General features: G+C 43.6%; 1 protein-coding gene across 4 annotated transcripts; it reads right to left on the bottom strand.

The window, feature by feature from the left end:
• Positions 1-12,096: 12,096 nt before the first annotated feature.
• Positions 12,097-77,131, bottom strand: PTGFR (prostaglandin F receptor). Of its 4 annotated transcripts, none has more exons than XM_077450400.1 (4): positions 76,868-77,131; positions 49,232-49,420; positions 46,161-47,006; positions 12,097-14,188 (listed from the first exon to the last, which is right to left on the bottom strand). In XM_077450400.1, the coding sequence occupies exons 3-4, from the start codon at positions 46,953-46,955 to the stop codon at positions 13,847-13,849; spliced, it is 1,137 nt and encodes a 378-aa protein (XP_077306526.1). In that variant the 5' UTR covers positions 46,956-47,006; positions 49,232-49,420; positions 76,868-77,131; the 3' UTR covers positions 12,097-13,846. The 4 variants fall into 4 exon arrangements, with proteins under 4 accessions (XP_077306526.1, XP_077306527.1, XP_077306525.1 ...); XM_077450401.1 differs by having other exon boundaries at positions 76,862-77,131; XM_077450399.1 differs by lacking the exon at positions 49,232-49,420.
• Positions 77,132-144,179: the final 67,048 nt, after the last annotated feature.

Genomic DNA, 144,179 nt, shown 5'->3' on the forward strand with positions numbered 1-144,179 from the left:
TCTTATAACCATCCACCATGTGAGTTGCTAAATGTTGTACCTTCATTAAATGTAACCATATTGCTACACTTAAAGGTGCCTCTCTTCTCTTTTATACCCTCTATCACCTGCTGGATTTTGCTTCTAATCCCCACGTGGAAGCTTCTATTTGTGGATGGACATTTTATGGTTGCACAACCTTGTCACATTGCTATCATTTTTTCATATGGACTTTAAACTGAAGGACTTCTGAATAAATGGTTGTGGAATGAATAATTTGCATTTCCATTATTTCTCATGGGGAAATTTGCTTTGATATACAAGCGTTTGGATTACAAGCATGCTTCCGAACAGATTATGCTCGCAATCCAAGGTTTTACTGTACATCAAATATCTTCTCTACAGAGAACTATACTCTTTCTGTTATACACTGCATTTCTACTCAACACTGCTGAATGTATTTTGCTCCCCATTCATAAAATGTAGTGTAGCACTGACCAGCGAAGGAGCTGCTGGTTTTATTGGGCTTACCGTTATCTTCTTGAACTCGTCTCTGTCTAGGGTTTCCCATGGTAGATGACCCAAAGAAATGCATAAACTGACACTGGATCTTCTTTTGGGGTATTTATTTGAAATAGAAACAAGATCACTCAGTTTAAGGTAGAGGGTTAGGAGGAAGTTTAGGTACTTTGGACTGTCAAAAATGGAAAGTCTTTATAGAAAGAATCCAGAGAATAACCGTTTCACAGCTGGATTTCCACCACCCCCGGATAGACCTCTCACTAGGCCTAGCAGCCAGTAGGTAACAACAAGGCCTGGGGAATGCCCAGGAAAAATCCAAGCCTACTTACCACCAGCTCGCAGACAACCAAATTGACCTGTCTAACAGTACATTAAAAACAGGGGTTTAGTCCACACGCATTTGCAAACGCATGCGTAAGCCACAGAGCCTCGTCAAGGCACCCTTGTATCTGTGGTCCTAACACTAAAGTATGAGTGTCCCCACAGTGGAGGCACATGCATTCTAATGGATAGATGAGGTCAGGTGGACTGAAGGGGAGCCCACCCCTTCTTAAAGGTACATGCAGCACACCAAACGCCCAGCATGTAGCACAATGGCTGCAACGTTGCTGGTGCACTGCTGCACCAATACAAATACGATATGACAAAACTCGCCACCGCCATCATCTATAGCTGGCTATAGCAGTAAGTGGCATTGGAAGGCTAAATCAGGTAACAACAAGGCCTGGGGAATGCCCAGGAAAAATCCAAGCCTACTTACCACCAGCTCGTAGACAACCAAATTGACCTGTCTAACAGTACGTTAAAAACAGGGGTTTAGTCTGCCTTCTAGCAGCCGGTAGGGTGTTAAGTAAAGTAAAGTCCCTGCCACAGACTTGAGCGTAGAATACTTGAGAAAAACTCTCTGCCACAGACTTGAGCGTTACTGAAGGTCATAGACAAATTTACAGAGCTATCATACGGTACCAGTATCTCACAGCCGGTCCAGCGATACCGTATGAGTGTGGATCCATGAAGTGTCCTTCAACTGAGCCTCCAGGCTTCTTCAGAGAAGCCATCCTTGTGCATAGCCTTCTCCTGAAGAGTCCTCCCCTGGATGCTTCTCCAGTTGCTGGGTCTGTCCTTAGACGAGACGGCACTGGACCACCCTTGAATCACCAGGCCTCGACATCCATTCAGGCCTGTCCCTGCAGTTGCTTCGCCTCGGGCTATACAGCCCCGAGACTTGGAAATGCATGGAACCGCACCCCAGGCCAGGAGGGCCATGGGGGCTGGTCAGGAGGACCAGAACCAAACCGACAGAAAATCCTCTGGCACGGAACCCTGTAACACGTGATGTTAGCACCTTAAATACCACCTCCCAGAGTGCACAGCAGGAGAACACTCCCACTGGGCTCGTTCCGAGAAAACGTGGCATTCAATACACCCAGCTAAACTGCGTTCTACCACTTGCTGCCAGTGACAGCGACACCTGCGGCCAAGGATAACCCAGTGCAGGCCAGCTGGACTGGTACTGAAATCATAATTTTGTGAAATTAGCCCTAAAACCCAACTGTGGTTTCAGGGAATATTAATTTTGAAAAACATATAGTGCATGCTCGTCAAGAGCCAGCGCTACAGTAGGCGGAAATAAAAAGTCTGTGTTACTTTAAGAACCCCATGATGGTCACGTGACCAGGCTCTCCTCCCAGCATTATTTATTTTACAACATCTAATCTTTTTTTTTTTTGCGGTCTTGAAGTGTTCTGTTTAAAAGGATGATCCTATCATAGGGTATTTAGGCGCCCTGTACACACAGCACCCTATCCAAACTGAATTTCACAGTGCTCCTCTCACAGTATCCAGCATTCTGGGCAGGCAGTTGTCATTCCTGGACCATATTAGGTCAATGATGTCAAAAGTATCTTCTCCCCTTTGTGTAGGTGCAGCTGATTTCCCAGTTAGGCCGAATATGGGTTTGGACTAGATCAGGAACTGAACCTAAGCTCATCTCTTTACCACTGTATTCAATTAAGAAAGAGAGTTCTCACTAGGGTTGCAACCTTTTCTTCAAGTCAAACCCCAACACTTTAGCAGCGCATGATTTTTTAGATAGTGTAAACTATACATATATTTTGCTATTAAATAACAATTCTAATCATATGAAGTTAATAACAAGAGTCCCCCTTTACATCAGAGTCCACAGAGTTTCCCTTTTACATCTGAACTCACAGAGCTCCCTTTCACTGTAAGGGGGGACCCTGCAGACTCTGATGTAAGGGAGAACTCTGGGGACTCTAACATAATTCCCACATCCTCTGGGAACCCTGATTTTAGGGGAAACACTGGCTTCTGGTGTAAAGGGGAACTCTGATGTAAGGAGTGCTCTGAAAACCCTGATTTGCCTTAGTGTACTCACTCAGAGGCAGGAGAGAAAAGAGGGGAGACTTCAGTCACAGACAGGGATGGATGGTGAGCTCACTCACCCCTTGGCAGTCAGCATCTCTAATCCAGATGTATCTGAGGCTGCTGGATTCAAATATCCGGACCAAACTTTCCTTTTCTGAGGCACAGCGCCAGGGATTGGAGTGTGGACAGACACAGAGGGGTAGGGGTGGGGGGAAGAGGTGCAGGTCGAGCCCTCTCTCCTCTCCCATCTGTGTGTGTGTTTGGCGGGGGGGGGGGGGGCTGTTAGTTTTGGCTTTGGGCAGTGTGAAAGAGTGTAACAGACACTCTCAGCTTAGACAACTGCAGCCAGCAACCCTGCTGGGAAGCCATAGTCCAGTCTATATAATGTGTCCGGGTTTCAGGCGGTCTGAAACCCGAACACATGATTCCAAACCCGAACTGTCCGGGTGAATCCTGGACAGGTGGCAACCTTAGTTCTCACCAGAACAGAAGGTGAGGGGGAAATCTTTTCATGGGGATAGCTATTCTGAAAAACAACTCTCTATAAGGAGGAATTCCCTCACTTTGTACAGATTTTTCTCACTTCCTGTTGAGTTGAAAGGACAGGAAGTGAAGGTAATTTTCCCAGAAGGGACATAGAAAGCAAAACATACACAGACAAAGGCTTAACCTGTCCCTGTTCTATTTAAAACTACAAAAAGGTATGGTGATACAAACACTTTAAAGACAGGTAGGAATTTCTATTTGCAGAGCAGACAGGCATTGTTTATTGTGTATGACAGTATGAAAATATAGGGCAACATCAAGGCTAATGCATTCCAAGGACAAATCTTTACAAATTGATTCTGTCACTGCAACTCCTGGACTGCTGGCATAAGATGCTGACCTCGGACATTTTCATTATATTTATTTCACTCCACCTTAGAATTATTTCATTACTGGCACCTCATGTGTCATAAATATGCTTCACACATAAAAATTGACAGTGTAAATAAAATTACTTGTTTGTCACAGAAATGATATGGACTAATATAACGTCTTTCCCCAAGAACTATGCCAATGAAAAAAACGGTAATGCGTGAGTCACATTGGCAACAAAACTTGTACTTTAGGCTGGAAACAAACAACGAAACATAACCTTAGAAGCACAGAATTGTTCTAATACAACCTGTATGCTTAAAGCGGGGCTCCACCCTAAAAGTGGAACTTCCGCTCATCGGAACCCTCCCCCCCTCCGGCGCCACAATCGCCACCTTTCAGGGGGGGAGGGGGTGCAGATACCTGTACAGTACAGGTATTTCCCCCCACTTCCGGCATAAATATCCGCAGAATCTGCGGATATTTACGCCACTTCCTGCGGGTCCCCCGCTGTCCGCTGGGAAACACACGGATCCCAGGGACAGCGGGGTCCATCCTTATTGCGCAGCGCGATTCGCGCATGCGCAGTAGGGAACCGGGAAGTGAAGCCGCAAGGCTCCACTTCCTGATTCCCATACCCAAGATGGCGGCGGCAGCACCCGAGAGACGATCGAGAGATCGGCTTCGGGTGCCGATATCGCGGGCGTGCTGGATGGGTAAGTGTCCTTATTTTAAAAGTCAGCAGCTGCAGTATTTGTAGCCGCTGACTTTAAAAAAAAAAAACAGTCGAACTCCCGCTTTAATAGTATTCTGTCATTCACATTAAATTGCGCTGTGGCATAAAATGTATGGTTCATTTTCAATGGACTCCAATGCAGAAGAAACTGCTTAAAATGTTACCAAACCCAGGACCCTGCATTCAGTATATCTGGTCTCCCACAGTACACAGAACATGGAAATGGAATTATTTTAGTAAATATAAACTTCTAAATACCTCTTGTCATCAGCAGTGTATAGCAGTCTTGTGACTTCTACCAGTGTGTGGTTAAAGCTTAAAGGAGGAGTTTTCATTCTCCACCGATTGTCCTATGAGGCTACAGAACCCCTGACCCTCTGTCTGGACAGTACTTATTGGCCCTGTGCTGATCACATGCATCCTCCAAAAAAAAAACTCTTGCAACACCAAACTGAGCATGTGCAGAGTACCTCCCAGGGCTCTGTGCTATCAGCAGATGCATTAGGGATAGTAAAAGAAGGGGAGGAACAGATAAGACAGGATCAAACAGCCCTTTTACAGTGCAGAGTAGAACAAGCATACACACTGGTTTTATTGTTGCGGGTTTAATAACATTGTAATCACATACTGTGGCATACTGCAGGCAGGGCTGTTGTTGAAAATCACTGGGCCCCATACAGCCTACCTGACAGAACCCCCCTGCCCCCTTAGGGTTCATTCACATGTAAGGTTGGGCTGCCCTTTTTGCCACCCCACTGATACTCCTTTTAGCTGCAGAGGCAGTAGCTGGAGGTGTACATATACCGCAGACACTATGCTTTGCTTAGCAGCCATGACAGATATTATACCCCCTGTCGAACAGGACCCATTCAAGTGAATGGCACTGATTTGCAAGCACCCCACAAGCATGTGAATTAGTGTGGGGTTGAAGGGGTTAAAGCAGGCAGTGAGAAGGTGATACAACTGCTCATCATGCCTTTCAAATGCTCCCTGAAGAGCAATTCTTTGCAATCTTATTTTATTTTGTTACATTTTTTAAAAGCCTTGTTGGAGAGGCTTTGGTGAAATATCAGGGGTCTAAACAAACCCCTGATTTCTTACTTTTGAGTAAGGGACTAAGGACATTCCTCAATCCATTTCCCTGCAGCCTTGGCTGCACTGCAGAATGAATGAACAGGAAGCATTCTGTACAGGGGCTTCCTTTTCATTCAGAAACCGATGCATAGCAAACATGGTTTACTATGCTTCAGTTGTGAATGAACACAGCACACAAGGAGAAGCCAGTTGCGGTGGAGCATTGATACTGGAACCAATCCCCCTGTAGCTGCTCCTGCAGCAGCTAAAAGCTGGCAAGAGGGAGAGGAGGAGAAGCCACCTGCGCTGCAGGGGATGCCACAGGGAACTATATATGTAATGTAAAGGATACAACTGCTGCAACATACATCTATATTTACAATCTACACACAGAAACAAAACAAAAAACACATTTTGAGCACACATTTTAATAAAATTAATATAGTTTCCCTTTAAACAGTGTTTGTAATATATTCCTTCTGCATTAGCAGTCATAAAAAGAACAGACATCTGAACAATTGCATATATAACAAATAAACACAAAACCCACATATAGACACCGTCAATATAAATATCTTCATGTCATCATATTGCACAGTTTAAAAAATAATGCTACAAAAAAGCACACAAAAGAAAACATTTACATTTAGTTATACATGGGAAGTTCATTCGATCAGTCAGGTTTGAAGGACCAGACACAAAGACATTTAAAAGTAACTCCCTTGGGTGTGACACTAAGCACCCAATTCATAAAGCAGCGGTTTGGCCTCGCCGCGGCTATACCGCTGCTTAAAACACCTATGAAGCACAGTGGTGTGATTTAAAGCTGAACTGTAGCTGAAAAAATGACCCTTGCATTGCACAATCCTTCCCCCCGCACTTTCACTATATTACTATTATTATATTATTGGGACGTCTGCCTTTACACGCACATGAACTTTAATGGCATCCCAGTCTTGGTCCGTATTGTACAACATTGAGTTGGCCCCCCCTTTGCAGCTATAACAGCGTCAACTCTTCTGGGAAGGCCGTCCACAAGGTTTAGGAGTGTGTCTATGGGAATGTTTGACCATTCTTCCAGAAGAGCATTTGTGAGGTCAGGCATTGCAGTCTCTGCTCAAATATACCCCAAACTTGCTCATTCACACTTCTTGCCAAACGTATTGGGCCACCCCATCAAATCATTTTTGTGAAGGTAGGATTATGGTGTGGGTTTGTTTTTCAGGGGTTGGGTTTGGCCCCTCAGTTCCAGTGAAGGGAACTCTTAAGGCGTCAGCATACCAAGACATTTTGGATAATTTCATGCTCCCAACTTTGTGGGAACAGTTTGGGGATGGCCCCTTCCTATTCCAACATGACTGCTCACCAGTGCACAAAGCAAGGTCCATACAGACATGGATGAGCGAGTTTTGGGGTGGCGGAACTTGACTCTATCCAGTAGAACTGGAATGAATTAGAGTGGAGACTGCGAGTCAGGCCTTCTCGTCCACATCAGTACCTGACCTAACAAATGTGCTTTTGGAAGAATGGTCAAACATTCTCGTAGACGCACTCTTAAACCTTAACTGGGATGCCATTAAAGTTCAGGTGCGTGGTAATATAGTGTACCTTATTCTTCTTTCACACAGGCCTCCTCCATGCTGTACAATCGGTCCCCTGAAGCCTCCTACCTTCCCCACTCTGCCAGTTGCAGGCTCTCCAATGTCTTTATGTACAATGTAAGACACTTAGCCCTGAATTGTACTTGCCGGTGGCAACGGGCTGCCCAAATCCCGGAGCAGACAGAGAGAGGGAAAGAGAGCTTCAGCCGGAAAGTGGATAAGGAAAGTATAGCTTTGTATTCTGTTCCCACTAGACATGAGCATTGAACCCTTGCTACTGCTTACAGAGGTTATTTAAATTGGAGCTTTAAAATATATGCATTGTACCCTGCTGGCTTTTAGATTAAGTAGGAGTTTGAAATAAACAAATATAGAAAAAATAACGAGCCATGCTACCTGTTAAAGTAATGTGACTGATGTTCTTCCAATCACGGGGTTCTCTCCGCTTCTTTAAAGCGGTTGTATACCCGCTAATGTGTTTTGTTTTTTTTCCTACCTGTAAAGGAAAGACATAACGAGCTAGTATGCACCGCATACTAGCTCATTATGAAATACTTACCTTAGAACGAAGCCCCAACATTTGGTCCGATCCACGCCGAGGGAGCTGACATGTTCCCTCGGCGTTTCTTCCGGGTATCGCGGCTCCGGCGCTGTGAGTGGCCGGAGCCACGATATCGCATGCGCATGCGCGCGGGAGATTTTTTCCCGGCAGGGTCCGTTGTCTGCCGGGCTTTCAGCCGGGAATCCCCTGTGCGCATGCGCCGCTGCAGTCAACCCTGTACGGTTTAGGAGATATTTTTTTTACCTACAGGTAAGCCTTATTATAGGCTTTCCTGTAGGTAAAAGTCCCAAAAAGGACTATACAACCACTTTAAGTAAAGAGAATTCCCTGAGAGGTTCAATACCGCAGCCTTAAAAAAAAAAAAACAATCCTCAAGCTACAATATTAAGTAAGACTGTAGAGTATAACAAAAAGTAAAATGAGCCCCTATGGTAATGGTTTCCAAACTGTGGCCTGGGGCCAGATGCTCGCTTTTAACTGGCCCTTGGGGCACTGTTTCATCAAAGGATACCAACAATGGGACATAGTCCCCCCCCCCCACGGACACCAAGGAGGGGACACAATTCCTTCCAATGACACCAACAATGGGGCACAATTTCTTCCAATCACACCAATGATGGGGCACAATTCCTCTACTGAAACAAATGATGGAGCATTCATTTTTCCCACTGACATCAGGACTTTTTCTACTCCCAATGGCCACAGCCCGGCCCACCCTGAAGTACAGTAAACTGACCCTTTGTTTGAATAGTTTGGAGACCCCTGCCCTATGGGAACTGAGGAGATTTGACATACGCTGGTAACAGACAAGACAAGATACTCCCCTACAAAGTGCAGATTTTATGTTTAATATATTCATTAAATCATAAATGCAGTCAGCCTCTCTTCAGCCACATATGGCTGCAATTGATAGGTTATGCTCAGTGATATGGTGAAAGGTGAGCAGAGAGCTGTATATCTTAAAGTGACCCTGTTAGGCTAAAAAATCCCAACGGAAAGTCCATGCTACAGAAGATGTAATATGCTCAGCTCTTGTCTTTTACCTTCACTCCGTTTCTGTACTGCAGCCTCTCTCAGTCTCCTTGGCTTTTTGACTCTTCAGGGCTGGTGCCCCCCATTGATTGTCGTGGTTTATTCTATTGACCCCCTACCTCACTGCTGTGTCCTGTAGTCACCTATGTGTCAGCAGAAGGAACCACAGAATGCAGTAGGGGACACGGGTATCCAACATTCCCAGAAGTGTTGAATGCTGAAGAGACTGAAGTTGGTTGAAGTGCTGGGGTGGAGGATGGGTAGGAGACTTGGGCCGATGAATATATGAAGATAATACCTCTTCTGTTGCATGGACATTCCTTAATGGGTTGCTTTAAATGTTGGATGTGTCAAGTGATAGGATTTCATATACTGTATATTATCTATATTTATATTGGCTTTTATTTAAGGCAACAGGAATTCGGTTAGTAGTCTTTTAGCCTTGTAAGCAGATGGTTTGCTATGGCCAGGATAGAACACATCTCAATCTATTTTTTTCCATTAGATTGCCTGGATCACGATACAGTGGGGCATAAAAGTATTTAGTCAGCCACCAATTGTGCAAGTTCTCCCACATAAAAAGATGAGAGAGGCCTGTAATTGTCATCATAGGTATACCTCAACTATGACAGACAAAAATCACATTGTCTGATTTTTGAAAGAAATTATTTGCAAATTATGGTGGAAAATAAGTATTTTGTCAATATCAAAAGTTCATCTCAATACTTTGTTATATATCCTTTGTTGGCAATGACAGAGGTCAAATGTTTTCTGTAAGTCTTCACAAGGTTGTCACACACTGTTGCTGGTATGTTGGCCTCCATGTCCTCCATGCAGGTCTCCTCTAGAGCAGTGATGTTTTGGGGCCGTCGCCGGGCAACACGGACTTTCAACTCCCTCCAAATGTTTTCTATGGGGTTGAGATCTGGAGACTGGCTAGGCCACTCCAGGACCTTGAAATGCTTCTTAAGAAGCCACTCCTTCATTGCCCGGGCGGTGTGTTTGGGATCATTGTCATGCTGAAAGACCCAGCCATGTTTCAAACATGGATGCTGTGCAGGTGCCCGATGTTCTGCTTATCAACCAATGATGTCATTGGTTGTTAGGACACCAGCGGCTAGAAGGTTGTAATGGTGCACAATGAAAACCTGTGGAATTGTGTAACTAAAAGGCAAGCTTGGCCCACCTGTTGGCTTGTATACAATTCTTGGCCAATTTTAGGCATTTTGCCAAGGCACCCCTGAAGAACCATGGACATGTAGGGAAGGACTGTAGGGAAGGACTGACCAGACAGCATCTTAAGGCCAATGCCATCTTGGCCCAACACGCTGCAAACTTTTGGCTGTCTGAAAATTGGATAGAATATATCTATTTTATGCTTAATTATTCAATTGTATTATTTTTTCTTTTTTTTGTTTTCTGTATTTTTATCATTGTGTGATATTTATTAAAATTTGATATTATAATTTAGTTTTTTCAAATATTTTCTAATTTTTGTTCATCTGTATCTATGCACCGTGATAATCCCATTTTTTCCCTTTGTTGCTTTTGATGTAATGTATTTAGGGATGAGGTGCAGTATCTATAATTGACTCCTTGCCACGCAACTCCTACAAATGTAATTAATGTAATGTAATTAGCATCATTGCATAAAGCGTTATTTGCACTAAAATGCAAGGTATGCATACTACATCATGCCACATTTCCCCATTCATTTCAAATTGCCATATGATTGCTGTCAAAAAAAACATACCTGTGCAAAATAAAAAAAAGTTAGAAAATCTAATTACCTTACAGCAGCATTTCCCTAGAGAAAGTGACATCAATTATCCTTCTATTGAGATCCTAAGAACGCTGAGGATTCCATGTCTTGTAAGAAGACAGCATAGCCCTGTTCAGACGTACCCTCTTGTGAGACTTGGGATTTTCAGCAGCTATTTCAGAATCTCACCGGAAGGATTGTTATGTTACCATAGCCTTTTTTCAAACAGGATGCCTCCATGGTTCTTCAGGGGTGCCTTGGCAAAATGCCTAAAATTGGCCAAGAATTGTATACAAGCCAACAGGTGGGCCAAGCTTGCCTTTTAGTTACACAATTCCACAGGTTTTCATTGTGCACCATTACAACCTTCTAGCCGCTGGTGTCCTAACAACCAATGACATCATTGGTTGATAAGCAGAACATCGGGCACCTGCACAGCATCCATGTTTGTCCCTAACTTGTCCACTGGAATACTAGCTATTGCCAGTGTGTATTTGCAATGCACACCAACCTTGGATGTCCTACGTGTGTTTATGTTGCTGCATTATGTAAAATTATTAGTTTAGTTTTACCGTATCTCACAAAAGTGAGTACACCCCTCACATGTTTGTAAATATGACGCTGAGCACGTGCACTCAACTTCTTTGTTCGACTACGAGGCCTGGCTTTAAGTGGCATCAGTCCTGTTAAACCGCTGTATGGTCTTGGCCAACGTGCTGCAGCTCAGTTTCAGGGTGTTGGCAAACTTCTTATAGCCTAGGCCATCTTTATGTAGAGCAGTGTTTTTTTTTTTTCAGATCCTCAGAGTGTTCTTTGACTTGAGATTCCATGTTGAACTTCAAGTGACCAGGATTACCAGCGATAACACCAAATTTAACACACCTGTTCCCCATTCACACCTGAGACCATGTAAAATGAACGAGTCACATGACACCGGGGAGGGAAAATGGTTAATTGGGCCCAATTTGGACATTTTCACTTAGGGGTGTACAAATTTTTGTTGCCAGCGGAACCAATGGCTGTGTTTTGAGTTATTTTGAGGGAACAGAAAATTTACACAGTTATACAATTTTTACACTCACTACTTTACATTGTAGCAAAGTGTCATTTCTTCAGTGTTGTCACATGAAAAGATAAAATAAAATATTTATACAAAAATGTGAGGGGTGTACTCACTTTTGTGAGATACGGTATATATTTTAGAATGGGGTGCCTTGAGATTGTGCACAATTTTAAAGGTTGCCTTCACTCTAAAAAGGTTAAGAGAAACAGGTCTGGGCACCCTGAGCAGAAGCCAGCTATAAGGTAAGTATATTTTCTAACCTATATACCACAGATGTATTTCGTACAGCTATCATGTTGAGATTTGAGATTGATGGAAGGAGGGGTTGATGTACTAGGCGGACATTGCATTTTAGTGCAAGGTCTAATTTAATGCCTGCTGAGATTTATTTATTAGTTAATTTGATTTACAGATAGTCTAATGATTTGTCAGTCAGATCTGACCCATGGTCCTGTACTTGAGACAGAAGCAGTGATTTATCAGGAAGCAGAGCCTGCATATAGAATGAGGAAATATGGCTGCTTACATGTACACATTTATTTACAAACTATACACAAAAACATAGTTTTTCAAAATATTAACACAAATTGAGTATTTACACAGAGCTGTTCACATTCACACACTGTACATATTTAAAAAACAAATTGGTAAAGTACTATAGTTTCCCTTTAAACTGGTCTTCAGCAATTGCTCTGTTCAGCAATCTTTGACCCAAAGTATAAAGCCCCATACACACTATCAGTTTTTCTGCTGAGTTTTTGGTAGACATGTGCACATTGAAATATTTCGTTTCGGAATTTCGTTTTGGGAGTAACTAAATAAATACATTTATTTAGTTACTCCCAAAATATTTATTTATTTTGTTTCGTTAAAAAATGCATTCGTCCGAAAATCCAAAATAATTAAGGTCAAATCTGTCATTGAAGGCTTATGGTGTCTGTCGAATGTTCTAAGATGATTCAACGGAGCAGCTAAACTGTACAATGCCGCAATCGTACATTTCCAGTCAAATGTTCCGCCTACAAGCTATAGTAGAATATATATAATATATATTTATTAATTATTATTACTAGTCAACCAACATTAGAATTCTTCTATAGCCTATGGGTGGAGCATTTGACCATAAATGTCTTCTCTCGGCGACTGCATCGTCAAATTTGCACGTCGAATCTTTTCTCTCTATGTCGAATAATCTTGGACTAATAGAGTTAGGTTAGGCACATTCTACCTTTTTTGCTATTGTCTCTATAATGTCAAATCTTTTCTCTCTATGTCGAGTCTTTTCTCTCTATGTAGAATAATCTTGGACTAATAGAGTTAAGGTTAGGCACATTCGACCACAGGTTCGATGGACACAGATCGCTATTGTCAGCGCCATGTCGAATTTCCTATCTATATCAAACTGTTGTTGAAAACGAAAATAAAGCATTTGTTTATGGCGGATCTTTCGGTTTTCGCACTCTGCACGTTCGTTATCGTTTTTTAAAACCCGAAATTCTGACAAAAATGCATTCGGACGAAAATGAGTGCACATGTCTACTACATGGTTTTGGTAAATCTGAAGGAAAAACTCAGCAGAAAAACTGATAGTGTATATGGGGCATAAGATTTACTGTCAATGGTTTCTCTGAGCAAATTTTGCTCTATATTATGAAATATGCTCATGACCTCAGTTTAATATTTATTAGTATTCGGGAAGAATACCAAGCTTATACTTATACTGTATTTTTTTTACTAAATCTGTTGGAATTCAAAAAATAGCCAATGAGAAATTACAGATTATTATTAAATTCCAGCATTCACAAAACTGAGTCTTCAATTTGGGATTTCCAACTGCTACTAAATCCCTAGGCAAGAAGGCAATGGGTACGTCCCACAACCAAGATGGGAGATCTTTGGCATAAATATGTTCTAGATACAACCTGCTAAAGGGTAACCATAGGGTATAAATTAAAACAGGCCATCTGATATTTTTTCTGTTTGACCCTCCTAGGCTTCTGATTAGACAAACTATGATATTCATCTTTCTGATAATTATTTACTATAAGTAACTGTTACATGATCCGTTTTAGGATACTGTTGCTTGACTTACAGTACTGTAAGGCAAATAAACAATTTATTTGGTACTGATATTGTCTTGTCTATCTCTGGTGAGATATCACTCAGCCACCATGGATGGACTAATTTCATCATCAATGAACCATCACTTCACTACTCATATTATACAACACCAGCCAATAGCAGAATCAGATTGTCTCTTAAAAATGGCTTATTTTGTTTCAATGAGTTCACATTTTTGTTCTGTATCAGATTTTTGGGAGATGCTGAATGTGTTTGTTCGCGTGCAGCTTGGGGAGTCTGATATGGTGGCAACTTTCAGAGAATTCTTAAAGGAGCTGAATTCCCAAGCATGTAAATCGATAAATTCCACCCCACAGCAGCGTCTGGCAATCCTGAACAGTTTTCTGAGGACTGTCTTCCGCAAGAGAATGTACACCCATGGGTCAAGTATTTGATTCCACGTGGCCATTCGAAGGGCGAAAAGAATTGTCTGATTCGTTTCTTGGGATTGGGAACCATATATCTTTAATCCAATGTTGGCCATTGTGAACTAAAAGAAAAAGAAACATGAAAATGTTAAATAACCTTCAATGTCATTGCAGAGTATAAAAAGCACATTGCAAAGAAGACTTGTAAATGTAACATGGCCCGGCGGAGCCTGGCCGCAATCCGAGATGGGCGCTCTCTGCTGAAACAGGGGACACAGCAGTGCTGACATGCCAATCCTGCCACCACAAACTAACCAAACCTGCTCTGCCTGGGGACCTTGCAGCTATGTCCTGAAAATGGAGCAACAAGCCGCCTGAACCACCCCGGCTGTCTGAATTCTTCAGCAGCTCGCGGGTGCATGGAACCAAAGATGGCGCCGAGCAGAAAGGACAGGCCGCAGCACACACTTCCCCGCCATGCTCTGCACAGCCTGAACTTCTTTACATGGAACACTCCAGCACTATGACTATGCCCAGCAAGGATAGAAACAAGAGGGCTGCTGCATCACCCTTTGCTTCTCCAAGCTAGATGGCCTGGTAAGGAAAAAGTCACTGCACTTTCATAATGGCAGGGGACAGATGGATGATGATGATGACGATGATGGGGAGATTGCTGACTCTCTGGCTGACCTTCCTACATCTGACAATGCAGTGTCTGAGCACACCTTGAGAGAAAGGCGTACAGAAAAATCTTTCCAGAACAATCTCCAGCATCCAACTGCAAATTCCGATATGCAAAATTCCTATGCATGCTCGGAAACAATTCAATGTTGGAAGTATTGAACTTAATTTTCTCAGCTCGTCGTAGTGTTGTACTTCACTGCTTTCTTGACGGTTGAAAGTTCAGAGAACTTTTGTGTGACCGTTTGTATGCAAGCCAAACTTGAGCGGAATTCCGTCGGAAAAACCATACAAGTTTTGTTAGATGGAAAATCCGATTGTGTGTACAGGGTATTATAGTGGGACTGCGATATTGAGGCAGACATTCTGACACGAATTGACACTTTGTGGGAACCAGGTATGCTAATACAGTGGTCAGTGCTAAAAATATGCACTGTCACTGTACTAATGACCCTGGCTGGGAAGCGGTTAAACATCTAGGGCGACAAAGGTGTTAAATATGTGTCTAGCCAGTGTTTATGTGTACTGTGTGAGGGGCTTTCACTAAAGGAAGTAATCAATTTCATTCCCTGTTTTTCAGGGAAAAAGAAATCCGGCAATTGCCCGCTGACAGGACAGGGCTCTACCTTGTTTGCAGGCAGAGGTTGTACTCTGTGTTTTTTGGATGATCAGCGGGTTCCAATCAATAGATCACCTGATTGACATATGCTGTGCCTAACAGAGCACAGCCGGGTTGCCGGCAGCATGCACACATGCCCCGAACCCAGACGTGCCAGATCACAAACTTTACACGCGATCTGGCGTAGAAGGGTCGCCTTGCTGCCGTACATCTAGGTTATACGGTCAGCAAGAACAAATAGATAAAAATTCCAGTATGTATACCATAGTTTGTAGACACTATAATTTTCACCCAAACCAATTAATATACACTTACTGGGATTTTTTTTAATTTTTTTAACTAAAGACGTAGCAGAATACATTTTGGTCTAAATTTATGAAGAAATTAGATTTTTTTAATTTTAACATTAGATGTTTTATAGCAGAAAGTAAAAACTGTAGTTTTTTTTTTTTAATAATACAATAAAAAACCCAGTGGTGACCAAATACCACCAAAAGAAAGCTCTATCCGTGTGAAAAAATTATATAGATTTGGATTTGGGTACAGTGTTGCATGACCACGCAATAACCAGTTAAAGCGGTAGCAAACGGTAGTAAACCACAATAGAGTTGAAAAAAAACACCATAAGACAATGGCATAATGTGGTAGTATACATTTTCTTTGGGGTTAGCGGGCTCCGGAGCTGTGAGTGGCCAGAGCCACGGTGATGTCACTCCTGAGCATGTGTGCAAGAGCCCTCGGTTGCGGCATAAAGCTCTGATGGTCCAGCATAGTATGCCAGACCTTCAGAGAGTATGTGCTGGTGAGGTCACTGGCTTCATCCAGGGTAAATATGTCCTAAAGGGTGTGGTTTAGGAATTATTCATTTTTACTACTGGTAAGCCTTATTATAGGGTTACCTGTAGGTAAAAATCACAAAGTGGGCTTTACTACCGCCTTAAAGTAGCACAGTGCCCATTAGCAAAAAATGGCCTGGTCATGAAGGAGGTGAAACCTTCCAGAGCTGAAGTGGTTAAAATGCTCAAACAACAGCTGAAGAAGCTCAAGTGTGAACCTAATCTTACAGGTAGTTTTGAGCAGAGATCTGGTATAATGCCCTCCGAAATTTATTGTCTACTTAACATGAACACAGATTTAATGGACTCTTTGGTGGCACCAGATATTTTTAATGCCAGCACTGTGCTGGTGTTGTATGAGTAGGTCAGGTCAGGTTTATTTAATCTAAATGGAGCCTGGACCACCGGAGAGTCGAGATCCCTTAGCAGACCTACACAGTACTGCACAACCAGTAGGAATAGAAAGCCATCTGTGGTCTACATAACATACTCTGAACTTCAACAGCAAGGCTCAGAGGTCAACACAGTGTGACAGAGAAGGCTGTGGGTGGTCTTGACAGACAAGGACACACACAGTATCTAGAAAACACAAACTCATACAGGTCAACAAGTTAAAGGTTTTTTTTTTTAAGGTAGGAGCTCCCCTGAATAATACAGGTTCTATGGTGACAACAAATCCCTCCTAGACCCTCCAACCGGACTGGAAAACCTTTGGTAAATTAAACCCCTAATTTTGGTTATCAATGCATATTTGCATCAATGCATATTTTCATACGTAAGAAAGCATGAAATAACATGTTAAAAATGCACATAACTGTGTGCAAATACATTTTAATGATGCTAACAACGACTCTAATTTGCTCCCTTTTAAATATACAATGGTTTTGTAATATCTGTTTGATTAGGACAAAAAAAAACCTGTTGACCATATCGGAAATCCAGCCAGCTGCTAATTTCCTGTACTCTCTGACTTGATTGATGTGATTATTTAGAAGAGAACAATGGGATAAACAGTTCAACTTCTGTATTTGCGAACAATACTAAGCTAAGCAGGGCAATCACTTCTCTGCAGGGTATGGAAACCTTGCAAGAAAATCTGAACAAATATAAGGGGTGGGCAACTGTGGAACATGTGGAAAAATGTAAAATAATGCATTTGGGTGGCAAAAATATGAATGCAATCTATAGACTGGGGGGAGAACCTCTGGGGGAATCTAGGATGTTTTCCGGACTCGGGGGTCCTAGTAGATGATAGGCTCAGTAATGGCATGCAATGCCAAGCTGCTACTAACAAAGCAAACAGAATATTGGCATGTATTAAAAAGGGGATCAACTGCAGAGATAAAACGATAATTCTCCCGCTCTACAAGACTCTGGTCCGGCCTCACCTGGAGTAGGCTGTCCAGTTCTGGGCACCAGTCCTCCGGAAGGATGTGCTGGAACTGGAGAGAGTCCAGAGAAAGGCAACAAAACAAATAAAGGGTCTGGAGGACATTAGTTATGAGGAAAGGTTGTGAGCACTGAACTTATTCTCTCTGGAGAAGAGACGCTTGAGAGGGGATATGATTTCAATTTACAAATACCGTACTGGTGACCTCACAATAGGGATAAAACTTTTCTGCATAAAGGAATTTAATAAGACACGTGGCCATTCACTAAAATTAGAAGAAAAGCGGTTTAACCTCAAACTGCATTGAGGGTTCTTTACTGTAAGAGCAGTTAGGATGTGGAATGCCCTTCCAAAGGCGGTGATTTCAGCAGGGAGCAGTGATCATTTAAAAAAACTAGATAAGCACCTGACCACAAAATACAGGGATATACAATGTAATACTGACATAAAATCACACACATGGGTTGTACTTTTTTCAACATTGCCTACTATGTAACTATGTAACAAAAATGGAAATTGAAGCACCACACCACTGCTAAGATGTCCAGATAGAACTTTATTTGAAAAATAAATAAATCAGGGGGACAATCCAAAAAGAGTCTATTGCATTTTGGGCGTCCAAGAATGGCCATTTAATCAGAGCTTGATAAACAGTAATGTGAATAGACAAGAAGTGAACTGGACCTTTAGTGCCGGTTCACACTAGTGCGATGCGAGAACCCTGCGAATCAACTGCGGGTTCCCACATCGCACTCGACACGCATGGCAATTCACACTGCCATATGCGAACTGCTGGGGAGTGTCATTATATGTTAACGACACCCCCATTTCAGCTTGCATATCGCACTGTGAACTGACAGTTCGGACATGAATCAGATCGCATATGTGTGAACACACATGCGATCCGATTCTGGTCCGAACAGAAAAAAGGGTCCTGTGCGTGTTTGTACCGAATGCGGTGCGATATCAGCCATACTATCTGTATGGCTGACATCGCACCCGCATAGACATCGCAGGTAATGTGAACAGCAGTGCGCTGCGAATTACATGCGATGTCTGGCATCACGCTTGTGTGAACCGACACTAAGGCCGCGTACACACGCGCGGACTGTTCGCCCAACTTTGTCCGCTGAACAGTGTTTGGGCGGACAGTCCGCTCGTGTGTGGGCTTTCAGCGGACAGTTTCAGCGGACAGTTTGACGGACAAGGTTTTTCGGAAATTCCGTAAACCTGTCCGCTGAAACCTTGTTTCAGCGAACAGTCCGCTCGTGTGTAGGCTTGTTCGTCAAACAAAGTTGCGCGCATGCTCAGAAAGGATTTTCACGCCGAAAGCTATAATGCAGTGTATAGGACGTCGTATTTTTCGTCCCGTCGTACGTGCCGTTCACGTCATCGCGCACGGTTTCAGCAAACTGTTCGTCCGTCGTGTGTGGCCATGTCCGTCCATGCTAAGTTTGAGCGGACTGTTTGCCGAAACTGTTGGACGGACAAAGTTGGGCGAACAGTCCGCGCGTGTGTACGCGGCCTTAGTGTTATTTTTTCCAGTGTGATTGCAATCACGGGCATTGTCAGCAACTGGTCTGGCCCCTTCTGCCTTATTCCAATTACTTTTGGCTGCTATAGTCAATAACATTCGTTTCCTACTTTGATGTTTATACGTGAGCTCTAAATGTCCTTCGTGCAATCGAATAACGAGCATCTCTAAATGAAAAGTATCTCATTCACTTATTTTTTTAATTACAATTAGGAGGCACTCTCCTGAGACTAACAGAACAGTGTAATGATCCACTAGCTGTCACCATCATTAACTTTTGGCCATAAATTTGGGTTATGCACTACGCTCTGTCCACAGATGCTTTATAACAGTGCTGACTACAATGCTTATTCTCTGACATAATTCATATTAAGACATAAAACATCACAACGTCCTTTCCTTTGAGAAATGAAAGTTTTGTAAAGTGTGTGACTCAACAAAGATGATCATAGAAAAAACAGAATACTTATAGTCCTGAGTCATTTAAACCATGACCATTGTTTCCTTCTGCGTCCAGCATTTAAAAGGTAACTCTAGGTGTTTTCTTTGCCTTGTTCAAATCCCAACCATGCCATGCCTTGCCTTGCCGTATTTTCTACTCTAGTGGACTAGTGGTTCTGCTTTGCTGTACCAGGTCTCTTGGTTCAAATACCAAGTATGCCTTACCTTATTCCCTACTCTAGAGCATAGTGGCTCAGTGGTTGATACTTCCACCTAGCCCTACCAAAGCCCTTGGTTCAAATCCCAACCAGGACAATACCTACATGGGGTTTACATGTCCTGCCTGTGTCTGTGTGGCTTTCCCCTCACACTCCAAAGACATGTTGCTAGGCTCAAATGAGTACGCTCAAGATGGCTGTCTAAGCATTTTGAGAAAAAAGCACTAAAAGAATACAAATTAAATTAAACTGAAACTGAGATATAGTCAGAAAGTTCACTCAATTTACCCCAAACAACTCTGTCGCTAAAATAAAATAAAAATAAAAAATTAATTATCAACTTCTCCCATCGTTTATGATTCCGATCTTTGATGTTGTGAAGAGAAGCAGCCACTTGAAGACGCTTGGAACTCCAAGAAAGGTTGGATTCCTAGTCCTTCACTGAATGTTGTGGTTTGAGCTGACGGTCCCTATACCACTAATGTGCCTTGTAGTGACCTAGGGGTTGGTGGAAGGAACCACAGCATGCAGAGGACCAGGATATGAACACTCCTGGAAGTGTCAGATCCTGCTGAGAAAGCATCAAAGGCTGATGGAAAAGTGAGAATTGAATGTCTCCTTTATATGGGGCCCTTGTGTATACAGACTGATTTTATAAATCAAGTCTCTTTTATAACTAAATGCCTTCCCTTATGGCCAGTACACACGATCCGAAAAATCGGACGAAAAATACAGATTTTGATGCGTTCGTACGATAATTGGAACGTTAGTACAGAGCTTTCGAGAGCTGATCACGACAATTCATCTGATATTATCCGACCGGACAAGCACGAAAATTTTCATTGTACCATGCCAGATTGTACGATTTCCATTTAGTCAGTACAGTTGTCATCTGAAAATACAATACAAATACATTACAACACATGCCATCACTTCCGATTTTTTTTCTGTCATATGAGAATTTTCGTGACTTTAGTTACCTACTCAATTTCTACTTGTGACTGGTAAGCAAAAAAAGATTTAAGATCTGTTGTACGATATTCGGATCGTGTGTATGGGCCATAAGAGCAGAATGTCCCACCTATTACCTTAATACTAGACCATGTCAATGCATCCCTCTTATGTACACACGGTCGGACATTCCGACTACAAAATCTGTCTGATTTTTTCCGACGGATTTTGGCCTAAACTTGTCTTGCATACACACGATCGCACAAAGTTGTCAGAAAATCCGATCGTTGAGAACGAGGTGACGTACAATACGTACAACGGGACTATAAAGAGGCCAGGAGCCAATAGCTTTCGTCTCGTAATATACTCTGAGTATGTGTGGCACTTTGTCCGTCTGAATTGTCTAAACACAATCGGAATTTAAACAATTGGATTTTGTTGTCGGAAAATTTTAGATCCAGATCTCAAACTTTGTGTGTCAAAAATTCCAACGGAAAAAGGCAGATGGAGCCCACACACGATCGGAATTTCCGACAACACATTTTCCATCGGAAAGTCCAACTGTGTGTACAGGGCATTATACTGGTTTCCCTTTGTTGCTAAAAGCTTATCCAACTTCTCTGACTTTTAAGCTAAGCCCCACCTACCTGTTTCACCCTGTTAATTGGGGGTACCTTGGTTTAGACACAATCTTTACTAAAACTGGTACACACAGAATCTGGTACAGCTGTGCATAGTAACTAGAAATGCACCAATACCGAGTATTTTCACAACTTCTTGTATTCATAAAAATGCTCCTGATACCGAAAACTGGTACTTTGCAGTGCAATTTGCGTCCATACAAAATAAACGGGCTCAAATCAAACTGCAAAGAATTGCATTTGATTTGAACAGTAATGCATGGATTTCCCCCAATGCTCCTGTGTGTGTGAACCCAGTAAAGAAAGCAAAACCTTCTGTGTGTAACAGCCCCCCTTCCAGCACCCCCCAATTACCTACCTGAGCTCCTTTTCTCTCCACGATAACCCTCAGCCATCCAGTACACTCCTTCTGATTGGCTGAGACAGAGCAGTGGCTCCATTGCCTCCCGCAGCTGTCAATCAAAGTTAATCAGCCAATCGGCGAAAGAGGGGGTGGGGCCAGGTTGGGGCTCCTTGTCTGAATAGATACATGGAGATGTAATTCGGCTTAGGTGCCCCCTGTAGCAAGCTGCTGGCTGAGGGGCACTCAAAGGAGGGAGGGGCTAAGAGCAGAAAAGTGGGACCTGAGAAGAGGAGGATCTGGGGTGCTCTGTGCAAAACCAACTGCATAGAGGAGGTAAGTAGAACATGTTTGTTATTTTAAAAAAACAAGCCTTTACAATCACTTTAAGACCCCTTTCACACTGAGGCGGTTTTTAGGCATTTTAGCGTTAGAAATAGCGCCTGTAAAGCGCCTGAAAACCGCTTCCCGTTCATACTGTGGCGGTGAACTTGTGGGACGCTGGGAAAAGTCCTGCAAGCAGCATCTTTGGGGCTGTTTGGGAGTGATGTATTTAGTGCTCCCAAAATGCCCTGCCCATTGAAATAAAAGGGGCAGCGCTTCCAAAGCACCTGAAAAGCGTTTCAGAAGGGCCGCAACACGGGCGCTTTTAAACCCTTCTTTGAGGTTTAAAGTGCCCAGCTAGCGGCCAAAAAGCACCACTTAAACAGAGCTAAAGCGCAACTAAAAGGAGCAGCACTTTAGCGCTAATGCAGCCGTGACCCCAGTGTGAAAGGGGTCTAAGGATGAATTTTTATATTGTCACAGGGTTATTTACCAGTGCGAAAACAGGTGCAGCTCTGCAAAAAATGAACCAATCAGCTTTCATGTTTTAATACCAAAGCTTAAAGGGGTTGTGTAATCCTATGCACTAAAGTGAAAAAACTTCTGACATTGACCGGCCCCCCCCAGCCCCCCTGTTTTACTCGCCTGAGCCCTTCGACGCCTCAGCGGAGATGCGCTATTCCTGTCTGCCTGGGGTTCTAGGCTCTTGATTGGATAGATTGATAGCAGCGCAGCCATTGGCTCCTGCTGTTGCCAATCAAATCCAATGATGTGGCGCCCTGTGTCTATAGATGCAAATACTGGACTCGGGAGCGTGCCCGCAAGGTAACCCCCTGGAAGAGCGCTTCCCCCAGGGGGTTTACCGATGCGAGGAGGAGCCGCGAGCGCCAACGGGGGGACCCCAGAAGATGAGGTTTGGGGCCACACTGTGCAAAACAAACTGTACAGTGGAGGTAAGTAGGAAATGTTTGTTATTTTTTAAAAAAAGCGAAGGTTTAATGTCACTTTAATTGAACAAGCTGAAGTTAGAAGCAGGTTGGTTACCATACACAGCTGCACCGGATTCTGAGTGCTCCAGTTGTAGTAAATCTCCCCCCATGTCATTACAAATTAATTGCAAACAAATCATTTTCTCTCTCCCGTTTTTTCCATCACTTCACTTTTACTCTACATTGGGAATAGCAGCACATTTCAGTAAAGATGGCACATATATCTTTTTTCTGTATCCTGTTTGCTGCAAGCTGTGGCTGTTACTTTGGCCGGTAGCAGAACATTCCAGGAAGGATGTACTTGCTGGAGGCAATACGGTTTAGGAGAATGATGGGTTTTGGCTTAATATGTATTATTTAAACACATGTTCAGACCTTATAAAGCCACATTCTTGGGAGCCCATGCAATTAATAAATCCTTATCCGCTGGAATGTGTCTCCTGTGCTAATTATTGGGAGTTCTCAAACCACAACATGCATTTTATGATCTTCTTAATGTGCACTAAGCTTACAGTATAGTGCCGACAAGCACAGGCCTTCAGTAAGGACAAGCTTCCTGTTGCACATAATGTTGTATGTAGAACATAGAGCAGGGATATGCAATTAGCGGACCTCCAGCTGTTGCAGAACTACAAGTCCCATGAGGCATAGCAAGACTCTGACAGCCACAAGCATGACACCCAGAGGCAGAGGCATGATGGGACTTGTAGTTTTGCAACACCTGGAGGTCCGCTAATTGCATATCCCTGACATAGAGGATAATGGGAACCAATGGAAGTTGTAACAGGTACCAGAAAACAGCCTATTAACAACGGGATGCATTGTGTATGTGCACTGCCATTCATTCTAAAAGGAACCCCAAAGCACTTACATAACATATCTGAGCTAAAGAAACAGCGCACTGCAGTGCAACACAATGCATGGTTTAAACAACTGTGAAAAAAAATATAGAAAGAGCTATTTCTCTTGCTTTTGGGCGTTATTCAGAATAACTGAGCTTCGGGTAGCAGGGTGCCGTAACTCAGACTAAAAAGTGTTGCGGCGTATGCATTACCACTGTGCCATATAATGTGAACAACTATAGACAAGAAAAATCTTTCAGCCAACTAATCAGCTTCAACATAAAGGTATTTTTAACCCTTGCTGCAACACTTAGCAGTATATAAATAAAAAAAGATGCATATTGGGTTCAGTTGGGCTTCAAAGAGGAACTGCAGTCTGCTCACATAATTTGTAATAAAAACATCTTTGCCATTATGAAGCTTCCCTCCAACCACTTTGCATATTATTTTATATATACTGTGATTCTGTACTTGTCAGATATGCTAAAGAAATCTGCCTCCACTGAAGCTGCTGCCTGTTCACTTCCTGTATTTACACAGACACACAGAGGCACACCTCCAGCTCTATAGATTTCATTGGCCCTCTTATGACTCACCAATCCCCCCCCCCCTTCCTGGCAAACTCTCACGAGAGTGAGAGAGAGAGCTGTGCATGATGTCATAAGCCTAGGCTAATGACCAGCCAAGAAACAGGAAGTGGGCTGTATAAAGTATTTACTGACAGAAAAAAAAACTGTTTACTATCCAAAGTTAAAGGGGTTGTAAAGGTAAACATTTTTTCACCTTAATGCATTCTATGCATTAAGGTGAAAAAATATCTGACAGTGCCGGCCCCCCCCCCAGCCCCCCTGTTTTACTTACCTGACCCCTCGAAAAGTCCCGCGCTCGCCCCCGACGTCCTCTTCGCTGCTCAGCCTGGCTGTTGATTGGCTGGAGTGGATGGATTGAAAGCAGCGCAGCCATTGGCTCGCGCTGCTGTCAATCACATCCAATGACGCGGCGCGCCGGGGTGGGGCCGAGGGATACAGTGAGCGGCTATATGTTTTACGGGAGCACGCCCGCAAGTGCTCCTCACCATGCGAGGGATCAGAGACAGCCGCCGAGGGACCCCAGAAGACCAGGTTCGGGGCCACTCTGTGCAAAACGAGCTGCAAAGTGGAGGTAAGTATAACATGTTTGTTATTTAAAAAAAAATTTAATTCTCTTTGCAGCCCCTGTAAAACAACAAGGGCAGACGATTTAATAGGTGGAAAGATGAAAAAATGACTGAAGTTCCGCTTTAAATTAATGTAGCACCCTCTACCAGAAGGTAGGTGCTAGTAAGGGTTATTGTACTAGGTTATTTCAGCACAGGCAAATTTAGGCAGGCCTATGCTGCATGCTAGGCCTGTCTGTTTTAATCTGGTGGCTGGGAGTGGTCAGAGTAGCAGTGGGTGTCACCACCTGCACGTAGTTCTGAGGCGCCTCCCCTGCTTCTGAGGAGAATGTTCTAAAAAGGGGGCTGGGTCTTGAACAGGCAGCTCATGTGGGAGCCCTGACCAATCCCCAATTGGTATTGGCAGGGGGCAGGCCTCATATATAAGCTGGGGTCACATGTCATTGGGGAGGAGAAGTCGACTGGGTGAAGTGAGGAATGGAGTGCTAGACAGTCGCAGGAGGTCAGGAGGAGGCCCAGGGAGAGCTGTGAAGGAACATTGCCTCTACTATGGTCATTGGCAATGTCTCTGTCACCACACTGTCGTTGGCAGGGAATTCCTGGAGCAGAGGGGCAGGAGAAGCTGTTGGAAAGCATGGTCCGGACAAGTTCCTCATCAAGGATTTAGGGCTGGAAGGTCGGAGAGTGTTACCACAGTGGATGGCTGGAGGTGCCAGGGAATCTATAAGGGAACTCTGCTTCTACATGGTCATTAGCAGAGTCTTTATCATACACACGGTGGATGGTGAGGAGTCCTGGATCAGAGAAGAGGCGGTGGGGATCTGTGTCAAATCAGTGTGGCCATAGGGCACATGGTTTGCAAGTTGGACTGGCTGGGAGAAGTAGTCCATTTCCTAGAAGATAGACTTTTAACCTACTAGGCCTCTGGGGAGAGGTTCTACAGGCCTCAGGCCTAGTAGCAGCGAGTCACTCGAGCCAGTAGAGGGGCTTATTCAGAGTGAGTTCATACTACCCAATAGAAGAGGATGTGTCATGCTACAAGTCTGTGCAGGAGGACTCAAGTCTATACAGGAAGAAGCAAGTTTGGGAAGGAGGTGAAGAGATCTAAGACCATTACTTTTACATGGACAAAAGTGATGTTTCTGTCCCTCACTCGGTGGCGGATGGACAGTATGAACAGTAGTCTGCATGGAGATGCAGGAGAAGATTTATACTTAGTCAAACATGCACATTCAATCTTCAGGCTCTAACTTTGTTCAAACTGTATTGAATTCTGTAAATATGATGGCAATGATTAATTTTATGGGCATCCCATATCCCAATCCCTATCCAAGTTGTACCCCCAATAAAACAACAAAAACAAAGCTTGCTGTTCATTGTCTCTGGAAAGGATGCATGAAGTCTGGCAGTGGGGGGATTTGGCAGATTGTTTGTCAGTAGTGCTATCACCATGGCTGCATTAGCAATATTGTGAAAATCATTGGGGGAGGGTGCAAAATCTGGAGCAGCTCTGCACAGAAACCAATCAGCTTGCAGGTTTTTTTGTCAAAGCTTAACTGAACAAGCGGAAGTTAGAAGCTGATTGGCTATCATGCAAAGCTGCACCAGATTCTGAGTGCTCCAGTTTTAGTAAATCTTTCCCATAGTGTGCTGATAAATCAGTGCTGAGACAAGGGCATATAGAGCCCAGGGCGAACAGGCCAAATTGTGTGTGACCCCCCCCCCCCCCCCAAGGTGTATGAGCATTATGTGTCAACAAAAATCCCCCCCCCCCCAAAAAAAGAAAAATCGAACACTAATATACATGCTTATGCCCTAAGCATAGATTCCCCCTCCTCCCAGTACAAGTCCACCCCCTACTTAAATCCCCCATCCCAGAAAAAATATTTGCCCTCCCCAGCTCAAATTCTCTACCCCTCAAACTTCCCATTCAAGCACAAATCCTCTCCTCTCCCACTCCATATCCCCCCTTCCAGCAAAAATCCTCTTCCTCCAATGCCCCATCCTAGCACAAATAACCCCCCCCCCCCCCATCACACACTTACCCAAATTTCCCCTCCAAGCATGATTCTTACCCCCTGCCACTTCCCCAAATTCCCCTTCCCAACGCAAATCCCTCCCCCCAAATCTCCTCATGTTGCCCCCCTCACGCCCACCTCCCATGACACAGTGCCCAGGGCAGCTGCCCCTCCTGCCTGCGCTCTGTTATTTCATGAGATGACAGTACTCCAATTATGAATTATTTTGCCTTTATTTATACTTTTCTCCCCATTTACCTCAAAACCAACCTGTCCAGTAAGGCCCAATGTACACTGGGCATTTAGCCCTGGTGCATGAGGCTGCGATGTTTAGGTGTGGGCAGAAATCACAGATGTACCATCCAGCCCTGCCGCTGGCAGCCAGTAAAAGTCTAAGGCCCTATTCACACCTGAGCTTTTTGTAGCTTGAAGCCTGAAGCTAGAAAATGCTAGAGGGGGGAAAAAATCAATTATTCTCTATGGATGGTTCACATCTCCACTCCAAAACGCCTGAAGCCAGAAGCTCAAAAACGCCTGAAGCTCAAAAAAGTTCTGGAACTTATTTTTTTTTTTTAGGCAGATTTGGGCAATTTTCGGCTTTTTACATTGGTGACCTTTTGACCTGTACAAAATTGCGTCAAAATGCAGCAAAATCGCGGTAAAATCACACTGGCAGCTTCTGTGACTGGACGGTGCACTCAGTGTTACCCATCCCTGGGGAAGTATGCACCGAGAGATGAATTTATGGTAAGCAGACTTCTTGTATTCCAGGCATTTGTCCCTGGGCGCATACTGGCCTGAGCATTAGTAGCACCATCAAGCCTCATGTAGTCACAACAGCCGTTATACCTAAACACCAGAGCCTTATGTAGCCAAAGCTAAACACCCATTGTGTATGGGGCCTGGGCAGTGACATTGCTTGGGGTAGTCTATAAAGCTGCCAAGGGGGCTTGAACTTTTTTTATAATGTAATAAAAATAAAATAATGAAACCATGGCTCTAATAGGTTTCCAAAATGGTAAACCGCAGGCACAATGCTGTGCGTTCGCTGTTTACTGTTGTGTTAGGAAAGCAAATAAATCACTTTCCTAACACTGACCCGCCTCTCAGCCAATCAGGTACTTGGGTCTGGTTACCTGTCACCTGATTGGCTGAAACAACAGGCGCTGTGATTGGGCGCCTGATAGAGAGGACCAGAGACATCAAGGAGCAGGGAAGTGGAGGATGCCACCATGACCCGCTGCGTGATAGGTAAGTCCCGAATCCCGGGTGATTCACATTGGCAGCAGTTGATGGGGCACAGTTGTGGCAATTGATGGGCACACTGACAACAATTGATGCGACACAGTAGCGGCAATTGATGGGGCACAGTAGTGGCAATTGATGAGCATACTGGCAGCAATTGATGAGCACACTGGCAGCAATTGATGGGACACAGTAGCAGCAATTGATGGGGCACAGTAGTGGCAATTGATGGGGCACACTGGCAGCAATTGATGGGATACACTGGCAGCAATTGATGGGTACAGTAGCGTCAATTGATGGGCACAGTGGCAGCAACTGATGGGCACACTGGCAGCCATTGATGGGTACAGTAGCTGCGTTTGATGGCACACTGGCAGCAATTGATGGGGTACACTGGCAGCAATTGATAGGCACACTGGCAGCAATTGATGGGGCACAGTAGCGTCAATTGATGGGCACAGTGGCAGCAATTGATGGGTACAGTAACTATATTTGATGGCACAGTGGCGGCAATTTATGGGTACAGTGGCTGCATTTGATGGCACAGTGGCTGCGCTTAATGGGCAAAGTGGCTGCAATTGATGGGGGTTTTTTTTCAGTTTGTTTGCGCTCCCCCAAAAATTTTGAGCACCAGCTGTCACTGCTAAAAAGTAATTATCATACTGAATGCAATGATTACATGTGCTAGCCACAATCCAGTTATCAAAACACAATGTTTTATATAGAATAGCATCCTATCAAACATTTGTAGCACATTATAGTCACTGACCATTGTGCTACAGGCGCACGTTTCTGACCGTGTCTTTCAATCGCAGTATACACACTCTTGTCCTCGCAGAACAGATTCCGCAATGTCAGTACAATTCCCAGCATGACTCTGCTAATAGACAGCTAATGTGCTACTGACAAATACAATTTTCTGTTTGATCTCCACGGTCTGGCACATTTAATGACACGTGTAGCATGATGTTTTTGAAACGTACTGCCTGAAGCTAGTCTCCCTACACTCGTTGCATCACAAAATTGCTTAATTTTTGCTAATAAACATGACATTTACTTTCTGGACAATAATATTCCCAGAATGTTGCAACACCAGTACTGGCTCTGTGCGCAGTGTGCAAGTACAGTATATATATATATACTGTACACGTGTGTACATATTTGAACAAAGGCACATATTGTATGAGTAACATTATAATAATTTTATACATATACACACATTGAATATCTAAAAATGATACACCCGCAGAGTTATCTATCCCTCATGCTTGGTCCTGTGTATGCCAAAAAGTAGGAGATGTACTAAAATATCCCCACACTTATGTCAAACAATGTGTTGTGTACTCAGGATGAAGAGGATTGTCCAAAGATGCCTCATACCCAGAATGGCAAAGAGTGTCTAAACATGCCCCATACTCAGGATGGATAATGGTGCCCACATGCCCATACTCAGAATGATGAAGAGTGTCCAAGCATGCCCTTTACTCAGGATGGTGAAGAGTGTCCAAGCAATGCCCCTTACTCAGGATGGTGAAGGGTGTTCAAACATGCCCACTACTCAGAATAAAGGGTGTCCAAACATGCCCCATACTTAGGATGGTGAGAAATGTCAAAAGATGCTCCAAACTCAATATGAAGGGTGTCCAAACATGCCCATACTCAAAATGGTGAATGTGTTGAAGCATGTTCCATACTCAGGATGGTGAACGGTGTCAAAAGATGCCCTATACTCAGAAGGTTGAAGGGTGTCCCAACATGCCCCATACTTAGGATGGTGAAGGGTATCCAGAGATGCCCCATACTCAGAATGAAGAGTATCCAAACATGCCTAATACTCAGGATGGATAAGGGTGTCTAAACATGCCCCATACTTAGAATGGTGAATAGTGTCCAAGCATGCCCTATACTCAGGATGGTGAAGAGTGTTCAAACGTGCTCCATGCTTAGGATTGCGAATGGTATCAAAAGATACTCCAAACTCAGAATGAAGGGTGTCAAAACATGCCAAGAGTAAGAAAGACATGGAAGGCGCATGATCCAGTACATTGATAAAGATGTTAAGGTTTATTCATGAAAAAAAGGGGAGGGGGGGGGGGTTGAAAGCATACAGAAAGTATCTACGTGTTCATAAAATCAGGTTACAAGTATACATCTTAAATCAGAAAAACAGGGCAAGTGCTAAGGTTACTGATGCGTTTCAAAGGTAAAAACCCTCTTCATCAGAGCCTTGTGGAACAACAAGAGAGGTCTGTATAGTGTTGTGGATCAAAGATACAGGGGAGTGGCTGGTTGGGAGGAATGACACATGTTAAGTGATGAGTTCTCCTATGCTCCAGGTTTGTCCACATCCCACCGCTCTAAATGTCATAAAGAGATGTAATTCATATGTTCCTTATGGCAGTTCAATGTGTATCTGTTGATTGAATGATGATTGAATCAGGCTGATGTTTCACATGGATGGAGACAGCTGATATCCTCATTGCAACACAAGACCACTTTCTGTTTGGAGTTACCTAGCTTCCTTACAGAAGTAACTGCCTCCTGTTCCCAAACAGATGCATGCAGGCTGCATTCTTTTTGTAAACCTGAATGCAGGCACAATCAACAGATACACATTGAACTGCCATAATGAACATATGAATTACATCTCTTTATGACATTTAGAGCGGTGGGATGTGGACAAACCTGGAGCATAGGAGAACTCATCACTTAGCATGTGTCACTTCTCTCAACCGGCCACTCCCCTGTATGTTTGATCCACAACACTATACAGACCTCTCTTGTCGTTCTACAAGGCTCTGATGAAGAGGGTTTTTTCCTCGAAACGCGTCAGTAAACATTAGCACTTGCCCTTGCATGGGCATGTCTATTTTTCTTATTTAATGTGTATACTTGTAACCTGATTTTATGAACACGTAGATACTTTCTGTATGGTTTCAACCCCCTCCCCCCCCCTTTTTTCATGAATAAACCTTAACATCTTGATCAATGTATTGGATCACGTGCCTTCCATCTCTTTCTTACACTTGGCTTACTTTAGACCACCCCTGGTCGATTTAGGCAGGGGGACTCACATGATCTTCTTTTAATTTACCTCTTCCTTTGAAAGTACTACCATTTTATATCAACAAACGCCTTCGCGGGCGCAGGAGAAAATTCTTTCTTTGTTTACATTGTCACTTGTCCAAATATGCCCTATACAAAGAATGGTGAAGGGTGTCCAAAACATGCCCCATACTCAGGATTGTGAGTGGTGTCCAAACATGCCCTATACTCGGGATAGTGAACAGTGTCCAAAAATGCCCCATACTCAGAATGAAGGGTGTCCAAACATGCCCAATACTCAGGATAGTGAACAGTGTCTAAATATGCCCCATACTCGGGATGTATGTGCTGGGGAAATGGTTTTCATTCCAGGAACTGGAACTTACATGTACCGTCCACGTCCGTTCATTCCGCAAACCAGATGTTGCCACACAGCACCTGCACACTCTAGGACACACCAATGGCTGCCAAATAGGAGTAAAAAAAATCCTATTTGTGTGGCTCCAGGGCAAAAAAATAGAGATCATAAACAAAGGTGTAATGCTAGTCATGAAGCAATTACTGTAGAACAAAAATAAAGAAACATAAGCTCCCTAAAATAATGTAAAAACATATCAAAGGTGACTCCAGTAACTGCAATAAACTGTTTACGCTAAGGTCCCTGAAAAAGATACGGACCACAATATGTTGTTAGAAGAAAGGAGGTTTAACCTTAGATTGTGGAAGGGGTTCTTTACTGATAGAGCAGTAAAAATGTGGAAGTGGTGCTAGCTGAGAGTATGGACAACTTAAAAAATGTAGATGTCTTTCTGGGGAAGCAGAATATGGGCTATGGGAATTATCAGAGAATAAGACATGCAAAAAAAAAAAATATTAAAACAATAACATTAGGAAAAAATAATTTTAAAGAAGAAATATGTTCTAAAGAAAAAAGACGAAAACGAAACATTAATAAAACATTTAAGACTAAGTGGAAAATCAAATGCACCAATAAATATGTAAGAAAAAAAAAAGAGCACAAATTCACATGGAAATTTTTAATATGTCAACAGTCAGGTCACGTATAAAATAGAAGCCTATCAAAGATAATTGGTGTCTGCAGATGGTGGTTCTCCTTATGTCACTCCTACACTTCTATAGCCAACGCTTGAAGGGTCCGGTAGCCCTTCCAGTATAGACCAAAGGACGAGAACATTTCAAGAGATAGATGTAAAAATCTGTTTTAATTGAAAGAATGTAACCTGAATGTGAGTGAAAAAATGGTGAACTGCAAATGAGGGCCTCACACTTTACAATGGTGACATTTAAATAAGCCTTTCTTCTCTGACATTTTAAATGAGATTTTCTGGTACTTATGACCAAGGTCTGCTCTGATTAATAGGCCTTGCAGATTTTTACTGCTTTCCTACGTGTGAAGTGATGACTGTTATATTACAGTGTATAGATTTCCTCCATAATTCTGAAATATACCTGCATTTGTTCTGATTTTCTTAAAGGTTCATACACACCACCCTGCACTGTAAAGCGCATGCACACTGGTGTACACCATGTAGGGGTAGTAAGGGGAGGTGCATTGCATTATTACAACATATCACACTGTTTTAATTTTTCTTTCTTTTTTTTCAGAAAATGACACTTCATATTGGAGGAATGACAGTGTTATGCCACGTACACATGATCGGAATTTTGGTTGGTAAAAGCTTTGATGGTTTTTCCGACGGAAATCCGACGTGATTCCGCTCAAGTTGTCTTGCATACACACGGTCACACAAAAGTCCTCTGAACTTTCGACCTACAAGAACACGGTGACGTACAACACTACGACGTGCCAAGAAAATGAAGTTCAATGATTCCGAGCATGTGTCGAATTGTTTCCGAGCATGCGTAGGGATTTTCCGCGTCGGAATTTGTATAGACGATCGGAATTTCGGATCGGAACTTTTTCCGACTGAAAAATTGAGAACATGCTCTCAGTATTTTGCTGGCCAAAATTCCGCCAGCAAAAGTCCGATGGAGCGTACACACAATTGTATTTTCCGACCAAAAGCTCTCATCGGACTTTTGCTGGCGGAATTTCCGATCATGTGTATGGGGCATTACACTGATTTGTTCAGCTCAGTAGGAGTTATTTTATTCTGATGTATGAATAAAAAAGCCAATATATTTCGGACTCACAAACCCCCCTTTATCAGGGTTTGAATGCTGAAAAATAAAACAAATCTGTACTGGACCTGTATCAAGAAAATGGATCTACAACGGCAGCGATTGAACACCAGTGTTTCAGTATGGCGCTCTCAATCTTCCAAAATATAGTCCTTCTTAAAGCGGAGCTCCATCCTAAAGTGGATCTTCCGTTCATTGGAACCCTCCCCCCCTCCGGCCCCACAATTGGCACCTTTCAGGGGGGAGGGGGGTGCAGGTACCTGGCTATACAGTACATGTATCTGCACCCACTTCCGGCATAGATATCTGCAGAATCTACGCCCCTTTCTGCAGAATCTATGCCCCTTTCCGAAGGTCCCCCGTTGTCTGCTGGGAAACACACGGATCCCAGAGACAGCGGGGACCATCCTTATTGCGCAGCGCGACTCGCGCATGCGCAGTAGGGAACTGGAAAATGAAGCCGCACGGCTCCACTTCCTGATTCCCATACCCAAGATGGCAGCGGCAGCACCCGAGAGATGATCGAGAGATCGGCTTCGGGTGCCGACATCGCGGGCGCGCTGGGCGGGTAAGTGTCATTATTAAGTCAGCAGCTGCAGTATTTGTAGCTGCTGGCTTTAAAAAAAAAAAAAAAAAAAAATGGCGGACTCCCGCTTTAAAGAAGAATTCCAGGTATGGATATGTTTAAATTGTTACATTGGTCCAGCTTGGCCAAGACAGCAGGGCAGCTACTTGGCATGAGACTCTGAAGCTATGGAGAGCGCTGTAGTAGGGATGCCTACTACAGTTATTTCAAGCTTTTAAAGTAGTCTCAACCAGGTTTCCTCTAGGGGTTGCTAGGGGTTCCTTGAGCATTGACCAATTTTTGCCTTTCAGGTAAGTTCCCATTGACACCATTGATTTTTTAGCTATCTGTGAGCTATCTGTACAATTGTTTTCTAGGTAACCTTGCACTGCGCCTGCATTGATCTACCCAGCGTGTGAACGAGCTCTAAATCTCTCAGATAAAAAAATCCCGCGTTTGTATACAAATGGTTTACCATCAGTATTTTTAGAACATGGAATGCCAGTGTTAACTTTTTCGAGACATTCTACAAATGCAGATAGCATACCACTTGTACAGACCCACAATTGAACAAGCACAGTTATATTCTAAATTGTGCTGAAATTAAACAGCCACCACTTCAAGTGGAGTGAAAAATCATGAAGATTTATTAATCAGAGCAAACCCTTGTGATAAGTACCAGAAAACTTAAATTAGCATGTCAGAGAAGAAAGGTTGCTTTAAATATCACAAATGAAGTGGGTGCAGTGCTCTCATCTGCAGTCCAATATTTTCACCTTCACATTCAGCTCGCCGGTATTTTATTCTTGATTATTTCAAAAGCAACATGGATTATTGTATTTTTTTTGCTTTCATCTTGTGAAATGTTTTTTTTCCTTTTTCTATATTGACAAGACAACCAGAATTTTCAAGTGTAGGTTTCAGGAGCATAGGAGTGACATAAAGGTGTCTACCATCTGCAGAGACCAATTACCAATGACAAGCCTGCTGCAGTTCATTTTGTTCATGCCCGGGATCCAACTCATGAATGTAGGGGCATGGTTATACTGACCCTGGTGAGAGTCATGGCGAAGACAGAAATCGTAACTTATTTCAAAGAAAGCTATTTGGATATACTATTTTCAGAGGTTTAAACACCAAATTGTTTCAGTTTTTTACCTGTCTGTTGATATAGAACATTTTCATTTGCATTAGTGCTTTTGACATATTTATTGGTGCTTTTAATGTTCTGTTTAGTCTAATATTTTTCTTTAGTCTTTAGTTTTAAAATGTGTATTGGTCTTCTTTTTACAACCAATTGTTCAGTCCAGCATGGGTTCTTTTATTTAATCGGACGTATGAATAAAAAATCAACATATTTCAGGCTCTCAAACCCCCCTTCATCAGGGCTTTCGGGCTGAAAATGAGAACAAAACTGTACAGGTCCTGTGTCAAGAGGATGGATCTACAAGGCAGCAGTCATACCAACTCCAGTGATTTATTGGGGCACTCTCATTCTTCCAAAATATAGTCCTCAAACTTCTTAAAGAAGAATCCAGGTATGGATAAGTTTACACAGTTACATTGGTCTAGCTTGGCCAATGCAGCAGGGCAGCTGCTTGGCACGGGACTCAAAAGCTAGTGGAGAACGCTGTAGCAGGCGTGGTTTCGAATATATAGAGGGATCCCACAGGTATGCTATATAAATAGATACATTGGTTAAAGCTGGTCTTTGGTCTTTAGTTTTAAAAGTTTTGAGTTTTGTTCTTTTTATTCAGAACCACTCTTTCCTTAATGTTATTGTTGTGTGTTTGACTTTGTTGTCCATTTCACTACCTGTGTTGTATAATTTATTAATTTTTACCTGTCTTTTTATTTTAGTTCTGCAGTATTCGCTTCATGCCCACCATTTTACCTTTTTTACAACATCTCCTTGTTGCCCTGATAAAGGGGCTACACAAATAGGGAATTTACATCAATAAAATAAAACCTAACACATCTCCTTTAGTATCATTTACCAAATCCTATCAAAATAACATCATATACCTTAACACAAACCATAAAATATTCTAACAATTGATAATATAATAGTCTCTTCTACCTTAAAATTGTTCGTTGAATAACAATGAACATTTGTATGGTGGAAAAGACATGCATTATTAATTGTTTTAATTTTTTATTGCTTGTGTTAAACAAGTATGGGTTATAAAACCATCCTCAGTATACAGCATCTTTGGACACCATTCTCCATCCTTCATACAGGGCATGTTTTAATGCCATTCAACATCTTGAGTATGGAGCATGTTTTGATGCCATTCACTATTCTGAGTATGGGGCATGTTTGGACACTGTTTACCATCCTGAGTATTTAATATATATATATATATATATATATATATATATATATATATATATATATAGAAAGGCCAGTATGGTGGCCTGGAATTATGGGAGGAGCCCGGTGGAATATATAACCAGCCCATTCGCCTGTCCTCCTCGTCGGTTCCGGTGCGCGATACCCGATACGTCAGGTATCAAGCGCCGGCTATTCAGACCAGACGCACTCGCATTTTTCGTCCCCGTCTTGACAGCTCGTCTTCTCGTTCAGCAGCGCCAGTCGGGTTCGCCGTCGGAGTGTCGCCGTACCCGTCGAATTTGTCGTTGCACGTCGGGCTGGCTGTCGCAGGTAGGGCTTCGGCACCCCCTTTTTTCAATTCATGTATTCGATGTACCGTCAACATTCCCTGTACTCACGAGCCGCTCGCTGCTTTCAAATCGAATGTTTTCTGTGGCCCTCGTACGCATGTCGCTGTTTTCTACTTTCGATGCAGTCGTTATCACTTTTTCGACACGTTCGATTACGCCACGTCAGGCGATTCATTCGCAGGTACGGCATTCGAAACCGTTCGACTGCCCGAGCATTTCTATTAGTATCGGTCGAATCGTTCGACTCACAGCCGACTGCTTGTTACGACAAGGCAAGCAGTCCGCACGTTTCGCTTGCTCTGCTTCAATTCGAATATCTCTTCATTCATGCAGTTATGTTATGTATTTCATTCCATCTCATTCCAAGTTATTTCAGTCCCAGTCATTTCTTCCATTTCGAATCATTTCTGTCACTAGTCGCGCTCCGGCGCGAATCCTGTTGCACCTCTGGTGCACCGATTCGCTTTGAAGTGCCCCCAGGGTTTGTCCTCATTTCTGTACATGCTCCAGAGACTGAATCACTCGCAGGTTCACGCACGATCCCTGATTCTTGTCTTTGTCATGGCATATCATTTCTGTCACTTATTACGCTCCAATTCGAATCCTGTCGCATTCTTTTATGCACCGATTCGTCTTGGTGTGCCCAGCTGCTACGCCTCATTTCGGTACATGCTCCAGAGACGGATTCTTTGTAACCTACAGTCCAGTCGTTGAATCCTGTCTCTGTCATGGGATATCATTTCTGTCACTTATTACACTCCAATTCGAATCCTGTCGCATTCTTTTATGCACCGATTCGTTCTGGTGTGCCCAGCTGCTACGCCTCATTTCAGTACATGCTCCAGAGACGGATTCTTTGTTGTTACCATCAGTCCAGTCGTTGAATCTGGTCTCTGTCATGGGATATCATTTCTGTCACTTATTACGCTCCAATTCGAATCCTGTCGCATTCTCTTATGCACCGATTTGTTCTGGTGTGCCCAGCTGCTACGCCTCATTTCAGTACATGCTCCAGAGTCGGATTCTTTGTTGTAACCATCAGTCCAGTCGTTGAATCTTATCTCTGTCATGGCATATCATTTCGGTCACTTATTACGCTCCGATTCGAATCCTGTCGCATTTATTTATGCACCGATTCGTTCCGGTGCGCCCAGCTGTTACGCCTCATTTCAGTACATGCTCCAAGGACAGGATTCATCTGTTTGGTTCAAGGGCTCGTCCTCTGATTCTTGTCTTTGTCATGGGTTTCATTTCATTTCACCTATCACGTTCCGGTACGAATAGTCACATCTGTGTACCAAATTCATCCCGGCGTGCCCCAGGAATGGCCTCATTTCAGTACATGCTCCAAGGACAAGATTCATCCGTTTGGTTCAAGGGCTCGTCCGCTGATTCCTGTCTTTGTCATGGGTTTTCATTTCATTTCACCTATCACGTTCCGGTACGAATAGTCACATCGGTGTACCAAATTCGTCTCGGCGTGCCCCAGGAACGGCCTCATTTCAGTACATGCTCCAGAATCCGTGTCGTGCTCAGTCGCAAGTTGTGGCATGGCGATCCGGATCTCTGTCATGGCAGCTTCTCTCATCTCACTGTCACATGCCGCTCCCCGGTTTGGGTCCAGTTGATTTTTCAAGGTTTGGATGCCTACCAGGGGGGCCTTGCTCCTCGGCCTCATTTCATCATAAAGTTGCCTCAAAAGGGAAAAACACAGCTTCGTTTAGGCGTGTTTCGTTGTTTTTCTCCACATTCAAGCGTAGACTTCGTGCAATCGTCATAAATACACATCCAAGCGTAGACTTCTTGCAATCGTTGCAAGCACGCATCCAGAGATAGACTAATCGCAATCATTGTAGACCTCTCGCACTCATTGCAAGCACGCATACGAGCGGAGACCTCTTGCAGTCGTTGCAAGCACGCATTCGAGCCTAGACCTCTTGCACTCATTACAAGCACGCATTCGAGCATAGACCTCTTGCACTCATTACAAGCACGCGTTCGTGCATAGACCTCTTGCAAGCACGCATTCGAGCAGAAACCTCTTGCGGTCGTTGCAAGCACGCATTCGAGCATAAACCTCTTGCAATCGTTGCAAGCACGCATTCGAGCGTAGACCTCTTTCAATCGTTGCAAGCACGCATTCGAGCATACACCTCTAGTGATCAGTGCAAGCACGCATTCGAGCGTAGACCTCTTGCAATCATGGCAAGCACGCGTTCAAGCATAGGCCTCTTGCAATCATTGCAAGCTGATGTCCGGGCACAACTTATGGCAATCATTGCTGGCAGGCACTTCTGCCTGCTCAATAGGTTGCTTTGGGGAAAGCCTGGATACCTTCCTAAATGTTCGTTGTATTACAGGGTACTTATACTTATAGGCATAGTTGATCCAGGGAAAATCCGATTGCCTCTCGAGGGGTCAGGAAGGAATTTTTTCCCCTACTGTAGCAAATTGGCCATGCTCTGTTGGGGTTTTTTGCCTTCCTCTGGATCAGCTGCGGGCGTAGAATTGGGGTGTCGGGTGGTGTGATACCTTATTATTTCGATTTGTGGTTGGACCGGATGGACTTCTGTCTTTCCCGGCCTGGCTACCCACGAAGCCTACTGTAAATCCTTGCAATCGCTGCAGGCACGCGTCCTAGCATAACATCTTGCAATCATGGCAAGCACGCATACTGAGTAACATCTTGCAACCGTCGCAAGCACGCGTCCTAACATACATGCAAGCACAACTCCCGCAGTCTTCGCAGTGCACATGCGGTAACACGAATTGCTCACAGTCACCACGTACACATCTCCTCCGACAAACTCCCGGGCAATTGTCGCAAGCACACGTGCAAACACAACCTTTAGTCATGCCAAGGCTCGCGACTTAGCATAACTTCTTGCAATCATTTGTTGCAAGCACGTTCTCAGTGGTACGCTAACTGGCTACACGTCATTTTCAGCAGCACTTAATTGGCCACTCGTCTCCTGTGGCCTTTCTTACAAGCCACTCACTGTTGCCTGTCCGTCTGTCTCTTCCTTGGGACAGTTGAGTTCAACCTCCGTCAGCACCAGGATCATGTTGACATACGCGACTGGCTTCTTCCTGTAGCACGCCCAGGCTATTTCTAGCCAGCGTTCAACATTTCTTATCCTTACAATGCCCGGAGAGCCATCCGTTGTTACAGCCCATACAGCAAGATCCCCACTGCGATGCGTCCGGAGGCATCGGCCCATGGTCGTCGGCCGGTGCTCGCCCATTGCGGCTGCCATCTTTACGGACATATAATACCCTCGCATATTCCCCAGTTTAGTCATCCGGAGGACACCTACAGTCCCTTCACGGCATGTCGAACATCCCTATGCACATCATCCCTCAGGGGTCGCGCCTTTGTGTCACGCCGATTGGTCTTGCTGTCTCTCTCACAGGATCCAGAGCAAGTCCTCAGCCGGGTCCCCGCGGCAATAGCGGTCCTTGCTATGCGGGAGGAATTCCTATCGTCTGGGAATGACGTCTCTCTGTTCATTCCCTTCGCGTCTTCCCTTTCTCCCCAGGTGATGACCGACGCAGCGGCCTCCACGGGCTTGCAGCTGGTTTTTTGGCCACCTCTGGCTCGCAGCTCCCTGGCCTCCCCAGTTACTGGCAATTCCTGGCTGCGCCAAGGCGCCCTCTCTGTTGGTTATGTACTTCCTACGTCGACTGGTCCAGCTCTTGTTGTTGTTTCAGTTCAACATCCATTCTTCCTTTATCCCCGGTAAATTCAATCAGGCAGCGGACGCCCTCTCCCGCTTTTAACCTTGTCGCGTTTTCGTTCAGGTACCCGGAGCCGGACCAACATCAGCAGCTATCCCGGTCTGGTCTCAACTGACCCTGGATTAGCCCCTCACCTCCTAGCGGCTACCCAACTCATTTGATCACTCCCTTTCCCGCAATACCCTCAAGGCCTATCAATCAGCCTGGAGGGCCTTTAACCAACTTCGTCACGTATCACAGTACAGAGACGTCCCGTGTCAAGCAAGTCACAGCCTTCATTTCTTACTGCCACTCGCAGTTGGCGTTATCCTTTAATACGATCCGGCCATACCTGACCGGTGTACAACATTTTACGTCCCTCCAGGACCCTACCGTACCCTTCCTATTTTACCACGCCGTTCGGGCTGTTATGCGCGGTATCCAGGAAGCGCCAGCCGATGACCGGCACCAAAACGACTGCCTATCACAGGAGACGTTTAGAAATATGTCAGATTTCCTGGCTACTTCACCTTTTCGGTCTCCACATGGGTGTCATTTACAAGCAGCCATACACCTGGCCTTCTACGGCTTCTTACGGCCAAGCGAGTTTACTTGTTGTAGCCTCACAGCACGCACGCTGTACGAGCACCACCTGGTCCGATACGAAGACCATTTCGTCTTACACTTAGCAGTCTCCAAGACACAGCAGCTTGGCTCGGGTTCGGACATACACCGCTATAAGTCCAACAACCGCTGGTACCCGGTCGCCATTTTCACGCGCCTGTCGGCCCTTTTTGGCTGATCAACCAGGAGTTAGTCCTCTTCTGCCATTTCTCACTAAACCTCTGAACGCTGTCCGGTGGAACGTGTCAGGATACTCCCGGGTATCCTTCACCTCTGTCCTACTCACATTATCAAGAAGTTGGGCAGATGGAGGTCCACCTGTTTCGCCCGCTTCATACCCAATCCGCAAGCGGAGATGACCCAGGCCTTTGTCGAGCTCACCCAGTAACAAACTTGGATCAATAAAATACAACCCCTACCTGAATGATTTTGCCCCCTTATTTTGGTATACCGTACGTCAGACCAGGGCACACTTTCAGGTCCATTTCAAGTAAGCGAGTTTATGTTAACCTTGTTTGTCATCCTTAACCGTATCGGTCAGAGGGCTCCATACCATAAATAGAAAGGCCAGTATGGTGGCCTGGAATTATGGGAGGAGCCCGGTGGAATATATAACCAGCCCATTCGCCTGTCCTCCTCGTCGGTTCCGGTGCGCGATACCCACCCGCCCATCCCCTTTTTCAGGGCATTTCTCAAGCATCATACTCCTCATGAGAGTACTCATTTCACTCCATTCATATTCATTTCATTTATCACCCACTTTCTATCTAAGGTATGCCCCCTTATTTTGGTATAACGTACGTCAGACCAGGGCACACTTTCAGGTCCATTTCAAGTAAGCGAGTTTATGTTAACCTTGTTTGTCATCCTTAACCGTATCGGTCAGAGGGCTCCATACCATAAATATATATATCTTTGGACAACATTCACTATCCTGAGTATGGAGCACTTTGGACGCCATTCACCATCCTTCATATGGGGCATGTTTGGATACCATTCACCATCCTGAGTATTGAGTGGGTTTAAATAACGTTTTACCATCCTTCATATTGGGCATGTTTGGATATCATTCACCATCCTAAGTATTGAGCGTGTTTGGATACCGTTCATCATCCTTCATATGGGGCATGTTTGGACACCGTTCACCATCTTGAGTATGGAGCATGTTTGGATGCCATTCACCATCCTTCGTATGGGGCATGTTTGGACACCGTTCACCATTCTTCATAAGGGGCATGTTTGGATAACATTCTCCATCCTAAGTATTGAGCGTGCTTGGATACTGTTCACCATCCTTCATATTGGGCATGTTTGGATACTGTTCACCATCCTTCATATTGGGCATGTTTGGATACTGTTCACCATCCTTCATATTGGGCATGTTTGGATACCATTCAGCATCCTAAGTATTAACCGTGTTTGGATAATGTTCTTCATCCTTCATATGGGGCATGTTTGGACACTGTTTACTATCCTGAGTATTTACGCACATTGCCTCACATAGGTAAGGGGGTGTTTTTTCTATATCTCCTATTTTTTGGTGTGCACAGGACCAAGTATGAGGCATGGATAACTCTGAAGGTGTATTTACTTTTGGATAATTAATGGGTGTGTATATATATATATATATATATATATATATATATATATATATATACATTTCGGCCAAAAACTGAACTGAATGTTGATAAGAGAAAAGGGTGAAAATAATGGCACTGAAAACACACGCAATGTTGCAGTGAATTCACCACAATTTTGCGACAATTTTACAGTGATTTTGTACCGATGTTACTGTTCCTAGGGTGTGTTTTTCATAGGTCATGTGACTCAAAAACAGCATCAAAAATGTAACAGGGGTGTGTTAATGATGTGTTCTTTCTGCATTTTCAATGCATTTGAACTGGGAGGAGCATTTTTTGTGCAAAAATGTACACTGACCAAAAATGCAGCAAGCAGGATATTTAACACCACAATGGAAGCCCAACTGGCCAGTGTGCAGACATTGAATTTAAAGGGATACATTTTTCTTGGGCTTTTCTTCCACTAAAGATGCCAATAATGGCTGACAATTAATTCATATTAGTTTAAATTGATGATATTAATTAAAAAGTCGAATATAATACAATTACAAAACTGTAACTTTCACTTTCAGTTTTCGCCAGGGGGGTCCTGCATTTTTGGTTTCAGTTTCGGCACCAAAATTTCCATTTGGTGCACCTCTAATATATATATATATATATATATATATATATATATATATATATATATATATATATATATATATATATATATATATATATATATATATATATATATATACTGTATATTTTTGATTACCAAGGCATGCTCAGGATGGTGAACTGTGTCTCATGCTCCATACTCAGATATCCAAATAAGTCCCATACTCAGGATGGTGAACAGCAGGAGCTTTGCTAGGTCTACAAAAGATCTGGGGCTAGAGCCCATAGCAGCGTAGTAAAGAAAGTCATACACTTGGGCCGGCATACACATGTATATAATATATGTCCATGTGTATATATTCCCAGAGAGCCCCCCCTTACATCAGGGTCCCCAGAGAGCCTCCCTTACATCAGGGTTCCCAGAGAGCCCCCCTTACATCAGGGTCCCCAGAGAGCCTCCCCTTTAAATCAGGGCCCCTAGAGAGTCTCCCCCTTAAATCAGGGTCCCCAGAGAGCCTCCCCTTAAATCAGTGTCCCCAGAGAGCCTCCTCCTTAAATCAGGGTCCCCAGAGAGCTTCCCCTTAAATCAGGGTCCCCAGAGAGCCTCTCCCTTAAATCAGTATCCCCAGAGAGCCTCCCCTTAAATCAGGGTCCCCAGAGAGCCCCCCGCATCGGGGTCCCCAGAGAGCCCCCCACTTACTTCAGGGTCCCCAGAGAGCCCCCCCTTACACCAGGGTTCCCAGAAAGCCCCCCTTACATTAGGGTCGCTCCCTGCATCGGGGTCCCCAGAGAGCCCCCAACTTACATCAGGGTCCCCAGAGAACCCCCCCTTACATCAGGGTTCCCAGAGAGCCCCCCATACATTAGGGTCCCCAGAGAGCCTCCCGTTAAATCAGGGTCCCCAGAGAGCATCCCCCTTAAATCAGAGTCCCCAGAGAGCCACCCCTTAAATCAGTGTCCCCAGAGAGCCTCGCCCTTAAATCAGGGCCCCCAGAGAGCCTCCCCTTAAATCAGGATCCCCAGAGAGCCTTCCCTTAAATCAGGGTCCCCAGAGAGCCCCCCACTTACATCAGGGTCTCCAGAGAGCCTCCCCTAACCTTGGGGACCCCTGCAGAGACTCGGGGCTATAGCCCCAAAAGCCACAAAAGCCACCCTCCACTGGTGAACAGTGTCCAAAGATGCTCCATACTCAGGATGGTCAATGGTGCCTAAACATGCCCCACATGAAGGGTGGTGAATGATGTCAAAACATGTTCCACACATATAAAGGGTTGAGGTTTTATTGTGATGTGCTAGCTATTTTTCCAAACATTCATTTAAACGAGCTGCCTTACACACTAAAAAGCACCACAAATGGTGCTTGCACTTTTTTCAAAGCAGCCCAACATAACACACAGTAGTGCACTACCTTGTGTTGTAGTGCACTGCAATGCATATCCATTGGTGGGGTGCCAATAACAATAAATGGCACCACAGCTCACAACTATGCGTTTTTTCACATTGCTACAACCAACAGTGTGAATCCACCTTCATACACCCACCACATCTAAGGACTGGTTCACTGAAATATATTACATTTTTGTTCTTGGGTTTGGATACACTGTATTGGACTTGCAGGCTATAAATTGAAAAGTGTATTATGTTAGCAGGAATTTTAAACATGTACAGAGTGTTCCCGGTCAGACAAATAAGCCGTTCAAAATAAATACGATTTTTTTTATAGATAATTATCTGACCACTCAGTAAATGCAGGATAGGCTAAAAGAGAGAGGTGGAAGGTATTCAGGATGCCTGCAGAGGGTGTGATGTGCAAACCCTCAGCTGAGTATAAAGATTTTCTTATCCTCCCGACTCCCAACATTATTCATTGCAATACACAAACTTAACTGTGTTCCAGTTTTAAGCACACCAAAATACGACCACGCCTGGAAAAGCTGGAGTGTTAGAAACTTTTACAAGACAAGCGGTCCAAACAAACAGATCTCCTGCTTAAACAATTTGGTGCAAGGAGAAAATAAAATCCAAAACCATTTTCCATGTGCCCATGAAAAATGACTAGGAGGAGGTGCCCATAGACAATAAAACATTATTAATGCTGCATAGTCCAGGCAATTTAATTGGTGTTGATACACGGTTGGAGACTACTTTTCCTGACCATAGATGGGTATCTAGATTTGTGAGAGGATGGGCACATTCAGATCACTTATTAAAGGTGGTAGGTGGTTAGGAGGCAATTGGACTCCCCCTCACACTGTACTACTATGGGGGGGTGATCGGAGATTTGTTTTTATTTTTTTTGTTACACTTACCAGCAAAGTTTTCAACTGTCATTACTAGTGATCTGTGATTGACTACAACTAATGACATGGTAAAGGGTGCTGTGATTGGCCCAAGTACCATGTGATAACTGTGGACCAATCACAGCATAGTAGCACATAGCTGTTTTGAATGAATTCATTCATTACAGCTTTGTTGACATTGTGATCAAAGCGATCACATGATCCCCTGGGTGTGTGAAGCCCCAGGGAGTGCACAAGTATGCATGTGGTAAGTGACATATGGGTACGTCACTTAGCCTGTAGCTGCTGCCCGCTCACCGTACATGGAGAGTGGGCGGTCAGCAACTGGTTAAGAATCACTTGTATTTGCGTTTTTTTTACAACCGTGAGAATGATGCCTTATTTTCATTAATTTCATGCTCACTTGGTCAGTGACTCAAAAAATATTGAGCCAGAGCCTACCAGCAAGGACTTCAATATTCCATTCAGTACAGGTTTTCTTTAAGAAAAAAATCTGGCAAAGAGATGACAAGTTACGTGTTTAGATTATTAACAAAACAGGCAACGTCGTAAGTACACAAAAACGTTTCCTGATGTGCATGAGAGCTTACCAAGAACGGAGTCCAGCAAATACAAGAGACACACATGATGGCCAGGAGCTGGATTATCATCTCTATGTGGTGCGATCTGCCTTGTCTGTGCTGCTGGCTTTTCAACCTAGATTTCAGTAATGTTATTCCAGTCATAGCATTGCATAAGAAAGAGATGGCCAGAGACAAGAACCCCAGAGATGAAAACAGCAGAAGATGAAACTGATCCATCCAGGTGTCAATCTGCTCCGTCTTTAGAAAGCACCACGTCTTGGTGGCCTGGATGTGATAAGATCTGAGAGTCAATATTGGCAGCAACGCCACCAGGATGGCAAACAGCCAAACAAATGTCAAGATGATTTTGGCGTGCCTTGACGTCATGGTGGTAGAATGAAAGATTGGCTCAGTGACTCCAACACACCGTTCCACAGCCATGACGCTCCCAAGCAACAGCGGACACAGTCCAAAGAACACCATGCACATGCCAAAGATACTGCAAAGAACATCAGCGTGGTCGAATTTTGACCAGTTCCTATCTGATGCATAGATGTACACAGCTATGGCTCCATTAATGAGGTGGCCAAAGAGGTCCGTGATGACCAAGCCACTGGCGAACAACAAGAACGAGGCCTTGGATTTTTTCCTAAATCTTTGGTAGGCTTTCATGAGTATTGCTATAGCGAGGCTGTTAGATGTAATTCCCACAGTCATGAAAACGATGCTGAAGAACACTGAGATCTTATGTTCAGTGAGGCGGGTGGTATTAGTTGGGGACGTGGGTCCACCATACAGATCCGGGACCAGGCTGTTGTTCATGGTGGTATATGAAGAGGCTAAATTTGCATCATCTCCACTGTGCAATGTAACCTGCAGAGATAAAAGATATTTTAATATTGGAGATGACGAATATGATAAATACAGATTTTTATATGCATTCGGTAAATAAGACTTTATCTCAGAATGTTGAAGGCCACACACAAGTTAGCAAAAAAAATCATAGATATCCCCATACCATAAATCCTTTGCGTGTCATAAGGTTATATAATTAAAATTTAGAAAAAACGTCCCTTCTGGTCTGTTAAGCCCTTCCTGCCCAGCCCTGGTATCCCTTTAATGGGATCTATGTGCCCAGGGGGATGAGAAGGATCGGCCGATCATATGACCAATGTGATTGTCTGTCATAGTGGTCACATGACCGGGGTGGGGGCGGTGCCAACGACTCCCAATCATTAGTGCAGACCAAGAGCGGTCTTTGACAGCTCTGTCACTTTGCAATCTCAGCACAGAAAACTCTGCCACCCATTGATGCCTATGTGCAGCACGTGGCCGTTTGCTGCCGCACATAAGTGTTACGTGGGCAGCAAGAGGTTAAAGTATAATTTAAAGTGGTTCTAAAGGCCGCCGGGGGACCACAGAAAACAAGGATCGGGGCCACTCAGTCCAAAATGAACTGCACAGTGGAGGCAAGTATAACATGTTTGTTATTTTTTTTAAAAACAAACACGAGGGTTTAGTAACCCTTTAATCTCAGTAGTGAGCAGGAGAGGGTGGCTACATTCCTATACCTCCCAACCATCCCTGATTTGCTGGGACCATCCCGGGATTTGATGTAAGTCCTGGAGCAGAGCCAGATCCAGGGACTTGCCCAGAAGGAGCACACTACCATCGCGCATCAGTAAGATCTACTTGTGCTGTGTCTGGGGTCCCACATGGAAGCACATCTCTATTTGGCAGCCGTCTTCTCTCACAACCAAATGCCTCTCACACAATGCAGAGCAGCTGAACCCACCTCCTCCCTAGCTGTGATGCTTTCCTGTACACAGACAGGAGGATAAGGTGTTAGGAGGAACATGGCTCAACATATGCCATGCTGATCTGAGGTCTGTGAGAAACATTCGGCTTGCACTGATGAGGCGGCGTTGGTGGGCACTGATAAAGAGGCATGAAAAAGGCTACACTGATATGTAGCACTGATGGGCACTGATAGGCGGACCTGATGAGCACTGATTGACGGCACTGTTGAGGCTGCACTGATATGTAGCACTGATGGGCACTGATAGGCAGACCTGATGATCACTGATAGGTGGCACTAATGGGGAGGCACTGATGGCCACTGATTGGCAGTACTGGTTAGCACTGATAGTTAGCACTGATGGACACTGATTGGCATCTCTGGTTGGCACTGATAGGCAGCACTGATGGGCACTGTTTGGGCTGCACTGATCATCAGGACACTGATGATCAGTGCCCTGATGATCAGTGCAGATGTCCCCTTTCACACTAGCTGGGTTACTAGCTCTAGACACAGCCGATCACATGTTAAAGAGCCTCTGTCATTGGCTCTTTACCCTGATCGGTGATGCGTCCTATGAACACAGCTTACCACCGATCACTGCACGCCTGCGTTACAAGGGTGAGAGGACGTCACGTGAACTACAGCAGTCCTGCCCAGCCTGTTATTTGACTATACTGCAGGCGGGATCCAGTTAAGGTAGGCTCAATCAAAGCAATCAAAGCTAATTTTATAGGTACAAGGTGCTAAGCATTCCTACATACAGTGGGAACATGGAGAATGAATGTAACCACTCTCTAATGGGAAGTCAGATCACAGCAGCAAAATAAAGGATTCTGAAGATTTGGAGTAGCCTGATGCCGCGTACACACGACTGGACTTTTTCGACAGCAAAGGTCTGACGGAACAAATCCGTCGGACAATTCAACCGTGTGTGGGCTTCATCAGACCTTTGCTGATGAAAAATCAGATGGATTTAGATTTAGAACATGTTTCAAATCTTTCTGACGGACTCGAGTCCGGTCGAAAAATCTGTTCGTCTGTATGCTAGTCAGATGGACGAAAACCACACTAGGGCAGCTATTGACTACTGGTTATGAATTTCCTTATTCTAGTCTGGTCGTACGTCATCATGGACGAATCCGTCGGTCTTTGGTGTGATTGTGTGTGGCCAAGTTCGTTCATTTGGAAAGTCTGTTGGAACTCCGCCGGAAATCCGTCGGGAACGTCTGACCTACTCTGACGGAAAGTCTGGTCGTGTGTATGCGGCATGACAGTAATAAAAGGTGCAGATACTGACCAATCAGAATCAATGTGGTCTGTCCTGGAACGCACTGCACAAAGAAGAAGTCGATGAGTGGTGATTTCAAATCCCCGGACCGATGGGCTCGCTACATGGGCACTGACAGCTCAGCATCCCCGGAGGTAAGTAAAGCAGGGATCGTGGGTGTGGAGGATGCATACTGTTAGTTCACGTTTTCATTTTTTTCTGTACAAATGAGTTTCAGAAAGAGAAGAGGCATTGAAGAGATCTGCAATATGCGCACTAGGCATGCAAGACAATCAATAATCATACAAAAAAAAAAAAAAAAAAGTATTCCCGACCAAAAATAACAATATAATATTGCTTTAAAAATTAGGCTAAAAGGCTACAATCTATTGTGCTGTCTTCCCGACAATAGCAGAAGAAACATAAGCAAGTGATATCATGAAAACCCGAATCCTATAAAGCAGTCTTTCTCAACCCTTTTACCCCAGAGGAACCGTTGAAATAATTTTCTAGTCTCAAGGAACCCTTATTAAAACCAATTTATTGGTGGTCAGTGAAAAAAAATGCCCCTTACACTTGTGGTCATGTGGAATGAGGCAGCCCTTACACTGGTGGTCTAAATGCAATCCCTACGGATGGCATAAAAGATTGTTGGCTTCATGCAACTGGCTCTACCAAGTAGCATTGATCCCAGAACTATGCAAACACCTTAAGATAGGAGGTCAATCGGCCACAGTTCAAGGAACCCCTAGCAACATTTGGAGGAACCTTAGGGTTCCACGGAACCCTGGTTGAGAATTGCTGCTATAAAGAATAGAAACTTGACCCCCAGTTCAGTGTAAGGCTTTTAGCGAGCTCTTACCTTCGCTCTGTGCAGAGACGACTATGCGCCTGGTCATGTCTCTTCTCAGACTGACTAGGAGAGTGGGAGGTTTTTGCTCTTTATGATTTCCTGAGAATATGTGTTATTATAAGAAAATGAACTGCATCCCTTTAGCAATATAGAGTCTTAGGAAATATCTCAGAAAAAAAAAATCAAACTCCTGTTGCAGGAGCATCTTCTAATTTGATTTCCATTGATGCAGACGGCTGGGACAAGCAACGGACTTCATTGCACGAAGGCACCCAATGATAGCAAACCACCACCGCTGGAGGTGCTCAAAGGGCTGGGGCAGATGTCCTGTAGTCCACCCCCCCAAGCTGACATCACGTATTATATCCACAGGAGTCCTGGAACTTCTCCTCCAGCCCTGTGAGCACCTCCAGCGTCCTTTTTTTTGCTATCAATGGCGGGGTGGGAACACTGCAGATATGGATTTGTCTAGATATTCACTTTGTGAGTTGTTATACAATTGTAATAAACTGCCTATTGCTGCACTACATGGTGCTTTGCTTTCCTTACTGGGTTCACACACACACAGGAGCGGTGGGGGAACTTACATGCAATTCGGATTTGGATTTGTGCCCATTCAATTTGTCTGGACACAATTTGCACCCCAAAGATACAATTTTGGTATAGGGAGCCTCATCACGTGTATGAATAGTCCTTAAAATACCCGGTATCGGAATCGACAGGTTCCCTGTCCCGCCAATAATAGCAAACCACCGCCGCTGGGGGTGCTTAAAGAGCTGGAGGAGATGTTTGGCGCCCCTCCCCCCCCCATGCTGACATCACTTATGCCTTATACCCACAGGAGATCCGTAAATTCTTCCCCAGCCCTGTGAGCTCCTCCAGTGGCTGTGGTTTGTTATCATCGGCGGGACGAGGACACTGCAGATATGGATTTGACTAGATATTTACACTGTGAGTTATTATAACATTTTAATAAACTGCCTATTGCTGCACTACATGGTGCTTTTCTTTCTTTACTGGATTCGCACACACACAGGCATGGTGGGGGAAATTACATGCAATTTCGGATTAGGATGTGTGCCCATTCATTTTGTCTAGACACAAATTTCACCCCAAAGTTTCCATTTCAGTATCGGGAGCATTCTCACAAGTTGGAGTAGTCGTGAAATGACTGGGTATTGGCACCAATACTAATATCGGTATCAGTGCATCTCTACTTCTTATACTTCAAAAGACTGGGAAAACATCCTCCGCACTGTAATTAGCTGAAGTAAAAGTGCATTGTTTTCAACTTCTGTGTCTTGAAGAGTTGAGGATTGAGGAGTTAAGCTGCCTGTGGATGGTGCCAAGTCAGTAGGTGACCATGCTCTCCAGACAGACTGGGTCTATGGAGGTATGTCCACGCATGAAAAGGAGAATGGAACGCTGGACTCCAAGGAAACAGCCTAGGTGTAAAGAGGAGTGAAACCGGCACCAACCTGATTCCTCCCAGGCCCCTCCCAAGTTCTATTGGCTGCCATGATGTATGATGTGATACAGTGGTTTGCGTCACACCAGGTTGCGCTGAAAAAAGTATGGCATGCCATACTTGTATTCAGCATACCTTAACTCAATAAATAGGTGTGAACTGGCATGATATAAAAGGGGCTTTCTACCTTATCTTGGCCCAATGTAGGCCCAACCTACAAATGCTTTGATTTTATTATCTGATCGATTTGTGACTCGATCAAAACTTTCTTTCAAATCAATTTAGACTCAATTTAAGGTACTTATGTAGCGTTGTCAATTTCCGCAGCACGTTACATATACATTGTACATTCACATCGGTCCCTACCCTCAAGGAGCCTTTTAGAATCTATCAAACTGAGTGGATTAGCCAGGGCACAAAATCATTGATTTAGCATTGATTGCCAATATGAATACGATCATATTTCAATCAATCAGATTATGGGATTACATGGTGGAAGCAGAGAAATGATTAATAACTTAAATCATAAACTATGATCGTATCTTAACTATTGATTGGAATCCACTTCCCTGAATGTAGCCTATTGATTGAATGGGATGTCGGCTATGGATCAATTATTCAGATTGGAAAAGATTGATTGGAGAAGAAATCGGTCATTTATTGAAGTGTGTATGGCCACCATTGGTCTTTTCCTGTCATTGTTCTATAATTCTTCATTTTGTTATAATATATAACATAATTAATTTGCTAGTTTTATGTAAAAAAAAAAAAAAATTTTTATATCTGCTCATGGTTCAGTATTAAAAAATAATGACTAAAATAGACAGTGTATGTCTCTTCCATAATGAGTAGTGTCATGACTCTCGCCTGCTAAAACTAGAAATACAGAGGAATACAGAGGAAGTTATCAGAATCTGGTGTTAACTATTTGTATTACTGCAGCATATTTGTCTCCCACTCACTTCCCCCAGATTCACTCTTCTGTGAGCTGTGTACAGACGTCCTGTAATGTTCTCAGAAGAGGTGAATGGTTTCTGGTTCTCCGGATGATGAAGCACTTTAGGTTTATGCTTCTCTCCCCTGAATGGAGAGTAGCCTGCAAACGGTAATTATATCCCAAGAACCATCTTCTGAGACATGTACTTCTACATTAGCTAATGTCATATAGTAGTTTGGTTAAAAAAGGGTTCTAGAAAGTACTTTTCTTGACAACATTTCAGAGATTTTAGAGATCTGACCAACCAGTCTGTGTATATCAGCCATGCTCCACCAGGGCTCCTCTAAGTCAGCCATTCTCCGCCAGTATTCCTTTAGGTCAGCCATTCTCCACCAGTAATACTCTAGGTCAGCCATTCTCCACTAGTGTTCCTCTAAGTCAGCCATTCTCCACCAGTATTGCTCTAGGTCAGCCATTCTCCACTAGGGTTCCTCTAAGGCCGCGTACACACGGGCGGACTGTTCGCCCAACTTTGTCTGCTGAACAGTGTTTCAGCGGACAGTCCGCTCGTGTGTGGGCTTCAGCGGACAGTTTCAGCGGACAGTCTGACGAACAAAGTTTTTCGGAAATCCCGTAAAACTGTCCGCTGAAACTTGGTTTGAGCGGACAGTCCGCTCGTGTGTAGGCTTGTTCGTCAAACTAAGTCTCGCGCATGCTCAGAAAGAATTTACACGCCGAAGGTTGCATTGCAGTGTATAGGACGTCGTTTTTCTAGTCCCGTCGTACGTGCCGTTCACGTCATCGCGCACGGTTTCAGCTGACTGTTCGTTCATCGTGTGTAGTCAAGTCCGTTCATGCTAATTTTGAGCGGACTGTTTGTCAAACTGTTTGACGAACAAGGTTGGGCGAACAGTCCGCGCGTGTGTACGCGGCCTGAGTCAGCCATTCTCCTCCAGTATTCCTCTAGGTCATCAGCCATTCTCCACCAAGGTTCCTCTAAGTCATCCGTTCTCCACCAGGGATCCTCTAGGTCATCCATTCTCTACCAGGGTTCCCCTAGGTCAGCCCTTCTCCACCAGCCTTCCCCTAGGTCAGCCCTTCTCCACCAGCCTTCCTCTAGGTCAGCCATTACCACCAGGGCTTCGTTAGGTCAGCTGCTCTTTACCAGAGTTCTCTTAGGTCACTCATTCTCCACCAGGGTTTTCTTAGGTCAGCCATTCTCTACCACAGCTCCTCTAAGTCAGCCATTCCCTACCAGGGTTCTTCTAGGTCCCTCATTCTCTACCAGAATTCCTCTAAGTCGGCCATTCTTTACCAGAGTTACTCCAGAGGTTGGTAGGGGTTCCTTGAGCTATGGCTGATTGACCTCCCATTTGATGGTGCCTGCATAGTTTCAGGTTCAATGACACTTGGCAAAGCTAGCAGCATGACACCAATTATTTTTTTAACTGTCATTAGGGGGCATGCTGACAAAAACTGTAAGGGTTTCATTCTTCCCTCTGACCTTTCAATGTAAGGGACAACTCTCATGCACAAAAGCTGTCACTGTCAAATACTGTATATTCCTCCAAGGATATATTGTAAATCTACTTTGTATCCAACACTTTGCAAACCCAGATATTACCATATAAAAGTAGCAGTGACATAATCACTGTGCTGTGCTTGGCCCGTAGAGAGAACAGAGCTGTGGGAGGGATGCATCAGACCCCATTTTCTACAGGCTGCCTGTGGACAACTACAGGAGGGGCAGATACAAGACCAAGCACCCTGCACAAGGAGAGAGAGCAACAGTGACCGCATCTTATTACTGGAAGCTCCTTCACAAAGAAAAAGTCTCACCCTGGGTTATTGTACAGATCTGGAAGTAATACACAAAGTACACCAACATTCTAGTAAGAATACACATTACTCTTGTATTTAGACAATAATTTCTTATTCCGAAATTCAGTTTTAAAGCTTTTCTAACCTACAGTAAGTATTCCTCATAACATACATAGGGAAGTTATTTGGTCAGAACTCTTTTCCATTAAGCATGCTTCCCTGCTTGGTGAGATGGGAAAGAGGGACACATTATAGCACAAATTATGGGCAAATGCCCCTTCCATGCCTCCTGTGTCCTGGACTACGAGGATTAATGTGCAAATAAATTGATTGGTGTTACCCAATTTTTTTAACTCTACTTTTGCTTTATTTTGACTTTTAAAATAAAAAATAGAATAACATCGTTCAGTAAAACATTTTTGATCGTTAAATTATACATTTTATGATATGGATCCTTGCATCAGGCCAAAAAGAGGGACAACTAAGGAAGGTTCCAAAAGAGGGGCAAGCCCTGCAAATCATGGGAGGTATTCAATATATTGGTTTGCAGTATTTAATGGCTTTATATAATTTGAATAAAGTCATTAAATTGTTACATGTTTTCAGAACTCGGACACAACATGTTTAAAGAATCCTGTCTAGATTTAGGAATTCGTACCTCCGAGGGATGTACCTTCAGTAATGTACAGTACTGGGAATTTCCTAAAACGCATACTTCCGATTCCAGAGTGAATTTTCTATCTTTGTACAGGAGTTAAGCAACATCGTAAAAGGCTTTCATAATAATAACCTTTCCATTCTGCTTTTAACAAGCTGGACCGTAGCCCCCACCAACGCAAAAAAAAAAAAAATCTCACTGCAAATACCGAGAGCAGAATTAAACATAAACCACAAACCTCACAGAACTAGTATACAGCATTATACAAGAAGAGTGAGTCCGATCTGTCTCATCCCAGGCTGTTCAGACCTAAATCCATCCCCAATGACTCTGCTTTGTAATGACAAATATAATGGAGGTCATTTACTAAAACTGGAGAGTGCAAAATCTGGTGCAACTGTGCATAGAAACCAATCAGATTCCAGGTTTTATCGCCAAACCTTATTTGAACAAAACTGAAGTTAGAAGCTGATTGGCTACCATGCACAGCTGCACCAGATTCTGAGTGCACCAGTTATAGTAAATCTCCTCCAATGTGTTACTTGATAGTACTTAATGGGGGTTATTTACAAAAGGCAAATCCACTTTGCACTGAAAGTGCACTTGGAAGTGCAGTTGCTCTAAATCTAAGGGGTAGATCTGAAATTAGTGGAAGCTCTGCTGATTTTATCATCCAATCATGTGCAAGCTAAAATGCTTTTTATTTCCCTTGCATGTCCCCCTCGGATCTACAGCGAATTTACTTCCAAGTGTACTTCAGTGCAAAGTGGATTTTCCTTTAGTAATTAAGCCCCATTGATACTCTGTTATATGCTCTTTCCTGGAAGATGTGTCAATACCTAATGCTGAATCACTATAGGGGTTATTTACATGCAAAGTGCACTTGAAATTGCACTGAAAGTGCCATTGGAAGTGCACTCGCTGCGGATCCGAGGGGGACATGCAAGGAAAATAAAAACAGCATTTCAGCTTGCAGATTTTCAGTGACTGCACTTCCAAGTGCACTTGCAATGCAATTTCAAGTGGACTTTGCACTAGTAGTTTGCACTTGTAGTGCAAAGTGGATTTGCCTTTTGTAAATAAACCCTTATGTGTTTCTTTATTTTCATGCAAGCAGTTTGTAGGCAGAGACCTAAAAGTTAAACTATATTACCAAATGTATTGGGACGTCTGCCTTTACATGCACTTGAACTTTCATTGCTTCCTAGTCTTAGTCTGTAGGGTTCAATATTGAATTGGCCTACTATTTGCATCTATGACAGCTTCAACTCTTCTGGGAAGGCTGTCCACAAGGTTTAGGAGTGTTTCTATGGGAATGTTTGACCATTCTTCCAGAAGCACATTTGTGAGGTCAGGCACTGATGTTGGGTGAGAAGGCCTGGCTCGCAGTCTCCGATTTAATTCATCCCAAAGGTGTTCTATTAGGTTGAGGTCAGGACTCCTCCACCCCAAAATCACTCACCCATGTCTTTATGGACCTTGCTTTGTGCACTGGTGAGCAGTCGTGTTGGAACAGGAAGGGGCCATCCCCAAACTGTTCCCACAATGTTGGGAACATGAAATTGCCCTGACCTCAACCCAATACCTTTGGGATGAATTAGAGTGGAGACTGCGAGCCAGGCCTTCTCATCCAACATCAGTTCCTGACCTCACAAATGCACTTCTGGAAGAATGGTCAAACATTCCCATAGACACACTCTTAAACCTTGTTGACAGCCTTCCCAGAAAAGTTGAAGCTGGAATACTGTAGCTGCAAACAGTGGGCAAACTCAATATTGAACCCTACCGACTAAGACTGGGATAGCATTCAAGTTCATGTGCATGTAAAGGCCAACACTCTCTGTAATAAACAGTATTTTTGTACATACATTTTGGGTTAATATCTGGAAATTCGTGGGTTAACATGCTGTGGTGTGTCCCTACCTGATTCTGCACAGAATGCCCCCCGTAGCAGTAAATCTGTTATGGGGCGGTCGTTAAGTGGTTAAAGGAAGTTGAAAAATAACTGACTAACTGGCAGGATCATCCGGTAAAATAAGCTTACAAAAGCTTAGCGAAAAGGAAACAAATGCAGCTACCACATCGAAGAATCAGCAAGCCGCAATATATTTAATTTTTGTTTTTTGGGTATAATACCGCTTTAATGTCTAGCAGCAGAGTAAAGGACCATTAGATGGTGTTTTGGAGTTAACATAAAAAAAAGAATTCACTGAAAGCCTTCAGACTCATATAACTCTGATCATAAAAATGATCCCTAGTCATTAGTGGGCTATAGAACTCAGCTAATCACTGCTTTCATCTAACATGGTCATATAATATATTATTGTGTTGAGAAAAACCACATTTCTTTTTTCTCCGAGTCTTTACTGTAAACCCAAGTCTCTGTTTGTCAGCCACAAATGGATGTGGTCCCTTCGTGTATTAAAGAAAGCTGTCATGAACTGTCATTATTGTCCTCATAAAATAAATGCAAATTCCTTGGCTGCTACTCTAACCCAACGAGCATTAATAGTTTGCATCCCTGACCGGGAAATAGGATACTGATCAGAGCGAATTTGGAACTCCTGATATTCTTACTGTCTCTAGGTCAGTGACTTGTATTGAAGCAAGCGTACCAGCATGAAAGCCAGACAACTAGTATCATAAAGCCTAACCCCAGGAAACTTGAAAAATCCTACCTTGCAGTGGCACTGCGCCCCCCACTGAAAGGGTTAACCTCTTGTTTAGTTCTAGGGGCATGGAAAAGTAGATATATACTTTACCCACTCCTCTGCACCTAAAGATGCCCCCAAAGTACCTTCTCCTCCATGCTCCAGCATTCTATTGACCTGACATCATTAAAGTGGTTCTCAAGGCAGATGGTAAACTAAGAATTAGAGCACCCCTAGTGGTGGACTTTTTAGGCACGCATAACAAGTATCGGGTATATAAAGTACAAAGATTTTTTTTTAGAAAAATAGTATTGTAAGAAAAACGTATAAAACAAGGAATGCATAAACACACTAATAATCTGTATACACACTAATTGCTAAGAACACCCTACGCGTTTTGGAGAGTCTGAGTCTCCTTCTTCAGGGGTATGTATAGAGCATAAACCAGGTATATTCAAAATCGTGTATTGGATAAGCATTCCATGAAACTTGTAATTAAAAACAAGACAAGAAGACAGGATGGATATAGCCGAAGGTTACTTTCCCCTTGAGGAACTCCTAATGTAGTCGCCCCCACAGGAAGGGCCAAAATAGCCTTAGGATGTTGATAAGGGACCAACCCCCCAGTATAGGTGGGCAGATGGAAAGAACCCCGGGAAAACACTGGGGCAAAGCAGTCAGTCCTGAAAATAGATATAATGGTAGTGATACTGGCGAATAAAGGCGGCTCCTTTAGACTACGTCCATCCAACCGTCCGTTACGGTATCCAGCATCCAAGTGTGGTGGATGATCAAGGCAGATGATATTGCATTCTGCGCAATAATTGTGCAAAATTGTGTGCAAAAAAAAATAAAATCATTGGTTAAGTTGTATTGACGAAACATGTCTGGGCGTGGTTACACAGCAACCATCAGGATTGTTTCATGTTCAGATATACCAGCCACCGAGTGTGTAGTGACTTTGGAGTGGAGAAGAGAGCGAGCGGCGTGGAGGGTGAGACTTACAGGTTTATTCCGGGTCCACCGAGACTGCACTACATCGCGTTACCTGCACTTTGGAAAGTTCATGTTGACGTGCCTTTGTTGTGAAGGATGTAAGTGCAATAACTGAAGATTTCGTGTGCTGTTTTAAATAAATAGTTTTTCTATACTTCACTATTTTAAGCACTTTTTATCTTTGCATGTGGAGTGTTATTGTCTAATGAACACTGTTGGATTAGTTTGATACCCCTGGGGGGGTTATTAAGTGATATTGCCGAGCATGAGAGTGCAAGGCATGATCTATTGGTGAGTGCATTTCTTAAGAGAGTGGAGTCACTGGACACATATAGGGTGGTGAAAGATTGTTTCAAGTCACTTTAAGAAGATTATTTGTTTACTTTTAAGTGTAATTACTAGGATCCATTTAATTATTCATGGACTTGAGTTTGGATCTGTTTCTGAACGTTATGGACATTATTATTTACATCACATTGATCACTTTTTTCATGGGGTGATTGTTTGTTATATATATTTTTTAGGTGTATTCATTTAACCCCCCTGGCGGTATTCCCGAGTCTGGCTCAGGGTGAAAATGTTGTACCATTAGCGGTAACCCCGAGCCAGACTCGGGACCGCATCGTTGAATCCAGGAAGAGGTTACTTACCTTGTCCACTGGATCCAGCGATGCCCCCCCGCTGTATGAGCGAGCCGTTCTCCGCTCGATCTATCATGGAGCCGAGCTCCGTTCCCTGCGAGCGTTGCGACGCACGGGGACAGAGAACAGCGCCAAATTCAAAAAGTGAAACACACAGTATACATACAGTATAATGTAATCTTACAGATTACATTGCTGTATGTAATTATTTCACATCCCCTTTGTCCCTAGTGGTCTGCCCAGTGTCCTGCAGTTTTATAATATAAAAACTCTTATGCCTGGAAACTGGAGATTGTCCATAGCAACCAAAACTGTCCCTTTACATCAAAAATGGTTTTAGACCAGCTAGAAAACAGCGATAGTAAATTAGAATCACTCGCAGATAGGGATGAGCCGAACACCCCCCGGTTCGGTTCGCACCAGAACTTGCGAACGACCCCCGCGTTCGGTACGAACGTTAGAACCCCATTGAAGTCTATGGGACTCGAACGTTCGAATTGGAAAGTGCTAATTTTAACGGCTAATATGCAAGATAGTGTCCTAAAAAGGGTTTGGGGACCTGACTCCTGCCTCAGGGGACATGGGTCACTGCAAAAAAAAGTTTTAAAAACGGCCGTTTTGGCGGGAGCACTGATTTTAATGACGATTAAAGTGAAAAAAAAAAAGTGAAATATTCCTTTAAATATGGTGCCTGGGGGGTGTCTGTAGTATGCCTGTGAAGTGCCACGTGTTTCCCGTGTTTAGAACAGTCCCTGCACAAAATGACATTAAACTGAAATAACACCATTTAAAACTGCTTGCAGTTTTAATGTTATATCTGGTTCCTGCAATATGGTTGAAAATCATTGAGAAACATGGCATGGGTAGCCCTCCCTGCCCATTACCAGCCTATTTGGGTCTTGTACGCATATTAAGGGGAACCCCGTACCCATATTAAAAAAAGGAAATGCGTGTGGACCCCAGGCCCTATATACTCAGAACAGCAGTATACAGGCGGTGCAAACAAGACAGGGACTGTGTAGGTTTGTTGTGTTAAGTTGAATCTGTTTGTCATTTTCAACCGGTACATTTTTAAAGTGTAGCTCCATTCAAAAAAACAATTTTTAAGCTTTTTGGAAAACATAGGGAAGGGTTATCACCCCTGTATAATTTGTTTTGTCGTCCATCTTTTTTCATCTCACTTGCTGCTGTCTCCTTGCGTTTGCAAGTAGGAGATGTTTGTAAGTTGGATGTTTGAAAGTAGGGGCCTGCCCTATATTATAGCGGTATGTACTGGGTACAGAGCACGCAGACAGCACGCACTATCTCCTAACACTACTGACTGCAAGCTCTATTATTAACCACTTGTTAGCCCAATGTTTGCATAAAGTGAAAGATGAAGTTATGCTGAGTAAATAGATATCAAACATGTCACTCTTCAAAATTGCACATGCCCGTGGAATGGCGCCAAACGTTGCTACTTAAAAAATCCCCATAGGCGACGCTTTAATTTTTTTTTTACTGGTTACATGTTTTGAGTTGCAGAGGAGGTCTAGGACTAGAATTATTGCTCTCGCTCTAACATTCTCGGTGATACCTCACATGTGTGGCACATGCGAGCACATGGGGACATGGGCGCTTTAATTTTTATTTTATTTTTTTATTGTTCATTTTACTTTATTTATTTTAGTTTGACATTTTTTTCCCCAAAAATATATTTTTGATCACTTTTATTCCTATTACAAGAAATGTAAACATCCCTTGTAATAGGAATATGGGGTGACAGGTCCTCTTTACAGTGAAATCTGGGGGGTCAATATGACCCCACATCTCACCTCTAGGCTGGGAAGCCTGAAATAAAAAATAAAAAAAAGATTCTGGCTTTGATCGTACTGGCGAGTTGGTAGAAGCACCGGAGGGCGGTGAGGGGTGGGGGGCGTCTATGGCTGGGTATTTCAGGGTATCACCGAGTATGGCTGGGTATCTCTGAGTATGGCTGGGTATGGCAATTTATGGCAGGGTATTACAGAGTATTGGCGGGGTATTGGCGGGGTACTACAGAGTAATAGCAGGGTACTGCAGAGTATTGGGGGGTACTACAGAGTAATGGCAGGGTACTGCAGAGTATTGGGGGTACTGCAGAGTAATGGCGGGTACTGCAGAGTAATGGCGGGTACTGCAGAGTATTGGGGGGTACTGCAGAGTAATGGGGGTTACTGCAGAGTAATGGGGGGTACTGCAGAGTAATGGCAGGGTACTGCAGAGTATTGGGGGTACTGCAGAGTAATGGCGGGTACTGCAGAGTAATGGCGGGTACTGTAGAGTAATGGGGGTTACTGCAGAGTAATGGGGGTTACTGCAGAGTAATGGGGGGTACTGCAGAGTAATGGCAGGGTACTGCACTGCAGAGTAATGGCAGGGTACTGCACTGCAGAGTAATGGCAGGGTACTGCAGAGTAATGGCAGGGTACTGCAGAGTATGCACTGGTATTGCAGAGTATTGGCAGGGAATTGAGGGGTTAAATTCGGTGAGCAGCGATGTGGGCACTGCAGATGCAGCCCACATCGCTGCTGACACCGATCTCTTTCCCCTCCGCTGTACCGATTGGTACAGAGAGGGGAGGGAGGAACAGGCGTCATAACATGACGCCGGTTTGTTTCCAAGTGATCACTCCGTCATTTGACGGAGCAATCACGTGGTAAACGGCCGCTATGAGCGTGATCCGTGATGCGACCCGGCAGTCACGGATGCTCTCGAGTGCGCACACCTCGGGGCACGCGAGAGCAGAATTCTGGGAGGCCGTTAATTAACGGCCTCTCAGAGTTAAACAACCCCCCTGAAGCCGTTAATCGGCAATGGGCAGTTGTTAAGTGGTTAAAGCTAGATCACTAGCTATATAGGTGAGGTGAATATAGTGGTGTATACTGCAGTCAGGGCACAGACAACAACCACTACACAGCAGCAAGATAGGAAATCAGCCAAAAACGATTGGTGTGTACTGTGTTGAAGGCACACAGAACACCCACTGCTTCAGATGCTAAGTAACACACTACACGAGGCCGCCTCAAAGGCGGCCTTATATAGTGTGGGGCGTGCACTACACAGCCTGAGCTATGATTGGCCACAGGCAGGATGCCTGTGGCCAATCATGGCTCTCCTCGCTGCCGGCGCTGCGATTGGCCAAGCATGCGGGGTCACAGTGCATGCTTGGCCAATCATGGGGCAGCAATGCACTGCGCCACCGCAGTGCATTGTGGTCCGCGCGCGCGTCACTCGAATTTTGACACGTACGGCCCAAACGTTCGGAATTCGCCGAACGGCCGAACAGCCAATGTTCGAGTCGAACGTAAGTTCGACTCGAACACGAAGCTCATCCCTACTCGCAGAATTGAGGGATAGCGATTTGTGGGGAGATCCGTCATCAAATACTGAAAAGTAATGACAGTGACAATTCTGCAACTGAGCAAATTTCAGTGTTTTTGATTTGATTAAATTATTGAATATTTTTTTATTATTGTTAATTATTATTTGGTACAATTATTTATAGTTATTTATTATTTTATAATTTATGATTTCATTTTTCAAACTTTATCATACCCGGGATGTCTGCTAGACTCTGGTTTGGACAGATTTAAGTGAGTTATTCCTAAGGCCGCGTACATACGGGCGGATTGTCTGCCCAACTAAGTTCGTCAGACAATCCGACAGACAGTCCGTCCAACTTTTGAATGAACGGACTTGACCACACACGATGAACAGACAGTCCGCTGAAAGCTTGCGCGATGACGTGTACAGCACGTACGACGGGACTAGAAATACGACGTCCAATACACTGCAATGCAACCTTCGCCGTGTAAATCCTTTCTGAGCATGCGCCATACTTAGTCCGTCCAACTTGCCTACTCACGAGCGGACTGTCCGCTGAAACCAAGTTTGGACGGACAAAATTACAGAAATTCCGAAAGACTTAGTCCGTCAGACTGCCCGCTGAAAAAGTCCGCTGAAGCCCACACACGAGCGGATTGTCTGCTGAAACACGGTTCAGCGGACTAAGTTGGACGGACAATCCTCTCGTGTGTACGCGGCCTAAGAATTACAGGACTACAATATAAAACACCAAATTTACATGCAAAATGATTATACCGCTTTCAGCACCTAAAATCTGAAATAATCATACCGCCAGGGAGGTTAATTGTTGTGAATATAAGCGCTACTATTTTATTCATTTGAAATTAAATATATAACATGTTGTTGTTTATTGACAGTGTCCATTTCTGTTGGCTTCCGAAAAACCAACTTGAAGGACCAGCTGTGCCCTCTTTGCCTAGCAGGAAGGAGAGACAAGTGCAGAGAGAACACTTAAACACATAACTAAGCTAAAAAAATATTGAACCGGATAACCCTCTCACAAAATCCTACGAAAGAGTTGTTGGTTGAAGACAGTAAAACAACCCTCCCCTTGAGAGGCTATGGCTAATTTTGCCCATGGAGGAAAAAATTCCTTTCTGGTCCTACAAGCTATATTAGTTCCCTGGATCAAAATACATTTATGCTTCCCTTAGGAATAATATCTGTTCCCATCCATGTGCATATAGCCAAAACTTTTTTAGTTTTAGTTTTGAATAGGGTGTGGAGAAGGATTACAACGTGTCCGATTTTTACTGCTGTCTGCGTTCTAGGTGGCTGGCTTCACCCTTCCTATTTGTCCAGGGGACCGTTGTCAGTGACACAAAAGTAATAGGATCACCAGTATTTTATGGTTGTCACCAGAAAAAAGAAATGAGAGATAATATTGTAATGAGTTTCAGTGTAGACTGCAAAAAAGCTTGTATGTGGTCTCACTGTACCAGGACAGGTTCATCTAGTGTCCAGGGCAAGGGTGCAGAACTGCTCCCCCTCCTCCACTGTTAATGCATGCTGTAGAATGGCTTAACTGCTCTGTGTCCATTCTCTGCCTCCTTGTTCTAATGTGCTCAGGGCAACTTCCCCTCCTTCCCAACCCTTGTCTCTGCCCTGAGTGGTCTGATCGTTAGAGGTGCCAATTTTGTAATATGTTAGGTGGAGTGCAGAGATGTCATCAGGTCCATCTACATAGCTAGGGCTACTAGGTATCTAGCCGGACTCAACGACATCACCTCACTGCACCTAACATATTACAATGGATACCTTTGCAGATCAGACCACCCACAGGCCCACAGGCTATGGTATGCATACCAATTTTATACACCCTCCTGAGAATGTCGATGAGGACCCAGAATTCAGATCAAGAGCAACCACCTTCATCTTGCGTGGAGACAGGTTTTTTTCAAACACATACCTGGAAGGTTGCATTTTCCCATCCCTTAGGCCAAGGGGAGGCAACCTGGGGCCCTTCAGCTGTTGCAGAACTACAAGTCCCAGCATGCCCCTGCGAGTAATTGTAACTGCCAACCTTGCAATGCCTCATAGGAAATGTAGTTCCACAACAGCTGGAGGGCCCCAGGTTGCCTAGCCCTGCCTTAAGGTAACCACAGCCTCAACATTTGTAAGTCATTTTCCAATTTCTTTTCCAATTGTTGACCCGCTTTTGAGAGAATTATTGTTTTTAAATCAATTAACCACACTTTAAGGACTCTCCAGCCTCCCTCCTTTCTTTTCCGGTGGTCAACCTGAGCTGTACCAAGGACCACTGGTCAGTCTTTCAGGACTAAACCCCTCAGGTCTTAGTTGACCACCACATCCTAGATCAGTGATTCTCAACCAGGGTTCTGTGGAATCCTAGAGTTCCTCCAGAGGTTGCTAGGGGTTCCTTCAGTATTGGGCAATTTCTGCCTCTCAGATAAGTTCCCACTGACACCATTGATCTTTTTAACTATTTGTAAGGAGGCAACTCTTCCCAATGACCACAAGTGTAAGGACCATTCTTCCCACTGACTAATCACACTACAACTCAACTAATGAGTTGTAGATGTTTAACTTTTAGCAGGGGTTCCCTGAGACCGGAGAACTATTTCAAGGGTTCCTCTGTGTTGAAAAGGTTGAGAAAGGCTGTCCTGGATCTTAATCCTTCAATGGGACTCTTGTTTCAATAGCAGCTGAGATTTCCCCTCAATTTGTAGAGCTTTTCTCAAAATTTCTGTTACATCTATTCAAAACTCAAAAAAGGTTTTGGCTATACAGTAAATACTTTTTAAACAAATCACCTCTGAGTAATCTTTTTTAACCCTAACAAGCCCATTTTTCTGACCTTTCATTGTAATTCAGATCTCTCATCTCCTTTATGAATTTGTATTAGTTTCTCCCTCTTGATGTTGTGATGAGGATATTCATTTGTAAATCAGCAAATCAACTAATTGCTAATTTTTATTTTTACCTGAATATGTGATTTGTTAAGTCTGTATATACTGTAATTATACAATTGCTGAACCACAAATTCCTGAATTAACAAACTGTGTACATGTTCTTTGAGTGGACAAATCCACATGCAATCAAAAGTTTGTGGTCTGCAGATTCTCGTGCTTTGATTATCATTACTCTGACATCATTGGCCACGTACTGTAAATAAAGCGGTCACAAACCAAACTGATCATATGCTGTAAAAAGACAGTAAGTACATGTTAGTACCTGTAGATTGTCACCTGCTGGAGACCTTCAATTTACCATATTTACTTTGAGAAAGCAGCAGTTATTTTAAAGTAAACCTGTCATAAGTGTTGTCATTGCTGCACTCCCTGCTTAAAGAGGAGCTCCGGCCGACCTCACCATTTGTTTTTTTTGTTCCCCCAATTACCTGATGATGGTATCTGTACATTTCAGATACTCGCCCATCCAGTGTATCCAGTATTGACCAGCTGAGATCATCTCATGCCCGACCACAGCTTTGCCCAGCCACCATGTTCTCTCTGACATCATCGAGAGGCCCACCGGCTCTTCCCGGCTCAGCCGGCAGGCCTCTTCATAGGCCCACCCCCTCCTCCTGTTCTTCAATGAAAGGCTCCTGGGATATGTGATGTACATATCCAAGGAGACACAGGAGGCAGGGTGCGCGTCTTTCGCCTAAGGTGAGTGACGTGCATGGGGAGGCGAGGCAGGCTTTTAATAAAAAAAAGTTATAAACAAAAGAAAAATAAAATCCCCTATTTCTGCAGGGGAAGGGAGGAGGGGTGGAGAGGTGGGATCTTCCTTGGGAGGTTGAAGGTCCGCTTTAAAGTGGTTCTAAACCTCGTACATGATATCTGAACAAAGCATATCCCTCTATAGCAAGGGTCTCCAAACTGTGGCCCAGGGGCCAGATGCGGCCCTTTGCTTGCTTTTATCTGGCCCTTGGGGTACTTTTTCATCTACCGACACCAACAAAAGGGCACAATTCCTCCCAATGACACCAAAGATGGGGCAAAATTTCTACCAATGACACTAACAATGGGGCCCAATAACACCAATGTTGGGGCACAATTCCACTCACTGATACCAAAGATGGGGCATTGTTTATTTCCACTGATGCAGGGACATTTTCTACTCCTGATGACCACAGTCTGGCCCCCTAAAGTCTGAAGGACAGTAAACTGGCCCTTTGCTTAGAAAGTTTGGAGACCCCCGCTCTACAGTGTGTACTTGTCAGAGCTCTAAGTGTCATTTCTCTCTGCTACTTTGTTCCTCTGCTTTCAGCATGACTCACTTCTGGCAAGCTTTTCTGAAACCAAGAGAAAAATGGTGACAGGGAGGGACTTCCAGCTGATTGACAGCCTCTGCTCTGTTCCTGTGATCTGTGTGGAGGGGTGTCTTTCCTCCAATCAGCTCTCAGAACTCTCCTCGCTGAGCTTTGTAGAGTGTAATTTCAGCTCTCCGCCTCCGTTTTTCTGAACTGTCAGACAAGCTTTTTAAATTCTGGACTTTTGTAACAGATGTAAAGAAGACTGCAGATAGACTGATACGTCTTATGTAGGAGGATTTGTTTCATCTCTGTGTGTCACCTGAGGCCAGTCACTTCACTGGGTATATGGAAAGGTTTACAACCACTTTTTAACTACTGGTTACCTCACTGATTGGCTCACATACTGACTTTAACTGTGTAAATCACTAATCTTGTGGTATGCAGATCTACAAAGTCACAGAAATGTTTTTGTCTGCATGTTTGTTCCAAGTCAGACAATTTAAATACAGAATGATCTTTATCCCCACATGCACTCTCAGCAGCCGCATACTGGCATATTCAATAAAAGCTTAGAAGAGCAATAACATGCAAAGAACCTATAACAGCCAATCAGAACTCAGTTTACAGCAGTCATATCAGTAAATGATGATTTACATTTGGTCGCTACGGGTTTCTGCACTTTTCAAATCGCTATATATCTCAAACTGCTTGCTGGGAGTGGGTATGAAAGTGTATCTTAGAGTACAGTGAAGACTCCCTATGCACCTATTCCAGAAGTACAAAATTAAAAAAATTATTGTGTTTTAGTATATTAATGCTTTGTTCACATCTATTCATGTCGGGAACGCACAAAATCACATCCTTTCCCAACATGCACGGAAACACACTACTTTTTAGCAGATGTGTATGGGTGACTTTAATTCTTAATGGCACCCCCACTCATCTGCAACTGCATGCGTTTTCATGTGCTCCAAACCACATGGTGCTGCACTTTTTTTAAAAAGGGTAGAGGACTTCTTTACCCACATTTTTCACTGTTAGGATAGCATTCCCACATGTTGCGTACATGTGGGAACGCACATGAAAACACGAGTGTGAACCAAGCCTAAGACACCCTCTGCACCTATTCCAAGAGAAGAATAGACTGTAAAATTCCTACATTGACAATAGAAATAGAAATTCGACTCAGTTATAGGTGGAGGTTACCACCATCCCTCCCAAGTGCATACTATACATGTACTATATTCATCTAATAGGATCATAAGGGCAAACAAACTTTAAAGTGGTTGTAAATCCTCTCCTATACCCAGTGAAGTGAACAGCCTCAGATGATACACCTAGATTAAACAAATCCTCCTACATAAGTTTTACTTGTATATCTGCAGTCTTCTCTTGTCTACACCCCTTCAAAAGGGCAGAAAAGCGTTACAATCCTTCATCTGTTAGCATCACAGAGGAGGGGGCGGAGAGGCTGCAGCTACAGTGTGTGAGAGCTGATTGGAGGAAAGGAACACACCCTCCCTCCACACAGCAAAAGAACTGTGTTGTGAATAGGCAAGCTCCGCACTGAGCTCCCCCCCCCCCCCCTCCTGACATAATTTTATCTCATGTGTCAGGCGAATTTTTCAGAAGTGACTCAAGCTGATAACAGAGGAGCGAAGCACCAGAGAGAAATGTCACTTAGTGCTTTGGAGAGAGATAAGTAAGCACTACAGATACATGTGCTTAGCTCAGATTTCATGACTGTGGTTTACAATCACTTTAAGCTAATTTTTCATAAAAGATACATTTTATTATAATCCTTAAAAGTGCGTCCTTATATAGGAAGGTGCCTTGGAATAAAAAGGGTGTGGGGGGTGTTTTTTGTTTCTGGAAAGGGTGGGTTTTTTCCCCTTTTTTGGGGGGGTGGGTGGGGGGAGAGGGGAGAGACGGTGGAATATTTCCAATTTTTGTAAAATTTCAGAGGGGTTTATTATGAGATAGATCCATAGTTTTTTTTGTGTGTTTTTCTGTTCTTGTGTTGTTTTTCATGAATGTTTTGTATATTTGTTTTTGAAATTATATGGATTGTTTTATATGTGTATAATAATTTAATAAAATAATTAAAACAAAAGTACGTCCAGCAACTTAAAATCCATTTTTACAAAAAGTTTATTTCACTGTGTCATCCTTATATACAATATGCTTTTGCATTAAAGTGATACACCCAGACTGGTTCCTACTGTAAGGCTATACTCTTTCTAATTGCAGTTAGTCCATGTGCTGGGAAAAACTAACACGTTTTGAATTTGTTACATTCATTTCTCTTCTTCAGGGATATTACAAGTTGCATATGTAAGACACTATCTTGTATATTATACCAAAAGTCCTTCTATTATATCACACAGGGCCGGTCACCCATAGACGCGCACCTGGAGTGCATAGAGACTGCATTGGCCCAATTAACCTTTGATGGACAGATTGATTACCAAGCATATATAAAGGTAACTCCAGTCTGGAAGAAGGATATTCCCCCTCCCCAGGGGGGAACACATTAGATTTTCCTAACACATGGACTAACTGTAATTAGAAAGTACAGTAATACCTTGGATTACGAGCATAATTCATTCCAGAAGCATGCTTGTAATCCAAAGCACTTGTATATCAAAGCAAGTTTCCCCATAGCAAATAAGGGAAACTCAGATAATCTGTTCTACAGCCACTGCTAGTCTATGCTGTACTGTATGTGGCCAGAGGTGCAGGGGCGCCTGTTTATGCAGTACCGCATTTGGCCAGAGGTTTGGAGCATCTCCGAGTGTCTCTGAGCGTTACTGGCACCCCCCCCCCCCGCACCTCTGGCCAAATGCGGTACTGCACATCCCAACGGCTTGAATCGTGCTTGTCTTTGAGCTTTTTTTTTTTCGTCTTTTTAAAAAAAAATTGCTCGGATTGTGAAATGCTTGTAAACTACCTTACTCACAATCCAAGGTTCCACAATAAATGGCTGTACAGTAGGGACCACTTTAATGCAAAAGCATATTGTTTATAAGGATGACATAGGGAAACTGTGATCTTTATATTACATATAGTGTTTCATTTGTGTATTGTGAACACTACTAGGTTTTGCTGCTGGTTTTACTTATTTTTATCACTATATTTCTGTAGATAGGCACATTTTATTAGGTACTTCTAGTAGCGCGAGGGACACTTTCACATATTCATTTTGTGACAATGGATTTTATTGATGGATGTACTTTTAAGTATTATAATAAAATGTATGTTTTATGAAAAATTTACAAAAAAGTATTTTGGTTGGCCTTAAAATCCCATTAGAGGAATATAGTAAGTATATAACATACACTGACAGCAGGCGTTTTCCCAGAGGTGGCCAAAGATCTGCTGATATCATAGCTACCCCATAGCCGTACATCTATTGTCCAATGTTGTATCAATCTCAGTTATTGATAGACGACCATCTAACGGGCACAAACTTCAAGAAATATAATGTAAAATGCTGTGCTGTAAGCCCAACAGTCTAAGAATAGAGCAGGTCTGTCATAATCATAAATTACATTGTCCCCTCTCTCTCTCTATATATAGATGGATAGAATGTACCAAACAAGCTGTAGGTTAAAACACACCAACATAAATCTTGCTGAACATGATACCATGCCTCCAGTGTATGCTGAGCTGAACAGCAAAAAGGGGGCCATTAAATATATATTGTAGCAATTATTTTCCAGTAATGTATCATTGAACCTTGAACCTTGTACCTTGAGTACTTCCCAGTGATAAGCTATTTACTAAAGACCAGCTTCATATTTTAAAAGCACAAACCACTTATTTTCAACTAGGGTTCCTCCAAAGGTTGCTAGGGGGTCCTTCATCTGTGAATGTTTGAAGTGGTATAAAAACCCAAAAACAAAAAATTTACCTATTTCAGATTACCAAACCATAAATGGGGTGGCCTTGTTATTTTTCTTTTTAAAGTTTTTTGTTTCTTTATTTTCACCTGGTGATCTGGCCAGTAACACACTTCCTGTCCTAGGGTGTCTCCATTCTGGATGGAGAACAATGGAGACGCCTTTGGACAGCAGCATTGTGAGTCTGGGGAGAGGGTAGTGTTATGCCGCGTACACACGGTCGGACTTGTCAACGGGATAACCTCCAGTGGCATTTCCGATGGAACAATTTAGAACTTGTTCTATATCTTATGCCGTGTACACACGAGCGGAATGTCCAACAGAAAAAGTCAGACGGAATCTTTTCATCGTACATTCTGATCGTGTGTATGCCTCATCGGACTTTTTATTCGAAAAAATTCTGACAGACCTAGAAGGAGAACATGTTCTAAATATTTCCGACGGAACCAATTCCTATTGGGAAAACCACTCGTCTGTATGCTGTTTTACGACGGACCTAAAACGAAGCATGCTCTGGAAGCAAGTACCAGACGGAAGCTGTTGAACTTCCTTTTTCTAGTCCCGTTGTACGTGTTATACATCACCGCAATTCTTGGCGATCGGACTTTGGTGTGATCGTGTATATGCAAGACAGTTTCAGCTGGAACTCCGTTGGAAAAACCTTCAGAGTTTATTCAGACGAGAAAACCGTTCACGAGTACGCGGCATAAGTCTGTGGGAAATTTCATCAGAAAAAGTCTAATGGCAGCGATCGACATCTTATAATGGGACTGCAATAGTGCAGCGGCAAATCTGACACTAACTAATGCTAGGGGGGAATTGACTAACTGCCACTGACATCACCAGGGACATTAATACAGTGATCAGTGATAATACTATACACGGTCACTGTACTACTGACACTGGCTGGGAAGGGATTAACATCTAGAGCAAATGTGTGCCTAACTATGTGTAATGTGTGTAAAGTGTGCTACTTTACTAACTGATCTCTCTGTTTCTCATCCCTGCTTCGCAGGGATGAGAAACTGACAGGTCGCTCCCTCTATATAGAGCTCTGTGTTGTTTGCCAACCCAGAGCTCTGGGTTATGTTTGCACACAGCCAGTCAGCAGGTTCCAGCCATGAACCATTGGGCGGAGCTTGCTGACAGGTTCCCAATTTACAATCACAGCGGGTGATGAGCGGGGTGCCTTAAACCCAGAAGTAGACAGCAACGTACCAGTACATTGCTTTGCCTACAGCAGCTGCTTAGTACATTGCAGGTGGGCAGTCACTAAGTGGTTAATAAAAACTGACTACTGTGAGCACCCCTGTCAGTGGTAAATGGTTTGTTTCAAGACTCTAGCCAGTATTTTTGCTGGACAGCTTGGTCTGTTAAAGGCAGTTGAAAAAATACCAGGCTAAGACCCCTTTCACACTGCCAGCATTTTTCAGGCACTACAGTGCTAAAAATATTGCCTGTATAGCGCCTAAAAAAAAGCTGCTCCATGCACTCCAGTGTGAAAGCCCGAGGGCTTTCACACTGGAGTGGTGAGCTGGCAGGGCGTCAGAAAATGTCCTGCCAGCAGCTTCTTTGGAGCAGTGAAGGACCGGTGAACTCACCGCTCCTCCACCGCTGCTCCCCATTGAAATCAATGGGGCAGCGCTGTGATACCGCCGGCACAAATGCCACTCCGGCGGCATTTTTCAGGCGGATTTAACCCCTTTTCGGGCACTAGCGAGGGGGTTAAAACCGGCCCGCTATCGGCCGAATAGCACCGCTAAAACGACGGTAAAGCGGTGCTAAAAATAGCACCATTTTACCGCCGATGCCCCCCGTGGCTTGGTGTGAAAGGGCTCTTACTGGTTCAATCACCAGGTAAAAATAAAGCATACACTACATCCAAGTTTTGGTAAGCTACAATGTATTCAACTTTTGTTTTTGGGTTTAATACAACTTTAATCTCCCGTCTGATCCGGGTCTAACGTACTTGGCACAGCCAGAATAATGGCACCAATAATCTTTTAGGTTGCCTGTAAAGGTGGTGTTCTGACCACCACCATAAAAAGCATTAACCATCAATGTAACCAGTAACACCTAATTCATTTTTTTAGCAGGGGTTTCTTGAGACCTGAAAATTATTTTAAGAGAGAAAGGCAACATAAAAAGTAAAAATCCAAACCAATTTTTTCTCTGTTTAATTCTCTCAACTCTACTCTGCTAAAGAGTTTCTATTAAGGATTGGTTCTCACCAGCCACTGAACTGCAGCGCAGCGGCTGGTGTACAGTGTGATCCGGCTGAACAAAAGTTTTAAAGGAACTTTATTGAGATTAAACACAGACATATTATAAAGTTCAACGGCCGGGTGTGCGGTGTGACGCAGTGGATTGCTGTGCACTGCACTGTAGTACTATAGTACTTTTTCTCAGTGCATTGTGCCCATACACCACAGCAATACAGTGGTGTGAACCGGGCACTTTGAAGACAAGGTATTTTGTCCATGCAGTAAGGCTTGGTTCACATATATGCAAACCGCATCCTATTTGCATAGCATGCAAATTGAACCGGCTTTCAATGGAGCCACTTCACACGGGGCGGCGGCGGTCTGATTCTGGAAAGGGCCCTGTGCGATTTTGGGTTCGGTTTAGGTCAAGTAAAAATTTGCACCTGAATTGCTCCTTAACCAGTGAACAAAACCAGACTCCAGACTGCAAAGTGCAGCTAGTCATGTGTAAACCTAGCCTAAGGCTTGGTTCACACCTATGCTTTTTCGGTGCTTTTTGGAGAATCACACTACAGTCCATTTAACATGGTTTCCTATGGGACACGTTGACATCTATGCTTTTTTCAGCCACTGCATTTTTAAATGCAAAACCGTGATTTTTTTTTTTTGCTTTTTTGGTTATGGACTTCAATGGAGATGCTGCAGAAAAGCATGTAGTGCGTTTATGCCATGATTTTACAGTGATTTTGCCACCATTTGCATTTTTTTTATCTGCCCAACAACAAATTGGCCAAAATAAATAAATAAAGAAAGAAAGAAATGCAAAATGCACTGTAGAGCGCACCAATTGCAAACTGCATAGAAGTGAATCGTGCCTCAGGCTGGATTCACATCTATGCATTTTTAGTGCTTTTTGCATTTTTCAGATTTGCATTACAGTCCATTTAACATGGTTTCCTATGGAACATGTTCTGTAGTGCAAATCTGCAAAAAGCACTAAAAATGCATAGGTGTGAATCCAGCATTAGGGTTACATTTTCACATATGTTTATTCTTTTTTTACATCCTTTTTTTTATTTGTATATAAAACAGATTGGACTTGACAGCAACATACAAATACCTACATAAAAAAAGTTACTTTTTTTCTTTCTTTTTAGTTTATTTATAGTACTTGTTACTTTTTTCTTTTTAGTTCATTTATAGTACTTGTTATTTTTTTCTTTTTAGTTTATTTATAGTACGTGTGACTTTTTTCTTTTTAGTTCATTTATAGTATTTGTTTTTTTTGTTTTGTTTTTTGTTTTATTTATAGTATGTTACTTTTTTCTTTTCAGTTTATTTATAGTACTTGTTGCTGTTTTATGTTTAGTTTATTTATATTGTTTGTTTCGTTTCTTTGTACTGTGTTTAATTTCATCCTGCGCTTTGAAAAACAGGCAAAAACCATATTTGACCAAAACATTTTTCTGTAACAAACTCAAACCTACCTCTGGATTAGAAGAAGCCTGGGGCCCTTGACAATAGGGAACATGAAGATAAATGTATTTCCTGAAGGTCTTAGTATTGCTAAAAATATTGTACACTGTGCAACAGTCAAGGGTTTAGTCTCGGTTCACACTGGTGCGATGCGGGAACCAGTGCGATTTCCGTGAGGGCTTCCGCTTCGCATCTGACTCGCAGGGAGTTTACACTGTCAATGTAAAGTTAATGACACCCCCAAATCGGTTCGCAGAACGCAGTGCGAACTGTGGAATCGGATTGCATGGGATCCGATTCCAGTACAGCCATGTGGTCCAATTCCAGTACAGACCAAAAAAAGTGTCCTGTATCATTTTGGTGCGAATCGATGCGATGTCAGCCGTACAAACTGTATGGCTGAATTCGCATTGCACAGACATCGCATGTGATGTGCACAGCAATGTGTGTGTGAATCGCATGCCATGTCTGCTATCGCATTAGTGTGAATCCAGCCTAGTACCTGTAATGATAATACACAGTATACTAAATCCTTTTAGGCTTGGTTCACACTGCTGCAATGTGATTTTCAGTGCAATTAGGCACTTTGTTGTGACTTTGGATGTGGTTAGCATATTGTGTGGAGCCAGATTACACTGAGATCACACCAAAGTGGCACAGAAACCTTTTCCAAAATTGCATCACATTGATGTGAACGGGCACCATTGAAATAAAATAGATTTCCCTTCTCATGTGATTTTGCGTAACAGAAGTCATTCCAGTGTGAACAACACTTACTATTTATATTTTTCATCACATTTACAAGAAGAACAAGCTGTCCAGCAAACTCCACAGCTATAGGGTTAAGGAAAACCATATGACACTACCGGGGTTCCTACAAATGTCAGCATAGTTTGAACCATTTCTCTTAAAAAAAAAAAAAAAACAGTTTCTGTAAATTTTTAAAAGGTGTTAGCTGGAGTGACATTTTACTTTGGACTTAAAGTCTATTTTAGATTGTACTGGTGATCAGGGCACTTTACTTGTATTATAACTGTACAGTCTCCCTTTACTGTGTAAAGTGCTGAACAAACTTTTGGCACTATATAAATCCTGTATAATAATAATAATCATAATAATAATAATAATAAAAATAATAATAATAACTAGTAAAAAAAAATGATAATAATAAAAATGCCATAAAAATGCCATAAATCTTTCCAATAGTTTGTAGACGCTATAACTTTTGCGCAAACCAATCAATATACGCTTATTGCAATTTTTTTGTAGAAGAATATATATCGGCCTAAACTGATGAAGAAATTTGTTTTTTAAAAACATTTTTGGTGATATTTATTATACCAAAATGTAAAAAATATATTTATTTTTTTCAAAATCATCACTTTTTTTTTTTGTTTATTGCACAAAAAATAAAAACTACAGAAGTGATCAAATACCACCAAAAGAAAGCTCTATTTTTGGGAATAAAAGCATGCACATTTTAATTGGCTACATCATTGCATGACCGCGCAATTGTCAGTTAAAGTGACGCAGTGCCAAATTGTAAAAAAGGGCTCCGGTCAGGAAGGCGATAAAATCTTCCGGGGCTGAAGCGGTTAATTGGCTCCTGTCTAAATTGGCCCCAATATGTGTATGTATGAATGCGAGTTAGGGACCTTAGATTGTAAGCTCCTCGAGGGCAGGAACTGATGTGAATGTATACTATATATGTAAAGTGCTGTGTAAATTGATGGTGCTACATAAGTACCAATAATAAATGAAAAAATGATAATAATATAATATAAAACTACAGGTGCATTTAGACTACCCAGTTCAAATGGTGACAACATTTCTGTATTGACTTTACTGTACAAATGAGGTTGTCACCCTGTGAAAGTGGAAAAATAATAGATCTGCTGTAAGGATCAACACTCGACAGATTGTAGCATAGATGTCATTTAAACTATTGCCCATAGTTCTACTTTAATGTAAATCTAGGTATATTTGGATCTGTACTGGTGCAAAGAAGCATTTGATTGTCTACGTGGAATTTACGAATATTGTTTACAAATCTTTATATACAGAAGGCATAAAAACTTTAAATAAGTAAATAAAATAAGTTAACTAATTGAAATAAGCTTTGAATTTTAGTTTGTATTATTGTACAAAATAAATGAAGAGTTATTTGATGTCTGCTTAATCACATTTTACAAGGCGATCAATTTTCCATTTCTCAATAACCTCCCTTTAGATTGTAAGCTCCATGAGCCGGGCCCTCCGGTCCCTTCTGAATCGAACTGTATTGTAATTGTACTGTCCCCCCTCTACATTGTAAAGCGCTGCGCAAACTGTTGGCACTATATAGATTCTGTATAATAATAATAATAATAACCTATTGATATTATTCAATCTTGTGTTTAAAAACGACAGTTTAACTTTTTTTTCTTTTTTTTTTTGTGTGTACCTGTACCTAGGGTCCCGCAGGCTCTTATCAGCCCCCGATGGCTTCATCTTGTTCGCTATTCATGGTCGCAGCCAAATTCGGAGGAGTATGGAATTTCAGCGTGAACGTTGAACCGGTAAATCCTTGGATCTTGCCAGCATCTCCATCTGTAGACTTGTTGTCTGAATGTGGTCTTGCAGTTTCCTCCCCTTACATATAAATAAACAGGCAGTGTTATAGAGAGCCGGACTTACTTGCAGCAGCCACTTATCCGTTCTGAACATAAAAATCAATGTGGTGCTCTAGGAGTCTCTCACGCCCCTCCCACCTCAGTTAACTATTGTGAGCCTATGACATTCTATTACGCTGTTACTATACGGAGCCAATGTGTTACAGGGGCAGGATGTCTGATGAAATATGGAATGATATCGGACCTTTCTGGCTACATTACAAAGGGCATGACTCTGTTATATTTATAAAATAAAATGTATATATATATATATATATATATATATATATATATATATATATATATATATATATAAATATATATACCCCTTTAAATAAGCTCATATTGATTCTATCTGGGGTTGGCAACCTTTTGAGAACAGTGTGCCGAAAAATGTTTTCAAAGAAATTAAGCGTGCCGATTTTATAACAAAAAAATCAACTTCACAATCTCAAACACTAAAAATATTTTTTATAAAGTAAAGGCTGCAATCTACTTTAGTAATAGAGGCATATTAATACCCTGCACTCTCATGCCCCAGATAAGCCCCCCTGCACCTCCAGTCCTCAAATCATCCCCAATTCCTGCACCTTCCCACCTCAGATCACTGTACGTCCCTGTAAATCTGTCCCACCTCTGTACACCCCTGCTCATCTGTCCCACCATTGTAACCCCCCACTGTGTCTCACTGACACTGTGCTACTTTGCTGATGGGGAGGGAGTCAACCTCAGATCAGCCCCAATTTGTGCAACTTCCCAACTCAGATCAGCCCCAATTCCTGCACCTCCAGTCCTCAGATCAGCCCCAATTCCTCCACCTCCAGTCCTCAGATCAGCCCCAATTCCTCCACCTCCAGTCCTCAGATCAGCCCCAATTCTTCCACCTCCAGTCCTCAGATCAGCCTCAATTCTTCCACCTCCAGTCCTCAGATCAGCCCCAATTCCTCCACCTCCAGTCCTCAGATCAGCCCCAATTCCTCCACCTCCAGTCCTCAGATCAGCCCCAATTCTTCCACCTCCAGTCCTCAGATCAGCCCCAATTCTTCCACCTCCAGTCCTCAGATCAGCCCCAATTCCTGCACCTCCAGTCCTCAGATCAGCCCCAAATCCTGCACCTCCAGTCCTCAGATCAGCCCCAATTCCTGCACCTCCAGTCCTCAGATCAGCCCCAATTCCTGTACCTCCAGTCCTCAGATCAGTCCCTATTCCTCCACCTCCAGTCCTCAGATCAGCCCCAATTCCTCCACCTCCAGTCCTCAGATCAGCCCCAATTCTTCCACCTCCAGTCCTCAGATCAGCCCCAATTCTTCCACCTCCAGTCCTCAGACCAGCCCCAATTCCTCCACCTCCTGTCCTCAGATCAGCCCCAATTCCTGTACCTCCAGTCCTCAGATCAGTCCCAATTCCTCCACCTCCAGTCCTCAGATCAGCCCCAATTCTTCCACCTCCAGTCATCAGATCAGCCCCAATTCCTCCACCTCCAGTCCTCAGATCAGCCCCAATTCCTCCACCTCCAGTCCTGAGATCAGCCCCAATTCCTGTACCTCCAGTCCTCAGATCAGCCCCAGTTCCTGCACCTCCAGTCCTCAGATCAGCCCCAATTCCTCCACCTCCAGTCCTCAGATCAGCCCCAATTCCTGCACCTCCAGTCCTCAGATCAGCCCCAATTCCTGTACCTCCAGTCCTCAGATCAGTCCCAATTCCTCCACCTCCAGTCCTCAGATCAGCCACAATTCTTCCACCTCCAGTCCTCAGATCAGCCCCAATTCCTCCACCTCCAGTCCTGAGATCAGCCCCAATTCCTCCACCTCCAGTCCTGAGATCAGCCCCAATTCCTGTACCTCCAGTCCTCAGATCAGCCCCAGTTCCTGCACCTCCAGTCCTCAGATCAGCCCCAATTCCTCCACCTCCAGTCCTCAGATCAGCCCCAATTCCTCCACCTCCAGTCCTCAGATCAGCCCCAATTCTTCCACCTCCAGTCCTCAGATCAGCCCCAATTCTTCCACCTCCAGTCCTCAGATCAGCCCCAATTCCTCCACCTCCAGTCCTCAGATCAGCCCCAATTCCTCCACCTCCAGTCCTCAGATCAGCCCCAATTCTTCCACCTCCAGTCCTCAGATCAGCCCCAATTCTTCCACCTCCAGTCCTCAGATCAGCCCCAATTCCTGCACCTCCAGTCCTCAGATCAGCCCCAAATCCTGCACCTCCAGTCCTCAGATCAGCCCCAATTCCTGCACCTCCAGTCCTCAGGTCAGCCCCAATTCCTGTACCTCCAGTCCTCAGATCAGTCCCAATTCCTCCACCTCCAGTCCTCAGATCAGCCCCAATTCTTCCACCTCCAGTCCTCAGATCAGCCCCAATTCTTCCACCTCCAGTCCTCAGATCAGCCCCAATTCCTCCACCTCCTGTCCTCAGATCAGCCCCAATTCCTGTACCTCCAGTCCTCAGATCAGTCCCAATTCCTCCACCTCCAGTCCTCAGATCAGCCCCAATTCTTCCACCTCCAGTCCTCAGATCAGCCCCAATTCCTCCACCTCCAGTCCTCAGATCAGCCCCAATTCCTCCACCTCCAGTCCTGAGATCAGCCCCAATTCCTGTACCTCCAGTCCTCAGATCAGCCCCAGTTCCTGCACCTCCAGTCCTCAGATCAGCCCCAATTCCTCCACCTCCAGTCCTGAGATCAGCCCCAATTCCTGTACCTCCAGTCCTCAGATCAGCCCCAGTTCCTGCACCTCCAGTCCTCAGATCAGCCCCAATTCCTCCACCTCCAGTCCTCAGATCAGCCCCAATTCCTGCACCTCCAGTCCTCAGATCAGCCCCAATTCCTGTACCTCCAGTCCTCAGATCAGTCCCAATTCCTCCACCTCCAGTCCTCAGATCAGCCCCAATTCTTCCACCTCCAGTCCTGAGATCAGCCCCAATTCCTCCACCTCCAGTCCTGAGATCAGCCCCAATTCCTCCACCTCCAGTCCTGAGATCAGCCCCAATTCCTGTACCTCCAGTCCTCAGATCAGCCCCAGTTCCTGCACCTCCAGTCCTCAGATCAGCCCCAATTCCTCCACCTCCAGTCCTCAGATCAGCCCCAATTCCTCCACCTCCAGTCCTCAGATCAGCCCCAATTCTTCCACCTCCAGTCCTCAGATCAGCCCCAATTCTTCCACCTCCAGTCCTCAGATCAGCCCCAATTCCTCCACCTCCAGTCCTCAGATCAGCCCCAATTCCTCCACCTCCAGTCCTGAGATCAGCCCCAATTCCTGTACCTCCAGTCCTCAGATCAGCCCCAGTTCCTGCACCTCCAGTCCTCAGATCAGCCCCAATTCCTCCACCTCCAGTCCTCAGATCAGCCCCAATTCCTGCACCTCCAGTCCTCAGATCAGCCCCAATTCCTGTACCTTCAGTCCTCAGATCAGTCCCAATTCCTCCACCTCCAGTCCTCAGATCAGCCCCAATTCTTCCACCTCCAGTCCTCAGATCAGCCCCAATTCCTCCACCTCCAGTCCTCAGATCAGCCCCAATTCCTCCACCTCCAGTCCTGAGATCAGCCCCAATTCCTGTACCTCCAGTCCTCAGATCAGCCCCAGTTCCTGCACCTCCAGTCCTCAGATCAGCCCCAATTCCTCCACCTCCAGTCCTCAGATCAGCCCCAATTCCTGCACCTCCAGTCCTCAGATCAGCCCCAATTCCTCCACCTCCAGTCCTCAGATCAGCCCCAATTCCTCCACCTCCAGTCCTCAGATCAGTCCCAATTCCTCCACCTCCAGTCCTCAGATCAGCCCCAATCAGTGCATTTGCAGATCCACAGAAACACACTTCATTCCATTTGACCTTATTTCCAATAGGTTCTGTTCCCATTTATGCAATGCGTTTGTAGCACCCTCTACCTTAGGTAGGTAGGTGCTAGAGTAGTGTTTTTTTGTGTACTGCCATTGCAAAAAAAAGTTACATTTAGGCAATTTAGGTTTTTTTTTGATCTGGGGGCGAGGAGTGGTTTAGCGTAGCAGCAGGGGACTGACATGTACTTTATCTCTCTGGCACCTCCTTTGTTTCCAGAGGCTTCTGGAAAAGAGGCCGGCAGAGAGTGAGAGTGTCATGGAGCATATCTTAGAACCCTGACCAATCCCCAACTAGGATTGGCAGGAGGCAGGCCTCCTATATATGCTCATGGCCAGCCTGTTGTGGGAATAACTGAATGATGGCATGTTAGGCTGTGGTGGCCCTGGGAGGACCCCCTTTCTGGGGGGGGTGACCTCAGGCCTGGAGCGCGGGAGCTGGGAGGGAGCCTCTCTTTACATGGTCATTGAGGGGTGTCCTGGAACAGGAGCAGGAGGAAGACAGCAGGAAGCACTGCCAGGAAAGTCTTTCAGGAGGGATCCATGCCGGGGTCGGTGAGTGAGAAGCTCTGGGAGAGACATGTCAGGATTGGATATGAAGCCAGAGGGAGAGACCGTGGTGTTGTTGAAGTCATGTCGCTGCAGTCAGGAGGGTTGGCAGGATTTGCACCGGACTTGATGGGATCAGGAGTCCACCAAGTATCAGCACAACTTTTCGTTTTCATCTAAAATGGTTGCTACCTCAGAGGGGACTGCAGACCCCCGCCTGCAAATGGCTACTAGGAAAATGTTAGGACTTATTCAGAGTGAGGCCTAGCCATGTGCTAACGGTGACAGGAATCTAGAATTGGACAGTAAAAGGAAACAAAGTGATCTCAAGTAGTGTGCTGGAGGAGATGTGAAGTAGCAGAGACTGTCAATTTGTAGCAATTGTATGAAAAAAGCATTAAACATGCATGTACATGCATATTTGGTGTGTTTTTGGTGCGATTTCCTGCATGACAACAGACGCCTCCTAACAACATCAACACTTGCCAAAATCAAAAAAGCGCATGGAAAAATGCAAAATGCACTGGAAAACACACCACAAAAATGCATAAATCACACATGCATAGAAGTGAACCTAGGCTAAAGTGGTAGTTAACTCCAAAAAAAAGAAAGAAAAGAAAATAGAAAATGGTCCCCTGCAGGTTAATTCCATAATGTGCTAGCAAGCACTGGCTTCCAAATAGTATTGACATTGGATCATGACTGCACAATGAGCATCAGCATGCAGTGGCGGAACTACCGCCATAGCGACCCACGCATCATCTCTCACCGTCCGGCGCCACTGTGCAGGCAGCAGAGAGATTACATCATCTCTCTGCTGCCTGACTCAGACTGGGACACAGGAAGTGACAATCCCCATTCCCCACCTTAGCAGGAAAGTGACAATCTGCCACTTGTGTCAGGTGACGTGGCAAGTGGACAATCCGCAATGGGTGGCAGGTGACGTGGCAAGTGGACAATTTGCAACTTGTGGCAAGTGACAATCCGCAACTGGCAGGTGATGTGGCAAGTGGGCAATCCGCAATGGGTCGCAGGTGACGTGGCAAGTGGACAATTTGAAAATTGTGGCAAGTGACAATCTGCAACTTGTGGCAGGTGATATGGCAAGTGGGCAATCCACAATGGGTGCCAGGTGACATCGCAAGTGGACAATTTGCAACGTGTGGCAGGTGACGTGGCAAGTGGACAATCCGCAACTTGTGGCATGTGACAATCCACAATGGGTGGCAGGTGATGTGGCAAGTGGACAATCCGCAACTTGTGGCACGTGACAATCCACAATGGGTGGCAGGTGACATGGCAAGTGAGCAATTTGCAACGTCTGGAAAGTTACAATCCACAACTTGTGGCAGGTGGTGTGGTACGTGAACAATCCGCAATGTGTGGCAGGGGATAGTGGACAATCTGTAATGTGTGGCAGGTGATGTGGCAAGTGGACAATCCGCAACTTGTGGTATGTGACAATCCACAATGGGTGGCAGGTGACATGGCAAGTGGACAATTTGCAACGTGTGGCAGGTGACGTGGCAAGTGGACAATCCGCAACTTGTGGCACGTGAAACTCCGCAATGGGTGGCAGGTGACATGGCAAGTGTACAATTTGCAACGTCTGGAAAGTTACAATCCGCAGTTTGTGGTAGGTGATGTGGCAAGTGAACAATCTCTAATGTGTGGCAGGTGATAGTGAACAAACTCTAATGTGTGGCAGGTGACGTGGCAAGTGACAATCCGCAACTTGTGGCAGATGACGTGGTAAGTGACAATCAGGAACTTGTGGCAGATGACGTATCAAGTGACAATCTGCAACTTGTGACAAGTGACAATCTGCATCTGGTGGCAGGCGACGGTGGCAAGTGACACACTAAAGGCTCCCACTGATTCTGCATTACCGTGAGTTGAAGTATTTCATTTTCTATAACAATGTAATAATAGAAATAATGTGTTTCAATCATCCTGACGCTATAACAACCATGGTGCCATGATGATTGGAGCGCCAACATCAGCCATTACCCCGATAAATTGCCCCCCAAAAAACGTATTTCCTGGCAGTGCCCTTCCCGAGACTAGACTCTGGATCCACCCCTGGGTGAAGGTGGGGGGCATACAACATTTTGCTATGGGGCCCTGTGATTTCTAGTTACGTGCCTATCAGCATGGCTGCTTTTGGTCTCAATAAAAGGGGCATGTGACAGGGGGACAATGCAGGAGCACAGATGAAAGGCAGTTGTCACCTCAGAACAGAAAGTGCCTAAACAAGGGTAAATCACCAGGTGTTCTTTAAAAGTGAAACTGTAGGCAAAAAAAATGACATATATTATTTAGTCTGTCAAATGGCACACTTCAGTTTTTATTTTTTATAAATCCCATCCCTAACATAGTTTATTATTTGTTGATCCTGCCAGTAGGTCTGTTAGTTTTCCACTTCCTATAGCAGGGTGACATTGCTCATGATTTTACCAGGAGATCTCACAGCAGCAATGTCACCTTTAGGTAGACATGTAGGCAGGTGCAGTTTATTTTCTCCACAGCAGGTGGCGCTCGACCGTAGCAGCTCTGCAGCTGTAGAGGAAGTCATGAGGAACATGTTCCCTCTGCGGTTTCCCGGGTCACTGGGGAAGTGATCCAATTGGATGCTCTGGTCCCATGTGAATCTGGTGGCCATCTTAGATCAGGCAGAGCCTATTGACGGGCCTGTCTCCCAGGTTTGGTGTGCTTTATGAGAGTGGGTAGTGTAGGGAAAGTTACCCCATCTGGTAGGGACAGCGCTAGCGGTAGCGAGAGGTTTCTAATGAGGAGGGAAAGTGTAGGGTCGCAACTCATCTGGATATATTCCTGTTTGGGCACAAGGCGGCCAAGCCGCATTCTGTCCCTTCTCAGTAGACAATGTCAGTCCGGCTGAAATCTGCTCCTTTCACGTTGCTGGAAATCATGAGTGCACCCAGCTGGGCAGCCTTCCCACCAGGTTTGTTGTAAACTGTTACTACATTAACTCAATACAAGGTTTGCATTGCACATGACTGGGAATTGTTGCTGCGGCACCACGCTGCACCTCACTTACAGACATGTTGTTTTAGGTGGACTTTAAAGTGGTTGTAAACCTCAGACATGAATTATGAACAAAGCATATCCCTCTATAGTGTGTACTTGTCTCAATCCAGAGCATTAAGTGTCATTTCTGTCAGCTGCCTCCTTCCTCTGCTACCAGCATGAGTCACTTCTGATGAAGTTTTCCTGGCAGCAAGAGAAAAAAGTTGACAGGTGAGGGTGCTCCAGCACACAGCCTGCGATTGACAGCCTAACAGACCAAACTGTTCAGCAAATGTGATGACTCTCCGGTGGCGCTGGGCAGTGTGGTTCTTTTTCTGGTGGCGCTGGGCAGTATGGCACTCTCTCTGGTGGCGCTGGGAAATGTGGTTCTGTTTCTGGTGGCGTTGGGCAGTAGGGTTCTGTTTCTGGTGACGCTGGGCAGCGTGGTTCCTTTTCTGGTGGCGCTGGGCAGTGTGACGCTCTCTCTGGGGGTGCTGGGCAGTGTGGTTCTCGTTCTGGTGACGTTGGGCAGTGTGGAGCTCTCTCTGGGGGTGCTGGGTAGTATGGAGCTCTCTCTGGTGGCATTGGGCAGTGTGGTTCTCTTTCTGGTGATGCTGGGCAGTGTGACGCTCTTTCTGGTGGCGCTGGGCAGCGTGGTTCTTGTTCTTGGCTTCCCCCATACAGTCTCTTTCTTTTTCCTTTCTCCTGTAGCTGCTACTTGTGTACTATGTGTAGCACATACTTCCTCAGTTTGCTTCTCTCTCTTCTCCCAGCAGAGTGCATGCTGGGGGCTGTAACCTGCTCCCTGTGGAGAACATCTTCTGGGACTACATGTCCCATGATGCTCCCCTTCTTCCTTCTGGTTGGCCCTCCGCTGTGGTCAATGGGGAAGGAAGAAGAGCAGCAAGAAGCACTCTCTTCTCCCATGCTGCTAAAGGAGAAAGGGGGAGTGAATAGGGGAAACATTCTGGCAGCCCGCCCCGCAGCTCGTCTCTCCCTGTCACATCGCCACTGCTACTGCGAGTGCTCTGCAGCTGAGCAGCTGCCCGCTGTCACCACTTTACTTATGTGGAGGGGGGCTCAACAGCAACCACTACATCTGCTTCCTTGTTGGTGTCTCCCCTCTAGAGGGTGTCACCCAGGTGTGGTCCACCTTGTTCACCACGCACCCCCATAATGACATAATAAAGTGGCACTGATGGGTGGCACTGATGGGTGGCATTGATAGGTGGCACTGAAGGGCATTGATAGGTGGTACTGAAGGGCATTGATAAGTGGCATTGATGGGTGGCAGTGATGGGCACTGGTAGGTGACACTGATAGGAGGCGATGATGGGCGGCACTGAAGGGTATTGATAGGTGGTACTGAAGGTCACTGATAGGTGGCATTGATGGGTGGCAGTGATGGGCACTGGTAGGTGACACTGATAGGTAGCACTGATAAGTGGTACTAATGGGCCCTAGTTGGCACCACTCATGGGAATTGATAGGTGGCACTGGTGGGCACTAATTGGCGGCACTGATATGCACTGGTGGTCACTGGCAGGTGGCACTGGTGGGCACTGATAGGTGGCATTGATGGGTGGCAGTGATGGGCACTGATAGGTGGCACTGAGAAGTGGCACTGATGGGTGGCACTGAAGGGCATTGATAGGTGGCATTGATGGGCACTGAGAGGTGGCACTGAGAAGTGGCACTGATGGGTGGCACTGAAGGGCACTGATAGGTGGCATTGATGGGTGGCAGTGATGGGCACTGGTAGGTGACACTGATAGGTGGCATTGATGGGTGGTACTGATGGGCCCTAGTTGGCACCACTCATGGGCATTGATAGGTGGCACTGGTGGGCACTGATTGGTGGCACTGATATGCACTGGTGGTAACTGGCAGGTGGCACTGGTGGGCACAGAAGTCTCACCCTCTTGGGACCGATGTCCCTATGACAGAAGCCGGTGATAGACTTTTCTGTCTCATCATGATGTCAGAAGGAGAAGAAAAGCAGTTTACCAATCTTCTGTTTACATAATGTGAACAGCTGTCATTGGCTGACAGCTGATCATGTGGTAAGGGCCCGGGATCAGCCGGTTTTACTCTGATCTGTGATCAGCCAAGTCTCAGTGACTCGCTGATCACAGAGCATGCCGCACGCACCCCGCAGGCAACAATTTAGGCCTGCGGTGTAGCCGTCATTCGGCTATAGTGCGGGTGGGAGGAGGTTAAAGTGAATAACTCAACACCAAGTTCACTATATGGACCCCTTATATATTTGTACATGGTGATCATATCCCCCCTTAATTTCCTCTTCTCAAGAGAGAGTAAATTCAGTTCCTCTAATCTTTCCTCATAGCTGAGCTCCTCCATGCCTCTTATCAGTTTGCATATTCCAGATGAGGTCTTACTAATCATTTGTACAAAATGATATCTCTCTCTCTACAGTCCATATCTCTTAATTCAGTTATAATCCATTTATTAATGCTATTTTCAGAGGGCAATATGTGTGTGTGTGTGTGTGTGTGTGTGTGTGTGTGTGTGTGTGTGTGTGTGTGTGTGTGTGTGTGTGTGTGTGTTTTTGCCCTCAGTTCCTTATGGGGCCTAACAGCCCAAACTGTCCAGCAAATGACTGGCCTAGACGCAGACTGTTTATGCCCAGGGCCAATCATTCGCAGGTAATTACTTCATGAGCTTTATGCGATTGGCCACAAATAGCTGCAGGAGCTGTCAGTCTCCTGATGCTTTCAATGGGGCTTCCCAGCTGCAGTTAATCACAAGAAATTGCCTGGTTCTCCCAATGACATTTACATAGCTACATATTTAAAAAAGCCTGAAAACAAGTTCTGACACAAACATATTCATAAGGTCAGATGAGATTTTATTGATCTATTTTAAAGTAATGAATTATTTCCTTAGCCAGTGGAGGCGGATATTGTATAGCTTGTATACAACAATAATGATCGTATGACATTATTTTGACATTTTGACATTATTTTGTTAGAGGAGATTTTGCAATTTCAAAAGCTAGTCTGAAAGCGTTCACTAAACAAGAGATCCCATGCAGGGACAAATTTCCAGGGTCACAGATAAATAAATACACGTAGATGTCCTTCCCTGAAGACATGAAATATTTCTCGACCACATGGTGGTCCAGAGAGATTGTAGACCTTATGTATGTTTTTATTGTGGAATTATTTACAATTGGCCGCAGTGTTGACCCTGGTGGACCACCCATCCATTGGTGTGCATCACCGTGAGCTGTTGACTTCATATAATCATGGGCATGTCACCACAATTCTGCAGAAGTATGCACAGGAAAGCAGATAAGAGAATTTCATAACTTCTGTCATTTCATCAAATTGTGTTCTCTACTAGATTCTATTTCTTCTTACATATTTTTTTTAGAACAAAATTATTGAAATTATTGACCTCACCATCTGTGTGGATAGCAGCTATATATATATATATATATATATATATATATATATATATATATATATACACTCACTACATTACATTGTAGCAAAGTGTAATTTCTTCAGTGTTGTCACATGAAAAGATATAAAATAGTAAATATTTACAAAATTGTTAGGGGTGTACTCACTTTTGTGAGCTATTATATATATATATATATATATATATATATATATATATATATATATATATATAATAGCTCACAAAAGTGAGTACACCCCTAACAATTTTGTAAATATTTTATTCTATCTTTTCATGTGACAACACTGAAGAAATGACACTTTGCTACAAGTAAAGTAGTGAGTGTACAGCTTGTATAACAGTGTAAATTTGCTGTCCCCTCAAAATAACTCAACACACAGCCATTAATGTCTAAACCGCTGACAACAAAGGTGAGTACACCCCTAAGTGAAAAGATCCAAATTGGGCCCAATTAGCCATTTTCCCTCCCCGGTGTCATCTGACTCATTAGTGTTACAAGGTCTCAGGTGTGAATGGGGAGCAGGTGTGTTAAATTTGGTGTTATCGCTCTCACCCTCATGGCAAAGAACTCTCTGAGGATATGAAAAAAATAAATGTTACTCTACAAAAAGATGGCCTAGGCTAATAAAGATTGCCAAGACCCTGAAACTGATCTGCAGAATGGTGGCTAAGACCATACAGCAGTTTAACAGAACAGGTTCCACTCAGAACAGGCCTCGCCAAGGTCCACCAAAGAGGTTGAGTGCACATGCTCAGTATCCTATCCAGAGGTTGTCTTTGGGAAATAGATGTATGAGTGCTGCCAGCATTGCTGCAGAGGTTGAAGGGGTTGGGGGTCAGCCTGTCAGTGATCAGACCATATGCCGCACACTGCATCAAATTGGTCTGCATAGCTGTTGTCCCAGAAGGAAGCCTCTTCTAAAGATGATGCACAAGAAAGCCCACAAACAGTTTGCTGAAGACAAGCAGACTAAGGACATGGATTACTAGAACCATGTCCTGTGATCTGATGAGACCAAAATAAACGTATTTGGTTCAGATGGTGTCAAGCATGTGTGGCGGCAACCAGGTGAGGAGTACAAAGACAAGTGTGCCTTGCCTACAGTCAAGCATGGTGGTGGGAGTGTCATGGTCTGAGGCTGCATGATTGCTGCTGGCACTGGGGGGGCTACAGTTCATTGAGGGAACCATGAATGCCAACATGTACTGTGACATACTGAAGCAGAGCATGATCTCCCATCGGAGACTGGGCCGCAGGGCAGTATTCCAACATGATACCAACCCCAAACACACCTCCAAGACAAACACTGCCTTGTTAAAGAAGCTGAGGGTAAAGATGATGGACTGGCCAAGTATGTCTCCAGACCTAAACGCTATTGAGAATCTGTGGGGCATCCTCAAATGGAAGGTGGAGGAGCGCAAGGTCTATGACATCCACCAGCTCTGTGATGTCGTCATGGAGGAGGGGAAGAGGACTCCAGTGGCAACCTGTGAAGCTCTGGTGAGCTCCATGCCCAAGGGGGTTAAGACAGTGGATATTTTCACTTAGGGGTGTACTGAATTTTATTGCCTGCGGTTTAGACGTTAATGGCTGTGTTGAGTTATTTTGAGGGGACAGCAAATTTACACTGTTATACAAGCTGTACACTCACTACTTTACATTGTAGCAAAGTGTCATTTCTTCAGTGTTGTCACATTAAAATATCTTATAAAATATTTACAAAAATGTGTGAGGTGTACTCACTTTTGTGAGATACTGTGTATATATATATATATATATCTTTTTCACCCCTGCCCCCAGCTTTTAAAACCCTTAAAGTGGTAGTAAAGTCTTCTTTTTGACTTGTACCTACAGGTAAGCCTATAATAAGGCTTACCTGTAGATATAGTGAATATCTCCTCCACAGTTTAGGAGATATTCACACTGCATGCAGCCGGTGACATCACTGCATACCTGTGCCATCTCTTCAGAGCTTCGTGCCGTGGTCGTGACTCCAGTACGCATTTACCGAAGTCATCACGACTCAGCCAATCAGATGGCCAGAGCCATTTGAACCCGGGAAGAAAGATCGGGTGAAGATAAGATGGAAGCCCTGTCAGCGGTGACCGTGTGCTGTTGGGGGGCTTTGTTCTAAGGCAAGTATTTCATAATGTGCTAGTATGTGATGCATACTATCACAATATGCCATTGTCTTGCAGGTTTTTTTTCGAGGTGCGGTTTAGGGCCGCTTTAAAGAGCCAGGAGCCGGTTGGTGGGAAGGAGTTAAAGGGTAAGTTCACTGATCTGTAATGTGAACTTACACAGGACCCCCTCCTCATCCCCCCCCCAGTCCCGCTGACCTGGATCGCGGCAATCTCCCGTTCTTAGCCCCAGTATAGCTGCCTCAGGAGTCTCGCAGCTGAATTACATGGGCATCGCTGACCAATCAGAAGCCGTGTAGCCTGTTCTGTCTGCTGGGAAGAAGATGCGTGAATGCCGAGGGGATTTCTAAGCCCCGGACTTCTGAGGACACTATACCGGGGCTCAGAACGGGAGATCGCCACGATCCAGGTCAGCGGGACCCGGGGGGGGGGGGGGGGGGGTGGAGTCCTTTGTAAGTTCACCTTACAGATTTTTCTGTAAAGTTGTAAAGATGAATTTACCCTTTAAGGAAAAATATTCTGCCATCCTCATTATACCCATTGTTTCTTTTTGAATCTTTTTGTTTCTTCATCTGCAGATCAATGGGATGACCAAATGTTCCTCTGTCTAACCCCTTATAAGCCCTTAATTTACTCTAATCAGCCTTAATTAATTTAATTCTCCTCCCTTTATTTTTTTGTCTGCTTTTTTTATTTTTTATTTATGTCTATTTTATAAACGATAAACAATTAAACCTTTTTTTGTTTGCTTTGTTAGTGAATATGTTTACACATATATATTAACATATATTTACACATTTCACATTTAAAAAGTGCAAAATTAAAAAAAAAATCAATTTATTTCATTTGTAAATAACATTTCAATGCTTTGTACTATTACAGCTGAAGTGAAAACAAAACACTTGCGGTAGGTATCGGTAATTGGTATCAGCAAGTACTAAAAAAAAAGTATCAGTACTCATTGTAAAAAAAGAAATGGTATCGGTGAATCCCTAGATAGTACTGCTAACAGATGTTCTTGCCATTTGTGTTTCCAATGGGGAGATTCACAATCTTTATTGGTCCTATTGACCATTGTCTCCAGTAAGACCCCTTTCATACTGTGGCGCATTGCAGGCGCTACAGCGCTAAAAATAGCGCCTGCAAAGCGCCCTGAAGGAGCCGTTCCTCACACTCCAGTGTGAAAGCCCCACAGTAAAAAAAAGTCCTGCTAGCAGAATCTTTGGAGCAGTGAAGGAGCGGGGTGTATGCCACTCCTTCACCGCTCCTGCCCATTGAAATGAATGGGGCAGCGTGGCTATATCGCGGTGGTTTTAACCCTTTCTCGGCCGCTAGCAGGGAGGTAAAACCGCCCCGCTAGCGGCCAAATACTGCCGCTAAAACGGTGGTAAAGTGCCGCTAAAAATAGGGTTGTTTTACCGCCAGCGCCTGCACCGCCCCAGTGCGAAAGGGGCCTAAAGAAAGTGATGGGGAAGAAGAATGAATGTTGTCACAAGGACAGGATGTGAAATCTTACCATGGGGTAACCTGTTCTGGTCTGTCTAAGGGGGGTATCCCCTTACTTTGAAGAGCTCGTCTCTTTCTTCCTGCTATGTCCATGAGACAGGAGGCAAAGGGAGATCTCCCCGACAGGATATAGAACCCTGCAGCCTGGGGGCCAGATGTGGCCCTTTGCACTATTTGTGCAGGCCTTGGGGGCCATTGCAGACACTAGTCTGCGTTTGCCTATTGGCCTGATTAATACAAATCCTTTGGCTTGTAAAACAGCTCCCACATATGTATTTCATCTTCAGCGGTTTCACGATTTGGCAGCACAGACAATCTTTTTGCTACATGTTTCTCACTCACTTTGCATAATGCATGAGCAAATAATGTGATAAAGTAAAAATAAAATAAAAATACATGCTTAAAACATACAAATATACACCTAAATACGCAGGAAAAAATATCTGTTACTGCATATTCAAAGGTGTGAATGGGCCCTAAGCCAGTCAAATGCTAGGCAAAGATAATACACCCCCTGACTACCGGGTGTAATCTAGGTGTACCAAGTCATTAGGCACTGCAGAAAGTCAATCAGTCACACTTTATCAGTGAGATAAGCAGGAAGCAGATTCTGCTTACATAATGTGCAAATATGGCTTCACTAATAGTTACACAGTTAGGTGGGAAAAAAAACCCATATCTGTCAAGTTATATCAAAGGAAAGAAAAATAAAGTATTAAAAGCACCTTGCACTTTTTGTAGTTGTTCCAGTACTGTTTATCCAGCGGAAAGCAAAAAAAACTCCAGTTTGCTCACCCAAGGCAATTAGGGTAGGAGATGCCCTGTATCAACAAATCAGTGTGTTATTTCTTCTATATTAATAGCCAGGGTTACTGATAGGGAGGAACCACCAGTCCTCCTGTAGGGGGCCCGGGCACAAAGGGGGGCCCAGACAGCAGAAGGAATTGGTGTGATCAGGCGGAGGGGCAATTACAGAAGGATGACCTATGTGGCTTTCTGCAGCAGCTGAAAGACGGTTTCTCTCCCTCCTGCCAGCTTTCAGCTGCTGCAGGGAGAGACACAGGGCATTTTTCCTGTAATTGCTTCCCCCGCACCGATCACCCTCCCTGTTCTGCCTGCTTCTGATCTCCCCTGTGTGTCACTGTGCTGCCCCCCCCCCCCCCCCCCACAGCAGTTCTGCAGGCTTACCTGTTTCATAAAAAAACAACAAAATTGTAAAAAAATAATTTTTAAAAATTATAAAATAAAATAATTAAAAAAAACGTAAAATTATGAAAAAAAGTTGAAAGATTGTCAAAAATTATTTAAAAAGGGCTAATTCACACAGGTTCTCTATTATGTTTGTGTCCGCTAATAATGATTTTAGTGCATTTTGTGATTTTGTTTTGATATATTTTGGGGGGGGGGGGGGCATGTAGGCTATATGGGGCCCCATGATTTCTAACAGCAGCCCTGTTAATAGCTGGTTATATTTTGTGCATTTAGGGTCCAGGCTTAAAGAAACTCCAGTTCGCTTGGCAGAATAAAACGCTCATATACAGCATTTTTCTACAGGAGTTAAGAGAGATTACGAGCTTTTAGGAGAGTTTAGGGGCATTGAGCATTTTTTTTCTGCCAGAAAATGTGCAAAACAAAAGTTTTTTTTTTCTCTGCCTCTAAATGCTGAGCTTAAAGAGGAAGTAAAGTCTTCCTCTTTAATTGTAGCTACAGGTAAGCCCATAATAAGGCTTACCTGTAGGTACTGTAAATATCTCCTAAACGACGCAAGTTTATACACTGTCGCTGACATCATGGGCGCATGCGTACTGAAGGAACGGGCCCGTTTGTGCCATTTCTTCAGGGCCCGTGCCGTGACTGGTGGCACCCACGTGCATGCGTGGGAGTGATGTAATCGCTGCTCTGGCCAATCACAGTAACTCCGGGAAACGCGTCAGCCATGTGAGCAGTGTGCCAGCGCTGATCCAGGGCATTGTTCTAAGGTATTTCCTAATGAACTAGTATGTTACTACAATGCATACTAGCTCATTATGCCTTTCTCTTGCAGGTTTTTTTTTGGGGGGGGGGTTTATTTTGGAGGTTTACAACCTGTTTAAAATATGGCACTGTAGCACCCTCCTAGGTAAGTGCTAGGATTAGATAGCTAGATCTAGGATTGGCTCACTGTATTTTGTGGAGCTGTGTTTTGGTAGGTAAATTAAGTTGCCTTACTGTACCCATTCTGGCTGTAATTGTTGTTAGGTAAATTTAGTTTTCTCACTGTAATCAGTGCAGCTGCATCCTGTTAGGTAGAAAGACATGGAAATGGGAACTTTATAGGTGCAAAGTCAAATAAAAAAAATATTCAAATATATAAAAAATATTCATTTATTTAAGAAATAGAGTAAAAATGCATTTATTCCATAAAACAAATGGAAAAAAAAATGTGGCTAATGCTAATTACTTTACAGCTCAAACAACACAGCAATGAATGATAGACTTCCCAACATGTTTCGCCCCTTAAACAGGCTTCCTCAGGGGATGCTGGTCATTCCCGTCATACGCTGCCTTCTATCAAAGAAAGCACACAACAAATCCACAAATTAAATAACATCACAGAATTATAATAATTACATCAAAAGAATATAATAACTATCATCAATCATGCAATTGCGTCTCCACTATGAGAATGATAGCCGTGTTTCTAAAAACAAAGGGACCAGAGACTGCCGAGATACCTAGTACCGCTACGCCAGACAAACCGTGTGCCAGAGGCGGCCATAGATGGTATAGAAAGACCAGCTAAAAAGAGAGAGAAAAAAAGAGAGAAAAATACCAATAAACGAACCCTTAATTAAAGGAATGATGGACTATCCCTGAAAAAAGGCAATACGACAAAAAACAAAGGTAACTTACAAACACAAGTTCAGCGACAGATTGACACACCAACCAGAGTCAAAATGCTTAGAATATCTAAAGGGCACAATTAAAACACCATATTATAACTTAGTCAATACTAAGAATAGGGTATATTAGGTCACAATAGCAAAACGAAATGCTCGCAAAGTAAAAGATTCAATGTAAATAGCTGAGTGATAGCAAGCAGTGTGTATGTGTGTCCTGGCTCCCACAGCGTCCTGACGCCGCTAAGTGCAGCTGTTTTATACCATCCAGAGACAGCGTTGCGCACGCGCATGAGCAGTCCTTACTATACCAGTGCGCTCGATCGCTTCCGCCGAGTCCTAAGGATGCCAAAGGTTAGGTAGGTCTACTCAGTATGCTCAGCTGCTGCCAGCTCATGCACTCCCCTAGTCATTCTTCATTGGTTGAGATTTGTATAACTCCTCCTGTTTAAAGGAAGGCCTGGACTTAATTGGCCGATTGAGAAGCCATCAGGCTCTATTGTCATTGCTATTATAAATAAACAAATCACTATTCAGACAAGACTGTCTGTGGAGCTTGTGATGTGAGGCACAGCGGCTATGTCTGTGTTACTCGCGAAGCACGAGTGCGCTCAGATGCATTATACCAAAGAGCTGAAAAATGCACTTATTAGACCCTTTTCACACCAAGGGCATTTTGCAGGCGCTATAGCGTAGCCCGAGGGCTTTCACACTACAGCGGGACGTCAGGGAAAAGTCCTGCCAGCAGCTTCTTTGGAGCGGTGAAGGAGCTGTGTGTTTACCACTCCTCCACCGCTGCTCCCCATTGAAATCAATGGGGCAGCGCTGTAATATCGCCGGCAAAACGCCGCTATTGCGGCGTATTGCTGGTGGTTTTAACCCTTTCTCGGCCGCTAGCGGGGGTAAAAGCTCCCCGCTAGCGGCTGAAATGCGCCGCAAATCCGGCGGTAAAACGCTGCTATGGGCGGTGTGGTGTGAAAAGGGGTCTTAGTGCAGGGGACATGGATTACGTATAGCGTACAGTGGGATTTTCCACGTCACCCCCCCCCCCACCCCAAAAAAATAAAAACACCAGCCGCTACTGTAAATGTGCTAGCAGATTTAAAAACACCAACAAATTGAGGCCAAACTCCAGCTTACATTTTACAATCAGTTACAGCAAACAGTTCTGTTCCCTTTGGAATAAAGGTTTTACATGAATAAATAAAATTATGAACATTGTAAGCACCCCTGCCAGTGTTAAATGGTGTGTCCCATCCCTGTAAATGGATACATGTGGAAGTGAGCTTTTTCCTTGGAAAAACAACAGGCTCACTAGCTGGATCACCAGATGAAAATAAAGGAAAGAAATCTTAACCACTTCAGCCTCAGAAGATTTGGCTGCTCAATGACCAGAGCACTTTTTGCAATACAGCACTGTGTCGCTTTAACTGACAATTGTGCAGTCATGTGAAGCTGTATCCAAACAAAACTGACGTGCTTTTTTTCCCCACAAATAGAGCTTTTGTTTGGTGGTATTTGATCACCTCTCCGGTCTTTATTTTTTTGCGCTATAAACAAAAGAAGAGCAACAATTTTGATTTAAAAAAACCACAACATTTTGTACTTTTTGCTAAAATAAATATCGACAATTTTTTTTAACCCCTTGCCGACCGGCTCACGCCAATATACGTTGGCAGAATGGCACCATGGACAGGCATATTACCGTACCTGTACATCACCTTTAAGACGCGGCATTGTGGACGCGGTAACGCCTTTGCGTGCTCCCAGATCGTCTCACGGAGAGGAAGAACGGGGAAATGCTAATGTAAACAAGCATTTCCCCATTTTTCCTAGAGACAGGACACTAATCACAGCTCCCTGTGATCGGGAGCTGTGATCAGTGTCGTGACACACATAGCCCATTCCCCCCACAGTTTCAAGAAGCGAGAGTTTGGGACTGTAAATGAGACAGAAGTCTCCATCCCTAGTTGCATACATAAAAAGAGGAAGATGGGACTTTGAGTGAAGCGAGCCAATGAGACCAGAGGATCAGACACCATTATATCAAACCAGTTATTTAATGAACAATAACGTAATGACACAGTAATAATCCAAGTGGAATTAATTGTAAAGTCATAAATATACATCCTATTAGTACATAGTACACATGGCAAGCAGCCCCCAGGTGGTACAAGGCAACAAATCCGTAAAGGTTGAAACACCCATATAAAATGCATATGATCACAGAGTAAATAGATAAAAATCTATCGGTATGTAAGTCTAATAAAGTAAGTGTAGATTGTGTGCATGTTGTAAATCCGACGCGTTTCGTGTATCCAACACTCTTCAAGGGGCTATTTTCCCCAAAATCTAAAAAAGAAGCAGGGGAGGTAAAATCAGTAAAAATTGAAAGTGCATTATGAACAGAAGAGTATGCATGTAGGGGAGGTGAAAAGCCACTATCCCCAAATGGATACTCACATGCCAAAGGAGTATGAACTCCATGATGTCCACAGTCAACAGGCCACCAAATGAGTCAAGTCCGGGAGCTGAAGGAGGAGCTCAAGGAATGAGGGGGGGCAGATGAACACAAAGGTCCCCATGTAACAGTATGTCCACAATGGTAAAGTTACAGTTAGAATCACTCCCTAGGACACCTAACCCCTTCAGTGCCCCCTCCTGGTTAACCCCTTCACTGCCAGTCACATTTACACAGTAATCAATGCATTTTTATAGCACTGATTGCTGTATAAATGTGAACGGCCCCAAAATAGCGCCAAAAGCGTCCACCATAATGTTGCAGTCACGATAAAAATCACTGATTGCCGCCCAAAAAAATTATTAATAAAAATGCCATAAAACTATCCCCTATTTTGTAGAAGCTATAACTTTTCCGCAAACCAATCAATAAACGCGTATTGCGTTGTTTTTATACCAAGAATATGTAGAAGAATACGTATCGGCCTAAACTGAGGAAAAAATATGTTTTTTTATATATTTTTTGGGGGATATTTATTATAGCGAAAAGTAAAACATTTTTTTTTTATTCAAAATTGTCGCTCTTTTTTTATAGCACAAAAAAAATAAAAACCGCAGAGGTGATCAAATACCACCAAAATAAAGCTCTATTTGTGGGGAAAAAAGGAGGCCAATTTTGTTTGGGAGCCACGTTGCATGACTGCGCAAATTGTCAGTTAAAGCGACGCAGTGCCGAATCTCAAAAAGTGCTCTGGTCTTTGGCCAGCCAAATGGTCCGTGGCTGAATTTATGGCATTTTATTATTATTTTTTTTACTAGTAATGGCGGCAATCTGCGATTTTTTATCATGACTGCGACATTACGGCCAACAAATCAGACACTTTTGACACATTTTTGGGACGATTGACAATCAGTGCTATAAAAATGCACCGATTACTGTATAAATGTCACTGGCAGGGAAGGGGTTACCTGTGTTCCCTATGTGTGTGTTCTAACTGTAGGGGGAGGGGACTGACTAGAGGAGATGACAGATCGTGGTTCCTAGCTATTAGGAACTCACGATCTGTATCTCCTCTCAGAACAGAATAGGGATTTGTGTGTTTACACACACACGTCCCTGCTCTGCCTCTCGTGCTCGCGATCGCTCGTGGCCGGCGGTCATCGCAACCGCCGGTCCCAAGCACCGGCACCCCCGCAGTGCTGCTATCCCGCTTAAAGGAGCGGACGTACAGCTACGACGGCTCGTAGGAACGTGCCGACCCGTTGCAGTATAAAATTCAATTAAAATTAAAACCAATGCAGCCATCACATCTATGACTTAGGTTGCAGTATATACCGTAATAAATGTTTGCTTTTGGGTTTAATAATGCTTTAATTTAGGGCTTAGATCTACTTTTTTATAGGCCTATAAAATAATAATGATGGTCAACAGTCTAGAAGTTGAAAAAGTTTATTTTTAACTGTTAATAGCTTCTTTTTTTTTTTTTAATGCTGTATAGAGCTAGTAAATATTTATACAGATGGTCTGTTGCACTTTCTATATATGCTATATACATTTACGTCAGTGTATACTATACCATGACATACACAATGTAAAACAAAAAATAGTTTAGACCACATTTGTCTGAGCTGTGGGATAATGGAGCGAGTGGTTTACTAACTAGAAAAAAATTGCTTAAGTGGGCTAAGTGATCATTGCAACATACAAGATGATAGCCTGGTATGAAAAATAAGCAACATCCTGGCAGGGAGCCCGCTGTCTGAGGCGTGTACGCTCCCGGAAGTAGACTCCTAAAAATCAGAATAATATTCCTTTTTCCAACAAGGAAACTAAGTCACATATATTAGATTTTACCCCTTATCCCTCCTAATTTTAAAGTGCATTTCCACAGTTTTAGTCAAATTTGGGATAACACCTACTTTATGTTTGGTACATATCCCCATTCACATAGCATAACCTAACCACTCCAATACAAGCCACCTTCCCCCCTTCCTGCCCAGGACAATTTTCAGCTTTCCACGCTGTTGCACTTTGAATGACAATTTTTATCATTTTGTTCCCACAAATAGAGCTTTCTTTTGGTGGTATTTGATCGCCTATGGGATTTTTATTTTCTGCTAAACAAATAAAAAAAAGACCATTTCTGTTACAAAACTTTGTAAATAAGTAAGTTTTCTTCTTCACTGATGGGTACTGATGAGGCTGCACTGATGGGCATTGATAAGGTGGCAATTATGGGCACCGATGTGGTGGCACTAATGAGGTGGCACTGGTGATGGGAACTAATTTTCGGCACTGATATGCAGCACTGATGGGCATTGATATTCAGCACCGATGGGCACGCATAGGTGGCACTGATGGGCACTGTTAGGCAACATTGCTGGGCACTGAAAGGCAGCACTGATGAGCACAGCTGGGCACTGATGCGTGGCACTGATGTACACCGATAGATGGCACTGATGGGCATCACTGATTGGCAGGCAGTGGCAGGCATTAGTGATAGGCACTGATTGGCATCAATTGTGGGCACTGATTGGCATCCCTGGTGGACATGGGTGGCATACCTAGTGGTCACAAGTGGTGGGCATCCTCAGGGGGGCTGCGCTGATAATAAATCATCGCAGACCCCCCTATCAGAGGAGCAGCCGATCGGCTCTCCTCTACTCGCATGTGACACACGGCTTTTCCTATTTACTGTGATTGGACACAGCTGATCACGCGGTAAAGAGTCTCCATCAGAGATTTATCTAGATGAGAGTTGCAGTGTGTCAGACTGACACGCCACACCACCAATCGCCGTGCTGTGTGCCCCCCCACGGGCGTGTGCAGGTTAGTTATCCTGTTCGATCAGGATAACTAAACCACTTTTGCTATAAGGCGGGCGGCAAGTGGTTTAAAAAAAAGAAAATTGCAGCTTTCTCCCTTACTCTATACTGGACCCTCCAGCAAGAAAAAATCCTAAGTAGTTCTTTTTGTTTTTGGAGGGGTGAGGGGTGGAATGGGGTGTGGCTGAGCAACTGCAGACAGATCTTCATTATCAATTGTAACTAGATTTAAACACTGTCTTTCCTTACAAAGGATTCAAGGTGTAGCAGCTTGGCTTCTTGTATTTTATGACGACAGACTTCTCCTGAGAAATATCTAAAAGGTAAGAAATATTTTTAAAACTTTTTTTTTTACGTAAGCTGTTTGCATGCAAATACATAATAAACATATAGTGGACTTTTCTTGCAACATTTAAAGGAAAATTATCATGGTTTTTGGTCAATTGTATACTTTTTAAGATTTGTCTGTTATTTCTTTATTTGTAAAAAAAATGCAAATATACATTTTATATAGCGGAAATCCATAAAGGTTTGTATACAATGCTGGGCTTTTCAGTAAGAAAGCCCAGCATTGCCTTTATGATTGTTGGCAGCCTGTGTATACTTTGACACATTTTGCCCAGGAAAATGGCATAATAATCCCAGCTGAGAATGTCTGGAACTACAGTTGTCAATTTCCAATCAGATTTTATATATGGCAACGTTGGCTGTGTGGCTTGCTACTTCTTTGTTAAGCACTGTCAGGACACTATCCACAGTAGAGGTTCACAAAGACCTGCCATTCCTGCCAGTATTCCACATGGCCACATGAATGCATGCCAGTTTGTACAATTTCACACTGGCACGCACTGGTACACAGGTGCACACACAAAAGCGCGCAGGCACCCAGGTGCACACACAGCCAGACCAGGCTGGTGCCAAACATCCTTTATAAGGGAGCCATTTTCTCTCTGTGGTTGCTGGTTGATCTTTGGCTCTCCAGTGCATTTGTTCCTGTGATCCCCTTGAACCTGTGGATACCTGTTACTGACTCGGCTTGTCCCTGGATCTGTCCTCTGCCTGGCTCCTGATCTGATCTCAGCTTGTTAAACGGACTGTCTGATCCTGCTCTTGTGTATGACTTTGGCTAACCTCCTAACCACACTTGCTCTTGTCCACACCCAGTACCTGGCCCTGGCTTTGAACTGGCTTCTCTCCAGACTCCTGCCCTGCCTGAGTCCTGCTACTTTCCACAGGTGCCATCTGTCTGCAGACACTATCATGGCGTCTCATCTGAATACCTGGACATCTCATCTGACAGCACTCCTGTCAGAATATCCCTGCAAGCCATTTTAAGAAGACCACCTATGCTTCATTGAACTTGGCTCCTACTGTTTCACCTTCAGGGGAGTCTTTATCTTAGTCGCAAGTGAATCCCTCTCTCCATTGGCCTCCAGCACCGGCTACATGATAAGCGCAGATGAGGGAGAATGACTTCTGAAGGCACAGCACAAATAGCAGGCCACAGCACCCGGAGTGGTGCTTTGTTGATGGTAGAACTGATAAACATTTGTTACATAATTACAAAGACATATATCTGTGACAGGCCCAACCAGGACAGGGGCTTTTGGAGGGGACAGCAGGGTGGCCTCTTGGCTACTGACTCTGGGCCCTGGCTTTTGAGAGAACAGATCATTCTATAATGACGGGCAACCACGTGATGAATGCTGAGAGCGAGGCTTGGATTAATTCTCTGAAAAAGGACAAACTTAGCTTCCCTGGAGTGGATGGAAAGGTTAATGGTCAGAGGGAATATGGTGGCTCTCCTGTAGACTGAGTGGGAGAGGCTCCTTCACTTGGGACAGAAATGTTTATCAACAATATCCCTCAAGAGATTTACGAAGATAAATTAATTCCACATTTTCAGACTGCTGTAACATTGTATAGGTTTTGTCTCATAGACTATTGTAGACTGTTGCCGGACAGTCTCTGATCACTGATAAATCAAAGCATTGTTTAGGTGTGAATTCCCACAGTTAAATTAATACACTGAGTCACCTATTGTTTCGGTATGTTGGCTAATTTGGCCAAGGTTCCTACATGATGGGATTAGCCTTGTGTCTCTATCTCGTTATCTAATCATTGTGTGATGTTTTTTGCTCATATATGTTTTTATTGTTCATGTGGTGACTGACCTGTGAGTAAAAAGTATATAAAGTTTATGAAAATTTTTTTATTTCTGTGCAATATTGAGTTCCAGTTTGCACCTAAGCTAGTGTTGCCAAGTCTTGGGTGCTCAATGATAAAACCTGGTTTCTGGGTCCAGACTGGAGGAAGCTATTTCTTGACAGAGCCACACAAGCTGGGTGCTGGATAGTTCCGTCAAAATACCCATCGCACCCAACCAGTTTACATTGTAATGGTGCTTTTTCTGTTTTTCATAAGTGACATTAGAATTTACCATAAGTGGATAAATAAAAAAATAGGGTAAAATTGAATCCATCAGGAAGAAAAATGCCTACATGAGAAGCCTTTGATGGATAACCAAAATGCATTGTCTGCCAAGGTCACATATACTACTTCTGCAGTAGCAAAGTCATAACAATTAAGCTTATATGAGTTTGTTACTGCTCCTGAAACAGCATGCAGCTTGGCAGTCAGAATGACAGCATCCATCTATGGTTTTTCACATGGGGATTTTTCTTTGCCACTGGCTCCCTTAAAGGGTGGAATCTTCCTACAAGTTTTCTCACAGTATATGTAGCGCTGCTCAGATGGTCACATGGTCAACACCAGGGATGAGCTTCGAGTTCAACTTGAACATTGCCTGTTCGCCTGTTCAGCGAACAGTGAACAATTTGGGCTGTTCGCAGCAAATTCGAAAAGCCGAAATACCCTATACAAGTCTATGGGAGAAATCTAAAATGCTAATTTTAAAGGCTAATATGCAAGTTACTGTCCTAAAAAGTGTTTGGGGACCCGGGTCCTGCCCCAGGGGACATGGATCAATGCAAAAAAAAGTTTTAAAAACGGCAGTTTTTTCAGGAGCAGTGATTTTAATAATGATTAAAGTGAAACAGTAAAAGTGTAATATTCCTTTAAATTTCGTACCTGGGGGGTGTCTATAGTATGCCTGTGAAGGGGCATACTGCTTAGAACTGTCCCTGCACAAAGTGTCATTTCGCAAGGAAAAAAAGTCTTTTAAAATCACTTTCCATTGTCGGCTCCCGTAATACAGAGAACACTCAATGAGTGTTCTCTGTATTAGCCGACAATTCATTCATTGATAAAAAATAAAAAAAAAATTAAAAAAGCGTGGGGGTTCCCCTAAATTCAATTACCAGGCCCTTCAGGTCTGGTATGGATATTAAGGGGAACCCCGTGTCAAATTTTAAAAAAAATTGACGTGGGGGTCCCCCTAAATATCCATACCAGACCCTTCAGGTCTGGTATGGATATTAAGGGGAACCCCGCATCAAATTAAAAAAAAAATTGACATGGGGGTCCCCCTAAAAATCCATACCAGACCCTTTATCCAAGCACGCAACCTGGCAGGCCGCAGGAAAAGAGGGGGGGATGAGAGAGCACCCCCCCTCCTGAACCAGGCCACATGCCCTCAACATTGGGAGGATGCTTTGGGGGTCTGTGACCCCTCAAAGCACCATGTCCCCATGTTGATGGGGACAAGGGCCTCATCCCTACAACCCTGGCCGGTGGTTGTGGGGGTCTGCGAGCGGGGGGCTTATCAGAATCTGGAAGCCTCCTTTAACAAGGGAACCCCCAGATCCCGCCCCCCCCTGTTTGAAATGGTAAAGGGCCTACCATTTCACAAAGAAAGTGTAAAAATGGTTAAATAAGACAAACACACTTTTGAAAAATTACTTTATTAAAAATAAAAAAAATAAAAAAAAGATTCCAGCTGTGGTAATCCACTCTTGCTATCCAGCGATGGATGATCATCTTTCCGGAGTCCAGCGATGTCTGATCTGATCCAGCGACGGGTGATTTTCAGTCCAGCGCTGTTCATACATGCATCCGTCTTCTGTCTCCACTGCGGAGACACTGCGGGGATCCCAGCGCTGACGTTTCTTATATGAGGAGGGCGGGGCCACCTGTCACCTGACCCCGCCCCCTCTGACGCTGATGAGGGAAGCCATGGGGTTCCCCAGTGATGTATGGGTAACCTCGCCCCCCCCTCTGATGTAACACAGGTGCACTTTCTTTGTGAAATGGTAGGGGTACTTTGGTAACCCCTTACCATTTCAAAAGGGGGTCGGGATCTGGGGGTCCCCTTGTTAAAGGGGGCTTCCAGATTCTGGTAAGCCCCCTGCCCGCAGACCCCCACAACCACCAGCTAGGGTTGTGGGGATGAGGCCCTTGTCCACATCAACATGGGGACATGGTGCTTTGAGGGGTCACAGACCCCCAAAGCATCCTCCCAATGTTGAGGGCATGTGGCCTGGTACGGTTCAGCTCTTTTCCTGCGGCCTGCCATGTTGCGTGCTCGGATAAAGGGTCTGCTATGGATTTTTAGGGGGACCCCACGTCAATTTTTTTTTTCATGCGGGGTTCCCCTTAATATCCATACCAGACCTGAAGGGCCTGGTAATTGAATTTAGGGGGACCCCCACGCTTTTTTTTTTTTTTACCAATGAATGAATTGTCGGCTAATACAGAGAACACTCATTGAGTGTTCTCTGTATTACGGGAGCCGACAATGGAAAGTGATTTTAAAATACTTTTTTTCCTTGCGAAATGACACTTTGTGCAGGGACAGTTCTAAGCACAGGAAACATGCGCCCCTTCACAGGCATACTATAGACACCCCCCTGGTACGAAATTTAAAGGAATATTACACTTTTATTGTTTCACTTTATTCATTATTAAAATCACTGCTCTTGAAAAAACTGCAGTTTTTAAAACTTTTTTTTGCATTGATCCATGTCCCCTGGGGCATGACTCGGGTCCTCAAACCCTTTTTAGGACAGTAACTTGCATATTAACCTTTACAATTAGCACTTTAGATTGTGAACGTTCCAGTCCCATAGACTTTAATAGGGTTCTAAAGTTCACACGAAGTTTAGGAGTTTAGGTCTGTTCGCAGGTTCTGGTGCGAACCGAACAGGGGGGTGTTCGGCTCATCCTTAGTCAACACCTCTGCTGTCATGCAATCAATGTGTCTGCATAGAATAACGGAATGTTCTGGTGGCTCGTGCTGGTTCTCACAGTACAATAAAGATTAAAAGATAATTATAATGTAAACAGGCCATCCATCTTGGTCTATGGGATCAAAGTTTCCTGGAGTGGCATCAAGGCCCAGAGTTAGGAAAACAATTTTCAGTTGAAAGTTTGAGGCAGTTTAACCGATTTTGCAATCTCGCCAGACAGACAGAGGTCAAGTACATCGACCAGAGAGATTAAACTTGTATATTTAGATGGTGGCCTAATAGCATTGACATTGGTCCAGAAATTTACAGGCAATTTCCAGGCAATTTATAAATAATACAGGTTGATAGAGGTTGCACCTAAAGTGTACAAAAAAAATGCATTAAGATATTTTTATTAATGCATGTGTCCAGCCAACTAAACTAATAAAAGGACCAGCTTGACAGTTAAAACTACTTGAGTACTGTCCCTATCACATAAAAAAAAGTTGTAAAAAAACACCCTTCAGTTAAGTTAAGTATTCATTAAATCATAGATTAATGACTGTTTGAATATTGCTAGCAGTACCTTCAAAGGGAATTTAACTGTATCTAAGCACCACAAACCAAAGATTCTTTTTCATTTCATGTATCTTTAATATTCAAAGCAAACTATCCCAACCATCCATGTCCCCATGCCTTATTTGAATGAGAAATCACTTTGGAAACCCCCCCCCCCCCCAACATTTCTGGCTGCGGCAAAAGTGATTATTCATGTAGCATTTACTTCCTGGAATCCAACTGCCCTTAGCTTGGGTATGCAGACAGGAGGGTGTACTTAGCTGAGAAAACCCCTCCCCCTCATTTAGATGAAAGAAAAAAAATGCCCGTGAAGACTCTTGGGATTGCTATTTTGGCCTAGGCCAGAAAGCAACTGAAAAAATAAAAAAAATGAAATATGATATGCCTTGCCTTACTAAGGCAAGTAGAATAGGGATCATAATGAATACAAATATTTATAGTTGATTGAGAGAGTAAAGTTCCACTTTAAATAATCGTTATACTAGCTCTCCAAAATTCCCTGCTTATTAGAAGTGAAGTTGTTCAAGTTGGAGACTGTGCAGGACTGATTTAATTAGTCACTGGTAACTAGTGGGGGGGGGGGGTATCATGGGGAGTAAGGGAGGGATTTCTTCCAGTAGGTTGGCCCCAATGGCGCGTGGTGATGACAGATGATAGACCCCGGGGTTTTGGACTGCTACCTTGCTGGTACGACAGGGGCTTGAATGAGGAGAGAGGAGGGGTATGCGGAATAAATGAAACTCATAATGTGGTATTACAATCATTTACTGAGAGTATAAAAATATTCAAAAAAACATTAAAAATCATGATGAGATTGGGAAGGCCAGCGAACAATTAGGTTGGCCAGACACTGGTTGAAGTTCATCCAGTTCCTTCAGGCTTGGCCAAAATTTGAGCAGAGTATTGTGATGGCAGCGTTGCTTCCTTCCACAAAAATCCAATGTTCAATAGCCCACTGGGTGGATCTGTCCATCTGTGCTGTTAGCATTGATGGAGGAATCTGTTAGACTGAAGGAAAGAAATCTAGAGGTGCGGAGCTAGCTTTAGGCTTGTTCAGTTCTAGCAATCTTGCTTGTTTTCCGGCACAGGCGGCTTTCTTGTAGGAGGGGAGTTTGTTCATAGAAAATTGATTTACTGGACAGGCAAGCACCACCAATACCACATAGTTCAACTTTACACTTATTTTTCACCATAAAATAGCCTTAATTTTCCAAGTAAATTGATACCAAGGGTTACTCAACCCGATAGATTGAGGAGATACTGTGCATGCAGGGTGTCATGGGCCCACCACATGAGCGGGTTCAATCACAACGCCCTTCATAATGATGCAATATCTGCATCATCTGCATCATCCAGGACCACTCACCATTAGGAGAAGATTTTCTTCCAAGACCCCCTGCTCACTAACTCTCTCGTCATATACTCCCATGCTCACCTCAAGGATGTCTCCAAAGCCTCTTCCATCCTCTGAAACTCCTAACCCCATTCTGTCCAGCTATCTCCTACTCTGGCTTTAGGTGAAAAACTCATCTGTTCAGGGTAGCCTATCCTGACACCACCTAAACCCAGTACTTTTATTTACCATATTTATCCGTGTATAACACGCACTTTTTCCCCCTTAAAATAGGAAAATCGTGTGTGAGTTTTATCCGGGCTGCCACCGAGGGGAAGGAGGGGACGAGCGCTGCCAAAATAGAGCCGGATCTCCTGTGTACTCAGCTCATCTCTCAGTCACGCTTAGTTCAGCCCCCTGGACGACTCCTAGCATGGACGTCCTGGCATTGGACCAGCGAGCCGAGTACACAGGAGATCCGGCTCTATTTTGGCAGCGCTCGTCCCCACCTATCCCTCGATGGAAGCATATGTAACGGAAAGGCTGCAGATGGACACTGAGCAATGCTGCAGGTGGGCACTGATTAGACTGCAGGTTGGCACTGATTAGACTGCAGGTTGGCACTGATTAGACTGCAGGTGGGCACTGATTAGACTGCAGATGGGCACTGATTTAGACTGCAGATAGGCACTGATTTAGACTGCAGATGGGCACTGATTAGGCAGCAGATGGGCACTGATTAGACTGCATATGGGCAGAGATCAGGCTGCACTGAAGCTCACTGACCATTATTTTGCTTCAAAGTGGTTTATTTAAAAAATAGTTTTTTTCCTGAAACTTCCCTCTAAAATTGGGGTGCATGTTATATGCCGATAAATACAGTATCATCAACTCTTTCCCTCACATTATTTAGCTTTTGTACCACTTGCCCCTTCCATTTTCAGATGGTAAGTTCTAACAAGCAGGGCCCTCCTAACCTTCCTGTATTGAATTGTATTGTAATTGTACTGTCTTTTACTTTATTTTGTAAAGCGCTGAGCAAATAGTTGCCATTATAAAAATTCTAGTAATAATGATGATAATAACAACAGCACTGCACGACTGTTATTAATTAGACACTCACTCAATAGTCTTTATGGACAGTCTATTATAGAACGTGTTTTTATCTATTATTTTGTGGCTGCTTTTTCCTTAAAAATAAGTTTTGGCCTGTCAGTATGGCCTGCGTGATAAAATTATGAGCATTTTAATTATAATAAGCCGCAGAAAGAAAAGCTCTGGACTTAATGAAAAGCATAGTAAAAAGGTTGAATAAAAAATTGCAAGGCGTTAATGCAGTCTTAAGTGGATGCTAATGCTTTGCCAAGGCTGATTAACTGACTGTAAGACACATTTCACCTTTACTTGCCCCTGTTGTGATTAGTTGGTTTCTCTAAACTTTGGCAAAATGTACAAATCTTTGTACAACATTTTCATCTCACTTTTATTTACATTTCATTTAATATGAAACCTCATTAACTGACACCCTGGTGCTACATGGTGTTTGGACAGCAGAATTCAGATTGTAATGGAAAATGTTGTACATTAATATTTTTTTATTGATTTCCAGTTAGCAGATGTCAAGTAATTTTCACATAATTACCTTTTCTGTTCTTAGGCTCTATAAAATGGCTGTTGTTCATAGAGTTCAATAACTCAAACTCATATTCTACACACAAAACTGAATGAGTCAGAAATGAAACTTTCCCCAGCCTACTCTGTTCAGAGAGGCAAAATCTGGCGTTGCATTTATGGCCATGCACCCGATCCAAAAATCATATGAAAAATACAGTTTTCGAATCGATCATACGATAATATGATCTTTAGTACACAGCTCACAAGAGTCAATCATGACAGTTCATCCGATATTATCCGATCGGACAAGCACGAACATTTTTCTCGTATGATAGTCCTTTCCTTTAACCGCTTGGAGACCATCCCATGTACATTTACTGCCACCAGCGACCAGCTACTCCAAAAAATTGCTCTCAATCAACCTGTGATGGTAAGGGCTATTACGGTACCCAAGTATACTGTAGAATATTAATAAAAACAACGTTTATTACAAAATATACACAAATATATACAAAAATTACAACAAAAACAACAAAGTCAATGTTGCAAACAACCCAATGACAATAACAGTAAGATAAAAATTTGTAACACCCCCACAGATATGTAGAGGCACAATGATGTGGGTATAGACGTGGGCCTCAACAAGTTTTGCGGCCAATGCTGCTTCCTCAGGAGGCATCAACCAAAACATCTATAAAAGATATAATTATGGTTACAGTAACACAAGAAACTAGAACAAAAATGTAACACCAAAACATAGTGATATTGGAGTATTAAATGAGAACCAGCATGACTCACCGATAGAGACCCATGTGGACAACAGACAGCACTCAGGACCCTGCATTTATTGATATTCTACAGTATACTTGGGTACCGTAATAGTCCTTACCATCACAGGTGATTGAGGGCAATTTTTTGGAGTAGCCCTTGCCCAATCCCCTCCTCTTACTTGCTGATGAGGAAAGGTATTTAGCAGTTTATATTTACTAAAATAATTGCATTTCCATGTTCTGTGTATTGTGGGAGACCAGATATATTGAATGCAGGGTCCTGGGTTTAGTAACACTTTAGGACTAGTATTTCTCTCTGTTAGATCCCTCCTAAACAAACAAACCTTATATCTTGCATCAGGGCTGGTGCAAGGATTTTTGACACCCTAGGCGAAACCTAATTTTGCCGCCCCCATTGGCCCCACCCCTTACTCCACCCCCTTTGCCCTGCCCATGTGACAGAAGGTGCCGCTATACAGGAAGCATCGGCTCTACTTCCTCTAGTGCTGGCTCCAGTGCTGTGCTGCGCCTCTAATTACACTACCAGTCGGACTGAGTTAGTTACATGCTGCAGCTTGCAGAGCATGCAAACCCTGAGGGAACCCAGCAGCCTGGGTGCCCCTAGGCAGAAGTGCGCCCTAGGTGGCTGCCTAGTTTGCCTAGTGGCAGCACCTGGCCCTGTCTTGCATATGCTGGAAGGGACAGCACAGAGCTGGGCTACCATTTGAGTTGGACAGATTAAACGAGTAAAGCTAAATAAGGGAAAAAAAACAACAACAATGATCAACGTTTATAATAATTAATACCATGATGCAATAATTAAACAGAATATTCACGCTTGGAGAAGTAACTGGTCCTCTTTAAAATCCGTAGTGTGCAATGTCACCATTTTTTTTTTTTATTGACTCCAAGGAGCCACTATGATATAACTACTACTGTCACAGCCAAGTGAGAATATATATTGCAGCAAACTCTGCAGTCATTTACATGGGGCTCAGACGGCAAGAAAAAAAGTGGTTCATTAATATAGTGCTGAGCTAGAAACGCTGATGACAGCTTGTATTTTCTGTACAGTGATCAGACACTGCATCACATTCTTCTGTGTGTATTCACCTCCATAAAGAGGTCCTGCATGTAATTGAAATGTTGGAGCCTTATCTATATTGTCCAATGTGATTTATCACCAACGTATTGGCTTTCCTTCTACAAGGAAATTGTAAGGGATTCAGGACATTTTTCAGCATTAAAAAAAGAAAGGGGACAGGAGAGCTGATTCTTGTAATGACCAACAAGAACACTGTATATAGTCAAAAAATATATATATTTTTTATTTTTGAATTCAGTGTAGAAGGATTGGAACCCCTGTTAGCTATTTCTGAATCAATGTATCTTAACCCTTTGGGGACCAAGAGATGTATTTGTCCCATGTTTTTAATTGCCTGTATCATCTGATTAGGAACTTAAAATACTTTTTTTTTTTGGTTTGAGTCAAAATATTAGTTCTTATCAACAAACGGATCTAACTTTTTGCCAGTTATTTCATGAAATGGCTTAGTTACAGCAACTGAAGTGTACGAACTTAAAAAAAAAAATTATAATTGACGGTAATCTTATGGTCCTCAAAGAGTTAAAAAAAAATTGGTGTATCTTCTGGTATGGGACTTTAGTAAAACTTTAATATTTGACCTTCATGTGAGTGCTGGTTATCTCTGCATTTTGATAATTTGAGCTTTTGTTTTTTGTATTTTTTGCTGTCTGTATCTCCACTGGGGAGATTCACCCCTTCTGTTCTCCATTTGTTCACCAAGACAGAACGTGATGGGAATTTCAATGTTTTTCAGTCTTCACAGTACAGGAAGTCTAAAATTTTAGACAATTGACTAAAAGTTGATTTCACCTCCTCTGAAGGGAAATCTCCTCAACAGGACATAGACAGTAAAAAAAATAAACTGGCATGGTTTGTATCTTTCCTATCTCTATCCTAAATTTAAAACAAAATGCACTTTACACTTTATAGTGCATTTATTACTAGTGTAGTGGTATCAGGGCCGGTGCTACCACTAGGAAAACTAGGCAGCTGCCTAGGGCGCATTGCTGCCTAGGTCGCCCGGCCACTGGTGTTCCTACTATCTTCTCTCTGCAGAGATGCTATAGACGCTATAACTTTTGCGCAAAGCAATCAATATACGCTTATTGTGATTTTTTTTTACCAAAAATATGTAGAAGAATACATATTGGCCTAAATGGATGAAGAAATTTTGATTTTTTACATTTTGTTTGGATATTTATAGCAAGTTGTTGATCTTTTTTTGTTTATAGCGCAAAAAATAAGAAAACCGCAGAGGTGATCAAATACTACCAAAAGAAAGCTCTATTTGTGGGAAAAAAAGGACATCAATTTTGTCTGGGTACAGTGTCGGACGACTGCGCAATTGTCAGTTAAAGCGACTCAGTGCCGTATCGCAAGCAATGGCCTGGTCATTAAGTGGGGAAATCTTCCGGGGCTGAAGTGGTTAAGGCAGCAAACATCTTTATCCTCTGTTCATCTTGGAATTTCAGCCATCCTAACCACATAGCTCCCAACTGTTCATGATTTCGAGGGACTGTCCCTGATTTGGAGCAATGTCCCTCTGTCCTTCTTTCCTCCTCATTTGCCTCTCATTTTGCTCTGATCTATATATACTTGTATATAAAATGCACTTTTTATATTTCAAAAAGGGATTCCCAGCGCTAAACCTTTCATCAAATTTCTAAATTGATGCATTTGCAAATTTTAAAAGCCAATATAAAGGAATAGTAGTGGTAAAAAAAAAGTCCTTGTGGATTTAAAGTGGATGTAAACCCAATGTCATCCTTTCTAAACTACTGCCATAGGGGTTATCTATAAGGATATAGATGCCTCCGGCATGTATCTTTACCTGTCATATGTCTCCCCTCTGTTATGAGAACCGAAAAACTGCAGATTTTGTGGGCGGATCTGTTGTCTGGAGCTCGGTGGGTGGAGTCGTGATATCAGTAGACTCCCCACCCACCTCTACACTCCCCTTGTCAACATGCGTTTTTTCCTGTGTCTTTCTTACACTGAACTTCTGCTATGATCTCTAACATCCAGTGAAAAGACAGGAAAGTAACCACATGACTTCAGCATGCCCAATTATGCTGAGGTGGGGAACATCCAATCCTGGCAGAGCAGCAGAAGAAAGGAGTGGGAGGGAATTAAAAAATAATGTATGTCTTAGGCTAGTGCACGAGATATGCAAATCAACGGTCACTCACAGCAAGGGGAAGGATTTAACAAAGTTTTTATCTGTCAAGATTTATCTCACTGAACAATAAAAGAGGAGTGCTCAGAGCTGGATTAACTCTTTGTGGCAAGACTGGGCTCAAATGATAGGAAATCTTATACTCTACATTATGACATCAAAAAAATAAAATAAATACATTTTGAGTTTGCATCCACTTTAATTAACCTTTTTTTTTGGTCATTTTTTTGGGTAATTGTCCTTTAAGGGGGCAGAGGGCGTGTTCTATGCCTACATACATTTTCTGGTAGGTGTCCCGCATTCCCATCTCAAAATGGGACATTCATTTCAGTAATGAGGCACGTGGAGCTTGCAAACAGGAAGGTAAGTTTGTTTTATTGCAGAAAAGACATAACAATGTCTGCTCACAGTTGTTCTATTTGTACAGTACAGTTCCACTTTAAATTTAAGCCCCTTTCACACTGGAGTGGTGCGGGCGTCAGCGGTAAAGCGCCGATATTTTTAGCGACGCTTTACCGCCGTTTAGAGGCGGTCTGCGGCCACTAGCGGGGCGGTTTTAACCCCCCGCTAGCAGCCAAAAAAGGGTTAAAACCACCCGCAAGGCACCGCAAGGCACCGCTGCAGCGGCGCTTTTCCGGCGGTATAGCCACGCTGCCCCATTGATTTCAAAGGGTAGGAGCGGTGAATACACCGCTCCTTTCACCGCTACAAAGATGCGGCTAGCAGGACTTTTTTCACCGTCCTGCTAGCGCACCACTCCAGTGTGAAAGCCCTTCGACTTTCACACTGGAGTGAAAGGGGCTGTTTTTTTCAGGCGCTATTTTTAGCGCTGTAGCGCCTGAACACCGCCCCAGTGTGAAAGGTGCCTTAGCAACAACATTATAAACTCTGTCACACTGACCAAACCTCACCCGTCTAAATGACTGCCAAAAAGTGCTCAAAGTTTCAGATGAACTTGATGTGGGTTACAACAGTGAACAAGGGACATGACTGTGGACATGCATGCAAAATTACCATACCAAAGGACATTTTCCCATAATCCTAATTGCAACAGCCTGTGCCATCTTATATCTTCATGCAGGAGTATAATAGAAAGGGTTTTACAATTAAATAACATTATACTGTTTTAGTGCAGTTTTATTGTTGTCTAGTTGTTATAATTATTGTAATGCTTTCCTGCTAAATGTAAGGATCTCCGCTAAACATATTGCTTTGTAAGCAATTTTAAACTAAAACTTTTCTCATAATGCAATTTTCTCTGTAGGGCATTCAGGAATGTTTAATTGTGTATTTCAAATAGGGGGTTTCAGGCCTATTAATTATCCAGGATGCCTGCAATAATGCTGATCTTCCCATCTGGGAGTATATCAGGCAATTACAGAAGCCAAGCACAAAACTATTTGCTTTATTCTCAGTGATAATAAGGACAAACTTACATTAACTTATTGATGAGGCCTGACAGAACAAGGATAATACTTTGAAAGAAATACCAATTAGCTAAAGAGACATCCTCATTGTGTTTACAATCTCATTCTATTCAAGGTACTTTTGAATTCAAACTGAATCCTTCTAAAATAATGCATGGGATTTTAGAAGAACACGCGCTGCACCTTTATAAGTAATCAGTTAAACCAAATATAAAATAAACATAAAACATAATAGTCAACACATAGCTCTTTAAAGTGCACCATGTTGACATCCCAAACAAGTAATGCCGCGTACTCACGACCGGACTTTTTGACAGCAAAGGTCCGAAGAAACTAATCTGTCAGACAATTCGACCGTGTGTGGGCTTCATCGGACCTTTGCTGTCCAAAAATCCGACGGACTTTAGAAACTGTTTTAAATCTTCTGCCGGACCCAGTTCCTAGCGGGAAACCCGTTCATCTGTATGCTGGTCCAACGGACCAAATACGAAGCAAGGGCAGCTGCAGCACCTGCCCACAAGAATGTTTCCAGCACGATCCTATCGTGCTGGTTCTGGGCTGCACGGTACTGTACATCTCGCACTCACCGCAATAGGAAAAACACATTTTCCTATTGCAGCGAGAGAGAGGCAACAATGTCCCTTAGGTCTGGTATGGATTTTAAGGGGCATACCAGACCCTTATCCGAGCACGCAGCCCAGCCGGTCAGGAAAGGGGGTGGGGACGAGCGAGCGCCCCCCCCTCCTAAACCGCACCAGGTTGCATGCCCTCAACATGGGGGGTGGGTACTTTGGGGAAGGGGGGCTCCCTCACCCCAAAGCACCTTGTCCCCATGATGATGAGGACAAGGGCCTCTTCCCGACAACCCTGGCCATTTGTTGTCGGGTCTGAGGGCGGGGGGCTTATCGGGATCTGGGAGCCCCCTTTAAAAAGGGGTCCCCCCAGATCCGGGCCCCCCACCCTATGTGAATAAGTATGGGGTACATCGTACCCCTACCCATTCACCTGGGGGAAAAAAGTGTCAATAAAAAAACACACAAGACAGGTTTTTAAAGTAGTTTATTAGGCAGCTCCGGGGGTCTCTTCCGTCTTCGGGGGTCTCTTCCGACTCCTCCGCTCTCTCCGGCCTCTTCTCCCGCTCTCTGGCCTTCTCTCCCGATCTCCGGTTCTTCTCCCTCTCTCCTATTCTTCTCCCGGACTCCTCTGCTAACTTCTGCTCTTTTGCCGCTCTTTTGCTAGCGGTGGCCCGGTGTTTTCCATCTTCTTCTTCCCTCTGGTCTTCTTCCGATGTTGACACAACGCTCTCTCAATGCTGTGTGCACGGTGTGCTACGACTTATATAGGCATGCTGGGACTGTGCCATCATAAGGGGCGGGGACACCGGGTGACATCACCCCGCCCCATGTTTTTTTATTGACACTTTTTTCCCCCAGGTGAATGGGTAGTGGTACGATGTACCCCATACTTATTCACATAGGGTAAGGAGCCCCCTTATTAAAGGGGGCTCCCGAATTCCGATAAGCCCCCCTCCCGCAGACCCCGACAACCAATGGCCAGGGTTGTCGGGAAAGGGCCCTTGTCCTCATCAACATTGAGACAAGGTGCTTTGGAGTGGGGGGCACGCAGGGTGCCCCCCTTCCCCAAAGTACCCACCCCCCATGGTGAGGGCATGTGGCCTGGTACAGTTCGGGGGGGGGGGGCGCTCGTCCCCACCCGCTTTCCTGACCAGCCGGGCTGCGTGCTCGGATAAGGGTCAGTTTTTTTGGAGTTGGGGGTTCCCCTTAAAATCCACACCAGGCGACGGGGCTCGCAAAGTGTCAATCTCGTCGATAAAAGCGGTGAGATTGACTTCCTTTTCATCGTAACGTTCAAAATTAACGGACTTTAGTCCATGTGTGGGCAAGTCCATTCATTTGGAAGTCTGTTGTAACTCCGTCGAAAGTCCGTCAGGAAGACCGGCGGACCTAGTCTGCTGGAAAGTCCGGTCATGTATGGGCAAGTCCGTTCTTATGGAAAGTCTGTGGGAACTCTGCCAAAAGTCCGTCGGGAAGTCCGTCGGACCTAGCCTGCTGGAAAGTCCGGTTGTGTGTACGCAGCATAAAAAATACAATTATACTGACAAAGTCCCAAAATATAATAAATTGTGTAAAAAATTCAATAATGTGCCTAGAAATTCAATGATGCACAAAAAAGATCCTTTTAACTAACCTTTTCAACTCATAGATGTTCTAATAGTATGTGATGACAATATTCAGTGCTGCCACCATGTCACCTAGTGGACACACTCTCACCTGATATGGTGGACCTTGAGGCCGAGTTCACATATGTGCAAATTGAATGTGGGTTTCCCTGCATCCAGTTTGCATGACAGATGTGTGTGCCCGGCTTGCAATGGAGCTGGTTCACACAGGTTCGGGGCAGCCGCGGTCCACATTCCAAAAGGGTCCTTGCGTGTTTGAGTCTGGTTCAGGTGCAAATTCAGGCAAACATTCAGGCCGCGTACACACGAGAGGATTGTCCGTCCAGCTTAGTCCGCTGAAACGTGTTTCAGCGGACAATCCGCTCGTGTGTGGGTTTCAGCTGACTTTTTCAGCGGACAGTCTGGCGGACTAAGTCTTTCGGAATTTCCGTAATATTGTCCGTCCAAACTTGGTTTCAGCGGACAGTCCGCTCGTGAGTAGGCAAGTTGGACGGACTAAGTATGGCGCATGCTCAGAAAGGATTTACACGGCCGAAGGTTGCATTGCAGTGTATTGGACGTCGTATTTCTAGTCCCGTCGTACGTGCTGTACACGTCATCGCGCAAGCTTTCAGCGGACTGTCTGTTCATCGTGTGTGGTCAAGTCTGTTCATTCAAAAGTAGGACGAACTGTCTGTCGGATTGTCTGACGGACTTAGTTGGGCGGACAATCCTCTCGTGTGTACGCGGCCTCAGACTTGAATCACACCTGAACCGGTAAACAGGGACGCACTGTACCCCGTGCTGGGAACTGCAGATGCACATATGTGAACCTGGCCCCAAATTATAAAATGTCTAAAGCCAGCATTTGAGCTAGGAACAGCTTTCATCAATTAATGACCACCTTGATAGCTTCCATTCTTTATTTTCACAAAACTCAGTATATATAGAAATAATTAAAAAGCTGCATAGTTGTCAGGGCTGGGCTCCGCCCTTCCTTCTCTGAGCTGGCTTCTCAGCTGTTGGCTAATTGCCAGCTCCTATCTCTCCACAGTGACTTACCTGTTGATGATATCGTGCTTGTCAGTCCTGCCTACTTAAGCCATCCAGTCCAGTGGATCTCTGCCTTCGTCTTGATCAACATCACAGAGACGATCTCCTGCGTTCCTGTTTAAAGGCTTGGTTTGCTGACATCCCTTGTGGCTCCAGATCCTGCTTGCCGTTTCACTACATTGATCCCTGACTTCTGGCTTGGCTGACTATCCGTTCTGGTTACTGAACTTTAGCTATGTTTTGACTACGTTTGTTCTTTTTACTTTTATTATTAAACAAGTGTAATTTAACTGTACTTCTGTCTCGGTCTGCTTTCATGGTTTCTGACAATAGTGCTCTCCATTGCATAAACAAACATTTATTAAAAACAAAATAAAATATTCAGATAATGCAGTACACCCATATCATGCACCAGTTACAATAAGCAGATAATAGTATGGGTTTATATTCAGTCCAGCGCCTGTCAGGGAATCCCTGTGAGAAATCTGGCGCATAGTAATGCGCATAGTATTTCCCGCAGAATGGCTAACAAGCGTGCGCATGCACGCTAGAAGTCATAAACACGCACGCACACAATTCCTTTTGGTGCCAGATGGGCTATTTAAAGGGTGCTCATTCCCATGTCCTTTATTGACTGATCTTCAGCTTTGCCCGGTGTCCTAAGTTTATCCTGTATGATACCCTTGTTGATTATGCTTCTGTCTTGTTTAATCTTGACCCGGCTCCATTCCTGACTTAGGGCCGGTTCACACTGCGGGCGATGCGAGGCGACACCGACTTGCCTCGCCGCGACCTCAGCGGCGATTTGCAAATGACTTCTGTATAGAAGTCAATGCAAGTCGCCCCGAGGTCGCCCAGAAGTAGTACAGGAACCTTTTTTCTGAGTCGGAGCGACTCGAGTCGCTCCTCTCAGAACGGTTCCATTGTACAGAACGGGGGCGACTTGTCTGATTGCGGCGAGGCAAGTCGTGTCGCCTCGCATCGCCCGCAGTGTGAACCGGCCCTTAGGCTCTGCTCATATTTTGATACCTTGCTGCCCACCTGTTGATGACCCCAGCTATTCCTGTGACCACGCTTCTGTCTCTGATCCTTCCTGTCCTATTCAAGTGCCTGCTTGGCTATCTGCTGTACCAGCTCTGTGCATCACTGAGTGTTCCAGCCTCCAGTCGGCTGAGTCCTGACAAGCTGTAAGTCCTGAACCAACAGTGTAAGTGGAGTGCCCCTTTAACCTGGGCTAGACTTCTGTACAATACTACTGCTCCTGATCCATTGGTTCGCCAGTCTCCTGGAAGTGGCATCTGCTGCTGCAGGTTCTTCAATTAACATCTACAGGCACTCGTATCAGTACCCTCTGTTTCAACTTTAGTTGGGCCCAGGCTGGAGATATAGCAAAGGCCAACCTCGTGATTTCAATCTCCTATCAGGTATGCAACAGCACCACAGCTGTCAGTCCTGGTGCACGCTCTCATCTACTTGTCATAGATGACTTCATCAGGGACACCAAATATCATTATAACATACTATTGGAACACCTATGAATTGACAAGTTTAGTTGATGGATCCTTTTTGCAGATCATTAAAATTTTTTGCACATTATTGAATTTCTGTACATAATGTATTCATTTTTGCACACTATTAGTATACTCATTGTATTTTTGCACTTGTTTATGATGTGAGCACTGATCACTTTATATTGATATGATTTTGACTATTATGTTTAATCTTTATATTATCTAATTTGATTTAAAGTATAAATAAGGCAAAACTTTATTTTTTGATAGAGTGGAGAGGCATTTACCTCCTACCCTTATCTCAAGCATGCATGCACGAGAGTGCGCTTAGCTGAGAAACCCCTTCCGCCTCCTCTCCTCCCCTCTAGAAGCCCAGGCAAGAAACCAGGAAGTAACTGAAAAAACTTAAAAAAAAAAAGTTTAAAACAAGTAAATATGATAAACTTTCCTATCTATTTACTAATGCTAGCAGCATGAGGATTAAAAATAATCAATGTTAATTGGGAGCGTGAAGTTCCACTTTAAGTGTCAATAGGTGTTTAAGTAAACCCGTGCTTTGAGGTTACCTTACATTTAAGTTTAATGTAAGAACATTCAGCAGACTTTACATAGGGCTTCCGGAAGCAGGGACGCAGGCTCTTATCTTCTGACTCTTAACTGTGCACCTTTTATAGAACTACATGGGGTTGTGCTATGGACATGAAAGTGCTTGTCCTTGAGTTTTAGCAAGCAGGCAACCAACTGCACAAGACAAATTCCAAGGCAAAAAGTTAAGTCAGTCACAACAAATTCAGAATATGCCACTGCAAACAATGGCTAATACTCCCAGAGAGGGCTGGTCTATTTTCAAAGTTCTAATCTGCACTGCGATGCATTAATCAGATATAAAATGTTAAGTATGCTACTAATGGATTGCTAATTGCTTGTTGTTTGCTAATTGCTAGATACAAGCTACTTAAAACCCATCTTACTGGAATGCACAAACAAACACAGTGAAGACCAACCAATGTGGCTTGATTTTTGTCTCAATATGACTGAATGTGCTTTCCAAAGTACACTTACAGTGCATTTTACCCAATGCGGGCACTACTCCAGGAAGTAACAAGGAAGGGGTTTCCCACAATCACAGCAACTGGAAGTTCAGATTCATCTTACAGCACCCCCTGTAGTCAAAACCTGGTATTGCAACCTGGCCATTACATTTAAAGACTATTTTTTTCTTTATGTTTTAGTATTAGTATTATTATTTTTTTAATTATTACTAATACTTTTATTATTTTCATGCAAGCAAAAAAATAGTCATTGCGGACGCTTTTCAAAATGCTACTTAAGGCCCATACACACGATCAGACTTTTTGACAACAAACATGCAAATTAGCTGTTTTGGAGCAACATCCGACCGTGTGTACGCTGCATCGGACAAACTTTTTTGGTTTTCATCAGACTTTTGTTGGCTGTGCGAACGGACAAACTTTCTGGCAACAAAAGTCCGATGGAGCAAAGTCTGGTGTACAGAAAACCATAGGACTTTTGTACAAAGTACAAACAGGCATGCTCAGAACCAATGCAAAAGATCAGACAACAATACAGAAGTTGACCAAAGGTGGCGGTAAAGAGCAGAAAAACCACATGATTTTTTGAAAGTTGGCTGAAAAAGTCCTGCTGTGTGTATGCAATACAAGTTCAGGGCCGACGCCCTTTGTACAAAAATCCAAGGGAAAATTTGTACAAAGTCCTATCGTGTGTATGAGGCTTTACTTTGCTATAAAACAGATCTGCTACTTTCAATAATTCTTGAGTCTAAGACCTGGAAGAGGTACACTAATTAGTAGATCTGACTTCACTGGCTGTATGTTAGATGATCCCTGCTGTTCAAGTTGTTAAGCCAGGACATGGACCCTTAACTTTGATTGCATTTCCCTCGTTCTATGGGTTCAAGGCCCAGCTGCGCTCATCCCCCAAAAGAGGGGACACTTTCAATGTCATGCAGACTACTCCATTTTTCCTTCACAGGTCCAGAGCCAACCAAAATGTACTCCTCCCTCTATTCTTTTGCTAAATAACCCACGGGCAGGACCTCCCAGACAAGGTCCCATGCTCAAGAACGCTGGACCAAACCAAAGGGGCAGCAACCCTTATTATATGCACGCTGGTAGTATTCACTGCCAAGTCACTTAAAAAGTATTGAAGCCAGATACAGCCAACTAGCATTTTCAGACAAAGGTCAGAAATAGGTTTAAAAATGTTATTATGGCAAGTTTCCTTCAACCACTTCAGCCCCAGGAGATTTGGCTGCTGAATGACTGGTCCATTTTTTGTGTTTTGGCACTGCGTCGCTTTAACTGACAATTGCACGGTTGTGCGACGCTGCACCCAAACAAAATTGATGTCCTTTTTTTCCCACAAATAGAGCTTTCTTTTGGTGGTATTTTATCACCTCTGCGGTTTTTATTTTTTGCGCTATAAACAAAAAAAGAGCGACAATTGTGAAAAAAACACAATGGGGGGTATTTACTAAAGGAAAATCCACTTTGCACTGCAAGTGCACTTGAAAGTAAAGTCACTGTAGATCTGAGGGGGACATGCAAGGAAAATAAAAAACAGCATTTTAGCTTGCACATCATTGGATGATAAAATCAGCAGAGCTTCCACTAATTTCAGATCTACCCCTTAGATTTAGAGTGACTGCACTTCCAAGTGCACTTTCAGTGCAAAGTGGATTTTCCTTTCGTAAATAACCCCCAATATTTTGTACTTTTTGCTATAATAAATATCTAAATTTTTTTTTTAAAAAGCACATTTATCTCAGTTGAGGCTGGTATATATTCTTCCACATACTTTTGGTAAAAAAAAATCGCAATAAGCTTATATAGATTGGTTTGCGCAAAAGTTATAGCGTCTACAAAATAGGGGACAGATTTATAGCATTGTTATTATTTTATTTCTTTTTACTAGTAATGGCAGTGATCTGCGATTTTTATCATGACTGCAACATTATGGAGGACACATCGGAGAATTTTGACACATTTTTGGGACCATTGGCATTTATACAGCAATCAGTGCTATAAAAATGCATTGATTACTGTATAAATGTCACTGGCAATTAAGGGGTTAACACTAGGAGGCGATCAAGGGGTTAACTGTGCTCCCTGTGATTCTAACTGTAGGGGAGGGAACTGACTAGAGGAAGTGACAGATTGTGGTTCCTAGCTAATAGGAACACACGATCTGTCACTCCTGTCAGAACAGAGAAGTGTGCGTTTACACACACTCGTCCCTACTCTGTGCCTTCTGCTCACGATCGATTGTGGCCAGCAGTCATCGCGACTGTCAGCCACGAGCATCGGCAACCCCGCTGTTCAGCAGGTGCGTGCCTGCTCTCCTGATCCTGTGAGCCTGGCGGTTTGCGTGATCGTGCCGACCCGCCGTAGTATAATGACAGCGGCTGGTCAGCAAGCGGTTAATGTACATGCAAAGCCATAACTTTTAATCAGTTTTGGATACAGTAGGGCAGTGATGGTGAACCTTGGCACCCCAGATGTTTTGGAGCTACATTTCCCATGATGTTCATGACTCTGCAGTGTAGTATAGCATCATTGGAAATGTAGATCCAAAACATCTGGGGTGCCAAGGTTCACCATCACTGCAGTAGGGAATGCATTTTTGCTGTCCGTGCCTGACAGGTTGATTTCTTTTCACTTTCATGTCCCAGAAACACAAAAAAATAAGAGGTGATCTCTTAACAGTGAGGGGATATACCCTTCTAGAAAGCTGTCCACAAAAAAAGTTGCCAGATTGAATGAATGAATGAATGACTTGTATAGCGCTACCTATACGAACTGAATCGCCTCAGGGCGCTTTCTTGCCACCGGTGTCCATCTGCAGATTGAAGGATTTGTCTTTACCTGGTGTCCCTGTACCAACTCACAGATTCTGCATTCCCCATTACTTTGTGTCCCGATAACAATGGTTACCAGGAGCACTAAAGAGAATAAATCTCCCCAGCAGGGACATATACAACAATAAAATTGTTGACAGGGGTTCTAAACATTCTACATTCTATTCAAAACAACAAAAGAAATAGGATTTAGACACAATTTAATTACGTAAAATAAGTTCCTGGCATTACACATACTAATGTCTAGGGTACATCTGTTTGGGCTCTGGCCATACAGTGATAAACTTACAATAATTGGTCAAAGAAAAGTGATCACATCATTACACATTCACCTTACAATACCTTTCCCGTTAAATAAAACATTAATCTTCTTGTCATTTTCTCCTCTACCTGTGTATACTCCATTAAGCAGACTTAAACAAAATGCATTACTCTGGGAGTTTGATCAGATAAAGCTTTTACAAACTGGCCCTGCAGTTAAAACACCGTCATTTCTTGAATCTGAAGACAACAATATTGAATTATAGCAACAGGTCACCTAGTTTTTTTTTTTTTTTTAACTCTGAGCTTGATATAGCCAGGTTAATATTTCACCAAGAACATCTGCCTGTCCTGAGACTTGTAGCAGCTCTGCTGGAATTCTCCACGCTGTACACTCCAATGCGATTAATTGGTAAATGCAACTCATACTTGGCTTTTTTTTTCTGCCCTTTTTAGTCCAGATGAATCTCTAAAATATTTTCCAGGTAATGAGGAACCCTTACTAAAACCAAGTCCTTGGAGGGTCATTGGCAAAAATTCTCCTTTTGTTGGTAGTTAGTAGGGAGAATGAAACCAGTAAAGTAGTGCTCAGAGTGCCACCCTTATAGACAGCTAAAAAGGTAATTGGTGTCATGCTGCTGGGTCTGACAAGTGGTGTTGGTGTTGGAACAAGTCAGGTACTTTTAAATGGGAGGTCAATTAGCAACAGCTCAAGGAACCACAAGCAACCTCTAGAGCAGGGGTCTCAAACGTGCGGCCCTCCAGCTGTTGCAAAACTACAAGTCCCATCATGCTTTTGCCTGTGGGAGTCATGCTTGTAACTGTCAGCCTTGCAATTCCTTATGGGACTTGTAGTTTTGCAACAGCTGGAGGGCCACCAGTTTGAGATCCCTGCTCTAGAGAAACCAAAGGGTTCTATTGATTGAGAATGGCTGTCCTAGAGAGTCTGATCATAGCAAAAGATGCTTAAATTACACCAATATCAAGCCCTGTTTAGCTACCCTAAGATCTTAACTGCACATTATTGTTTAAATCGATTTATTAACCTGAAATTAACCCCCTCATTAGCAAATTCCTTCTGTGAAGCAAATGAAATGACTATGTTGCAAGGGAGTTGATGGTTATTGGCCAACAAAAGGTCGTTTTCAGACCACTGAGTGATCAAAAATTGTTAACTACTGTAAATGAAGACCTTAAAATGCTGGCTGTTACTGTGAGTTTCAGAAAATTGTATTTGGAGGATTAAAAGAACAGTTGGTCCAAAGCCATGCCGGAAAGTGTCACTGAACAACGAAAAGGTGGAGGGGGTACTGGGATCTCAACCAAAAGCATGGCATCTTCTTCAAGGGAATAATATGAAAAGGCTCCTGCGCTACTATGGAGAAGATATTTTTAGATACCTGGATGGGTGCTGCACACACCGTGTGAGTCAAACAAAGCTCAAGCAGTCAAAAATAAAAACTAAAGGGTGGTGTTGCGCTCCCAACGTAACAGTATAAATAAATATAAAAAATATATGAAAATAGCCTATAAATCCATATCAATCACAAAGTGAAAAAAAATTTGCAATATAAAGTGAATAGTGCTAATAAAGTGCAAATGTGCTGCTAAATATCCACAATATTCACTATAATCTCTGTGTAAATAAATAAATAAATAAATAAATAAATAAATAAATAAAATAAAATAAGTGAAATTGATATTTAAAGCAAATACATGCGAGTATCAACATAATCAATAAAATACATAAAGATATCAACGTATGTGATACATTAGTGTAAAACAAATCTGTGCCCCGCAATATTTACATATAACAGAGTATAAAGTGCAAAGTGTCTCTAGAGTAAAAACGAATAATTCTCATGTGATGGAAATAAATCTTTTAAACGACAGTGAAGCCAGTGGAAATCACACACAGGTGACAAGCAGTGTAAAAAAATGGCGATTCTCTGGTATCCAAAGAGCCCGTGGGAGTGTTATATAATTACCTTACTGTTGTAAGGTGAACAGCGTGAACCATAAAATCATCCACACAGGGTTGGCTCCTGTCTTTAGCTTCTCCTATTCAAATCACCTTCTTTAAGTCTGCCATAGATATTGGGGGTAACTTGAGAGAACTTGTAAATAAAATATAGAGCCTGCTATGGTGTCGTTTTTTTTGTAAAATCCACGATTTATTAAAGAAATTAAAATACTACTCACATTTCATTAAAAGGAATTGCACAATGAATGGATACGAGCGTCGCGCTTGTGTAAGAACGTCATTTCCAGTGTCCGTCTGCTTTCCTACGCGTTACGTCACTGTCACGTGACTTCGACTGGGCTTTGACTGATCCCAGTCGAAGTCACGTGATAGTGACATAACGCGTAGGAAAGCAGACGGACACCGGAAGTGACGTTCTTACACGAGCGTGCCGCTCGTATCCATTCATTGTTCATTCATTTATTTACACAGAGATTATAGTGAATATTGTGGCTATTTAGCAGCATATTTGCACTTTATTAGCACTATTCACTTTATATTGTAACATTTTTTTTCACTTTGTGATTCATATGGATTTATAGGCTATTTTCATATATTTTTTATATTTATTGATACTGTTACGTTGGGAGCGCAACACCACCCTTAAGTTTTTATCTTCTTCAAGTGGTTATGTATGTCAGTTTGGACTTTCTGCAGAGAGCGACCACAAAAACTAAGGTTGCTTTTATGGTCACTGGCTTTGATCTGCCACCTGCCGTTTCTTGCTATTTACCATTAGTTAGAGAGGTTGACCATCATAGTGACAGGCCAGTGGGAAAGTGCAAAGAGAATAGAGGGGTAGGGCAAAGCCAGCAACCATGGAGGCTGTCCATCCTTTTTTTTTTTATAACAGAGCAGTCAGGATTTTTAGGTTTCCCAAATGCTTTAAAAAAAAGTCTAGAATATATTTGGAGTGTTATTTTTCAGTTCTTTTTGAGAAGAGGGAGCGGGGGTGCAGGCTGCTTCAAGATCAGTATAGAAGCAAACCTTGAGATCATGCACTTACGTTTTCGCAAAAGCATTTTGCTGTTCTCTCTCTCAACTTGATTGTCCCATTTCCCATGTTTTTTTTTTTTTTTAATCATGATTACCCCAATTCATGAATCATCCCATCTTCACCAGGTGATGTCAGTGGAAAATTAAGTTGATAATGCTATATAGTGTGCCGTTCTAAGAAGTGGGAATTCAAGAAATACAGTTGAAGTCAAGAACAGAATAGAGGCAATTACACTGAGATGGTGGAGGAGGCAGAATTACCTCTTGAATAAAATATCTTCAAAGGTCACAACTTGCGTTACATTTGCTGCTATATGCCTTTATATTTCTTATTACGTTCAGCCATATTCCCCCTCTTTTCTATGTGCACCTTGTTCTTATCTGATAAATATTATTAAAGCACAGGCATAAAAAGGGCAATACTAAGGTACAGTACTAAGATGAAGCCTTGACAAAGAAGGACCACAGAAACATTGTGTTACTTTAATATAGAGGTTAACTTATTAAAAACAGAACATTTGAAGCTTTGCTTACAGAAACAACCTGAAAACCAATTCGCACCCTCTCAGCCTGAGAATTTAAATTATATCTAAATGCAAAATATTTTTTTTTTATTTGGCTAGTGTAGGGATTTGTTAAAACCTCTGTCAGGTTTTACCATATATGCCCCGATGAGAAGATTTAAAGTGGAGGTCCACCCACCGCTGCAAAAATTAAAAGCCAACAGCTACACATACTGCAGCTGCAGACTTTTAACAATAAGACACTTACCTGTTCTGCAGTCCAGCGATGTCGGCCATGTTGTTTCCATTAGCTGTTGGGTGCTGCAGCCAGGGGAACCCGGCAGTGTAGCCTTATGGCATCACGCCGGGAACCCTACTGCACATGCGCAAGTCTCCTACTGGCCCAGCGGCAGGGGAAGGAGGAGGGAGCTGAGCGGTGACATCAACAGCTGCGGCCATGGCTCCCAGTAGTGGGGACAGGATACCTTTTAAAAACAGGTACCGTATATACTCGAGTATAGGTCGATCCGAATATAAGCCGAGGCCCCTAATTTACCACGAAAAAACTGGGAAAACGTATTCACTCGTGTATAAGCCGAGGGTGAGACAATGCGTCCATCCCTGTGTCCATCCCTGTGTCCATCACTGTGTCCATCACTGTGTCCATCCCTGTGTCCCGTCCATCCCTGTGTCACGTCCATCCCTGTGTCACGTCCATCCCTGTGTCACGTCCATCCCTGTGTCCATCGCAGCCTACCTGTCTCTTTGCCTTCTGCAGCCTCTGTGTGCCGAGCCGTGCCATGCCGCACTTCTCCTCCTCGTCTGACAGACGGCGGCCATTCCACTGTTCAAAAGCCGCGCCTCCGTCTGTGATAGGCGGAACACTCAATTTCCCAGCAGTCAGTGTTCCGCCTATCACGGACATCCTCTCATCCTCGTCCATAGTATGAGAATGAGCGGGTGTCCATGATAGGCGGAACACTGACTGCTGGGAAATTGAGTGTTCCGCCTATCACAGACAGGGAGGCGCGGCTTTTGAATCGTGGAATGGCCGCCGTCTGTCTGCACGACACGCTGATCAGGTAGGCAGACGGCGGTGACTCGAGTATAAGCCGAGGGGGGCACTTTCAGCCTAAAAAAAGAGGCTGAAAATCTCGGCTTATACTCGAGTATATACGGTATGCTTTTCCCCCTTCCCGATCCCCCCTCCCCCAGAAAGGTGCCAAATGTGACCACCAGAGGGAGGGAGACAAATAAGCGGAAGTTCCACTTTTGGGTGGGACTCCGTTTTAACTTCGCTTACTGTCTGGTATACACATCAGAAAGTAAAAGAAAATCTCTCAAAGTGACCGAAAAGCCCCATTAGATAGCTGTTGTGGTCTCTGGAGCAAGTATCCCCGTTGCTTCTATTCATATACCAATGACAACTAAAAAAATTAGGGATTTTCCTCACTTTGGGCTCTTTCACACTTGTGTTAAGTTTTAAAGCAGTTTAATAGCATTAATGAGCATTTAGGATGTGTTCTACAGGCGTTCATGTTGCGGCAGGCAACACTTCTCAAACGCCCTGCGTGTTTATGTTTTCTTTTTTTACAAGGCTAAAGTGGTAAAAATCACTTTTAATGCTTTGCAACTGCACAGAAAACACACTGTAAGACCCCTTTCACACTGGAGTGTTTTGCAGGCGCTATAGCGTTAAAAATAGCGCCTGTAAACCGACCCAAAACAGTTGCTCCATGCTCTCCAGTGTGAAAGCCAGAGGGCTTTCACACTGGAGCGGTGCACTGGCAGGGCATCAGAAAAAGTCCTGCCAGCAGCTTCTTTGGAAGGGTGAAGGAGCAGTGAGTTCAACCGATGCTCCCCGTTGAAATCAATGGGGCAGTGCTGCGATAGTGCTGGCAAAATGCGGTGTTTTGCAGGCAGATTTAACCCCATTTTCGGCCACTAGCTGGGGGTTAAAACTGCCCTGCTAGCGGCCAAAGAGTGCCGCTTAAACGATGGTAAAGCGGCGCTAAACATAGCAGCGCTTTACCGCTGACACCTGGGGCGGCGGTGAGAAAGGGGTCTAAATGACATAGGCGTGGTTAAATAGCATTTAAGGTGAGTTTGTGGTGAATGGAGGCAGTTGCAAAGCATCAACACTTGTTAAACTCTGCAGGCAGCTTTACTTTTGCCTCGCAGAAATGAGAAGCAACACTAACTCTGCAGTGTGAATGCCTCCATCCGCTCCCCATTGTAACAACTTTGAGTGACATTGAAAGGCATTCAGGAAGCATTAAAAACGCAAACCCAACCGCCTATTTTCAACATATGTGTGAAAGAGCTCTTTCTGTCCCAGTGGCAGCAGTAACAAATTAAGAAAATAAATCTCCATAACAGCCCATGCAGAACGCAATAAAAACCTGCCGGTTTGTAAATGCTCACCAATTTATCGAAATAAAATAAATAAAAAGTTGACTTGACTAGATACACTTTAAAGTATTACTAAGCCCACAACAGAAAAATCAGTCTGTATATGCAGTAAAGCGTGCTTGTTATACTCACTGTGGAACTTAAGAGGTTAATCCTCCGCATTGTGTAAAAAGGCTGTTTGATTCTGTCTTCTCTGATCCTCCCCTTCTTGCATTGCCTCCAAAACGTGTCCGGATAAGACAGGGTTAGTGGAGGCAGTCTGCACGTGCTCAGTTTGGTATGTATTGCTAGAGAGTTTTTTTCTTAGGAAGGTGCATGTGATTAGCCTAGAGCCAATCAGCACTGTCCAGACAGAGGGTCAGGTTTCCTGCATCCTGATGGGATAGCCAGTGCAGTATGAAAACTCCTCCTACAATCTTTAACAAGGCACTGATAGAAATCACAAGACTGCTCTAACTACTCATGAGAAAAGGTTTATATTTTATATTTACTAAAACTATTTAATTTCCATGTTCTGTGTACTGTGGGAGACCAGATATAGTGAACAGAGGGTCCTGGGTTTAGTAACACTTGCTTGTACCTAGCCTGGGTAAGTTAATTTACAGTAAAGTGGAGGTATCTTCCTGAGACCACAACCATGACACAGTTTTGGCCTTAAAGCGTTTGTTAACCCCAAAAAAAATAATTTATATCTTGGTCCCTTAAAGCAGATTACATAGCACAGCGCTTGTACTATGTAATCTGCCCCCCTTCTAAACTGTAAAAGAAAAAAAACCTAAACCTACCACTTCCTGTATGCCCTCTCTAATCAGACCACGATAATCAGGGCATCTCTGCCCTGATCACCGTGGTCAAAGTGCCTCCCTCAGTGATAGGCTGCTGTACCCTCTGCTCTCCTCTCTCCACCTCACCCCCTTCTTCCTCCCTGTCAGTGTCCTCTGTCTGTCTCCACTCAGCCCCGACCCGGCCGCTATTCTAAAAAAAAAAACCTATAATTGTCACTGCCAGTCCCTGTATTAGAGGCTGGCATAGCACACTGTGTTAAGCATTTTTTAAAATGAGTGTTGTAAATACCGCCTTTCAGCTGTCTTCAGGCCGGCCACGTGACTCGCGGACGCTGTACAGCTTTTAGACGGGGATTCTGCAGAGGAAAGGAGGGGTCACGTGATCTCCCCGGCTGATGTCAGTGAGAGGTCATGGCCCCTCCCGCAAAAGACATCCGTCGGAACTGGAAAGCGGCCGAGAGTCACGTGAGCGGCTCGAAGAAAGCAAAACATCGCTATTTACAACACTCATTTTAAAAAATGCTTAACACAGTGGGCTATGCCAGCCTCTAATAGAGGGGCTGGCATAGATTTTACAAATGGGTTCACAAACCCCTTAAGAACTTATGGGGAGAATCATGGCCACTTGTCCCCATTGGATTCTCCATAGCACAATTTGGAGAACACAGGCACATGTGTTACCCCAATACCCCATGAAGCCAAGAGCAATGAGCTAGGACAGGAGAACAGTGAAAAGAGAGGATTTTTAAAGATGAATTGATATAAGATGACTATGTTTTCCAAAGTAAGCACTTTGTAAATAATGTCCCACATATTTTCACAAAGCTGTGACTAGGTGGTATCTTTGTTATCTGAGTATGAGACATAAAATTTAAGTTACAATGTAATCCTCAAGTTTGGGGCTGAGAAGATGGCTCCCAGCCAACACCATTCTGGATTCATGGGCGTGCGGGTGCGCGTTAGCGCTGTTTGGCGCCAGTGGCCCTATTTAAAGGAGGCTGCTGCTTCTACTCGGTGCTGTTTGTCTGCAGCTCTGTACCCGAACTACCTGCTATCTGCCTGCTGTTGTGATATCTGACCCGTCTGACCTCGCTGACCTCTCCTGCTCTGACCCCGGCCTGCCTGACCTTGCTTTGGACTGTACCTCTGTTGCCGAACCTCTGCCTGCCTGCACTTCTCTTCTGCCTGCTGTACTTACCTGTCTGCTTATCCGTTGTGATCTGGCCCGCCTGACTATTCGTCTGCTGTTCAAGTGTGCTGCACCCGGTCCTTGCTGCCGCTGCCTTGCCTGCTGATCGCTGCCTGCCTGTCTACCATCTTCTCTGCAGTTCCAGCATCCAGAAGTAAGCGGCCGCTGCTTCCAGTCAGACACTCCTACCCCGCTGCGCTCACGGGGCCACTGTCTCCATTCCAGTGGTTCCTGAACCAGAGCTGTAAGAGAAGTCTTCTTCCATCAAGTCGGGCTCATCACCAGGTACCTAACACTCACTAATGTTTGCTCTAACACTGAATTATAGTCAGTGCCATATTGTTGCCAGAATGAATATCAGTATTCCTGGTCTCTGTAAAGGAGTAACCTAGTTATGCCAATTACTATACTAGAAAAGCAAAGCTTGATGGAATGCTATGTGTAAATAAATACCACAGGTTTTACTAAGCTTATTCTTCTTGTCACGATACGGGGAAGGGGGAGATATATAATTTATGCTGACTGTGTAGCTGCACAAGGGCCCACTTGAACTTAAAGTGGAGTTCCAAAGGGGTTACATTGTTCCCATCATCAGGCTCCGTTCTTGGTATCTCACAGATGCTGGGAATAGGCTGAAGTGTACACACAAAATCAAAAATTGCTTGGAGGAAGAATATTTTTCATAAGAGATTTTGCATGTCTCTGCTACCAAAGCACTCAATATCTTATTGCATTTTGCGCTGCTTTAAAGTGGACGTAAACCCACTCTCATCCTTCTAAACTACTGCAATATTGGTTATCTAGAAGGATATACATGCCTCCTGCATGTATACTTATCTGTCAAATGTCTCCCCTCTGTCTGCTATGAGACCCGAAAAACTGCAGATTTTGTGGGTGGGTCTGTTGTCTGGAGCTCGGCGGGTGGAGACATGATGTCAGTAGATTCCCCGCTCACTTCTACACTGCCCTTATCAACATGCATTTTCTCCTGTGTATTTCTTACACTGAACTTCTGCTATGATCACTAACATCCAGTCAAAACCTAGAAAAGTCCCCACATGACTTCAGCATGCCCAATCATGCCGAGGTGTGGAACAGCTAATCCTCGCAGAGCTGCAGAAGAAAGGAGTGGGGTGGGAATTAAAAAATATTGCATGTCTTAGGCTAGTGCACGAGATATGTAAATCACCTGTCAATCACAGCAAGGGGGAAGAACGGACAAAGATTTCACAGTTTGTCCGTTTTATTTCACTGAAAAAAGATATGAGGATTGCTCAGAGCTGAATTAACTCTTTAGCCGCGTATACACACGTAGCCGTCTGTCCGACGTACTTAGTCTGGCGGACTTCTCGCCAGACTGTCCGTCGGACTTTCCGAACGGGCTACTTGCCCACACACGGCACTTTTTCAGCGGACTAATACGGCGTACTAAGTCCGCCGTACTATCTGCCCTACTTTTGAAATGAACGGACTAGCCTACACCCGCAGAGGAAAGTCCGCTCATTTCGAGCGCGTCTCCAGGTAGGTGGGGCCCGCGAAGGAGACGTTGCTGGCCCCACCGCCTGGTATGGACTTAAAGGGGAACCCCAACGCCGGAAAAAATCGGCGTGGGGTCCCCCCCAAGTCCACAACAGACCCTTGTCCGAGCACGCTACCCGGCCGGCCAGGAAAGGGGGGCGAGCGAGCGCCCCCCCTCCTGAGCCGTACCAGGCCGCGTGCCCTCAACTTGGGGGGTGCCTTGGGGAAGGGGGGGCCGCACGGCCCCCCCACCCCAAAGCACCTTGTCTCCATGTTGATGAGGACAAGGGCCTCTTCCCGACAACCCTGGCCGTTGGTTGTCGGGGTCTGCGGGCGGGGGGCTTATCAGAATCCGGAAGAAGAGAAGAACAGAAGAACAGAAGAACAGAAGGCGGCGGCGACAGAAGACCGGGCCACCGCCTGTAAAAGAGCTATAAGAAGGCGCGGTGGCCCGGCAGAAGAACCGAAGAGGGGGACAAGACCCCCGAAGTCGGAAGAAGAGGCCGGCGGCGAGGAAGAAAGCCGGACTCCTCCGCTAGCAAAAGAGCTACAAGAAGATAGCGGAGGAGTCCGGCGAGAAGACCCCCGAAGACGGAAGACCCCCGGAGCTGTGCAATAAAGTATTTTATCTCGTGTGTTGTGTTTTTTTTGTACTTTTATTTTACAGGTGAATGGGTAGGGGTACATTGTACCCCATACTCATTCACATAGGGTGGGGGGGCCGGTATCCGGGGGCCCCCTTATTAAAGGGGGCTCCTGGATTCCGATAAGCCCCCCGCCCGCAGACCCCGACAACCAATGGCCAGGGTTGTCGGGAAGAGGCCCTTGTCCTCATCAACATGGGGACAAGGCGCTTTGGGGTGGGGGGCCGCGAGGCCCCCCTTCCCCAAGGCACCCCCCATGTTGAGGGCACGCGGCCTGGTACGGCTCAGGAGGGGGGCGCTCGCTCGCCCCTCCTTTCCTGGCCGGCCGGGTAGCGTGCTCGGTCAAGGGTCTGTTGTGGACTTGGGGGGGACCCCCACGCCGATTTTTTTCGGCGTTGGGGTTCCCCTTTAAGTCCATACCAGGTGGCGGGGCCGGCGGCGTCTCCTTCGCGTGCCCCGCCTTCGCGTGCCCCGCCTACCGGGAAAATTCCGCTCATTTCAAAAGTACGGCGGACTGGCATACACACAGCCGGATTGTCCGCCGAAATGCGAGTCCGGCGGGAAGATTGCAGTGCATCACAGCATTCTAAGTCCGCCGTACTTTTGGGTCAAAAAAGTATGCCGGAGGCTACACACGGGGGGATTGTCCGGCGGACTTGAGTTTGCCGGACTTTTCCACCCGCTTGTTTGATCGTGTGTACACGGCATTTGTGGCAATACTGGGCACAGCTGATCTGAAATCCCATACTCTATATTGTGCCAGACAAAAAAAAATTGGGTTTACATCCGTTAAGGGTCCATTGTTACTGAATAGGGGTGCTGGAACTGCCCTGCCACACGGTCTTCTTTATATCTCACTTTTATCTAGCTGCCTGTCAATCTATACACAGTGAACCAAAACCCAACATGGATTCTAAAGTTTCTCTGTCCATAGCTACAAAAAATGGGGTTTCTCTAATTGGGCTTTACATTTTTTTTTCTATTTTGGGCTGTAGAATGTTCTCTTTTCAGGACAGTTATATTTGAATCCAGCTTAATACAGGTAGGATGTTCTCAATACCCTTGTGTACATACTGTACGAACTGTACCATGACAATGTTGAACCTTTCTTCAAATCCACTCCAATTATTTTAAAAGCTTCTAATGATAGTGATTTATTAGCTGGCCCTGACATTCACAGGAAAGTATTGGCCAACAGCTTGTAAAGCATACATAAATTATTTTCACCTGGGTTATAATTGAACTACAAAGTATATTTTGCTTGCATTTCCCCTACCCTTCCCAAAGTTAAAGTTAATTTTAACTTCAATAACTATAATTCTGGGCTTCAGAACAACTGTTCAGTATATTTGTTTATTTTAATCGGTGTTAATGGGCTCATACATATTTATCCTGCATATTATCGAAAACCAGAAGAGCTTTGGTTATAAATAGAGCAAACTGGCAAATTAACAGAAATCACTAATAGAGCTTATTCCAATTACATTGGTTTTTGAAAGCGCTCAAAAATCCTTTATAAGATGAAAAAGATACAAGAGATCAAGGTGACATCTTGGTCTGCCATTTCTATAATGAGTTGTCATGCCAACCCTTCTTGACCTTTATTTAATATGCAATCAGGAATGTAATCATTATGGAGAAAACCAACCTTGATTAACAAAAAAAGACATAGCACTATTTCGTCTGATAAAAGAGGGGTCAGCAATTAAGTGTCAAAATTCAAATAGTTTCTGTAAAAAGAACAGGAAAATTATAATGCCATTTTCTCTCCCCGGTGTCATGTGACTCGTTAGTGTTACAAGTTCTCAGGTGTGAATGGGAAGCAGGTGTGTTCAAATTGGTGTTAGCACTCTCAATCTCTCATACTGGTCACTGGAAATTCAGTATGGCACCTCATGGCAAAGAACTCTCTGAGGATCTGAAAGAAAGAATTGTTGCTCCACAGAAAGATGGCCTAGGCTATAAGATGATTGCCAAGACCCTGAAACTGAGCTGTAGCACGATGGCCAAGACCATACAGTGGTTTAACAAGACTGGTTCCACTCAGAACGGGCCTCACCATGGTTGATCAAAGAAGTTGAGTGCACGTGCTTAGCATCATATCCAGAGGTTGTCTCTGGGAAATAGACATATGAGTGCTGCCAGCATTGCTACAGAGGTTGAAGGGGTGGTCAGCCTTTCAGTGCTCAGACCATACGCCTCAAACTACATCAAATTGGTCTGCATGGCTGTTGTCCCAGAAGGCAGCATCTTCTAAAGATGATTAACAAGAAAGCCCGCACAGTTTGCCAAAGACAAGCAGACTAAGGACATGGATTAGTGAAACCATGTCCTGTGGTCTGATGAGACCAAGATAAACTTATTTGGTTCAGATGGTGTCAAGCTTGTGTGGCAGCAACCAGGTGAGGAGTACAAAGACAAGTGTGTCTTGCCTACAGTCAAGCATGGTGGTGGGAGTGTCATGGTCTGGGGCTGCATGAGTGCTGCAGGCACTGGGGAGCTACAGTTCATTGAGGGAACCATGAATGCCAACATGAATTGTGACATACTGAAGCAGAGCACGATCCCCTCCCTTCAAGGACTAGGCTGCAGGACAGTATTCCAATATGATAATGACCCCAAACACACCTCCAAGGCAATCACTGCCTTGCTAAAGAAGCTGGGAGTAAAGGTGATGGACTGGCCAAGCATGTCTCCCGACCTAATCCCTATGGAGCATGTGGGGCATCCTCAAACAGAAGGTGGAGGAGCATAAAGTCTCTAACATCCACCAGCTCTGTCATCATGGAGGAGTGGAATAGGACACCAGTGGCAACCTGAGAAGCTCTGGTGGACTCCATGCCCAAGAGGGTTAAGGCAGTGCTGGAAAATAATGGTGGCCACACAAAATATTGACACTTTGGGCCCAATTTGGATATTGTCACTTAGGGGTGTACTAACTTTTGTTTCCAGCAGTTTAGACATTATTGGCTGTGTGTTCAATTATTTTGAGGGGACAGCAAATTTACTCTGTTATACAAGCTGTACACTTACTACTTTACATTTTAGCAAAGTGTAATTTTTTCAATGTTGTCACATGGAAAGACATAATAAAATATTTACAAAAATGTGAGGGGTGTGCTCACTTTTGTGAGATACTGTATATATGTGTGTATATATATATATATATATATATATATATATATATATATATATATATATATATATATATATATATATATATATATATATATATATATTCCATAAGGTCCACCTTTGTACATATCTCCATTTACTGTAATTTGAACTTGAGATGCATCCACTTAGATATCCACGGTGAATGTCCTGTCGCCATCGCAAAGCTATACTTTTAATATGATGCGTAAGTTTGACAGAATATACTTAAAGTGATTGTAAACCCTTACAACACACTTTGACCTACAGGTAAGCCTAGATTAAGGCTTACTTGTAGATCCAAGAAATATCTCCTAAACCTATACGATTTAGGAGATATTTGCCCAAAGACAGGCACCGCTGTCTACGGCGCATGCGCCATAGACAGCGGCGCGCAGGCGCACAGAGCGCGGCATTTTCAATGACGGAGCTGCCGTGCGTGTCGGCTCCCGTGCGCATGCGCGGGAGTGACGTCATCGCGGCTTTCCCGAATGACAGCGGCGGAGCTGCGAGACCCCACCGAGAAGATGGATGCGCCAGACTACAGGGGACAATGGTGACTTCGCTGGCTCCTGTGTCAGGTTAGTGACACATAATGGACTACTATGCGATGCATAGTAGTCCATTATGCTTTGCCTTTGCAGGGAAAGAAAGAGGAAGTAAACTCATCAGGGTTTACTTCCTCTTTAATAACTTATATGTAAGACTTTATGCAATACATGATATGTTTTTTATGTATTTTCTTTTTGAGTAGGCCATGCCCTTGCTATTAAGTTAAGGGGGTCCTGAGGAAGCAAGTTGTGAAACGTGTTAACTCATTGGATCACACAGCAAGGACAATTGGTGGCAATTCATTAATATGGCTTAGGCCGCGTACACACGGGCGGATTGTCTGGCCAACTAAGTTCGTCAGACAATCCGACAGACAGTCCGTTCAAAATTTGCATGAACGGACTTGACCACACACGATGAGCAGACAGTCCGCTGAAAGCGTGCGCGATGATGTGTACAGCACGTACGACGGGACTAGAAAAACGACGTCCTATACACTGCAATGCAACCTTCGGCGTGTAAATTCTTTCTGAGCATGCGCGAGACTTAGTTTGACGAACAAGCCTACACACGAGCGGACTGTCCGCTCAAACCAAGTTTCAGCGGACAGTTGGAGGAGAATGGCTGACTCAGGCCGCGTACACACGCGCGGACTGTTCGCCCAACCTTGTTCGTCAAACAGTTTGACAAACAGTCCGCTCAAAATTAGCATGAACGGACTTGACTACACACGATGAACGAACAGTCAGCTGAAACCGTGCGCGATGACGTGAACGGCACGTACGACGGGACTAGAAAAACGACGTCCAATACACTGCAATGCAACCTTCGGCCGTGTAAATCCTTTCTGAGCATGCGCCATACTTAGTCCGTCCAACTTGCCTACACACGAGCGGACTGTCCGCTGAAACCAAGTTTGGACGGACAAAACCAAGTTTGAACGGACAAAATTTCGGAAATTCCGTAAGACTTTGTTCGTCAGACAGTCCGCTGAAAAAGTCCGCTGAAGCCCACACACGAGCAGATTGTCCGCTGAAACACTGTTCAGCGGACTAAGTTGGACAGACGATCCGCCCGTGTGTACGCGGCCTTACATTGCATTTATGTAGCATCTCCTATGTTTTTAACATTTTTACTGTGATTTTGTGATAAATATATACTTTTTTAATACATTTGTGACCGTCTCTCTCTGGTACCACTAAAGTCCGTAATACAGTGTTTTTGGTAGATGGTAATATACATGGATGAGGTATCCTAAAACTAGCCGATAATTCTTCATATTTGTATATGTTTTTATTTGTAAGACGGGCCAGTAGTTTGAGCTATGTTTGTCATACACTTGTTTTTTTTTTTTGATTATTGCCAAGAGGAGACACATATCATTTCTGATGCTATTTTGTGGTCCTTTCTAAAAGAACCTTAATCAGTCAATTTGCTGGCTTGACAATGGCTTTCGTTGATTTAGCTCAGGCTGCCAAACAGAGAAAGGTTAAAATCAGAGCGATTTTCAAAGTTATAGATCTCAATAATATGAATAATTCATATCTAATGGTTTTGTCGCGTGACTTTCTGAAGCATGTAAAGCTCAGGAGGAAAAAATGTAATATTCTCAATAGGGCTATTTACGTAGGTTACGTATGTCAGTCCAAGGCTCATTACATGTGTATTTGTAAGACTGGACAGTGGTTTGAGCCATGTTTGTTATAGCTCATTGTCAAAAATGGACACATATAGTTTTTGCTGCAGTATTTTCTAACAGTGCATTAGTCAGCCAATTGTTTTTGGCAAAGCATGACTTTAATTGGTTTAGTTTAGGTTCCCAAACAGAGAAAGGGTCAGACCAGGGCCATTTTCAAAGTTGTAGACATCAATAATAAATTGGTTTAAGCCTCATCCATAGCCAAGCATTTCATTGTGTGATTCCTCATTACTCAATATAAATTAACCCATTATTCTCAATGGGCCTGTTCACACCTGAGTGTTGTATCCCAATGCCTGTCTTTTGAGGCTCCAAAAAGTACATGAGCTTCTTTGAGGCGGAATTGCATGTTTTTGACCTCATAGACCTCAGGAATACAAGGCTTTCTCTGATTAGATGAGGGGCAGAGTATGTCGTGATGTCTTCATATACACCTTGTTCAAGAGAATGCCTTGCATTTTTTGCAATAGCAAAGGTGCCAAGTGAGCAACCCCCTGTGGTCAGTGTCCAGAGGGGAAGCTACTTCAGCTCATGGAATATCACGGCTATCATTCTGTGTAGAATGGACTACTGCAGTGATTTACAGTAGCACCAGTGATCCTCCAGATATCAGATATGCATATATACATTGAATACATTGAGCCAAGCTGGTCCAATGTAAGTAGGTAAAAAAAATGCAGAAATAATGCCAACCTGGCTACAATACGCTAAGTGTGAATGGGGCCTAATAGTTTCATTTCAAAGTAATTTCCAAGGACTCTTATCTGAAATGGTGCAAACAAAGATCCCCATTGCCATGGGATGGTTGCCATGTGATATGTTTAATTTCTGCAAGAGCAAATAATAATTAGTTATTAGTATGTCAAATGTTAGCGCTGTCACAGGAACAGGAGGGAAGGCGATATGGTTCAGTATGGAAGCCCTTTTCAATACTTTAGAGAGATTCACTTGTATCTCTTTTTTGTCTCTGGAACAATAAATGAAGGAAATCTCCCTGACGGGACATAGAAACAAGCTTTACATATACTTTCATACTTATTTGGAGTAAACAGTAGCTTTGCTTTGGCTTGATTTTTGGTTTATCTGTCTTTCTTTGGTGAACAGCAGAGACCCTGATGTCTTCTCTTCTGCTATCTGGAGACTGTCGGTTCCAGGACTGATTGCTACTGTTAAGTGGCCTTTACAAGCAATATTTCTCCACAAGTTTTTGAGTAGTTTTTAACTTTGTTTTTAGTATCAATAAATATACTTGGGATAATGCACTAGGCTGGTGTGCCCTATTTTCTTTATTTTTCTTGTGAAGATTAGAACATCCACTATCCTAGAGGGCAGCCAGGCCTGAGACACTATCCCTTGAGTAATAGACCATCCGGACATCACACTAATGCGCCTCCTGGCATTATGTGCTCAGAAAGCAAAGAAGTGAATGCAAGGAATTATGTTGGAGAGAGAGAGCATAAAGCCTAGTACACATTAATAGAAGATCTTACAAAAATATCTGTTTTGGGAACGATTTTTTGATTTTTTTAGATTGAGTGTATTACAGTTTTTGGTCTCTGCTTAACAGAGAGACAGCTAGGTAAAAGTTAGGACTGTTACTGATTAAAAGTTTTGTGTTTGATTAATTTTTTTTTTTTTTTAAATTGATTAATCGACTAATTTCGATTAATTATAACGCACATACAGATCCAAGTACTTTTAGTTGATCTCCTTGCATTGCAACTCTGCATTAGTCAGTAATAATTGTGGTATACACTATATACAATCACCCGACACTAGTTAGTTTCCAAAATCCATGACTTAACTTCACAGTTCACACAAATACCTTTTAAATTCCGTAGCACTGATGTAAGTAATTTTTTATTCCACAGTAGCGTGACAATCCCTCCACCTCCGGTCTAACTAATCACTCTCACCTTATAGCATGGACCCCTGTGCAAACGGGTGGTCATGCAAGTGGGTATCAAAAGGGTTAACACAGACGATAAACTTCTCTCACGTCTCCTTAGATCTCAGCTCACCGCTTAAGTATAAGATTACATTTTTGTGTTCAAACACAAACTACTCACATAAAGATGATAAAAACAAAGCATGTAAAGCCGACAATCGTGTTAGTTCCGTAGGGCAGCAGCAGGTGATGTCATGTGTAGCCCCTCCCCCGTACGCATTACGTTCAATCAGAACTTCGACGTCACCGGACTCTTCCCCCTTCCCTTCGTTAGCAGACGGAGGTACTTGGGGAAGGGGGGAGAAGTCCAATGACGTTGATGTCCTTGATGTCACCGGACCTCCGACAGAAATCCCTGAAGACCCGGAAGCCGGCGGAGAGGTGAGTACCGATCAAAAGAATTTTGATCAATCAAAAAAATGTATTGATTAATCGAGGAATTAATCTTTCATTTCCACAGCCCTAGTAAATGTATGTGTTGTCTGCTTAACAGAGAGCTGTGATCGATTAGTGTGCTCTGGTGCTGCTTATGTTGTATGAGTGTCCCTTTGCCTAAGCTACCTAGGAAGGTTCTGGGCTATAGGTGGAGACTAGGCAGATGAGCAGCATAAATATGCATACAACCCTAGCCAATTGTAAGGGGAGGTGCCCCTAGGCATGCTGGGTGCAAATATTTATCTTCAGGGAGCACATGGGGGGCTTGTGGTCATTCCTAGGAGAGTATTGCATCAGGTATAGCCTTCCCTGGGTCTTGCTACCATGTGTCCTCAGGTGGGCAACCTGACGACCTGAAGTCTGTGTAGCTGACCCTGGTCCTATCAAGGCTGACAGAGGAGAGTCTACAGTACATCTGATCTGGTATCATAGAGAAGGCTGCTGGTGGTTAGACTTGTGCACAACGGAAAATTTTGTTTAGTTTCGGTTCGTTGTCATTCGTAAAATACATAATTTCGTTCTGTTATATTCGTTATGTTACGTTAATACGTTTTCGGATAATTCGTTATTATTCGTAGAGTGTCGAATTCATTCGTTCGTATTCGTTGAAATTCAAAATTTATGTATGTATAGACATTCGTAGTGATTCGTAGTTTGGAAAGTCGTTTGTTTATTGAATCTTTTAACACACACAATGACAACGTCTCTTCTCCTCGGCTCAAATACAATACAACACCCTTCTAACTCAGTTCTCAGGAATGCACTTTGCCAGTAATCCAACCTCTGACACAAAATTAATTAGCTGATTGGACTATAAGATTTACTTTGAGCTGACCTTTTGTTTCATTAGATCTTTAAAGAATTACCAAATTCATTTGAATTCATTCGAATTCATTCGTTATATTTCTTTCGTATTCGTTGTTATTCGTTATTTTTTTTTATTCGGACATTCGGATGCATTGATTCGTAGTTTGGAAAGTCGTTTGTTTATTGAATCTTTTAACACACACAATGACAACGTCTCTTCTCGGCTCAAATACAATACAACACCCTTCTAACTCAGTTCTCAGGAATGCACTTTGCCAGTAATCCAACCTCTGACACAAAATTAATTAGCTGATTGGACTATAAGATTTACTTTAAGCTGACCTTTTGTTTCATTGGATCTTTAAAGAATTACCAAATTCATTTGAATTCATTCGAATTCATTCGTTATATTTCTTTCGTATTCGTTGTTATTCGTTATTTTTTTATTCGGACATTCGGATGCATCCGAATGTCCGAAAGATGCAAAATTCGGCCGAATTTAGATTCGTTACGAAACGAATTGCACAAGCCTACTGGTGGTGCTGCATGAGCCTTGTGAGTACAGACACCCTAAGGATCCTTAGACAGTAATACCCTCTTGCGCTCTAAGTCAGCTGAGGGTCCACACAAAGAAGAACACAGGCTATTGTTCTGAGAGCTTCGTCCAAGAGTGTCCTCTTTTTTACTAAGGGAAGTTGCTCAGTTCTGCAATCAGTTTGCTGCTGCTGTGAAGAAGTATTTATCTGCACTCTGCAGGGACTTCCGTCAAGGAAAAGAAGTTAGAGTCCTTTGTGTGAATAGTTCAGTTCGGAAGTATCCCACTATACCCCTTACTCTATCCAAGTTCTCTAAAAAAACAAAAAAAACAATAAACAACAAAACCCCTAGACTAGTTACTGGAGCAACGAGCAGAGGAGAGAGTGTGTCCCTGGCTGTGGGAAATACCTTGTGCCTGGCTGCGGGGAAAAGAGTGGGGAAGACCTGGGCAATTTACCAGCTGCCTCTGCAGCCCTCACCTTGTAAAACAACCCATTCAGTTTGAAATAGAAATGAAAACATTTGTGTCAGTCCATAAAGTGTCCTTTGGCATGAATTGGCTTGCATATGCTAACATTTTCATAAAAAACAGGCTTGTGTTCATATATATTAAAATGACTGCTTCCTTAATTAGTATTTACCACTATGTGCTCCAATCATCCACATGCATTAGTGATAATCCCCTAATCTGATGTGCTCTCACCAGGGGGATAAAACCAACCAATGCTCTATATGCGCTTTTGTCCCTCTCTGGCAATCTTGAGATTCAAATCCTCCTTCTCTTAAACGTATTTCCATTTACCTGAATCATAAAGAGAGAAAGCTGGACATAGTGCTTTATCTTTTAAAACAAATGGTTTATTAAACACTAAGTAAAAAAACTCCCATTTTCCTGGAGCTTAGAGTGCACCAAACTGCAAAAAGCATTCAGTCCTTACAGGGCGGGTATAAGGCAATCACACAGTATTACCACGGTATGCTCACAATGCACTCCTCAGCGCGACTACAGATTTGTCTCTCCCCTACGCGTTACGCCAGGGGGTCGCATGTCTTCCTCAGGGGGATAACTGTGGTAATACTGTTTGATTGTCTTATCACCCAGGTGAGGGCACATTGGATGAGGGAATTATCACTAATGCATGTGGATGATGGGAGCACATTGTGGTAAGGAAGCAGTTGTTATGTAAGCACAAGCCTATTTTTTATGAAAGATTGAGCATATGCAAGCCAATTCATACCAAAGGACACTTTATGGACTGATGCATTGTTTGTTTTTTTAATGTTATATATAGTTTGACATGATATGCTGATTTGTAAAACTGCTATACAAGCAGATTTAAAGGGATACTAACACAATTGTGTTTGGGAGTGTGGCACTGCTTTTTGAATATAGTTTTGCACATTAATGAGTGTGTTTAGGTGTGAGCGAACACTTAGTATGTTTTGTAGTCTCATAGCACTCAACAGCACAACATAGCAAGAGAGATATACACCCCTGCTCAAAGGAAGGTCCTGGGAACTCAGAGATAATTGCTAATGACAGAACTCTGGACGGCCGCACTCCAATGCTAAAACAATGTTTTATTCAAATAATATTTAGGACACAGCAAATGACATCACAGCGAAAGATGAGTAAGATGAGTATGAGTAAGCACTAGCCTTAGTGCGAAACGCGTCAGCTCTTAGCATCTTTCGCTGTGATGTAATTTGCTGTGTCCTAAATATTATTTGAATAAAGCATTGTTTTAGCATTGGAGTGCGGCCGTCCAGAGTTCTGTCATTATCCACATTATCAGCACAACATGGCAACATGCAAATACACACATTTTTATTTATAAAACATCTGTGTATGTATAAAAAAAAAACGATATGGGGGGAGGAACATGTCAGGATAAGTTTGATCATTGGAAGAGAGCAGATTGAGTTCTCAGCACAGCCAGAGAACTGACCACACTGTGCTCTCCTGCTTAGTGTGTTCGGTTTTTAATAGGAAAGCAGACGGATTGACAGGGCAGCAGGGATTTCCCACAAAGGAAGCAATACAAAGAGGACAGGATATCTTCTCGTTCAAGTACATGGTACAGCAGACACACATCAGGAATATGAAATGTTGGGTTTACATATTCTTTAATGGCGTTCTTGTTTTTAAAATCTAATTTTCCAATAATGCGTATTAAGAAAGAAAGAAAGAGGAAGGAAGGAAACAAAGTAAAAAAAGGAGGAAAAGAA

The sequence above is a fragment of the Lithobates pipiens genome, unplaced genomic scaffold (genome assembly GCF_037356315.1).
Source record: "Lithobates pipiens isolate NorthernLeopardFrog02 unplaced genomic scaffold, aLitPip1_a1.2 Scaffold_23, whole genome shotgun sequence".
NCBI lineage: Eukaryota > Metazoa > Chordata > Amphibia > Anura > Ranidae > Lithobates > Lithobates pipiens.

Coding starts and splice junctions, on each gene's coding strand:
- PTGFR (XM_077450399.1), bottom strand. CDS start 46,955: ATGAACAACAGCCTGGTCCCGGATCTGTATGGTGGACCCACGTCCCCA. Junction 14,189..46,160: donor TTTGCTGGACTCCGTTCTTG/GTAAGCTCTCAT, acceptor TTTTTCTTTTAG/TTCACAATGGCCAACATTGG.